General features: G+C 44.3%; 8 protein-coding genes, 3 long non-coding RNA genes and 2 other non-coding genes across 38 annotated transcripts in view; 7 read left to right on the forward strand and 6 right to left on the reverse strand.

Annotated features, from left to right (window-relative positions):
- The first annotated feature begins 394 nt into the window (after window positions 1–394).
- On the forward strand, window positions 395–4,400 carry pmm2 (phosphomannomutase 2). Its single transcript, XM_032562819.1, has 8 exons — window positions 395–652; window positions 2,090–2,201; window positions 2,283–2,359; window positions 2,435–2,526; window positions 2,954–3,053; window positions 3,147–3,222; window positions 3,309–3,424; window positions 4,119–4,400. The coding sequence occupies exons 1-8, from the start codon at window positions 578–580 to the stop codon at window positions 4,221–4,223; spliced, it is 753 nt and encodes a 250-aa protein (XP_032418710.1). The 5' UTR covers window positions 395–577; the 3' UTR covers window positions 4,224–4,400.
- Window positions 4,401–5,133: 733 nt separating this feature from the next.
- On the reverse strand, window positions 5,134–12,232 carry mtmr7b (myotubularin related protein 7b). 3 transcript variants are annotated; one of them, XM_032562815.1, is made up of 14 exons: window positions 11,938–12,231; window positions 10,939–11,064; window positions 9,706–9,868; window positions 9,357–9,514; window positions 8,732–8,860; window positions 8,491–8,625; window positions 8,297–8,429; window positions 8,085–8,194; window positions 7,839–7,964; window positions 7,716–7,765; window positions 7,396–7,596; window positions 7,169–7,303; window positions 6,963–7,089; window positions 5,134–6,119 (listed from the first exon to the last, which is right to left on the reverse strand). In XM_032562815.1, exons 1-14 carry the CDS (start codon window positions 11,971–11,973, stop codon window positions 5,829–5,831), a joined length of 1,920 nt encoding a protein of 639 aa, XP_032418706.1. In that variant the 5' UTR covers window positions 11,974–12,231; the 3' UTR covers window positions 5,134–5,828. The 3 variants fall into 3 exon arrangements, with proteins under 3 accessions (XP_032418706.1, XP_032418707.1, XP_032418709.1); XM_032562816.1 differs by having other exon boundaries at window positions 5,958–6,119; window positions 6,839–7,089; window positions 11,938–12,232; XM_032562818.1 differs by having other exon boundaries at window positions 5,958–6,119; window positions 6,926–7,089.
- Window positions 12,233–13,510: 1,278 nt separating this feature from the next.
- On the forward strand, window positions 13,511–53,620 carry LOC116719947 (microtubule-associated tumor suppressor 1 homolog). Of its 6 annotated transcripts, XM_032562810.1 has the most exons (19): window positions 17,757–18,042; window positions 18,829–19,115; window positions 22,089–23,011; window positions 23,091–23,366; window positions 24,002–24,128; window positions 27,608–27,811; window positions 29,761–29,916; window positions 30,306–30,449; window positions 39,388–39,482; window positions 39,557–39,877; window positions 46,689–46,755; window positions 49,341–49,464; window positions 50,321–50,411; window positions 50,490–50,595; window positions 50,688–50,761; window positions 51,171–51,269; window positions 52,426–52,542; window positions 52,619–52,716; window positions 52,943–53,620. In XM_032562810.1, exons 3-19 carry the CDS (start codon window positions 22,265–22,267, stop codon window positions 53,154–53,156), a joined length of 3,060 nt encoding a protein of 1,019 aa, XP_032418701.1. In that variant the 5' UTR covers window positions 17,757–18,042; window positions 18,829–19,115; window positions 22,089–22,264; the 3' UTR covers window positions 53,157–53,620. The 6 variants fall into 6 exon arrangements, with proteins under 6 accessions (XP_032418700.1, XP_032418704.1, XP_032418701.1 ...); XM_032562809.1 differs by lacking the exons at window positions 17,757–18,042; window positions 18,829–19,115 and adding an exon at window positions 13,511–13,641; XM_032562813.1 differs by lacking the exon at window positions 18,829–19,115 and having other exon boundaries at window positions 17,752–18,042; window positions 52,429–52,542.
- LOC116719952 (uncharacterized) lies at window positions 53,472–54,799 on the reverse strand. The gene is made up of 2 exons (XR_004339290.1): window positions 53,764–54,799; window positions 53,472–53,701 (listed from the first exon to the last, which is right to left on the reverse strand). It is a non-coding gene; the product is annotated as an uncharacterized LOC116719952 (long non-coding RNA).
- Window positions 54,800–56,761: 1,962 nt separating this feature from the next.
- Window positions 56,762–56,853, reverse strand: trnar-ucu (transfer RNA arginine (anticodon UCU)). The gene is given in 2 exon segments: window positions 56,762–56,797; window positions 56,817–56,853. It is a non-coding gene; the product is annotated as a tRNA-Arg (tRNA).
- Window positions 56,854–58,555: 1,702 nt separating this feature from the next.
- Window positions 58,556–58,628, forward strand: trnak-uuu (transfer RNA lysine (anticodon UUU)). The gene has a single exon. It is a non-coding gene; the product is annotated as a tRNA-Lys (tRNA).
- Window positions 58,629–59,613: 985 nt separating this feature from the next.
- patl1 (PAT1 homolog 1, processing body mRNA decay factor) lies at window positions 59,614–70,512 on the reverse strand. Its single transcript, XM_032562829.1, has 20 exons — window positions 70,402–70,512; window positions 67,157–67,262; window positions 66,908–67,084; window positions 66,609–66,833; window positions 66,461–66,537; window positions 65,333–65,413; window positions 65,068–65,262; window positions 64,855–64,956; window positions 64,639–64,725; window positions 63,773–63,990; window positions 63,549–63,693; window positions 63,192–63,309; window positions 63,006–63,103; window positions 62,868–62,927; window positions 62,412–62,557; window positions 61,401–61,560; window positions 61,105–61,230; window positions 60,112–60,203; window positions 59,890–60,039; window positions 59,614–59,815 (listed from the first exon to the last, which is right to left on the reverse strand). The coding sequence occupies exons 1-20, from the start codon at window positions 70,414–70,416 to the stop codon at window positions 59,794–59,796; spliced, it is 2,400 nt and encodes a 799-aa protein (XP_032418720.1). The 5' UTR covers window positions 70,417–70,512; the 3' UTR covers window positions 59,614–59,793.
- An 8-nt stretch (window positions 70,513–70,520) lies between these two features.
- LOC116719962 (uncharacterized) lies at window positions 70,521–76,648 on the forward strand. Of its 4 annotated transcripts, none has more exons than XM_032562831.1 (5): window positions 70,521–70,629; window positions 72,582–72,763; window positions 72,837–72,950; window positions 74,516–75,089; window positions 75,866–76,648. In XM_032562831.1, the coding sequence occupies exons 2-5, from the start codon at window positions 72,617–72,619 to the stop codon at window positions 76,192–76,194; spliced, it is 1,164 nt and encodes a 387-aa protein (XP_032418722.1). In that variant the 5' UTR covers window positions 70,521–70,629; window positions 72,582–72,616; the 3' UTR covers window positions 76,195–76,648. The 4 variants fall into 4 exon arrangements, with proteins under 4 accessions (XP_032418722.1, XP_032418725.1, XP_032418723.1 ...); XM_032562832.1 differs by lacking the exon at window positions 70,521–70,629 and adding an exon at window positions 71,181–71,361; XM_032562833.1 differs by lacking the exon at window positions 70,521–70,629 and adding an exon at window positions 71,181–71,357.
- A 135-nt stretch (window positions 76,649–76,783) lies between these two features.
- LOC116719963 (CD209 antigen-like protein E) lies at window positions 76,784–80,354 on the forward strand. 3 transcript variants are annotated; one of them, XM_032562835.1, is made up of 7 exons: window positions 76,784–77,680; window positions 78,667–78,678; window positions 78,823–78,975; window positions 79,046–79,207; window positions 79,716–79,855; window positions 79,919–80,025; window positions 80,099–80,354. In XM_032562835.1, exons 1-7 carry the CDS (start codon window positions 77,602–77,604, stop codon window positions 80,265–80,267), a joined length of 822 nt encoding a protein of 273 aa, XP_032418726.1. In that variant the 5' UTR covers window positions 76,784–77,601; the 3' UTR covers window positions 80,268–80,354. The 3 variants fall into 3 exon arrangements, with proteins under 3 accessions (XP_032418726.1, XP_032418728.1, XP_032418727.1); XM_032562837.1 differs by having other exon boundaries at window positions 79,046–79,259; window positions 80,099–80,352; XM_032562836.1 differs by lacking the exon at window positions 78,667–78,678.
- Window positions 80,355–86,135: 5,781 nt separating this feature from the next.
- Window positions 86,136–115,452, forward strand: LOC116720484 (CD48 antigen-like). Of its 6 annotated transcripts, none has more exons than XM_032563771.1 (5): window positions 86,136–86,219; window positions 91,392–91,685; window positions 94,321–94,605; window positions 94,688–94,802; window positions 114,394–115,452. In XM_032563771.1, the coding sequence occupies exons 1-5, from the start codon at window positions 86,192–86,194 to the stop codon at window positions 114,476–114,478; spliced, it is 807 nt and encodes a 268-aa protein (XP_032419662.1). In that variant the 5' UTR covers window positions 86,136–86,191; the 3' UTR covers window positions 114,479–115,452. The 6 variants fall into 6 exon arrangements, with proteins under 6 accessions (XP_032419662.1, XP_032419665.1, XP_032419664.1 ...); XM_032563774.1 differs by having other exon boundaries at window positions 94,688–94,798; XM_032563773.1 differs by lacking the exon at window positions 114,394–115,452 and adding an exon at window positions 95,326–95,425 and having other exon boundaries at window positions 86,137–86,219.
- LOC116720485 (uncharacterized) lies at window positions 95,391–113,055 on the reverse strand. Its single transcript, XR_004339395.1, has 2 exons — window positions 112,927–113,055; window positions 95,391–95,430 (listed from the first exon to the last, which is right to left on the reverse strand). It is a non-coding gene; the product is annotated as an uncharacterized LOC116720485 (long non-coding RNA).
- A 5,515-nt stretch (window positions 115,453–120,967) lies between the features above and the next one.
- Window positions 120,968–121,420, forward strand: LOC116720008 (uncharacterized). The gene is made up of 2 exons (XR_004339297.1): window positions 120,968–121,247; window positions 121,319–121,420. It is a non-coding gene; the product is annotated as an uncharacterized LOC116720008 (long non-coding RNA).
- Window positions 121,421–128,060: 6,640 nt separating this feature from the next.
- The window catches only part of LOC116720006 (CD48 antigen-like), a 17,239-nt gene continuing 6,437 nt past the window's right edge, over window positions 128,061–138,862 (reverse strand). The window contains exons 2-6 of one of the 9 annotated variants that reach the window (XM_032562966.1): window positions 135,402–135,695; window positions 133,442–133,726; window positions 133,249–133,359; window positions 130,510–130,574; window positions 128,061–128,489 (exon numbers count right to left, since the gene is read on the reverse strand). In XM_032562966.1, the coding sequence (XP_032418857.1) occupies window positions 128,379–128,489; window positions 130,510–130,574; window positions 133,249–133,359; window positions 133,442–133,726; window positions 135,402–135,695 (866 nt within the window). In that variant the 3' untranslated portion in view covers window positions 128,061–128,378. Of the gene's footprint in view, window positions 128,490–130,508; window positions 130,578–131,649; window positions 131,743–133,244; window positions 133,360–133,441; window positions 133,727–135,401; window positions 135,696–138,862 lie in introns of those variants that run through there. The other 8 variants (XM_032562965.1, XM_032562970.1, XM_032562972.1 and 5 more) reach the window with 8 other exon arrangements.

The raw sequence follows: 138,862 nt of genomic DNA on the forward strand, positions 1-138,862 counted from the left end.
TTTGCATTCATCTTAATTTTGGAGGGATTATCAATCTGCTTCTACTACCATGCAGCCCAAATGAGAAAAAACTATCTTCCCCTCAATTTTGTTTGACATTGTTTTGTACTAATGTAATCATGAAGAAAACGTTTTTGTCTTATATATATACGCTATAATTTATTGGTCCGTTTTCTACTAAAATCAGACTATTTTATTGATTTCAATAAAATGTTAATATTTTTTGTTTACTACCGAGGAGATAAAATAAAAAGGAACAAAAAGTTTGCTTTAAAAATGCTACATAAATATGATCTTTCTCAACCAATGTCCGGTTTTGCTCGACCCAAATGACGCTGACTCAACGCCCCAGTGTCGTCACGTGACGCCGCTTCGAGGAGCACTTCCATTGGCTGGAAGCTCCCACACAGGAGGAGCTGATCCGCACATTTTCCTGCAGTTTGTCACCGAGTCTGAGTCCTGGCATGTAGTTCTGGGCCGAGCCGAATCGAGCCGGCGGGGAAATCACAGCATCACTGAGAGCCGCACGCAGCCGCGCGCCCCGGGCAGCAGGGAGCAGATTGACCGGAGGGACAGAATGAGCCAGAACACCGCGGACACGAGCACGCTATGCCTCTTTGATGTAGATGGCACGTTGACGGCCGCGAGACAGGTAAACAAACAAACAAACACCTACGTTCATAGAAACACGTCGCAGATGCTAGAGTGACTTCCGGCTCCACGTCCCGACTCTGTCCGCCTGTTGATGAGCTTCCGGGAAACATAATACACACTTGGTTCCGTTAAAAAGCTAAACTCACGCTGTTTACATAAACGTATTTAAACAAAATTTTAAATAAGTATATTTTATGTTTTCTATTATTTATCTTTATAATGGCTTCTTCAAACAGGGAACGGTTTACTAGCGTCTACATGTAACAGGAAGTATCTGGCGGAACACAAAAACTGAACTCCCTTGTAGTTTTTTAAAACCCCATCATATAGTTTAGCTAAAATATTTAGTTTTGCCCTTAAATATGTGGCTGTTTAGTCATTTTAAACTGTTGTCATATGATCAATCAATAAAAAGCATGTGTTTATTAATTATGAGTTCGACCCAAAAGCCCCAGTTTCCATTTATTTCCGCTAGCATCCTGCTAACTGCTGAAACCTGGTCCAGTAAAGAAGTACTAGACCAGTGTCTCTTTGTTAGTTTATTAAAGACTGCTTGTTTTAACACTAAGATTAATAAAATAACTTCTGACAAGACTGTTATACTTGTAAAGTAGCATTAATGAGTCCCAGCCCTTTGTGTTCTGCCTACAGATTATCAGAAACATCCGAGCAGCTTGATGGTTTTTAGAGGAAATGTTGCAAATAAATACAGCTGGTAAGAATTAGGACACCTTTCACCTCTTTTTACCCAGAAAAGTACATTAACAAAACAAAATCTCTCTGCGCTAAACCTGCAGCAGCTTTCATTCTTTGACATCAAACCTATTAGAAATTACTGGAGTGAGACAGTTTCTCACTCACAACAGCAAATATTAACTTTTTATTATTATTCAACTTTTCTGTTTGTGAGGGTTTTATTGTCTTAAAGAGCAACTATTGTATAAATTTTACTTTTTAGAGCGTTGCATCATGTTATGTAATTCCCTCATCAAAACCCAACTTGGAGTTTTGCTTTGATTTTTTTCATGCATGTTTGAGAAATCCTTTAATCTCCATGGCAACCATGTGCAAAGAGCCTGGGTGGACCTAGCTCCGCCTTCAGGGCGCTGCTCCTCCTCTGAGCTGCAGTTTCCAGGCTAACAAGCTTCAGCTTAACAGAGCAGCGCTTCTCTGCGACTCCCTCACTCGGCTCCAGAAATTACAAAGTCATATTTGATGTATATAGAATTTTTATAACAACTGAAGTTAATATGGCCACATGAATGTGCTCTAAAATGGCAATATGTGCCTGGAAAACATGGAAACCTGCCCCTTTAATCACTGACCCCGCCTCCACCTCCAAGCCCCACCCACTGCATGTTTTACATTAAACATGGCCTGTTCTACTAGCTGTCAGCTTATGAGAGCGCCCCCTGGTGTTTGTCTGTGTTTCCAGAGAGTGACTCCAGAAATGAAGGCGTTCCTGGAGAAACTGAGGACTCGGGTTCGGGTCGGAGTGGTTGGTGGCTCAGACCTCAGTAAGATCAAGGAGCAGCTGGGAGACGACGGTGAGGAAGAGTAGGAGCTCAGTGGGGTCAGAGGTGAAGGTTTAGCCGTTCTGGGTTTGACTTCCTGTTTTTCCGTCTCAGTCATCCAGAAATCAGACTATGTGTTCGCCGAGAACGGCCTGGTGGCGTACAGACACGGACAGCTGCACTCCGTCCAGGTGAGTCACCTGGTGCACAAAATGTCCTCCAGGGGGCGCTAACTGGGGAAGCTAACTGTGTCGTTTGTCTCTCAGTCTATCCAGGCCCACATGGGAGAAGAGCTGCTGCAGGATTTCATCAACTTCTGTCTGAACTACATGGCCAAGATCCAGCTGCCCAGGAAAAGGTACCGACCCAAACCAACCCGGTTCTGATGAGACATTTATGTAAATATTTATATAGATATTTTAATGCTTGATGACAGTTTCTGTTTTGTTTTTTTTCCTGATTTTTCAAGTTACCGTTCCAGGAAACTGTTTTATCCTCTGTCTTCAGTGGCTATGCTAACTAGCCTTAGCATTCATGGCAAACTATTAGTGAACTAGCTGTAGTGTAGCTCAGGAGTTCATTCCATGCTATGGTCCTGCAGAGAGAATTAACTTCTCGCTGGGAAAATGCTGCAAAATAGCAGAGACCAAGGGTAAGCATACACAAGCCTGATTGACAACGCCAAGCCCCTCCCCTGGTTCTGATTGGTTGTTTCTGATGGAGCAGCGCAGAAATGGAAGCTGATAGTTAGCCAGTGGAAGCTAATGGTTAGCCTTTCTCCTCAGAGGTACGTTCATCGAATTCCGGAATGGGATGCTGAACGTCTCTCCGATCGGACGCAGCTGCAGCCAGGAGGAGCGCCAGGAGTTCTACGAGCTGGACCAGGTCAGAACCGCATGCGTTTCCCAGAATTCAGCTGCTTCATGCCGCTGTTCTCGCTGGTGCGGCAGCGTAAAGCAGCTTGTGTTTTTCCTGCAGAGAGAGAAGATCCGGGAGAAGTTTGTTTCTGTGCTGAAGGAGGAGTTCAGAGGGAAGGGGCTTTCGTTTTCCATCGGTGAGTCCGCTGCCCACCGATCCGGGCCGGTTTCTGGTGACCCGATCCGGTCCGGATTGGCTGACGATCCAGTTGTTCCTCTGCAGGAGGGCAGATCAGCTTCGATGTTTTCCCTGACGGCTGGGACAAGCGCTACTGCCTGGACATCGTGGACAAGGACAACTACTCCACTGTCCACTTCTTTGGAGACAAAACCAAACCGGTGAGAACGCTGAGGTGATCCGGTCCGATCCGGTTCAGGTCTGACCCAGTTCGATCTGAAGGTGTTCCAGGAACAGCTTCAACATTTGGAGCATAACTACTAATTAAGAAGCATGTTGTCATTTCTTCAAACCGAATCTGACGGATCTTATTGAGCTTCGAAGCTTCAGACCAACAGAACGAAAAATGATTGAACATTTTTAAAAACAAAAATCTGAAAAGTGTGGCGTGCCTTTATGGTCAAAGCTCTGCAGACCAAACTGCTGCTGTTTCTCTTCAGCAGCTCAGAAAGTCCACACACTGAATCTAATTCTGAACTTTGACTAGGCCATCCTAACCCTGTGCTGATCTAAACCATCAGAACACCACCCATCTTCCCACAGCATAATGCTGCCACCGCCATGTGCAGGTTTTGTATGTAGTACAACTGCTTTAAGCCTCTCCAGAACGTTCTGCTGCTGGGTTCTGTGGAATCAGAACCAGAACCTCTGCAGATTCTGAATGTCTTTTTGGTTTTTTTGGGGGGGTTCAGAGTGAAGGAGCTGAAACTTTTAGATTCTAATCTATGAAAAATGTAAATTTGAATTATATTTTCTAGTTTATAATTCTGTTCTGGTTGAAATGTCGTCCGGTTTGGACCGGTCCGGTTCCGCAGCAAAACCCCTAACCTCCTGCTGCTCCTTGCTCCCCTGCAGGGAGGAAACGACTTTGAGATCTACAGCGACCCGCGGACCATCGGCCACGAGGTGTCGAGTCCCGAGGAGACGCATCGCCTCTGCCAGGAACTCTTCTTCTCCTGAAGGGGGCGATGCAGCCTGAACTGGACCGTCTGGTCCGGGACGCTGGCTGAGAACATGCAGAAGATTTTAGTTTTTTTTATTTCTCTGGTCCGGTCCGGTGGTCGGAACCAGCTGGGAAACCTGGTCTGATGTTCCTGAACTGTAACAGCTGGAAACTCAATAAATCAGGAAATAATGCTTCTGTTTTCGGTTCTGGGTTCTTCTCCAGAACCTCCCGGTTCCTCCAGAAGGTTTTGGTCGCATTAACAATTATTTCCAAAACATTTTCAATAAAGAAAAAACTGAATTTAAAATGACTAAAAAGCAAAGAGATGATAAAAGTCAGCTAAATGTCTCTGGTTTTCAGGCAGAAGAAACTTTTCAATCTAAAATATAAATTTATACTTAAGGTTTCCTTCAGATGGTTTTACTGTTTAATTTATAATAAAAGTGGGACAACAATGGAGCCTTGAGGAACACCGTGGATGATTAACAGCGACTCCTCGGATCAATTCACGTCAGGTCACATTTGGACTGTCTGGTTCTGGTTCTGTATCTGAGCCCGGATCTGTGCAGGGTAGTCAGTATCTGTGGGGCTTGCGGTGCAGCAGGAACCGGTTCTGTCAAAGAACCTGAACTTTTAAATGGGTTCTGTGGTTCTGGAACCAGAGAGATTTTTGCTCATCGATCTGTTTGTTTTCTGACCGACGCAGAACGGTCCGACCCGGCGGCGGTACGACCCGGGTCACTGTGTCTGCTGGCCGCTCCTCCTGACGTGATGCAACTTTCACCTCTGACCTGGTTCTGTTGGCCAAAGGGGGAGGGTTCTGCTGTTGTAGTGAGGAGGATCTGGGGCGGTTCTGAAGGTTCTGGTTCTGTCCAGTCACTCTGGATCATTCATTCTGGAGAAGATCTCTGTTTGAACATCAGAGCTTCATTAGAACTTTATTGATCGTTTAATGTCGGTGATACAAAACCAACCACCGGTCCGGGTTCTGAAGAAGAGGCGGGTCCAGGTCTTCATGTCCTCAGAGTTGTTGGTGCAGGCAGAAACTACAGCAGTGAGTTGCCATGGAGACGTGAATTGAGTCCAGCTCCAGGTTTTCCAAGGAGCTGAGAATCTGAGCTTTTATTCTGAAACCACAACATAGAGCAACATATATAAATCTACAGACATAGAGCTACTGGCATATATCTGCAAACATAGATCTGTAGATGTATATCTGGTCCACTAGGCTGTGAAAACTTTTACAGTTTTATATAAAACCACCAATCAAAGCCGTGAGGAACCAACAGTTTCCGTCTCCATGGTGATCTCTGGTGGATCCGTCTCCATGGTGATCTCGGGTTCATATTATGGGCTGTTTCTCTGTGAGCCGGGTTTAGCCGTCCTGTAGGATCCGTAGAGGAGCAGCTGAACATATCTGGCTCTGTTGCCATGGAGACTGATCCAGATCTGAAGCGTTGCTGTGAGTTTACTCCGCCCACAGTGGAGCGACATCATTTATCTAAACCAGTAAAGCAGCACCAGTCGACCAATTTATATGAGGGGTGGATTCTGACCCGGATCCAGTGGTCCGGTTCTGGTTTTCCCTTATTTCCAGTCGGGCAGCAGCGTGGACAGCCTCAGTCCAGCTCCGGGTCCTTGCTGTCTTCACCACCACAGGACGAGTGGCTGCTGAGGTCGGCCACGCCCGACTCCAGGTCGTCCTCCACGTCCGGACTCCTCGGTGACCCAGAGGGGGCGGAGTCTACTTTCTGAGCCCTCTGATTGGCTGGCTCAGAGCTGCCGATTGGTCCAGAGTAGCGGGTGGGCGGGTCCGGCCCGCTGTGTGTGACGGAGAGGCGGCTACTGCTCCTCCGCGCCACCGCTGTCTTCTCCCACCTGATTGGTTCCCCTGTGAGCGCCGCCAGCCTCTGCAGACAGGAACACACACAGAGGTTCTACTATCAGAACTACACTAGAGGAACAGAATCAGTCAGAACCATACATGTTCTTTAAAAACCCAACAGAACCTGGCTGATCAGATGGTACTAGCATGAGAACCTGCTAGAATCATGAACACCAGAACTAGACCCAATTTGAGAAACAGTTGCTGTCCTGGTACCGTTTAGGCGGCCATCTTTACTGCCATAAACAGAACGCTGTGGCGGCCATCTTTACTGCCATAAACAGAACGCTGTGGCGGCCATCTTTACTGCCGTAAGCAGATAGCTGTGGCGGCCATCTTTACTGCCGTAAGCAGATAGCTGTGGCGGCCATCTTTACTGCCGTAAGCAGATTGCTGTGGCGGCCATCTTTACTGCCATAAACAGAACGCTGTGGCGGTCATCTTTACTGCCAGGAGACGGCTATGTTCTTCTGCGTGTTTGATTGGTAGCATAAACGATCACTTGTAAAAAATTGGTTGTCAGTAAAAAATCAGACTCATCAGTTTAGCGTTTTGCAACGTTCTGGTTTTCCTAAAAAAATAAATAGAGTGAAATAATTATGCGTGTTTTTAAATGAATTTCTTCTAAAAATGATTCAGAGTACTTTAGTGTGTATCAATGAGAACTTGGATGCTAGATTTCATTGTTTTATCCATCCAGATATTTTTTCACTGCTAAAACAAACTGAACTTTATTTTGAAAACCTGGTCCGGGTCCAGCTGCCGGCTTCTGACTGTTGCCCATGCTGAAGCTCAGTGTCCTAGTTAAAGGTGCGTTTGTGTGCTGTATGCCTTGTTCGGAGTGGTGGGCGGTCCCTCCGGCCGGTACCTCCTGCTGATTGGTCAGCTCCTCCTCCAGCTGCTGGGACTCCTCCCTGACGGCAGACAGGAAGTCAGCAGGTGACTGTCGTGGGGGCGTGGCCTTCTCCAGGTGGCTGTAGAGGCCTTTCCACATCCTGGAGAGAAGCAGCACCGTTAACCCGCCGCTCCATCCATTCAGACAGTAACGCTTCAGGCCGAGCCGCAGTTCCTCACTTGAAGCAGTAGGGGGAGGTGTTGGGCCTCAGCACGCCCTGACTCTGGCTCAGCTCGTCCTTGTAGAGCGGGTTGGAGAACCGGGACCGCTCCGACCACAGCTGGGGCCACACCGAGTGGCTGCGCTCACGGAGCCTGGAGACCAGAGCAGAACCACCGTGAACCAAACCGGTCCCAGAACCACCAGGAACCGCAGCGTGGGTGGACTCGGGCGAGCCCGGTGGTACCTCATGTCCCGGCGCTCCTTCTCACTGTTGCCCAGGAAGGTGCCGTACTGGCAGGAGTAGACGTGGGAGTGGACGGCCACCAGGAAGCGCTCGTTGAACTGGAAGGCGCAGGGGAACTGCTCCGACAGCTGCCACACACACTCCAGGAACTGGTCCAGGACCGGGGACACCTCCTTCGGGTCGCCGTCCAGGTGGGCGTACCTGCGGAGGGCCACACACTGAGAGCTACCCGCAGGGTACTGACAGAACCAGGCAGGAAGAATCCAGTCCTGGTTTTAGAACTTCCTGGTTCTGATCCTGACCCGGTTAGGCTCACAGACCTGTGAGAGAACTTGTGTCCAAAGGAGACCCAGTCCTTCTCGATCAGCACCTGGAGGAGAAAAAGGGGATGAGGAGGAGGAGTTACAGGATATTACTGGAGCCAGCGGGATTCGGACCGGTACCATGAATCCTCTGATGGTTCTGTAGAACGGGTCGAGCAGGATGCTGGCCACAGAGCAGGCCTGGGCCGTCCGGTCCCACCCGTCTGAGCAGTGGACCAGAACGCTGACACCTTCATCCGCCACGGCCTGGACAGAGAGACGCGGACCGGGTCAGAACCAGGACTGGGTCAGAACCAGAGGATATAGAGTAAAACTGAGTGAGATGATGGAGGTATCCACACCCTCTCCTTATTGGTTAATTCAGACCTTGGCGATGAAGACACCGGCGTCCAGAACCGCCTTGATGTGTTTCAGCCAGCCGGAGCTCTCCAGCCCCCACAGGAAGTCGGTCATGGACGGCGCGCGCATCTCCCCCACTGCAGCGGGAGAAGAAGAAGAGCAGCGCTACGTGAGGGCCGGCAGAGCGCTGCGACGACGCCGGCAGAGCGCTGCGACGACGCCGGCAGAGCGCCACGCACCGTCCAGGATCTTCTGCTGGCTGCTCCTCATCACGTGAATGTTCTCGATGCCGATGAAGAGCAGCCGGATGTTGGAGTAGTGGTCCTCGCTCTCGTAGCCCTTCCCCGCTGCGCGGTTCGCCATGGCGTTCAGCTGCACACACACAGGCTGTAGCGGCCCTCACAGTGTGTGTGAGTGTGAGTGTGTGTATTACCTTGGGCCGGGTGTCCACCACGTAGATGAACTCACTTCCTGGGTTGGCCTTCATCACGGCCTGCAGCATCAGCTCGTCCTCCTGGCAGCGGCCACTAAACCCCGACAGCGGCTGGCTGCACCGACACACCGCCGCCTGCAGGGGGCGACATGCAGCTGCTGATGCTGAACGTGTGGGTGTGTGTGTGTGGGGGTGTGTGTGTGTGTGTGTGTGTGTGTGTGTGTGTGTGCGCGCCACTGACCAGCGTGTCCTGGTGAAAGTAGGACAGAGCCGGGAAGCGACCTCGGCTCCTGAACCTGGAGCTGCCCACGATGACGGCAGGCGTGGCCGACTTTGGGACAAACAGCTCAGCGGGGTACGTGTCACACACCTGCAGCACACACACACACACACACACACACACACACCTGGAATCAGAGACATGCTGGCAATCACGAGTTCTAATCTTGGTGTGTTTGCTGGTGTTTATTAGTTAAATATTGTTCAGTTTTAGTTTAGTTTTTATTAGTGACAGGCCCAGTTTCAGTTTTATCATACTGAGTTCAGGTTTCATCAGCTGTTTACAGGAAATCTGACTCCATGTGGATAATAAACCTGCGACGTGTTGACATGTTAAACATCCTCTCTGCAGATCAGATTCATGGTTCTGGACTAAAACCCATTTAGTTCCACTTCTGACCAAGCAGCTGATATTTATTGTTTTATCAAAATTCATCTAAATCTATTTTTCATTTTTGAAAGAACGTGTTTGTGTAAAATTACAATTTGACCCGGTTTGTTCTTATTGGTTCTGGAATCAGAACCTCTGATCTATGAGCTTCTCTGTGCTGATGCGAGAGCAGCTGCGGGGTTCTGGTTCTGCTGACCCGGTACTCGCTGTTGGCTGCCGTGGCGACCCACAGGTTGTTGGGAACGCCCATCCTCCTGTAGTCGGCCTTCAGGTCGATGAAGCTCCAGGATTCCTCGCGCTCCTCCTTGTTGGCGTTCGGGTTGAAGGACAGGCAGTAGAGCTCGCTGTACCGCACTGAGAGGAAAGGTCAAAGGTCAGCCGGGTCGAGTCAGCTGTCCTCCGTCCAGCCAGCCAGATGTCACCAGGACTTCTTCATCAACTGTTCTGATCCAGACTTTCAGAAACCCAGAAGAACCAGGGAAAGTTCTGGCTGCTGGGACGGAGAACAGGAAGCAGGATCGAGCCGAACCCGGACGGACACTCACCGGGTCGGGACAAACGGGTCAGGGAGGCGTGGACCTCCAGACAGTCGCGCTCCAGCAGGAAGAGGAGCTGGAAGACCCGAAAGTCCTTGCAGCGCAGGACGAGAGGACTTCCTGTGGGCGTGGCCGGCGGTCGCTCCACGCAGCAGACCATGCTGTGCAGAACCTGAAACACACACACACACACACACACACGCACACAGCGTGTTTATCTGCAGAAACAGGAAGTCAGCGGCGCCGACTCATCGGTTCTGGGATGTTAGACAATCACTTCCTGCTGCAGCGAAAACAACAAACATGGTCGGTTCTCTGGTTCTGATCCAGCTGACGCAGTCTGCGTTCAACATGGCGCACCCGTTGCCATGGAGACAGATCACCTGGTTTCATGCTTAGAAAGGTCCAGTTAGAACACCAAAGTGTCAGCTAAACCAGGGGTTCTCAAACTGGGGGTCGGGACCGCCAGGGGTCACAACATGATTTTCAGTGATGTCATCCATAAGGTGTATGGAAAGGCAAAAGGGACAAAATTAAAGGGGCAGTATTATGTGAACTTGACTTTTTAGAGCGTTGCATCATGTTATAATGTAATTCCCTCATCAAAACCCAACCTGGAGTTTTGCTTCAATTCTTTCATGCATGTCTGAGAAATCCTTTAATCTCCATGGCAACTATGTGCAAAACGCCTGGGTGGATCAAGCTCCGCCTTCAGGGCGCAGCTCCTCCTCTGAGCTGCAGTTTCCAGGCTAACAAGCTTCATCTCCACAGAGCAGCGCTTCTCTGCGACTCCCTCACTCGGTTCCAGAAATTACAAAGTTAGATTTCTTAAGTCATATTTGATGTATATAGAATTTTTATAACAACTGAAGGTAACATACTCGATTATGCTATAAAATGGCCCTTTGTGCCTGGAAAACACAGAATATTGTCCCTTTAAATAAATATATGATCAAATATATAAATGTCTCATTAAATAATGTTCAGTAAAATTTCTTTTAAACTTTAAAAAATTCAATTAAAATAAATTCATAAAAATTAAATAAATAAAATTAAAATATGCAATTATTTGCATCTATTTATTTTTAAATCAATGTTATTAATCAATGTTATTTTGCCCTAAACATCCTCCTGATTTCCTTCCAGCTGTGCTGGGAAACCCAAACAGAACCAGTAGGTCAGGCAGAACAGAAGAGAACTGCTCCAGGAGGAGAACCGGATCAGAACCGGAACAGGTCTTACCCATGTCTCCCTACGGGTTTCTGGGTTGTTCTCCACAAAGATGGTGTGAGTGGCAGACAGGTAGAGCGTTCCCACGGCGGCTGTCCTCTGGCCCGAAGAACGCTCCAGCAGACGGACGTTCTCCACCTGACAGGGCACACAGGAAGTTCACTGGTCATACAGGAAGTTCACTGGTCACACAGGAAGTTCACTGGTCACACAGGAAGTTCACTGGTCACACAAGACGTTCACTGGTCATACAGGAAGTTCACTGGTCATACAGGACGTTCACTGGTCATACAGGAAGTTCACTGGTCATACAGGAAGTTCACTGGTCACACAGGAAGTTCACTGGTCATACAGGAAGTTCACTGGTCATACAGGAAGTTCACTGGTCATACAGGACGTTCACTGGTCATACAAGACGTTCACTGGGCACACAGGACGTTCACTGGTCATACAGGAAGTTCACTGGTCATACAGGAAGTTCACTGGTCACACAGGAAGTTCACTGGTCATACAGGAAGTTCACTGACGGACAGGTAGATGGATGAAAAGATGGATGAATGTATGGATGAATATGGACGGATGGATGATAAGAATTGGTCCTGAAGAAGGGAAACAGAGTCTTCCAGAACAAAGCAGCATCATGATGGAGGATCACTGGTAGACATCCCATAATGTCTCCCTGACATTATGGGATGTCTACCTGACACCACATAATGTCAGGCAGACATCATGCCTGGCATTATGAGGAGTATTATGGGATGTCTGCCTGACAGAAAAGCATCTTACCTGAGAAAAATATTTTTATTTTTAACGGAAGGTTTCACCACATGAATCCATTATCGGACATTGCGTTAAATTCTCCTGCTATTCCCAATATGTATTCCTAAAATGAGGAATGTCAGGGTCCAGACTGGACGATGATTTAAAGGAACCGTCCTCCTGATCAGGACCCGGCAGGTAAACAGATCAAATGTCACCGAGAGAGAAGAAGCAGCGAGTCCGTGGACCTACCTTGGGGGTTCGGATGTGCTCCATCATCACTAACATCCAAGATGGAGGAGATGGAGAGGAACAGCAGCCTGATGCCTTGTCTTCGTCTGCGGTTAAATTCCCACATTCACACCGAGAACAGAGCCGTATTTCCCGCCGCTGCTGCTCCAACCCTGCCCGGGAATCCTGTCCATCATTCCCGCCCCTCCGTGTCTCGTCTTTGTTCGGATGAGCCGACTGACAGCGGGCCCGCTGGTACCGATTCCTCTGTCGGTACTCGGGTCAGCCCCTGCCTCTGACCGGACACTCTGATGTCACGTTCAGGACCGTTACAGCGCTAACATCCGTCACAGATTTTCAAAATAAATGTCAGCTGTAAATATAAGATGTATATAATCGCTTCCAGGCGTCATCGGCTGAGGACGTGCACCTGAAAAGGTGTTTTCTACACATGGACGTTTTTTTTATACACAAAATATTTATAATATAACGAATTATTATAGAAAAAGGTTGCAGTTCTGCGTATTACAGTCTTTATTATGAAAATCTTCCCTGTATCCCTTTAGCTTATGCTGGTAGCTTTACACTCGTTCACCTGCGCTCTGATGCATTATTAAACGCTGAAGCTTGTGCTACGACATAACAATGCAACAAACATTAAATAATAATGACAGATAAATTCATTAAATGTTACAACAATGAATCGGTTCATTTAAAATACAGATCAGAATTGACCAATTTTGATCTGTATTTTGGTTCTAATGCTTCCCGGTTCTGTTGTTTTAACTTTTCTTCCTTTGAAACGTATAAAAACATACTGATTACATTAATATAAGTGATTTTCATTATATCACATATTATATATAAGCTGGCATATGATACATAATTATCATATTATTAAACTACACATTGTCAGTGTTATATATTATAATATCAGTATTATAATTTCTAAATTGTGTTTAAGTCTGAATAGCGGGAGTGGATGGATATTATCAAACACAATTAAAACCATATCAAAAGCAGGAATTTCTCTTATCTTCATGCCTTCTGACAAAAAAAAAAACGGAATAAAAATGAATAATCATACTAAACAATTAAAAAATGCGGCAAAACTTTAAAGTGACTCAACATGTCAGTGTGAAGCTGTGATAGGACCTGAAAAATGTGAAGAAATGTAACGGAACGCTTTTCAGGACATCCAGCAGTTAGTCTTTCTTCGGCCTCTAGGTGGCAGTAGTCACTATTATAACTACTGGTAAAGCTGGTCAGACGCAGTAAAGTTAATTTTATTTGTGTATTTCTGATTACTGAATCTAATCCGTTATAAAATTAACCCAACACACGAGCAGCACGATTAATAAAACACATTAAAGCAAAAAAAAAAAAAAAAAAAAAAATCATATAAAAATGACAGTTTAACTGTCCGTTTTATATCATACAGACGAAGTTAAAAAGATAAGTATTTTTTCATCAGGTATTCCTCCGCCAATATATATAGTGCGTGAGCCATGTGAGTGGGTGACCGGTCCACTTCACTGATTGGCTGCCAGCCGATGAGACCCGAGGACTCCTCCGGTGATCGCCGTCATCCACCGGAACCAGCTGGGCCCACCTGGGAGCGCGGTTCGGCTGGGTCGGAGGATTACTGGAGGAAACGTGAAGAGTCTGGTTCCTGTGGAGTCCAGGTGGAGGCTGCAGGTTGCGTGGCTCCTGCTGCAGCAGACGGTAGGTGTACTGACTGCGGGATTTTACTGTTTATTAGAAACAAGATGGGAAATGATTTATTTTTACTGAGGTTAAACATCACGAAGCTGCTAAGAAACAGCAGATTTTCCACTGAGGAAGCAGCTGCTGCAGTTTTATAGCAGGGTAAATATTTTTAATGTATTTTTGTGAACCTGAGAAGTTTTTGATTAGCATCTTTTTAATATGATGCGGTTTCTTTAATGAATGAGACGCACTGCGCTGTGTCAGTGCATGCCCGGTTACCTGCAGCTACAGGCCAGGTGTCCTCTCTCTGTCCACTGTGTCTGCAGCACCCTGTCCCTGTGTGTGATGGACATTTGTGCTGCTGCTGCATTCTGGGTGTTACATAACAGGTTGTCCTCTGCATCATCCCGCAGGCCTGGCCTGGATTAAGTAAGACTCTGTGGCTCTCAGGAAACACTTTCAGAACCTCTAGCTGCCCCTGATTGGCTCCTCAGTCATTTCAGCCTGAAGAGAAAAAGAGAAACTGTAATGGATTTGTCCGCTGCTGGAGGCTGTGTTGTTATGAATGAGTTTTTAGTGTTGCAGCCATTTAATTAGATTTTTCTGAGACTCAGCTGTAAACATAGACCAGGCTCCTTATGCTTCTCTCAGCTCTTTGCTGGCAGATGGTTTAATCTGGGAAGTTTCTTTCAACATTTACTTTTTATTCTTTGAAATATTGACATATTTTTGCTTCTATATTCAGTTGTATTTTTTTAAGTCGCCATCTGCATTCTTCCTTAAATAAGTCTTGTATAATAATACATATCTTTATCCTCATTAATATTTTTAAGTCCTGACTTTGTTTTACAGTTTATTTCTTACTAATAAAATGCAATGCATTGATCCATATTTTAGCTTGATAACATATAATTCAACCCTGACTTATGCTATCATCTGATCCCACAGAAAAAGATGGACAAATATGTGTCAAGTTTTGTTTTAGATGTTTGATTTGAAAATGTTTTCTCCTTAAAAAGAGAACATAATTATTTAAATATGAAAGAAACTAGTTTTGGATTAAACAATCCCACTCAGTTTTGTCCATAAAGTCTGCTGCTGCTGGGTTTAGCTTTATAAATCTCCTCTGGGTTTGGCTGATCTTATTTCATTTTAGTTTTTACCACAGATTAAAGCCTGCGGACGTTTCCTGTTCTTGCAGATTGTCCCGTTAAAGCAGAACAGCCTCGTCTGATGCAGCCACTCCTTGGTGAAGTTGTGATTGTGCTCTCCGGCTCGTCATAATTGGCATTTTTGTGTCTGGATGTCAGCGTGGAGCTGAAAGCTGAGCTCTGCTCAGACTTGTTGCTGGGATTTAATCAGTAACTGCTTTTCATTTCTTCTATTATCCATAAACACACACTAAAACAACACTAGCTGCTCTGATGGGATTTTCTCCTGCGGCTTTAAGCCTCAGTGACAGTTTAACCTCTTTAACCACAACCACAGTTTGACCGCAGGTTCAGTCACGTAAACCTGTTCTGCTGCTTGACAAACTTTCTACTCTGAACTTATTTCTCAAAAACGTTGAGCCATGGATTTGTTTGAAGTTTAACTGAACACCAGCGTAATCCATGAGAAAAAACTACCAAAGCTAAAACGGAGCCTTTAGCTCTGCTAGCTGTTAGCTTTTGGTAGCTTAGTTCTTTTTGTGACCCTTTTCACTCCCACTTTAATCATTGCTATGTTTCACTGTAAAAATCTTATATTATTAAGAGTTATAACATGGAGCCTTTGTGCTACAAACCGGAAAAATGCAAATGACTTAGCTAGCACCTAGCTGTTAGCCACACGTAGCATTTAGCAGCTAAAAGGCAGTTGGTCGAGAAGAAAATAGTTTTAATAAAGTGGATGATGTTAAATAATCTGCAACATTACTTTTATTTAATGTAACTGTTGTTACCAGAGAGAAGTTATGATAAAAGGTCCAATAAAGTTTTGCTAACAGGCTAATGGACATAATCTCTATAATGTGAAAATTGCAGTTAGCTGTTAGCCACATGCAGCATTTAGCAGCTAAATGGCAATTGGAGACAATATAGTTTTAAAATGGTGGTGTGTTGTAAATTATCTGCAACAATACTTTTATTTATTGTAGCCGTTTTTACCAGGTAGCCATTATTATGGTAAAATGTCTAATATGTAGCCATGGTGCTAGCATGTCCGGTGATCTGCCAGAGCTAGGAAATAAATAAGATATAAAACTCGCTATAACGAGATTTGCATAACAAAATTAATTTCAGTAACTCATCCAAAGAAGACAGTAAAACAATATAAATTGTGCTTCTTTTTGATAGTTAAAAGTTGTATAGTTGATAATTTATAGATTAGAGTTGAGAAGTATAACAGAAAACATTTATCTGAAAATGATCAGGTGTTGTAAAAACTTAATTAATAATTAATAAAAAATTAATAAAAATTAGTGAAAATCAAAGAAAATTCAAAGAAAAACTCCCAGCGAGCTCATGATCCGGACCGCTTTAAAATATCTTAAGATGTCTGGCTGGAAGGGAATAATTGAGAGATTTAACTCTCAGTTTAGTTATTTTGGTTGAAGTAGCAGATGGATGCTGGCATGGACTCTCACCCACACACCTTCCTCTCCTCCAACTGGTTGCCGGTTGTTTTCAGCTGCTCTGTTGTTTCCAGGACTCAGTGAAGGCATCAGGGGAGCAGAAAACTGGGGCACCATTTCCTTAGTTTTATTGGAGAGTTTGTGCAGCGGACATGTGACCTTTGACCCTCAGGGTAAAGCATGGAGTCCCAGAACTCTTAAGGTAGACTCGTTATCATGACAGAAAACATTCCCACACATACAGCTGGAGGTGATTAGAGAATCTCATTTAGTCAGAGTTTCCAGACTTTCTCTCACTCAGGGAAACGTTTGTTGCTCCAAATGTTTCAGACACAAACTTCTTGGATAAATGTTTCAGGAGTTTTCCTGCAGTTAGTCAACCGGCAGCTTTAGCATGTAGAAACACGTCCTCTGCCCCCCGATGTGCTGCTCTGGTTCCTCAAGTCTAACATTTAATTTACCAGGATGATGAATCAAATCAAATTAAAAGGAGATTTTAATCAGATTATTTTGTTCAGACGTTGCACCATCAACCCGTCTCCCACTGCAGAAAACAAGAGAGCATGAAACTCGTATATTAAGACTAACTTGCTGTCTGCTTTCGTGCACAGAAGAGTTGATGCTGTTTACCTCACTCAGCAGGTTTTACAGCTTCCTGCTAAACTTTTCGAACTTGTTTTTACATTTTGTCACATCAGAACCAAACTTTGTTGTAGTTTTTCAGACTTTTAAATCTGACAGGTTAGAGGTCTTCAGCTTCCTCCAACTTCTTAGAGGTTAGAAGTCTAAGAAGTTTTTAAAATTCAAAGCTATGTCTTTAAAGGGGCACTACGGTGTGAAATCAGCTGTTTTAATCTTTTCGTTATAAAATTATTCTCTCATCAAGAACAAACCTGGAGTGTTTCTTTGATTCTTTCATGCATGTTTGAGAAATCCTTTAATCTCCATGGCAACCATTCAGCTGTGCAAAACACCTGGTTGGACCTTTGCCCCTGCACCACCACAGCGCCCCCTTTAACACAAATTTGATGAGTAACTAATTGATAATATGATCTATTTCAGCCATACATGAACACGTTCAGTTTCTGATATTAAACTTCTGTGTTTTATGGGAGCTAGCGGTTTGTTGACGGCGGTGACCCGTTTCTGCTCTGGCGGCCCGGAGTTGGCCCAGCGTCTGAAACGTGAACTCATCAGTTTTTATCCGACTTTCCCATGTTTGGATGTTTTCCTGTGAAGCGATTCCAGGCGGATGACGTGAGGGTCGTGTCGTTCAGGAGGTCGCACGTGAGCAGTCATTATGTTACCGGGGAGGCCAGCCGCAGCTTTAAAGTTCCTCAGTAATCTGAGCCGGCCTCTGATTGGCTGCCTGACAGTAATCTGAGCCGGCCTCTGATTGGCTGCCTGGCTCGGCCCGCGCTGCATCAGATTACATGTTTAGGTTTCTGCTTCTGATGCTGAACAGAACGGAGCAGCTCCGCTCTGGAGGAGGATCTGGGCCAGAACCCCCCCTGCCCCCCCGGCCCTGCGGTTGCTGTAGAGGAATGTCCCTCCCCTCTTGCCGTAGTCCTGTGCCAGAAGCAGCAGATTTGTGTTTACTGCAGGATCCCTCCTCCTCCCTCCGCCTGGATGGGAAAACGCAGCAGCGATGGGTCACGCATAACGCCTGATCGCGCAGCGCGGAGTGTGAGGACCAGCGTCCCAGTTCCTCCCAGTTCCTCCCAGTCTGTCCCAGTCTGACCAGCTGGAGGAATTGTTTGCTACTGGATCTGTTTTTTCTGCTTTCAGAAGGAGCCAGAGGAGTAAGTTACGACTGCGGCAACAGTTACAGAGAGTGTGTGTGTGTGTGTGTGTTTCTGGAGACCCAGCTGTTCTGCGGTTGAAGTTCTGGATGTTCAGGAAGTTCTGGTTGGACTGATGATGGTTCTGACTAAGCAATAAATCTGATGGTAAACTAAAATGAAATCAATAATGTAGATGATTCTCCTCTTTAATGTCGGAAACGTTCAGGATAAAATAGTTTGCGCCTTTAGAAAGTCCTGCCTGTCGAAACTGAATCATAATCCATGTTAATGTTTTGGTTGTTTATTTATTGTGGATATTTAAAAACTCTTCCAGTCAAAAATGTTCCTTAGAAATGAAATTATTATTATCATTAAAAATCGTCTATAAATGACAGCATTATCGTTTATCGCCATAATTTCTGGTTCTGGTTCACATGGAGCTAAAGCGTAAAGCATCATGCAGCGTCCCCACTGCATGATGCTGCCACTACCATGTTCCAGCAGCAGAACCTGAGGCCCGGTCCGTTCAGAACACAGAGATTTAACGGGTCACAGAGAGGGTCAGAACCAGGAGGTTCTGGTGGGTTCATCGCTCATGTCACAGATTCTCGATGGAAATGTAAAAATAGATTGGGACCTGTGACCCAGAAGAACAGAACCGCTGCAGGTTGGACTGACACCAGCACCGTCCTGACCCGTCCTCCAGACGAGTTCTCGGTCTTCAGGGACCAGTTCTGATTGGTTCTAGAGGTTCAGATGGCTCTTTCTGGTTCTGGTGGTTCTGACAGTTTTTCTTGTTTTCAGACGTTCGGTTTCAGCCTGACCTCTGACCTCATTCAGAGTTTTGCTGCATCGGCAGTCGCCCCTGCTTGAGGCGCTGGTTGCTATGAGCGACACACATCCTTCCTCTCTCTTTGGATGACGGATCAGCCTCGTTGCCATGGTAGCCGCTCCAGCTGTGTCAGCAGCGTTGCAGCGTCGTTTCCCGGAGACGGAACGTGATGCAGCAGATCCTGAAACACGAAGCAGTGAGCCGAGCGGCTACATGAATTAATCAGTCGGATCGGGTCTGGGTCGGTGTGTGTGTGTAGGTGGGTGTGTGTGTGTTTTAATGCTTCTGATTAGTGTTTTCATCCATGTTGCTCGACTCATCTGGTCTGGAGAAGCGGCCATGTTCCTCTAGCTCAGTTCTTCTCAATTCCGGTCCTCAGGCCCCCTGCCCTGCATGTTTTAGGTGTTTCCCTGCTGCCACATACCTGGGTTGAATCTATGAGTGATTAACAGGCTTCTGCAGTACTTGATGGCTGCAGAACAGGTAATGCAATCATTTGGATCAGCTGTTCTGAGATAGGGGTACAGCTAAAACATGCAGAGCAAGGGGGCCTGAGGACTGGAATTGAGTAGCACTGCTAGCTAAAGAGGAATCAAACTCTAGAAATGAACCTTGTGTTGCTGATAAATGTCTAAATTTGTTCCTAAAAGTTTTCTCTTTATGTTTCTGTGAAAATTGTGACATTTTCTTGTAATTTTGTAAAATTCTGCAATATTTTGCCTAAAACCGTCTCAGTGCTGCCCTCTTTGGGTTGAATGGTGGTACTGCAGTTAAATTTCCCTGTTTGTTCCAACCGTCCAGTTTGGTTTGTGTCTACATCAGAGCAGAGCTGCAGAGTGATGGGTACTTTCACACTCTGTCGCCATAAAAGTTTACAATAGCACACAAAATGAGTTGTTAGCTTATTTGTCCACAGAAAAAGCAAACTTTCTGCTTAAAACGTCAGTAGAGGGTCTGAAAAGTCACTACATATAGCGACAAAGACGCTAAGCTAGCAGCTTAAATCTTGACCACACCCTCTCCACACTTGGTCACGCCCCTAAGTGATTCCTGACTCCGCCCACTTTCTACATTTGTCTGGAGGCGTGGCTAAGTTTTCACAGGGAGCTTAGTCACACGTTAACTATATGCGATTTGGGTTAATGAGAGGTCAGAGGTCGTAAAGGTCGTGTTTCCATCACCTTGTTTGTATTATGCGCATTTTAAAGTGTCGCATTAGAAACGATTGGTGCAAATGTCGGAATTCGAAAAAACTTTACAAAAACGTTTTTATGCTCGCTCAAGTTGGTTTTTGTGTTTTCTGAAAAGAGTTAGCGCGCTACCGAAGAGATGGAAACCCGTTTACAGAATAAGTCCAGACGTAGGAAACTGTGGGTCTGTGCCTTACCAGAGGCACCACACTTTGTATAAATGTAAAATTCCAACTTTCCGCTGGGAGGGGAGGACGCTCCCTGCTTTTTAGAGGTGACCTCTACTTCCTGTTTCTACTTCCTGTTAATTCCAACCAATCGTAGTGTCAACATGTGATTGGACTGCAGTCTGAGACCTGGCTAAAACTCGTTTTTCTCCATCAGCCGGCAGATTTCCTCTCAGCAACCATTTCATGGTGCTGCTTCTCTGTCATGTTTCTGCTGCTTCACTCGGTCCGTCGGATCAGAACCAATGCGACAGGCGAGTAAAAGCGGCGCAGGGTTTCTTCTCCCTGAGCGGGTCGGAGCCGCTGCCAGCGGCTGATTCTAACAGGACGGGATGAGCTGCCAGGTCGGCCCAGTTAGGCTGCCTGGGTGAATGTAGGACCCATCTCTGCCTGACCCGGTTTGACGGACCAACCGGACCGAGTCCAGAGTTCAGCTCTGACCTGGAAGGCTGAGGAGGAAAGGGATTTTAAGTCGTTTCAATGTTCTGAAATCTGGATGAAGAACTTATGAAATATTCTGTAGCCCAACAACGCATTGGTCCAACTGGAGATCCCATTGGTCCTGATGATCTGGGTGGAGGAATTTCTGCCCGGAGACTCAAAAAATACCTCATTGGTCAGATTTATTTCCTTCAACACAAAGATCCTCCAACATGAAGAGATCAGAACACACTAGCTTAGAGAAACTTAGTCTAATATATTTACCAAACCATTTAAATAAAATGAACCGCCCCTTTAAGGTTTCTGGTGGTTTTTAGTCTAAGGAGTCCAGAAAGAGCTGATTGTTAGCAGAAATATTCACTAACATTAAAATGTTTCAGGAAATCTTAAATCTTGGAATTTATCCAGAAAAATGTATGTAGGGAAGCTAAGTGCGCGAGACGGTTTCAAGGTTAGCAAAAGCGCTAAACTAAAAATTAGCTAAGCTATTAGTGGAATAGCAGAAGCTGCCCAGCACTGAGGGCTGAGATGTTGATTCAAACCCAGAAATGATGATTAAACGCAGCTCAATAGCTTCTGGTTCTGGTCCAAACCAGCCCACGGAAACACAGAGGCGGTCCGGGCCGGTCCGTTTTGATCATGTGACCCAGCTTCAGTTCAAACCTTTTGTTCAGAAGCTGTTTTCCCAGCTCCTTTTCCTCTGGAGTTAGATTTGTTCAGAACCGGATCGGACCTCTGAACCCACTGAAGGTTCTGAGAACGGTCCGGTGAGGTTCTGTGGGTCTGCTGCTGAAGCTTCATCTCTCTCCTCCTCATCTTCCTCTACCTGGAAGTGAGTGACGCGGTCGCCGAGGGGCCGGTGGTCGTTACCGGGGACAGAAAAGAGGTCTGACCTGGTTCTGAAGGTCTTTATTTAGCTGCTCTGGTTCTTTTAGTCTCTGACCCACAAACAATACCAGAACCGACCCAGATGCTGCTCGACCCGCTGGAAACACCAGAGAAGTCTGTATCAGATGGAAATGATTCTGAATCGATGAGTTTGATAGTTTAAATATCCTGCAGTGACACATTCGGCCTGCAGGGGGCGACATTTCCCAGTCAGATTGCTGCAGCAGCACTGCGGTGAACTATGCATGAAAATATAAAAAATATGATGATTAGACATTTCAACTTTAAAGGAGTGAAATTTTTAGACTTTTTATAATTTATTTTACCCAATCAGGAGATTTATTTTGCATTTACTGATTCATGTTGATGATTTTTAGTTTTCTGTAGGTTTGATAGTTTTCTTGAGGACGTTTTGGTTCTCCAGGTTCACCTGGAGCTGCAGGTTCTCCACAGGAACCTAACCATGCTGTGTTTTTGTTCCTGCAGACTCCTGAACATGTGGGACCTTCCTGCAGGAATCCAGGATTCGTGACCTTTAAAGTTTTCCAAATGCGAAAAGCCGGAAGTTTCTGGAAAACCTGCAGGAAGTTTGAGGTAAACATGTGAACTGAACGGAGAATTTGAAAGATCTGGGCTGGAGAAACTTCTGACTCGATCTGGAGATGAGCAGCATGAAGCTCCCTCTTTGTCGGCAAGGCGACCATAACGGCAACGCCTTCCCTGTCTCCTCTTCCTCCTCCTCCTCATCTCCGGAGTCGCTGAGGAGTCTGAGCGGCGGCCGGACCGAGAGCCCGCTGGAGTACGACCTGCTGGCGGTTACCATGACGACCGCCGTGATGCCCGCCCACCTGGAGGAGGTGGTGCTGTCCAGGTGGGCTCCAGAGGAGGAGGAGGATGAGGAAGGGCGGTTCCAGACCGACGCCTCCGCCTCGCTCTACCTGGACGCCAGCAGCGCCGGCTTCCACCAGGACACCTGGAGCCCCCGCCTGGACGGTTACCGGGGCAACGGCAGCTGCTCCGCCGACTCGGACACGACGGAGACCCCAGCTGATGATGATGAGGAGGATGAGGAAGACGAGGCCCTGTTTGTGTCTGTGAGCTCAGACGTGTGTGTGACGCTGAGCCAGGTGAGTCCAGCTGGAGCCGGCGCCGGACCGGACCTGCAGGACGGGGGATCGGACCCGGTGAGGGCAGCGGAACTGCCGCGGGGCGACCCGGACAGCCCGGACCGTCCCGCTGCCTCACAGAACCGCAGCAGAACCTCTAGCACCTCCAGCGATCCGGTCGGAGGCGCCGTTCCACCTCAGGAGGTCCATGTGACCCGAACCGGGCCGAGCGGCTCTGCCAGAACCTCCAGCCTGGAGACAAAGGGAACCCAGAACCCATCTCCATCCAGAACACCCACTCAGGTACTTCAGATGACCTTTGAACCCAGCTTAGGTTCTAACCCGTTTACCAGAACTTCCCAGATGTTTTCCATCTTCTCAGCAGAACCAACCAGAACCCCGCAGGAGAGCCGAGGTGGTCGGCAGTAGAAGACCGACTCCAGGTCCGGTTAAAGTGGCCCGGCTCCACAGGCCCAGCAGGGGGAAAGGTGCGGCTACCCGGGCCGACCACCAGGAGGCGGCGGCCTCGCTGTCTGCACCACCAGAGAAGAAGAAAGCAGCGGAGAGTCGAGCCGCTTCCAGCAGCTCTGTGGGTTCTGATCCGGTCAGAGAAGCTGCGACACAGACTGCTCAGGAGAAGCTGAGGACTCCCAGCAAGGTGAGTGAAGTTCTGGTCCAAACTAAGTACAACCCGACCCAACAGCAGCAGAACTCCCTGCAGTCCCAGATTCAGAACCGTTCATAGAAAGCGGGTCCAGTAATAGTAAAATGTCTCTGGTGATAATTTGGGTCAAAGTTTTGAGGTCACAGACGGGCTGAACCAGAACCGCCTCCTGCTGGACTCTGAACCGGTTCTGGTTCTGGATCAGCTCTGGTTCAGGCGGTCCAGATCAGATGTTCAGTCTGGACTCAGAACCAGCAGCCGCTCCGGTAGCAGAACCGATCTGCTGCACGCGCTCGGAGCGAGCTGCAGCTGCAGGGAGCGTGTCGACACAGGACGGCTGGTATGCTGCAGTAATCTGCAGGATTCAGGCCCGGTTCTGACCCGATGGGGGCGGGTCGGGGGCTGCTCCTCCAGCAGACGGAGGCCAGGCCTCCAGACTCTCCATGTGTTTATAGAGGGGGGCAGAAACTTTCCTCCCTCTGCTTGCAGTTTCTGCGCCGTCCCAGTTTTCCTCCTCCCCCTCGTCTTCGGCTCCGCTCCGGCTGGGAATGGCCGACGCCTTGGTGTCGGTGCGGCGCTCCGGGCCGCTGGGCTGGAGCGCCGTGGCTAAACATCCGCTCTTCCTGCAGAGGGCCGCCTCCAGGCCGCCGGGACGCAGCGGCCGGCCCGACCGGGCGCCGGCGCCGCCTGCCGAACCGGACAGCGCCGGGGCAGAAGCGGACAGACCCGCAACCAGGAACCAGAACCAGAACCAGGGTGAGTCTCCTCCTGACAGCCGCGCTCGTGTGTGTGTGTTTCTGCGTGTGTGTGTGAGGTGTGTGTGTGAGGTGTAAATCCAGCTGCACACGCAGAGAGTTTTCCGCTCTAACAGCTGTATCTGGAACCGGGTCCGAAACCGCTCCAGCTGCTTTCTGTTTCCTGCAGCTCTTCGTCTCAGAGGACATCCATCTGTCCATGTCTCATTCCGTCTGTCCTGCAGCTCTTTGGCTCTGTAGTAAAAGCCCGGTTCTGGTTCTGACTCGCTGAACGAACCTCGGGTCCGGCTGGGAAACGCTGCCGTGCCTTCGGGCCGTCTCCGTCTGAAAGCAGGTCTTTGTCCTGAACGTCCCCCTCTGGAGAACAATGAGCCATCTGTCCTGGTTCCGGTGGGACAAGCGGACGCCTCCGGACCTCGGACCGGGACTTCCACCAGTCTGGTTCTTTTCTGTGAGTTTGGTCCCTTTGGTTGCCTGTCCTGCGGTCCAGCGGAACTGCTCCCGTCTTCCTCAGCCCGGTGAAGACGGAAACCGAGACGATCTGGTTCTGAACGCACCACATGTTGATCTGTGTCAAGATGACCCGAGCCCTCAGCATGATGCTGCCACCACAGCAGAGCCGGGCCGCAGGGATCCGATGCTGATCCGGGAAACCGGTCCGTCTGTTTTTATTCAGCTTCCAGATGGATTTACGTTGCAGTGACGTGCAAAACAAAGACGCTTTAGCACAGGGGTGGGCAACTCCAGGCCTCGAGGGCCGGTCTCCTGCAACTTTTAGATGTACCTCTACTTCAACACACCTGAGTCAAATAATGAGGTCATTAGCAGGACTCTGGAGAACTTGACTGCACTTAGGAGGTGATTCAACTGTTGGATTCAAGCGTGTTGGATCAGGGAGACATCTAAGAGTTGCAGGACACCGGCCCTCGAGGACCAGGATTGCCCACCCCTGCTTTAGTGTTTCTCATCTTCCTGGAAGAACATGAACACTTGCATGCAAAGATTTTATGGTGGCCCAGAAGGGCCAACAAAATGCAAAATCAACAACACAACAGAAGGCAATCAGAAATGTTATGCTAGCAAGTTTAGCCTAATTTCCATTTTAATGTAACCTAGCATCACTTCAGTTTAACACAACTTGGTATAACTTCCTTTTTAGCTTAGCTTAGCATATCTTTAACGTTCCTTCAGTTTTAGCTGGTCTGTCTCTGGAGGTTGTTTTGTCTCCTCCTCTTATTTTCTGTTAATTGAGTGAAATTAATTTGTTTCTTCTTGTTTCGCTGCATGATGTCGGACTGGGGGATTCTGGGTCTGTTCTGCTGGACGTTTACCTGGACTTGTAAACAGTAAAAACTCGGAGGCGAGTCCCGAGTCTTTGTGATTTCATCAGGTGGAGTTGATTTGGAGACTATGTGGGTAGCGGTTCTGGTTCTGGTTCTGGCGGGACGGCAATGAAGCTGCAGTGTTTTGTGCTGGATGTGTTGTGATTCAGCTCTTACCCAACTGTGATTCCTGAGGTAACCCAACCCAGCTGCTCCGAACCCAAACGGAGCCAGATGTTTCCTGCTCTGGGTGGTTCTGATCCGGCTGAAAGGAGCGAGCAGCAGTTAACCTCTGTGTTCACACAAAGTCCAGGTGAAGGTTCTTCTGGGTTCTGTTGTGTTTTACAGCAAGAACTGGCAGCAATATTTGACTAATAATCATTAATTTATTGTTTTCAGTGAAGTTAGAATTAATTTAGTTAAACTAACTGATTATCAAGGATCTTTGTACAGAGAATAATCACAAACAGCTTCACTCCGAAGTATGAAAATATATTCACACATAGCTTCACTTTATAGCGGAAACATGAAGCCATTAAAACCATCAACATGGACATAAACTGCTCAGCTAAAACATGAAATATTAATAATAAGCAAATGGATCAAATCAGATTTTACCGGGTGGAGGATTTCTCTGTAGTCTTTGGCTAAAGACCACGAGCCATTGCTAATGCTAGCCTAGCATGGTTGTTTTTACCCAGAATGCCCTGCTCTGTAGTCCTCCTCCTCCTGCCGGAGCGGTCTCCGGTCCGCTTGGCGTTCACTTCAGCCGAACCCAGACCGAGGTTTGGGTTCGGTTTGGGTTTGGAGGACCAGAGTTAGCTTAGCATTCACACCTCACCGAGCGAGGCGGGCCGGAGTCGGGCCGCAGTCGGACCGCAGTCGGACCGGAGATGGGTTGAACTGGTGCGGACGATGCAGCCTAGAGATGAGTGCAGGAACTCAGCATCCGGTTCAGAGCTGCAGCTGTTTGAATGTTTTTCGGCTCCATCCTGGGAGGATCCAGGAAAAACTTTGGTCTCTCCAATAGAAAACTCATTGAGAAACTGGTTAATGATTCCTGAACCTGCTATTTCTTGGACCTGAAGGCGATGGATGGATGGATGTTTTTTCTTGGATTTGTTTGGTTTTTGTGAAATGTTGTTTGGTATCTCATTCATCCTCTTGTTATGTTTGTAGTTCTTTGTTTTGTTCCTGTGAATTTTCTCTGAGGTAATTCTCTGTGCTGTGACAGGAAGTTGCAGGACAAAGTGTTCCTGGTTTTACCGTTCTGAAACCCGGAAGGTTTTTGCTCCAAGCGTTTTTCCTCCAGAGTCCGTGGAGGTCTGAGGTCCGCAGCTTCTGGTCTGGGTGTGAGGAGCTGGAGGCCTTTGTTTCTCTCAGGGATTCTCTCCGCCTCGGTCTTTGGAAAGAATGTGTGAATCAGTCTGCAGAAATGACGAGTGACGCAGTGCTGCACAGTTCTTTCACTGTAAACCATCCGGCTGCAGAAAGACCAGTCCTGTCTGCTGGTTTCTCAGCTGTAATTTAAACTTATATTTAACTCTGTGAAAAGTTTAAACGCCTCCTTTCTGAGTCCGTAAGCGGCCCAACAAATGTTTTTTCCTGCGGAACAATAAAGTTCAGCATCAAACCACAGTTTGGACCCACAAACTAGTCAGAGCCACAAAACAAAAGCTCAGAGGGGACAAAGGAACTCCTAGAAGACAAAACTTCCAGGTTTTTATTCACTGTCCTGATCCATGTGGTCTTCCGGGAATCTCTGCTTTGACAACAAACGTGTGAGAAAATAATGGAACTGAATAAAAATGAAATTCCTCAGAGAAACGTTGGAAGAATTTTGCATATTTCCGTGTCTACACAAGGAATTTGAGGAATTTGGGGGAATCAGATCTCAGATCTTCCACTGCAATAAAAACCAAAAATTTCACTATAAATTAAATATTTAGTTAGCAAGCTAAACATTTAGCTTGCTATGCTAAATGTTTAGCTTGCTAGATACAGTTGATGTTAATTGTTGACAGTGATTTACAGTAAACCAAGCAGCAGATGAAACATTTTCACAATGTCTGCAGCTTCATTCTCGGAGAAAGTCGGATTTGTTTCTCTGTTTGTCTCGTTCTTTTCTTTAAGATGGGTCGTTTTATTTGCTTCCCAGGTATTCCCAAACCTCGAGCATCAGGAGTCGCTCACAGTCCCACCGCCTCCATACCCAAACCATCATCCAATCAGCAGTCGGCTCCCGGGTCGGCATGGCGACCACCTGCTCCCGCCGCCTCCAGGCTTCCTGTGAAAGGCGTGCCGGCTGGGATGAGCTACTCGTCTCTGGGGAGCAGCGAGAACAACGCCGCCAGCAGCAAAGGTGAGAGGGGGTGGGGCTTCCACACACACTTCCTGTCTTCCTCTGGACTTCCTGCGTCTCTGACGCCATTTAATCAGGACAGACGTGAAACAGTCGGGTTGCTGGAGTGAAATAAAACTTTCATCTGCCTCAACCCTGCAGAGACCGGGAATGTGAGCAAGTTGGGGTCAGAGGTCACATGTGGTAGACATCCAGAGCTCTGCTGGTGTCTGAGCGCTGCTGCACTCTAAAAACTACTTCCTGTTCCTCTTTAGTTCAGGAAAGTTACAGAGAAAGTATAACTTTGGGTCCAGAAAGGAAGACACATTTAGTTTCCATATCTGTGAAAAATCCCGATGCAGAGGCGGTTTTAGCTCCAACGGGGCGATTCCCAAAGATTACCTGAAAACTCAGGTAAGTATCAGGCGCTCAGGTGAAGGATGACGCTTCGCTCACTCTGACAGTAATCTCAGTTGTGCTTTTCCTAATTTACTCTGTTCAGGACTAGATTAGATGTACAAGCACAAGTTAAGGTATTTAAATGTTTTAGCACTTAGCTTAGCCGTATTTGCTTCAGGTTAGCTTAGCCTTAGTCTTGCTTAACTTTAGCTTCAACTTTAACTTTATTTAACTACGTTTAGTTTAACTTTCCTTTACTTTTTTCACATGGTCCCGTAAAGGTCAGGTAAAGGTCAGGTAGAGGTCAGGTGAAGGTCAGATAAAGGTCAAGGCCGGTGAAGGTTTTTATTCGTATATTTTGCCTTTTCTTCCTCCAGGAATGGAGTTGATCTTGTAAGCATCTTTTTGACTTTCTTTTTTCACACACCGACACATTCCTGATGGTGTGATTGGGTTGTCATGGAAACCAGACTGCGTTCGAGCCAGCTGGTTGCCATGGTGATTCTGACCCTGAGAGCAGCGTAGGTGTTGAAGCACCTCCACACAGATGGAGCGGCGTGATTCATGCTCTCCGATCAGACCAGCCGTGTTGTCGGGTTCTGGTTCTGGCTTGAGTTCTGGTTCTGGTTCTGGTTCTGTGGTTGGAAACAGGAACGTAACATCTACCTTCTCCCAGGTCGAGATTCAAGAAGTAAAACAAAAAAATGTAGAAATTCAATTAAAGAAAAATAAATTGTAATTTTAAATTCGGACAACGGAATGGAAAAAAATAAACAAATGTTTTTATTAAAGAAAAGCCATAATATCTGCCTTTTATTAATAAAATAAAAAGTTGAAAAAATTGAACTTTTGTTACTCTTTGGTCCGTTTTAGGCTGGACTTGTGGTTCTGAACTGGTTGATGCTTTGTGTTTTCCAAGCAGACTGAAGGTTCTGATTCTGACGGGTTCTGTTGTAACGAACATTTTAATGGAGCTGATTTTAGTGAAAAGATTAAATAAACTTCATGAAATGTCCCTTTAAAGTATCATTTAAAATCTACTTTCTTTCCGTCATGGTTTCACATTTTTCCTTCATCAGAAACAAACCTGCAGCAAACCATTCAGCTGCAGAACGCCTGGGTGGACCTAGCCCCGCCTCTGAGCCGAAGCTCCTCCCCCACTCAGCTCCTTCAGACTAGCCAGCAGCAATTAGCAAACAGCAGAGTTCATGACAGGAGCTGCTGCTCAGAGCAACGCTGGTAAAAACGTTAAAGGGTTAATAGAGGAGCCATGTTGGATGACTTCCTGGAGGTGGAGCTTCAGAAAAAGCTGGAGTTTCTTAAAGAGACAGAGGCCCAATTTCAAGGCATTAAAGCAGGACGACCTAAATTTCTTTTAGGTCATATTTGATGTAACTATGTGAAGGTAACATAGTTACTTGATTATGGTGTAAAATGGCCGCCAGGTGTCTGGAGAACAGAGACTACTGGCCCTTTAAGACCAGTGAAGGTTTTTCCAGAATGAAATAAGAACTGAGGGAAAATGAAGGAATGTGATGCTGGTTGAACCTGAAGCATTTTTTCTCCTTCAGCTGCCGGGTCGAAACCCGATGAGCCGCCCAGCAGAGGCAGCAGCAGCACCAGTGCTCCCAGTGCTCCCAGTGATGGCTCGTCCTGCTTCGCCCCCAAGCCTCCAGCGGCCGCCTTGAAGGGCAGAGCGCTATCTCTGCAGGCCAGGGCGACGACAGGTGAGGAGGCTTTAAACCGGGACAGGTAGGCAGAACCACCAGAACCTCCAGGTCCGGTACCACCAGCAGAACGATGCCACCAGGATCGCTCTGGTTCTGGTTCTGGTTCTGGTTTCAGAGTTGAAATCAGGACGGATGCTGTGAAGGCTGCAGCGGTGATGATCCTCCCTCCAGATGTGACCTTTGACCCCTGGGGGATTATCTTCTGGGTTGGTTGCCGGGCAGATGTTTGTGTCAGAACCATGTGATCCAGAACAGGTGGGGCTGTTGGAGCAGAACTGGCTGGTTCTGCAGAGACGAGTGCAGCTTACGGGTCCGGTTCTGACTGACCTGGTTCTGACTCCAGTCAGATTCGATGGTGTTTCACGTCTCCTCTGTTGGACCTGCAGGTTTGAAGAGCCTTACTGGCACCAACCAGAACTCCATCAGAACTCCTGGCAGCCAGCCGGCGGCGAAGGCGGCGCCGTCTGGGTCGGCGAAGCCCCCGCTGCAGAGGAACGGCTCGACCCGGCTCAGTCGCCTGAACAGCACAGGTAAGCCACCTGGGGGGCGGGGCTTCCTGCTTGCTGACAGAAACGGGTCGTTGTCATGGAAACGGTCCGTAATGCAGCAACAGGAGAACCTTCATCAGGACTGGTGGTGTTGTTAATATTTAGCTTTCTAAATAGAGATTTAGTTTGGTGCTAAATATTAGGTTAGCAAACTAAAAATTAACTTCAAACTAAATGTCTAGTTAGCAAGCTAAATATTTAGTTTGCTAGCTTTCTATTTAGTTCAAAGCTAAATAGTAAGCTAGCAAATTCAATATTTACCTTGATTTAGCTTCCTGACTTAATATTTACCTCAGGCTGAATATTAAGCTAACAAGCTAAGTATTTAGCACTAAGCTAAATACTTTGCTACAAACTAAATATCTAGTTAGCAAGCTAAATATTAAGTTAGGCAGCTTAAAATTGAGCTTTGAGCTAAATATTAAGTATTTAGTATGGAGGTAATTATTTAGCTTTTCAAATTAAAGCTAAACTTAATGTTTAAGTTTATTATCTGAGAGGAAATGGAAAACATTGTCATAATTTCTAAAAGTCTCTAGATTAGGGCTGTTTTAATAATCTGGATTATTATGACTGAATGTTTCTCTGGAATTATTTGTGAGCAGCAAATCGCCGCCGTTCCTTTGAATTTGAGCTGAACCACATAAACGGGTCGGAACCAGTAAACTAATTAAACTGGGCTGACAGTGGAGCTATAAGGACATTTAATAAACATTTAATATTTATATCAGACGATCCTGAATATGAGAAATCCTCCTTTTAATCTGCTGGTTTTAAGCTCTGATCTGAAAATGTCTCGTTTCGTCGTTTTTGTTCCTGCATTTTGAATTTATTGGTGTTTAAACTTGTTTATTGGGTATTTTTGGGCCGTTTGCAGTCAGTCTGCAGTGAACCGCCGGCCTCCTCATGGACTCGCCGTCACCGTCGTCGCAGCTCCTCCGCCTCGCCTTAAACATGCAGCAGCATGCGTGGCTCTGATTGGCTGAGGACTTTAAAGGCTCTCTGTGGTTTTCTGTTTTTGTCTGGATTGAAGTCAAACTTTATGGATTCTTTGAGGCGAACGCAGCTCAGTTTACCATCCACTCATCTGCAGTTTAAAGTGTCATCAGGTTTTTTCTTCTACTGAACTTTAACGTGAAGGAATCTAAAAACATGCAGCAATTAAAAGTTTATAAACCTCGAAGGTGAAGCTGCGCCATGCTGCCAGCTGGTGGCGCTGGTTTGCATCTGAGACCTGCTGGATCAGATTCCTGAGTCAGGTTGGATGGAGAATATCTGTTAACATCAGGTGGATTCAGGTCTGGACTTTGACTAGGCCATTGTAACCCATGAATCTGCTCTGATCTAATCCATCCCATAATATCTCTGGCTGCTTGTTGAAGCCGGTTTTCCTGCTGGAAGGTGTGTGTGATCACAGCTTGTTCAATATGTTCGCTGCGTCTCGCTAACGGCGTCTCGCTAACGGCGTTTCGCTAACGGCGTCTCGCTAACGGCGTTTCGCTAACGGCTAGCTCCTGAATTTTAGTGACAGCTCTCTGCTGCCACCACCTGGTAGGTCTAGTTCTGTCATGTTAACTGAGCCGTGTTGCGACTCCAACAGTTTTATTCAAATATTGCTGCAGTATTTTGGAAGCTGTATGGTTTTATAGGTTGGACGACTCTTATTATTATCCATCTGGTGCCAAGCAGCTCCTGATACGCAGCTGTTACGAGCTGATTTCATTCTGTACGAGTTGACAGTAAAAATGTTTAAAATTTTAATATTTTAATTTTAAACATTAATTTTAAACCTGAAAACAATGTAAATACAATAAGATATTTTTTGAAAGTAATTTTTTTCATGCTGTATTGATGTTTGTGTATTTTATTCAAGGGACTGGGATCTATGCATCAGTAATCGGCTAGTAAGCCTGTTCTGGGATCGATTGCTAGTGGCTCCTCGTATCATTTATCATTTGCCGTGATAAATTTCTTATCATGACAGGATTTCTGCTTTCTCTTTGTCACAATAAAGTACAATTAATGGTGTTTAAATGTATAAATTATCACAAAATATAGAAATAATATTTTATTTTATATTTTGTGCTGTAGTTCCTCCATTCTCCACTGGGGGTTTTCGTGCTCTGGTTTTTCTGTCTCCAGTATTTTTCAGGCAGTAACAGCAGCACTTTGTCACCTTGATGTCGTCGTTGTTAGTGATGATATAAACTAAATATTTAATGTTTTTCTCTCTCCATCGTTTTGTCTGCTGGTTTTTCATCTGAGACGTTTTTCTCTGAGTCGCAGGAAGAAAACAACAATAGATCCGTTTACTGAGGAAAATAACAGTAACGGAGTAACTTGAATCGGTAACTGTAATCTGATTACTGGAGCAGGAATTGTCATGTGTTAGATTACTAGTTACTGAGTAATAAATGAGGACGTCCGTCTGTCCTCATGTCCACTCTGTCCCTGGAAGAGTTTTACTGAACCGTCGCCTGGTTTGGGTCTTTTCTACTCAACCTGCTGCTGGCAGAGGCGTGTGTGTGTGTGTATGTACGTACGTGTGTGTGTGTGTGTGTGTGTGTACGTACGTACGTGTGTGTGTGTGTGTGTGTACGTGTGTGTGTGTGTGTATGTTCAGTCTCCTCTGAGCTACTTTCATCGCCAGTTTGATTTATCTAAGGCTCTTTAAATGGAGGGAAAGTGGAGGGAGATTATTCCATCCTCTCTCTCCTCGACCTCCTTTTCTCCTCCTCTTCCTCTCTCTCCTCCTCCTCCCTGTCCTCTTCCTCCTCTTCCTCTCTGTGTTTGCCCAGCAGAGCTGCAGCAGCAGACGGGTGGTGGACGCGCTCGTCTTTGTGTGAATCGGGAAACAAACTCTGAGGGAACACAGAGAGGATTTCCTCTTCCTCCATCTCCGTTTCTCTCCCTCTTTTCTTCTTCTTGTTTTTCCACCTGAGCAACGGAGGAGAAAAAGCCAACTATTTTTGCCGCCATTTTGTCCCTCCTCTCTGAGTCGCATGACAGAAACAAGCTCCTCCTCCTCCTTCTCTTCCTCGTACGTTTGTGTTTTTCCTGTTTTTCTGTGACTTCGATGCGACGAAGAGCAGCTGGAGGATTAACAGGCTCTGATTCCTGCATGAATCTCTGAATCTGAGAAACTCGGCTTCGGTTGGACCCACGTGGCGAAAGCAGAGAGACACGGACGGACGAAGACACAGACGGACGAAGACCCAGTCGGTCGGTATCTTGGTTGAACGTTTCTTCATCTGAGGGAAGAAAGAACCTTGGTGGTGATTTATCCAGAGGACCTGAATCCTCCCAGTTCGAGGACGACCCTGAGACGACCCGCAGACGACCCCGAGACGACCCGGAGGCGACCCGGAGGCGAGACGATGCTCTGGTCTCCCAGACTCTCGCTGTCCAACTTCCATGTGAAGCTAACGGCTAAAGGACTTTTCCGAAACCTGCAGCTTCTGTCAGGATGCAGGAAGAACACCGTGGTGTTCCACGCAGGTCTGGACCCGGCCGGCCCACCATCCAACCACCATCCAACCACCATCCAACCATCATCCAACCATCATCCAACCACCATCCAACCATCATCCAACAACCATCCAACCATTGTCCAATCGTCCAACCACTGTCCTGTGTCTCATCCTTTTCTCGTCGTCCTCTTCTCTGTCACTTTCATAGATTACAGCACTTCCCAGTTTGACCCAATTCACCCCAGTTTGTCCCAGTCTGTTTAATTTTGCCCCAGTTTGTCCCAGTCTGTCCCAGTCTCCCTCTGCCTTTCGTTCCCATAGCGACCGCCTCCCCATCCTGTGGGCAGAGCTTAAGGCGCCACACCCGGCGACTCGATCCACGTCGTTTTGGTTGATCAGGTCGTTGTTCTTAAATCTGTTTGAGTTTCCTTCCTCTCATCTTCATCATGAACCAGCCATCCTCTTCCTCTCGCTGTTTGTGATGTCGGTCTAACCCCAAACCTCCAGCCCTTCCTCCTCCTCCTCCTCCTCGGCAGCCATTGTTGCCTGCAGTATTGTGTGGCTCGTCCCTTTAGCTCTGCCTGTCAGTTGTGTTCACACAGACGAGCGTGGACGCTTTCTGCACGAGTGGCTCAGCAGCGAATAAAGATGGCCGCCGGCTGATTCAGTGGCGCCGTGTGACCCGCATATGAACAGGACGCGCTCCGTCCTTCGGCTCCACTCCTCCTCCTCTTCCTCAGTAACCGCTCTGGAGAAAACAGAGTTTCTGTTTCTGTTCAGAGAAATCTGAGGAGCCAAACAGTTTTCATCTGATTGGCTAATCTCTGGGCGGCCATGTTTAATCCCAGCTCTGGACCTGGAGGAAAAAAAACCCAACTCAATACATTTGAGAATAATTTACAAAATTTTATTTTTAAAATGCATTTTTTTCTTTACATTTTTAAGATGTGTTCTTTTCTTGCAATAATATTGGAACAAATTTCTCTCCATAGTTTTTTAAACCATTTTAAGGTGTAGATGAATCTTAATGTGAAAATGGCCTCAGTTCAGACATTTCTTTATATTCTAAAGCACAGATTATTGACTGTGTTGTGTCTGGTGCCCTTTGACCCCAAAGTAAAGCAGTACATGCTGCGTCTGCCTTTTAGCTAACCCAGTTTAAACTGAACCAGTTTGGAAAAAGATCCAATAACCTGCGTGATTTGCTCTTTATTTAATAAACTACATGTAGAGTCGCCACCAGAGGGCAGCAGTGGTTGCATTACGCTGGTAGACCATTACCGAAGCGTCCTACCGCGAGCTGAGGTCAGAGGTCAGCTTGTGGTGTCACCTGGTAGAAAGTTGGTTGCTTGTAGTTCTGCGTTTTAGCCACTAGGTGCCAGCGTTTCTGACAGGTTGGACCTTTAACCTCACTGGTTGAATCAGTCAAATATTGATGCTAAACAGAAGATTTAAAGGGCCGGTATCATGAGTTTTCCAGGCACATGGCGGCCATTTTATAGCACAATCATGTAACTATGTTACCGTCAGTTTTTATTAAAATGCAATATGTGTCAAATATGACCTAAAAGATATTTGACTTCCTGATTTAATGGCTTGAAATTGGGTCTCTGTTTCTTTAAAAGCTCCGGCTCTCTCTGAAGCTCCGCCTCCAGGAAGTCGTCCCAACATGGCTCCTCCATTAACCCTTTAACATTTTTACCAGTGTTGCTCTGAGCAGCAGTTCCTGTAATGAGCTCAGCAGGTGTTGCTAATTGCTGCTGGCTAGTCTGAAGGAGTGGAGTGGGGGAGGAGCTTCGGCTCAGAGGCGGGGCTAAGTCCACCAGGTGTTTAGAAGCTGACTGGTTGCCATGGAGATTAAAGGATTTCCAATGAGGGAAAAACATTAAAATGATGGAAAGATAAAAACATTGATTTTACTCGATACCGGCCCTTTAACTGTAAACTGGATCTTTAAGAAATTCTGGTTCTGGACGGTAAATCGTTGTTTATTCTGGTCAGAACCAAATATTTCAGATCTGATTTCATGTTTCTCATCCAGATTAGTGGTTAATTCCACCATCTTGAACATTTCATCTGGATTAAGAGCCGTGTTCCATCTCGTGTTTGGACCGCTCCGGCTGGGTTCTGGCCCAGATGGACCCGGTTCTGTTCAGAGCGCCTCCTCTCTGGGAGGATTCGTCCAGCTGAGCGCGGCGGCACGTGTTTGGCTGCCGCTGCGTGTTTTCTGGGTCGGGATCCACAGACCCGTTTCCCCGCTGGATGTAGGTCAGGTTAGTCATCCAGCTGCAGCGGTTCAGCTGAGGCGGCCCGTAATCTGCTGCTGGATTATAATCCACGGCCCAGAACAGGTCGTTACGCTGGAGATGTTCTTTTGTTTTCAAATCTGAAGCTGCTAGTTCAACATTTATATAATTTTTATTTTATATTTTTACACTGAAATGTAAAAATCAGTTTGATCTAAATTATTTTTAAGATTTAATGACATTAATCCCTGAATGTTAAAATAACCTTCCTACAAATCAACCAGGTTTTCTAACCTCAAGGTTTTCTCTTATAATTGGTGAACTTATGATTTTTAAGTTGAAACAAATTTATAAATATATATGAACTGAAATAATCTGTTATTGGAGCAGATTTTAGAAAATTAGACTTTCACTGCAGAAAACTGGGATATTAAAGAAATTTATTTTTCTTGAGTCAGAAACTTGACTATCCAATCTTTTTTTCTCAGCAGCCGGGTCACCGATAAACCCTCTTCGCGGTGGAAACTGTCACTGAGGAAAGAAGTTGAATATTTTTTAGTTGAATTTAAACTTTCTCAGAACATTTTGAAACAAACTTAAAAAGCCAGGTTGCAGTTTGGAAACGAGACTGAACTGGACGGTTCTGCTGTGACGTCACATCTGGAGGGGAATCAGGGATGCTTGTCATCCTCACTGAAGTATGGAGGTGGCAGCGTCATGCTGTGTGGTGCTGATTTACTGCAGGAAGAAAAAACAGATTCTCTCATTATTGAGCCTTTTGGGAAACTGAAATAATTTATTGTGAGTTGAAACCAGAGACGTTTGGTTCTGATCCAGCTTCGGACCGGAGGAACAAAAACTGGCCGTGTCTTTTTATCAGGCGTATGTAAACTTCTGGCTCTCCTTCTGTCGTCGCCGTGCAGGTAAAAACCAGGACAGAAAGGAAGCTGTTGCTAGGTAACCATTCAGTCCGGTCGGATGCAAACGGGTCACGGAGAGCACGCCTGTTACTACGGTAACAGGGGTGCAGTAAGAGCTGTGTTTCCGCCTGCAGTCGGATCATCCAGCCGCTCCATTTGCAGGAAGTTCTGAACGGTTCTGATCGTACTGGGTCCAACAGAACCAGAACAGTAACAGTGATAATAATAGTAGCTAATGGAACCTTAATGCTGCAGACGAACCGTCGTTTAAAGGTTCATGAAGGAGAAGCAAAGTGTTTAAAGCTGAAGGTTCATCTGATGTTTCTCCTCTTCCTCCTGACCTTCCTCCTCTTCCTCCTCCTCTCTGTTTTTTCTCGCTCTTCGTTGTGTTGGACCTGCATGCTAACTGTCTGGTTTCTCCTCCAGTCTGGGCTCAGCAGCTCTGCCTTTCAGCCAGAGAGGCTCCAGGTACAAACTCACCTCAGCACACCTTCCTACATGAAGTCCTTAAACCTCACCTGTCCAGGTTTCATGCTTTGATCCGGACTGGATCATTATCCAGGTTTTCTGAAGCTTTTTGTGAAGATTACAGTAAAATCTGTTGATCAAAATGGATCATAATTTTAATAAGACTGGAACATTTTTCCCATCAACAAACTCAAACTTTATATTTTCACACAGATTTTCCATCAGTTTAGAAATAAAACATCAAATTTATTCAGAACCAACAAACTGAATCAATCATCTGCTTTACTATTAGCAGAACTAGTGTTTATGGTTCATGCTTTATAGTTAGCGCAGCTAGCTTTTCAGTTAGCGTGCCCAGAGCCACCATTGCTCATCGATCACAACAGGAACAGCAGAAAAGCTGCAGCTCGTTATGAAAACCTGCTGATCTTAACTGGTGATGGTTTATGGTTCATATTACAGAGATTTCTGGATGTCAATGTGTTTCTCTGTTCATTATAAAAAGGTTTCTTTCTGCCACAACAAACTCAAACTTCATATTTTCACACAGATTTTAAATCAAAGGTGTGTTATTAAATCTGACGGCTCTCCTCTTGAACGTCTGGTCCGGTTCTGACCCGGTTCAGATGCTGGGATGAAACCATTAGTAAATGATCAATTAGGATTGATTCACATTGATCCTAAAATAACCAAACCGTAGAGAAACGGCAGGCTTGCGTCATGTTGTCCTGCTCAGCGGCCGCCAGCAGGGGGCAGTGTTTGCCTGAAACTAAAGGAGACGCTTCTCAGCTTTTGACTTAAAGTCTTTGGGTTTCTGCTCCTGAGGCAACAGAAATGATCATCGGCTCTGTTCCGGTCACTAGCCACAGGAACGCAGATCCCAGAGGAGTGAGAGGTCTCACTCTGCTTCTGATTTAGAGGAGGAAACCTGCAGCTTGATGCTAAAGATGGAGAAACGTTCACCGCTCTTCCAGTGTCAAACGTTTATTTGCATTTAAAGTTTATCGATAAGTTCTTGCATTATTATGATAACATCATATTACTGGAAAATGGTCTCAAAACAACAATATTATCATTTATGGGAATAACTTCTGGGACAATTAATAGACCTCTTATTGTGACAGGCCATTTAATCTCATTTTAATTGAAAGCTATATGTTGACAAGATAAACATTTTTATTTCAAAAATCCTTTTTTCTGCTAAATCCTTGAATAAACAGACAAATATATTTATTGGTTTAATCTGTTATTTTTGTTATAAAACACCAGATTGGTGCAAAAAGCTCAGAACTGGTGGGTCTGGTTAATAGTTGTTTTACTCTATTCTGTTGTTTTTCTCTGAAATATCAAACTGTGACAAAACATCTTAGCTTTAGTTCTACTGGTTTGTTTGGTTCTGATCCAATCAGCTGCTGTTGGACCTGTTAGCTTTTGGTCCTGCTGCAGGAATAAATCAGTCCGGTCCAGTTTCACGTCGTTTGAAGCTCAGATATCTGAAGACGGCTGCAGTTTCCACCCGGCCGGTGAGTCAGAACCAGAACCCAGAGGAGCTGACGGTCGATCGGTAAATGGATGCATTCAGAGGAAGCGCTAAATGTTTCTGCTCTGGTAATGGACTGCTTAATGTCGTCCATAATTACCTCGGTCTCCCATCATGCATCTGTGTGAGCCTGAGCAGTGTGGGGCGTGTCTCCTCGGAACCAGGCGGGTCGGCCGTGTTGTTTTCTCTCTCATGTCTGGAGGAGGAGTGTTTGGGTTTGTGCGGACGCCATGCTGAACGTTTCTCGGACGCTAACGCCTCGACGTTCTCTTGCAGTGGACAAAAACAAGCCGAGGGAGGCGCCGACGAGACCCGCGAGCGGCGGCTCCCAGATCACCACTGGGAACCAGCAGAACCTCCCAGCTGAGCCGGTACGTCCAGCAGCACCGCCTCCTTTGGTTCCGATCGAAGGATTTTGTCTAAATCTGAAGTTTTCTGTCCTCAGGTACCAGATGTTCTGAACGCCAACAGCCCAGTAACACCAGCTCTCCCAGTCCCATGTCCTGATGGCTCCAGCGCCACATCCGGGTCCGCTGCACCCACCGGTCCGGGGCTCAAAGCCAGAACCGGGTCACGGTCCAGCCCTAAACACGGGCTCCGGCCGCAGCACGCATCCCGACCTGGAGCGGCGCCGGCGAAGCAGAACCAGAACAAAGAGCAGGCGGAGAGGAAGAACCAGGCCATCGTCCAGCTGAGGAGGCTTCTGGTCCAGGGGAACCGCAAGGTGGAGGCGCTGGCCGCTGTCATCCAGCATCTGTTCTCTGAGGTACTTCTGTTTGCACCATTCCTTTAACTAATGTTCCTCTGAAAATGACCCGAAACAAAGTTCTGGGCTGAAACTGGGAAGAAAAGCTGCCAAAGTCCAAAGAAAGTCCAAAGACATTCTGACTGAGGAGTTTTTAACGGTTAGAGGTTGTTTGGATTGTTTGATGTGAAGTTTTATGCGTTCTCCGGCGTACTTGGCGACCCGTCATGAATCCACTCCAACTCCTCCAAGAACGGACCGGTCAGAATCCGCCGAGGTGGTTTTCTGCTTCCTGGGTCTAATAATCGTTTGAGATGATCCAGATGGATTCACAATCAGCATATGTTTTACTAGCATGTTAGCTTCTCCACCTTCCAGGACCAAACTGACTTTCCAACAAGCTCACAGACAATAGTTACGTTGTTTTTACCGTTGGTAAGGAGCCTTTCCATTGTACCAAAGTTGATTGGTCAAACTGGTATACGGAAACATTTTCCTGTACGAATCCTGCCAACATCGCCGAGTTATCACCACGGGAAGATTAATCAAATCTATTTTGCCTGGTTTCTTCTGAGCAGGGTGAGTTTGGTTACCAGTTTGGTTTGTAGTTCTAGTCTGGTAACATTGTAAACGCAGCCCATACAGTCTGGGTTATAGATCTATAGAGCGATGGTACACACCACACTAATCCTGCCAACAAAGCCAAGTTATCATGATTGGAAAACTAATGAAATGAGGAGAAATCTGGAAACTCATTTTCTGAAGGTTTTTTGTTGGAACCCCTTAGCATCCAGCTAAGCATCATGTTGACCTGAGTTCAGTGCTGACTCCTCAGAGCTCACCTGGTTTCCTGCCTGGATAACCTCTGAAGGTAAATATCAGTTTGCAGATTCTGATCCACCTCAGCTGACTCCCTGAGAGGTAAAGAAGCTCGACAACAATCCCCTCCAGATTGAATCCTTCAGTCCGGTTCAGTCCGGTCCGGGCCGCTTCAGGACCTTCAGGTGAACATAAAACCGACCGCACAATTCAGATTCTGCTTCCAGGCTGCAGGATCCTTCTCACTGCTGAAGATGAACCACTGATCCATCCATCATCTCCTGCCCCGTCACTCAGGAACAGAAACCGCACTTCCTCTGGAGGCAGAGCGTGACCTCTGACCTGAAAGGGTCTTTTAGCTGGTTTCCAGCTGGGAGCTGACAGGATCTTTGTCATCTGGAGTTTTTGCAGCTTGGTGATTGCTGAGCCGCTGCAGATTCCTAACCTGTCACATTTGACTGCATTCAGATGTTCCCAAACAGAGGAGCCTCTTCCGGCCTCCTTTCTGTTCCAGGTGAATGTGTTTGGGCTCGTTAGTCACAGGTCGGTCCAACCTGAGCTAATTGAGTGGAAACCATCAGATATCTGTTCCACGCCTCCCTGCCCTCCGGCGGTCTGAACCGCAGCAGCAGCAGCAGCAGCCTGTCATTAAAGCGTCGGTAGGTGATGGAACGGGTTTCTGCTGAAACGCAGCGCGATGATGGACGTAGTGGCAACAACCAGGCTGAGATTAACCTGAGATGCTCTCTGAGTGAAAAACTTACCGATCCAAACCCACAAACCTTCATTCCTGGGTCACAAACCTTCCCTTAAACTGGCTTCCAACAGAGCTCAACAGGCAAGGTTTTCTTTTTCAGTCTGGTTCTTGTGTAAAAACCCAGTTTGCTCTGATTTCTTTGGTTGAGTTGATGAAAAATCCCACAGATAATTTAAACAGACAGAAATCATCTGTAGCTAAGAAGGAAAATTAGACTTTTTGACAAGAAATGATTTGCCAAAAACATCAACTTTTCCTGATTTCATCATGTTTTTCAACACCTAGTTGTTGACAACATTTACCTGGTGGATCATCATTAGATCCCAAACTCGTCTGTTCACTGATTGCTGCTTTAAAATGTTGAAAAAGACACAAATATTCTCTGAGAGCCTCTGAAACGGCAGATGGTTGATTATGAAAACATTTTCTGAACAACTGAAGGTAGAGCAGTAGTGACACACTTTCACTAATTTTGCTAACGCTGCGGGCTAATTTTTCACTTAGCGCTTTAGCGAACTTTGAGAACGATTAGCGCACTTAGCTTCCCCTGAATTAAGTTTTCCAGATAAATTCTTCATTTGCTTGGCTTCTTTGTAAGCTTTCAGTTTAAGAAAGTTCAACATCTGTTTTGAAATTTTGGTAGCTAAACAATTATTTTCATGCTCTTATTCTGAAGTCTGTTTGTGCCGCAGTTCCATTTCCTTCGTTTTTCAGAGAAACTTTATTGAGAAAATGACAAGTTGACAACAAACGAATGAATGAGTCTTACAGGAGAGTACAACTCTCACCTAAACAACCAGGCTGTTGATTAAACAAAATCATGAAAAAATTCACATGTACGGATTCATAGTTCCCACAAATCTGAAGCGGAAGTGATCGGCGCCGCTGAACCGCCATGTTGGTAGGCAAGTGCAGCACAAAGCATTGATGAGCCACGACTTCAAGACCAACAGAAGCAAAGTAGAGAACTCAAAATGTGTAATCCAGTAATAGTTGTGATGTTGCCTCCTGACAGCAGGTTCATAGTTATAATCTATAATCGATCGGATCCTGACCTCAGCTCCCCTCACCATCTTCTGCAGGGCATCAACTCCCAATCAGCTCCGACTTCCAGGCTGGTTTGAGTCTGAAAAAACCAGCCAATCAGCTGCAGGCTGCTGATTGGCTGCTGCAGGCTGATTCTGGCTGCTGATTGGCTGCTGCAGGCTGATTCTTACTGCTGATTGGCTACTGCAGGCTTATTTTGGCTGCTGATTGGCTGCTGCAGGCTGATTCTTACTGCTGATTGGCTACTGCAGGCTTATTTTGGCTGCTGATTGGCTGCTGCAGGCTGATTTTGGCTGCTGATTGGCCGGGAGCAGCAGGATCTCCACATCCTGGATGCAGAAGCTGATCAGTAAATATTTGCCTTGCTCTGACTAATAAAAACAGCCAGATGAAGGTTAAAAGTGTTCCTCGGAGCAGTTTCCTGCTGGAACCTGTTCCTGCTCCGGTTCTGTTGATCCGAGCCGCTGGGCTGTGAATAATCACACCGTCAGCTCTGATCCTCCCCAGGGGATTCATTCTGATAGTTTCTGTCTCTGGATGTCAGGACGAGCCGTCAGCGCCGCGTGTTGCAGTGAAAGTCGATCATTATCTCGACCCGACCCGCATTCAGACGAGTCGGCGTTGTTATGCAACCGAAGGCTAATAAAAATTCCTTCGTGTGTCCGGATAACCTTCCTGATTCTGCAGCAGCGTGTTTTCTCTGAAGCCTGGAGTTTTACCTGATCTGCTGCTGCAGGTTTCCTGCAGAACCGCAGCAGAACCTGGCTGGGCCGGCACTGCGACTCCTGCAGGAAAATGATTCTCTGCTGCATTAAGGCAGTCTGATCTGCTTCAGCTCGTCTCTTGGGTTCAGTGAAATCTGTCAGCAGCAGAACCAGGACTGAGCTGATGATGTGCTGAACGTTTCCGGGTTCAGGCCCGTTAGAACCAAACGCTGCATGAGGAGCCAGTGATCAGCATTTAGTTCTGTTTTATTGTGATTTTATGACTTTCCTGTGATTTTATACAGTATGTGGACTTTCAGTCGCACCAGACTTTCCTCTTGTCATTTTCACATTTTCTATTTTTGCCCGTCAATTTTTAAATGATAATTATGACGTAATCTATTCAGTTGCATTTAGTTTTCATGCAGTTTAATATTCAACAAGCTGAACAGAGAATCCAAATCAAATCTCACATGAAGCAGAAACAAAAACCAGCCTGTGGCACCAGCAGCTGATGATTATAAAACATGAAATGAATCCACTTTATGATCGACTCGGAACAAACATCTTCCTCCTGGTCTCATCCGTTATTAGATCGATCCTAAAAATCCAGCCGGACCCGGACCGAGCCCGCAGACGGAACGTCTGAACCGGGTCCGACCCGACCGGTTATCGTTAGAGGCCTGAGGTTGAATTAAACCTGAATCATTTTACTGCTTTTGTTTTAGAAAACCATGAGAGTAATCAGGATCCTTGTCCTGTTTGAGGCGTCCAGCTCTGCTAAACGCAGGATGAGGGACTGATGGAGGCGGGTTGCAGCTTCTTACCCTCTAATTAACTTGTAAACTTTTCTTTCTTTCCTTAAGGTAAACTCCTGTACCTATAACTATAAACTGTAACTATAAATAGATCATCAGAACATGGAGTTCTGTCTGGTTAAAGAAACGCGACCCGACTTGTCCATCAAACAAATGATTTTGGTCTCACTGTTTAAATTGGCCCTTTAGTTTTCCATCTTTGTTTCTGTATGAATTTAATTTGCTTCATTTGTCACAACTTTTCTTTTTGAGTCACCAGAGGCTCTGAACGTTTCTGAATATAGTGAGAAAGTTTGGGAGTTAGCAGCAGTGCTGCAGGTTTTCCAGTGGAACCGTCCATCCTGAACTGGATCATTGGACCAACCAAAACAAAGATCTTCTCTCAGAGACAGATGACTCATTGAATCATCAGGTTGGCTCCATCATGGCTACCAGTTTCCCTCCCACTCATCACCTGACAGAAATTAGTGTGAAATAAACTTTGAGGCGGTGAGAGAGGAATTCCTCCAATGCAGACTCACCGGTTTCAGACGAGGCGCAGCGGGAATAACCGGCATTCCTGCGGATCCCGGCTGCAGGAGGAGGGACAGGTAGGAGGGGAGGAGCGGCCGCGGCTTCACAGCTTCACAGCTTCACTGCTGCTGCTCGCTGAAACATGGGAACCACGGAGAGCAAAGCCCCGGTCCGGTCCAGCCGGAGCCTCCAGAACCGGCGCAGCAGGAAGCGGAAGGTGGGTCCGGTTCTGGTCGCAGTTTTTAAGGGAAACTCGGAGGCAGTTCTCCTGATTTCAGATTTCCAGCTGTTGTCATAAAGTCTCTGGGTTCTGGTCGGGATCAGGATGTGGGACGGACCTGCTGCTCTTTCATCTCTTATCTCTGAGTTGATCTGAGACGCTTTGTTTGGATTCCCGCCCGACCAGAACCAGATCTCTATCGGGTTCTGGAGAGAAGCGGCTCTTCATGCATGAAACGTGGTTCCGATGTTTCCTGAGCCGTTTCATGTTTACGAGTGTAAACAGAGAAACCGGGTTTAATGGCTGATCCATTTCAGGAGCAGAGGTTCTGCTAGAACCCGGTCAGAAATGATGCAACGAAAACAGAAACAAAGAATATTAAAAATGGATTTCCTCTTCCTTCAGCAGCTCAAACTTTGTGGCAGGAATGTTTCGGGTCAGAGAAGTAATCTCCTGCAGCTGAAATGAGTTCTGTCGGTTCGGTTCGGGTCGGCAGCGTGGAGCTGTTGTGTAAACAGATCCGGACACGGCACCGCTCTGCTGTGGAAACATTCACCGGTTCCTGATGGTTTTAATCTGGAAAACTCAACAACGTCTCATCACGACTTTTTGGATTCTGCTGCGTTTTCACTGAAACTGGATCCAGTTCAGGACCGGAGCGGATAATTTAAAACAAACTGATGGATGGATTATTTCATCCTCAAGATTAAATGATTAGATGAACTAATAAAAGCTAAACTAAAATAGCCAAGTGAATGTGGGCTGAGATAAACTCTGTAATGTTACGGTTGACTAAACTAAGAAAAGATAAGCTAGCTTAAGCTAAAAAAAACACGAGTTAAGGAAGGTTAAACGAGCTAGGCTAAAGTAAGTAAGGCTAATGTCATGTAACTTAAGCTAAAGTACAGAAAAATAAATAAGAAAAGATTAAATAATGTTACAGCCAAGATAAATCATAATCCTGTCTAATCCTATTTAATTCAATCCCAACTGATGTAGGTTAAGCTAAGTATAGCTAAGCTAGCCGAAGCTAAAATAAGAGTTAGGCAGGATTAAAATAGGCTGATCTTTTTTCCTTTTTTAAAATAAGGTGATCTAGGCTTAACTAAGTTAGACTAAGCTAATTAACAAAGGTAGCCTAGCATAAGCTAAAGTACAGGAAAATAAATGGAGAAAAGATCAAATAATGTCAGTCAAGATAAATCACAGGTTTGCTAAACCAAGCTTAAGTAATCCTATTTAATAAGCTAATATGGGCTAAGCTAACCTGGGTCGAATAAGCTAAAATAAGAGGCTATAATGTAAGAGGCTAAGCTAATCTAAGCTAAGATATGTTAAACTAAGTTAAAATAAGCCAGATTAAACTCAGTAACTTTAACTAGACCAGAATAGCATTAAACTAGCCTATAAGTTTTAAAATACAAATTAATATTAGGATCTGAGAAAACTAGATTGTACTTGGCGTTAGCTAAACTGAACCAAGCTAAACAGAAGTTAAGCTAAGTGTTTTTAAACTATTTTTTTAAATACATTTTTGAGAACAATCTAAGAAATCTGGTTTGTGTTTTAATATAATTAATTAGGTGGAAAACCAAAAAAACTTCAACAAAAACTGCAACTTCACTGAACAGTTAAAATGAAGAAGATGATCAACCATCTGATCTCTTCATGTGTTCACATTTCCCAAATAATATTTCCTAGTGAATCATGGAGTTAAAATTATATTTTCTGTCAAACAGTTTTTTTTTAATATATTTTGTTATTTTGCCACAAGAAGTCTTCTAATAAATAAAAGTGTGCAGCCTGCCTTTAGGCGACTAAAATGGTAAATAATGTTTAAACACATTTTTCCTGTAAGTAGAATAAAATGAAATCACTTTGTGGGCTGATGATGAGCTGCAGACGTTCAGCGTTTCTCCGGCCTCTCACCGGCTCTCCTCTGTTTTCTCTGCAGCGAGAGGAAACCTTGAAGAAGAAGAAGGATCTGTCGTCGGAGCTGGAAAAGCTCAGAGCGGACCTGGGTAAGAGCGTCTCTACTGCAGCGTGCTCCGTCTAACCCCCTATTTGCATGTGAAACGCCGCAGGGCAACGGCTGCTGGCAGCGCTGAGAGTGGTGTTGTTGCAGCTGCTGCATGCAGGCTGCGACCTGCAAACATGGAGTCATCCGCAGCTTTATGAGCGCATGAACATCTTCAGCATCAGGGCAGAAAACCTGCTAAACGCAGCACATGCTTTTATTTTGATAGAGCCCACATGGATTTCCTGATCAGAAGGATTTAGAAAAATATAACAATGCAAATAATCCCACTAATAAGAGTTTATTTACCGTAGTCAGTTATTTTTAATAAAAGCAGCAGCCAAATATGATATTAAATACAAAGTGACACTTTTTATTGAAAAGTGTTTATTCTTTATTTTCTCCTTTGGTAGATTAAATTATTTTGAAGTTTACATCAAGTTTTTAAAGCAAACTGGAATCAACACTTTAAATTTGATATTTAAAGACAACCAACAAAAATAAGTTTAATTATTTTTCCTTTGGTGCATAAATCCAGATTTGATGATTTAATTATTCTGAATAACAAAACCCAAATTATTAATTTAAGAAGAAAACCGAAAAAGGAAATAAAACATTTAAGACTGAGACGGTGTGGGAAACTGGGTCAGACAGAACCAGGCAGCAGAAATAACCGACCGGGTCAGGAATAAGAGCATCGCCATGGCAACAGATGGTTTCCTCCCGGGTTTATGAACGAGTTCTCCTGGTTTCTTTAAGATTTAACTGCTCTGACAGCAGCGTCCCGCAGACGGTCCATCTGCAGCCTTCAGGTTTCTCCAGTTAGAACCGTTCTGGTTCCACTGGTTCTGATGGTTCTGCCTCCTGCATACTGGTTTAGGTAACTAGTGTTTCATGTCACACTAACTGATGTTTTCACACAAACACACAGCCAGAAGTAAACAAAAATTGTTGAAAGAGCGTAATTATACACTGGAAAGAAAATATATGAAACTTTGACTAGGCCATTCTAACCCATGAACCTGAACATCCCATAATATCTCTGGCTGGATGTTCAGGTGGTCTCTTGCCCGTAGCATGATGCTGCCGCCACCATGTACAAGAACAATGTGAGGCGGTTCAAAGGTGTGAATATTTCTGCATCGAAACACAAAAAACTCCAAAACTCTCAAAAAAACAAACTCAACAAAAAACGCTGCAAACAGGAAATGGAAACAAAAGGAAAAAAGCTTCAAATAACAAAAACAGCATTAAGTGTGAAACAGTGAAAACTCGCTCCACAAAGCAGAAGTCCTCCAGACCACTAGGGGGAGTCTGAAGTTGGTGATATTATGTGTTTATGCTGCTGTTCAATAATATTGTAAAAGACATGAAGCACAGCAAACATTTTCTTTCTTCCTGCACCTTCCTTCTGTGCGTCTTGTTTTTCCTGAGGTTTCGGTCCCAGATGGTGGTGTTTGTCTCCCCCTGGTGGTCTGGAGGAATAACGTTTAGTGGAGCGAGTTTGTAGCGTTTCTTACTCAGAGCTGCTGTTTTGGTTTCTATTTTTTGTGCTGGCATCAGTTTTTGTTTGTTTGGATTTTTGTGTTTTGGTGTTTACATCATTCATGTGTTTGGTGCATCTGTCGTCCACCGGTTCTGACCCGGTTCTGACCGAGCCACCTCAGCACAGAACCACAGATGAAGAGCGTCTTAACGTAAAATATTAAATATTGTATTTGTCTTATTTTTATTCATGTAACAAAATGAAAAAAACAAGTAAAAAATGAACCAATCAGAGAGCCAGAGGTGAGTCCAGAAGGTTCTGCTGCTGCCAGCCAGTCGGATCGCTACACGGCCAAGGAATGTAGAACCTGGAGCACACACACACACACACACCGCACACACACACACACACACAGTCGTGTTTTCATCACTTCACATTGACTTCCATTAATTTCTACAGCCTAACCCGTAACCATCACATATCTAACCACCAACCCAATAACAACAATTTCCTTCATGGGGACCAAGAAAATGTCCCCACAAGGATAAATGGTCCCCAAAACCCCACATTGTAGACAGAAGCAGGTCCCCATAAGGATATAAAAACCTGATACACACACACACACACACACACACACGCTGACTGTCGGGTTGATCAGAATCGACCCGTATGCAGCTTCCTGTAGAACCATCTCTGCGTTTGGTTCCTGCAGCTGCTTAGAACCCAAACCCGGTCCAGTTCAGGAACATTTGGCTCCATCAGAACCGGGTCGTTCATCAGAACCAGCCTCCGGTTTGGGTCAGCTGCTTGGTGTCTCCGTTGCCACGGTGACAGGCGTCCACACTGAGCTCCATTCAGAGCCGGCAGCAGCTGTCGCCCCCGGCAAGACGGCTCTGGGTCGCGGTTCTGGTCGTGTTGCTGCAGACGGATCAGAACCGGCGGGCCTGCGTGTGCCTGCATACCTCAGAGCTACTTCCAGATGTTCCCGGTTGCAGGGAGAAATCTCCCTGGAATGTCAGCAGCTCCGTGTTGTTCCCAAAAAAACTGCCGATTCCCTTCGAACCTGCCGTTGCCATGGTAACCCGGTTCCTGTTCCCGTGCAGCGGCGTCGGCGCAGCGCTGCCAGAACCTGCAGGCGGACAGGGAGGAGGTGCGGTCGAACCTGGAGGAGGCGCTGAGGAGGGCGGAGGAGCAGCACCAGGAGGAGCTGGTTCAGCTGGAGAACAGGTGAGAATCGAGCCGGACTCACCTGGAAACGTCAGGGTCAAAGTTCAAACACTGAGCTTCATTCAACATGAGAAACCTGCAGATTTATGAGGGGAACATCTGAAGATGTGGAGGAACCTGAGAACCTGCAGTGTCAGGGCCGGCCCTAGCTGTTTGGGGCCCTAACTGTTTGGGGCCCCAGCTGTTTGGGGCCCCAGCTGTTTGGGGCCCCAGCTGTTTGGGGCCCCAGCTGTTTGGGGCCATGTTTATCAAACTCCAGTGACCTGATTTCTAACCGTTTAGATCAGGGGTGTCAAACTCCAGTCCTGGAACCTTTAGATGAGCCTCTGCTGCAGCACCTGGACAGAATAATTAGGTCATTAAGGTTCTGGAGAACCGATCTACACCAGGAGGAGGTAATGAAGCCGTTTCATTCCAGTGTTTTGTAGCTGTGGCTCATCTAAAAACTGCAGGTCTGCGGCCCTTGAGGACTGGAGTTTGAGGCCCCTGGTCTAGATGCTCCAAAAATAAACAAATTACACTTTAATTACAGTAAAATTACACATCTTGACTTGAATTAAACTTTAAACAGAAATCCTTTTTTTTGTATAGATACAAAAATCTGTATAAAATACAGATGTTGAGTGTTGAGTCATTTTCCCCTGAGAAAAGCGAAAACACCAACCAAAGTTAGTATTGAAGGTCATTTTATATATTTTACTTATTTTAAAACATATAAAAAATGTCATAAATATGAGATAACTACAGGATATGTTAGCTTTCTGGAAATGAGGCTGAACATGCAGCCGCTGCCCCCTGGTGGCTGGGAGGAGAACCAGAACCAGAACCAGAACCTTCATCTTTCTTTGTGTTGCAGGTTAAAAAGTTTCTACCAGGCAGAGTGGGACAAAGTCCACCAGCTGTACCAGGAGGAGGCCGATAAATGTCGTCTGCTGATGGAGCAGCAGGTGAGAACGCAACGCAACCAGCTAACCGCTAACGCCGCGGCAGGACGCTAACGCCGCCATGTTGGTTGTGTCGCTCAGGTGGAGGAGCTGAGGAGCCGACAGGAAGTAGAGAGGAGGAAACAGGAAGAGAGTCACAGCCAGAAGATGGAGGCGGTGAAACAGGAGTACAACACTTCCATACAAGGTGTGTGTGTGTGTGTGTCTTTATGGGCGTGTGTGTGTGTGTCAGGTGACTCCCTCCTGAAAGCTAAAAGTTTTTTTTACTTCCTGTTTCAGAGCTGAGGAGAGTCCAGGTGACTGAACTGGAGGATCTGCAGAAAACGCTGATGGAAACTGAAACGTCGCTCGCTGTAAGAGCTACACCAACTGTTTCCTGTGTTGTTCCTCCAAAATAAGAGCATTGACAACATTCAGATAGCTATAAGAAACAAATCCCCAGTTCCACATCCATCCATGTTAGAGATTAGCATGGATTAGTGTGAATTATCACAGTGAGCACAGATTAGCATGGTTAGCATGGATTATCATAGTTAGCTTGAATTAGCATGGCTAGCATAGATTTGGACTAATGAGAATTAGCATGGTTAGCGCAGCTAGCTTTTCAGCAGGGACAGAGAAAATCAGACCTACTGACTGAGATTCTGTTGGTGGAAATATCAAAATATAAAATCTGGAGTGTTGAGGACAGAACCGGCAGGACCGTTTGGGTCAGAGAGGCGGCTCAGAACCAACGCCCCATCCTGTCTGTTTGTCCTGCAGGAGAAAATCTCGCTGCTGTCGGCTGAAAACGAGAATCTGAGCGAGAAACTGAGAGCAGAAGAAGAGAGGCGGCAGCGAATCCTGAGTGACAAAAGCCTGGTAAACGGCGCCGAACACACAGAACCCGGAACCGGGTCAGAACCGCTGATGTAAAGGAGGTTCATAGGGTCACTGAGCGGTTCTCTCCAGCTGGTGGCGCTGTCTTCATTCGCAGCAAAAATATTCAGGAATTTTTCTTTCAACTTTAAACCAGAATAAAAAATTGAAACTTTTTATAGATGAAATCAGGCGAAAGCTTCAGAACCAGAATCTGATCCTTTAAGACACGTGTCAAACTCGAGGCCCGTGGGCCAAATCTGGCCCATCATAACCATTTCTGTGGCCCTGGAGAGCAGAGTGGCCAAAGCTTTTGTCACTAAATCCGACCAAAATTAGCCACCGAAAAAGAAAATGACAAAAAACTGTAACTAAGCAAATAAAGTATCTCAATTTTATTACTTTTGTTATTCATTGCAGATCTAAAATTTAAAAAACGTTTGTGTCAACAGAAAGGCGTCTGGTTTTATTCTCAGTATGAAAACAGATTTGGTCACTTTTTTCAAAACACTCATTATACTGTATAGTTTTAATAAATGAAATAAAAGCTGATTTGACTTTTCAGTAAAAGTCTCTGGATAAACGAGATTTATTAAAACCTCATAAATATATATATATAAAATTACATTTTTCTGTCATATTAACATTTTACTTTGTATAATAATTTTACCCCAATAACCAATGAATTTGTATTCTTGAATGAAATGCAGCTGGGGCCGCACAGAATCAGTTCAAGGGCCACAAATGGCCCCCGGACCGCACGTTGGACACCCCTGCTCTCCAGTCTATAACTTAATGATAAAAGTTCTTAAATATTATTTAAACTCGGTTTATTTACATCAGTGTGAAACATGTTAAAAATGATTTTAAGAAGCTTTAAAGCCTGAAAACTTTTTATTACTTTGATGATCAAAATGTAAATATTTTCACATTAAAATTTTCTCACTACTTTTTTTATTAAAAGCTATTAAAGCAGTCAGTGTTCCTGTTTTCTGAACATGTTTTTGTTTCCAGACTCTCTGGTTGGATAATTATCCAGATTTCATGTTTAAACACCAAAATCAACATTTAAATTCAGTAAAAATGTAGAAGAAGATCATCCAGGTGGTTGTCTGTGTTGACTGCTGAACTCTGGCGCCCCCTGCTGGTCTGTGTCCAGAAGGATTCCCACACGCTTTACCTGGAGCAGGAGCTGGACAGCCTCAAGGTGGTGCTGGAGATCAAGAACCAGCAGCTGCACCAGAAGGAGAAGAAGCTGATGGAGATGGACAAGATGGTGAGCTGGGTGACCTCTGACCTCCAGCTGTGACCTCCAGCTGTGACCTTTAGCTGTGACCTTCACTGTGTTGCAGGTGGAGACGAACGTCCGGCTGGAGGAGTGTCTGAAGAAGGTGCAGCAGGAGAACGAGGACTACAAGGCCAGGATGGACAAACACGCGGCTCTTTCAAAGTAAGAGCCTCAGCTCAGCGTCGTCATCATCGCTGTGTTTGTGAGGAAGAGGAGGTTCTGTTTTCATCTCAGGCCGTTATGAGGGAGAACGAGACGTTTCCTAAATATTTAGCTTAGTAATTCATCATGTTGGTCTTTAGCTTTCTGGGTGAATATTTAGTTTGGAGCTAAAGTCTGACCCGGTTCTGCAGTCTGACCCGGTTCTGCTCTCTGTCGCCCCCTGCAGGCAGCTGTCCTCAGAGCAGGCCATCCTGCAGCAGACCCTGCAGAAGGAGTCAAAGGTCAACAAGCGTCTGTCCATGGAGAACGAGGAGCTGCTGTGGAAGCTGCATAACGGCGACCTGCTGGGCAGCCCCCGCCGCCTGACGCCGCCCTCCCCCTGCGGCTCGCCCAGAGACTCCGCCCACTTCCCCACAGCCGCGCCCCTGTCTCCCAGATAACCCGGCGCCGGCCGCTGATGGACGTGCGGCCGGCCGGCCGGCGGCGGCGGCGGGGCCCCGCTCTGACAGGAAACCCGGGAGCAGCGGGAACGCCGGCCGGACTTTTCCTCCTTTAAGGATTCGACTTGTTCTCCCAAAGAGCGACGCTCAATCAGTCGGACGTCAGCAGAACCCCGACCCGACCCGACCCGACCCGAACCCGGTGGACCTCCGTGGAAACCTTTAGACTCTGTGGAATGTAAAACGCTCTGTCGGCGCCGCCACGGAGCAAAATATGCAGATTATTTAACAGGAAATGTTTGTTTTCCTCCAGAACCAGAACCAGAACCAGAACAGACTAACTGGAAGAATAATTTATCCGTTCATGTCTCATGGAGTCTGTTGTTGTTTGTCCTGAAGAACCTCAGATTTACCCAGAATGCCTCATTGTTCTGCCTCAGAATAAAATCACTATGACATCATCATGATGTAAAGATTTTATTTCAGCCAATGAGCACGAAGTGGGCGTGTCTGCAGTCAAAGTGGGCGTTTCTCAACAGCAGCACCTGATTGGACGAGCAAAATGAAGCGCAACACGATTGGAGGAACATGTCATCATAGGCCACACCTGATTGGATGAAGTTTGTTACTGAACGACGCAGCAATTGGGCCAAGATGAGAAATAAAGAAAAACGAAACTATGGGAGATAAAGTCATACAGGAATAAAGTTGTAATATCATAATATGACTTTAATTTTATTTATTGATTGATTTTTCTTGGCATGGCTGTAAAACGTAGATAAACCAACAGAGGACAGATTATATTAGCGGCGCCTCCATAACTTCTCCTCTCAGAGAACTTCTGATTTCAAAATAAGAGCATCAACAAAATTCACACTGTTTAACAAATAAAAGTAGTGATTTTTATGTTTCTAAGTATGGAGGGTTAAATGTTGATGTTTTGTCATTGTTGTAAAAAGAAAATATGTTTAGGTTCCCGGAATAATGTGTCACTGACACGAGGAGCTAAAAACCGAAATAAAAATGGTGGTTAAATTGTTGCTCAGTCAGACGAAGGGTTGATCTCCAGCTTCTTATTTCATTCAGCGTTTTACAGATGAGTGATTTCTGTCATGTTTCCGCTGCCATCAGCCAATCAGAGCCTGCGCTATGGACACGCCCACTACTGCTGCCCCGCCTCCACCATGTTGGGGCTCAGATGCTCCGCCCACCGGCCGGTGACGGTCGGCGGCCGGACCACGGTGTAGGACCAGCCACGCCTCAAACTGACCTCTGACCTGCTGCCCGTTCAGGTTGCCCGAGTCGCACCTGCAGAGAGGAAGAGGAGGAGGGGTTAGTCTCCATTAACCCCGATGCCCTGATGCCAGGGGGCGCTGTTCGTAAAGTTACACTGTAAAAAATGAACAGCAACAGTTTGTTTTTAGTCCTTCATGAAGAAAAACTGGATGTTCATTCTTCAGTCATTTTATTCAAATGGATATTAATGTCAGAGGTACAAACTAAATATTTCATTTCCCTGCTAAATATTCAGTTTACAAACTAAATATTTAATTTGCAGCAAAGTTTGTCTAGAAATCTGCAAAATCCAGCTTTTATTTTGATATAGACTTAAACATGTTTGGGAACTAAATATTTAGCTTAACTATTTAATTTCAAATAATGGATATTTAATATTTATATTAATAAATATTTAACTCAAGTTAAATATTAATCTACAAACTAAATATTTAGCTTTTGAATTGGATATTTAGTTTGGAACTCTGACATTTATAAATGTAGGAATAAAATGGTGAAAATATGACTGAAAAATGATAACATTTTTTCTCTGACAATATAAATAAACCAAATTATTGTTGATTTTATTATTTTTTTTGTGGGCTCTAGTGTCCCTTACATGTCAGTAGGCTGACAGGAAACGGGGAAGACATGCGGCAAATATGGCCGGGTCCAGGAATCGAACTCGCGACGGCCGCATCGAGAACTGAAGGCCTGGGGTTGCGCTGTCCCCTACGCCACCACGGCACGCCCTTGTTGATTTTTTAGGTGTAACGTTACAAGCGGCGCCCCGTCCACCACCGCTCTGGGCGGACGCAGCGGCGTCGATGAAGTTGTGATGGTCGAAGGTACTGAACTAAATATTTGATCTAATTTAAACTAGAAATATGTAATAAATTAAATAAAACGTTTTAAGAAGCACTAATATAAGTTATATTTATGTAAGTTTTATGACAGATTTGTCTGTGATGAACGGTGACCTCTGACCTGCAGGGATGAGCAGGTCATCCTGTAGGTCAGAGGTCAGCTCCGATGTTGTTTTGTTACTCATTCTGCTGCAAGTTGGCTCAATTTTGACGCGCAAGACGTAACCGGTAAAAACGGTTTAGGATTTTCAAAATAAAAGATCCAGAAGTAGTTCATTATTTCTTGCACGGACCGGTACCAAATGGTCCGCGGACCGGTACCGGTCCACGGACCGGTGGTTGGGGACCACTGACTTAAACCATAAAATATTTCATTAAACAGGAGATACTCGTTTGTATAGAGAGTCTATAAAAAGCATTCAGTCCCGATGATGATGATGACGAAGATGATCACCATCATCATCTTCGTCATCATCTTCGTCATCATAAGCTTTGGATCTCACCGTTTTTGAATCCGAAGGGGGAAAAGTGAACGAAGGAACGAGAGGGATGGAGTCTGCCAGACGACCTTATCGTTTCCGTGGCAACGGGGGTCGATAGCCAGCCTAAATAGGGCGGTGTGTTTTGGGAAAGCGGGGAGGTCAAGGTCATCGGAGAGGCCAAGGTCAGCGGGGAGGTCAAGGTCATCGGGGAGGTCAAGGTCAGCGGGGAGGCCAAGGTCAGCGGCGCGGCTGCAGGAGGATTTCACCTGAAACCTTCTCATCGTCGACTCGGAGGTTCTTGAGGATTTCATTCCCAGTTTCTGGACATAATGTCCTTCCGATAAACAGAATAAAAATATTTATCTGATGTTTTTGTTATTTTTGGATGGATAAAGTTGAACTTCCATAGTTTCTGATTTCTGATGATAAAAAAACGTTAACTTTTCTTGAATGCATTTTGTAATTTTGTTTTCAGAACAGATGTAAGCTAGTAGCTTTTCTGTCTGGAGGCAGAAACTGCAGTTTTAAACAAATCAGTTTCTCTGTATTTGTTCATTTAATGTGTGATTAAAGGACTCAGACTAACTACCTTCAGAAATGACTCCGTTCACAGAAACTCGGGTGGACCGGTTGGGTTTATCTTACCGCTGCAGCAGAAATGTTGTCAGCACCGTAATGACCAGATGGACCTGAAACTCCCAGCTGCTCCTGTTGGACTCGGACTCGCTGCTGCTTCCTCCCTTTAGGTTGGGAATGACTGCAGGCAGCCGCAGCTTCATCGATATCAGAGCTGCCTTTGGTTTTAATGAGGAACAGTCGCCCTCTAGTGGCTGATAGAAGCAACACGTTTCAATGTTCAGTTTGACAAAAGTTGACTTTGGTTTTCGTGTATTGTTGTCAGGGTAACTGAACTCGGTGACAAATAAAACCAAGTCTGTAACTTCTGAAAATATATTTATGAGATTGTCTAGAAAACAAAAAGCGACTCCGGTGGGACTCGAACCCACAACCTTTGAATCACCTCTCAAGTGCTTGACTAGAAGTCCAATGCGCTATCCATTGCGCCACGGAGCCACCTGTTGCACACCGGAACACTTCGGTTTTTAACCAGTAGCTCACAGCGGCGCAGAGAGTAAAACATGGAAAGCCTCTTTTCGTAAGAACTACCTTCGCAGATTAAATATGGCAACAATATGGATTTATCTTTCCCGTTTAAGCGGAAAAGTAAACTGTTTTCTCGCCAGGACGCTTCTTCTTCTTCTTTTTTATTTTATTTTTTACCTTTGATGTACCTTCCGTCGAGCGAACCAATAACTCTTGCTTTGTTGTGCTAATTTATTTTTTCCTCCATATTTTCAAACACACCCAACTTCACCGGCCCAGACTGCCCCCACGATAAAAGCAGCAGGTATGTTGTTCCATATAACACAGTAGGAGTGTAACAGGTAAACCTTTATGGATGAAACTCCACTAAAAACCCACCTGTTTAGGATTGTATTTGAAATGTAATCAATTACAAATTTATTGATGGAGCTTGACTTAATGTCGTGTTTTGATTGTTGATTCTATGTTGCTTTGTGTTTCTGTGTTTGTAATGATGTAAAGCACTTTGAATGTCTTGCTGCTGAAATGTGCTATACAAATAAAATTTGATTTGATTTGATTTGAAAAGCTTTTTGCCTTTAGCACTGATGTTACCCTAATGACTGACCTCTGACCTCCTAAAAACTATATCTGGGATACACTCTATTCCTCATTGTCATTGTCATCAAATAGGCAATAATGTGATGTTCACACTGGATTGATTAACTAAAAATGTTTAATTTATGATAAACAACGTCATTATAAATGTAATCAAAGCATCAAATACGGTGAAGGTTTTCATTTTTCTCTAGAAATCCTGAAAACATGCAGAAAAATAAACATCTGCTGCTAAACTGCAGATCAGAGTTTCTGTTTTCACTGCAGTGGATGTGGCTTCACTCTCCACTTACTGTTTCAAGTTTAGTTTAGTTTAGTTTAGTTTAGTTTAGTTTAGTTTAGTTTAGTTAAACTTCAGTAACTCCATGAACTGCAGCTGCTTCGTCTCTGCAGAGCATCAAGTCAACAGAACCATTTATGGACTGAAGGTCAGTGGATTCAGTCACCTGATGCCAGTTAATGAAACAGGAAGGAAATCAGTTTTCACATCTTCACTTCTGAAATTTCCGTCCAATTTTAACTGTTCAGGATATTATTATATATATTTTATAATTCTAAGCTGTTTATGAGCAATTTAAAATTAATGAGGAAGAGATTTGAACTCCAGGATGTTTGTAACCAAACTAATTTCAGATTTTTACATATTTTATGGAACAAAATAAAAATTAATGTTCCACAAGCAGATTAAACTGATATAAAGAAATTACATCTCATAAAAGTTTATTTGTTTTATCTCCAAGGAAACTTCTTCTTACAAAACTGTTCTGATGATGTTTGGCTCGTCTGTCTATTAAATGCTGACGTCATTTCAGAAAATTACTCTAAATCGCGATTAGAATAAACGCAGTTAGCTCTAATTTCACTCGCTCTGTGTTTTATTTTGAAGCAGAAAAGCGGAAGTGATCTAACAGTTGTTAGCTTGTTAGCAGTAAACAGAAACGGCAGACAGAACGGACCGGTGCAGCGATAAACTGATTCTAACAGCTGCACTTTTATTTTGAGTCCTAATATTAACATAATCAGAAACCCGCCATGTTGGAGGAATGAATCCAGTCTTCCATGTTTCCCGCCCAGAGCCCGGATAGCTCAGTCGGTAGAGCATCAGACTTTTAATCTGAGGGTCCAGGGTTCAAGTCCCTGTTCGGGCGGCAGATTTTTTTATTTGTTTCTGGAGGAAAATGAGCTGAAATGCAAACCGAGACGCTTCAGGTGTGAATTTCAACCGTTTCAATGAATAAGTTTAGTTTAGATCCAACTGTCAGGCATTTTACTCTCTGATCGTAATATTTTGTGTTCCTACTGTCAGACCTAATATTTAGCACAGGAATATTTTTAACTTGTGCTCATGATCTTAGCCAGTAAAGTTGATTCTGGTGTCAAAATGTTAAATTATTGGGTTGCCATCAGTCAGAGATTAAACAAACTGAAGTCTGAGAAAACCTTGTCATGTGACTGCAAGGTTTTTTATTTTTATTTTAAATCAACTCAGAGGTAAAAAACCTTCTGATTCTTTAATGATTCTGACAAACAGCTTGTGAAAACCCAACAGTTTTATTAGATAAATATTAAATGATCAGACCAATAAAACTAAAGCTTTTTAATTCTGGATGTGATCAATCCAGAACGTGGTCTGGGCTCCTTTTGCATTAGTTCCTGCATCGCTGCAGCATGGCCTGAACCCGTCCCCATCACCGGGTCTCCAATGTTCTGTTGTCGTTACCATGGAGACCAAAGCACCAATAATGAGACAAACAGGAAGCAGAACAGAAACACTTTCTATATAATAGAAATACTTTTAATTTTATCACAGGCATAATTGTAAACAAGATATTTAAAAATGCAGATTTCATTTTTGTCATCATTCAGGTTGTTTCACACCACACACACATACGCATGCATGCACACACACACACACACACACCCCTACACACACACACACACACACACAGAAGAATCAGACTAAACACAGAAAAACAAGATGTGACTAGAGATTCTTCTGCTTTAAAATGATCCAGACGGATTCGCCTCCAGAGCGCACACACACCCTGACACACACACACACACCCTGACACACACACACCCCCACACACACACCCTGACACACACACACACACCCTGACACACACCCTGACACACACACACACACCCCCACACACACACCCTGACACGCACACACACACCCTGACACACACGTCCACACACACACACACACACGCACACACACGCCCACACACCCTGACAGACACACAGAAGTTCTGCATTGAGTGGGGAGGGGCCATGTTGACGATGATGATGATGATGATGTAGTAACTTCTACCTGGACGAAGCAGAGATCCTGGAAAACAAACAGATTTACATTCAGCACCATGTTTGTCTGAGCGCTGAGGAAGAGCGCTGAGGAAGACTCACTGTAGCTTGTCCTGCAGCAGCTCCAGCCTCTGCCGATCCACGTAGCGCGAGAACAGAGACAGCAGGTTGGGAGGCGTGAAGAGGGGCGGAGCCAGCGACGAAGACGGGACGCCGAGCAGCTCCCTGGTCACCGAGAACACCAACTCGGTCCTGGAGCGACACAGAGGATGATGAGGACGACGAAGAGGCAGGAAGCAGGACGAACCGTCGGCGCAGACTCACCATCGATTGTCGTCCATGAGCTGACAGTTTGGGTCGGAGCTCTGCATGCGCTCTCCTTCGCTCAGGATCAGAAACAGCAGCGTCACGCCGAACTGCAGTCGGGAACCAGAACGAGAAAATATGTCGACTGGTTAGTTTTTATAAGCTTATGTAGAAAAGTGTCGCAACGCCGCCGCCATGTTGTCTCCAGTTTAAAACTGAAGCTGTTTATGGTTAGCATCAGGATGAAAACATTTCCTCAAATATTTTAGTGACGGTTTGTTACAAAGATTAGAGATGAATTATTGTGTCTTTAAACATCCATTATTGTCTTCATTTTGTTTTGATTCTGTTTGTTCCTGCTAATGAAGATAGCTTCTGCTAACGGCACTAGATGCTGCTAATGGTGCTAGCATCATTAGCAGCGTGCTAGCACCATTAGCAGCGTGCTAGCATCATTAGCAGCGTGCTAGCATCATTAGCAGTATCATCTAGCCAACATAGTAAACAGTAGGTCGTGTTTGTTTTAGCAGGAATCTCGTGTAAAACGGTTCATGAAAACGTTGAAGCGACTCGCCTAACGTTCGCCTCGACTTCTCGACTCAAGTTCGCTATAACCTACCCAGCATGCATTGCACAGGTCAGAAAAATTGCTGCAGCCGCTGGTGAAAAATATGTAATTCAGATGTACAATTTTTTAAGTAATTATGAGTTTTTCTGTTTTTCTTTTTTTTTTCTCGTGTTCATTTCTTTTATTTTTCAATGTTTGGATATTGACATCCATATTTTTAATTATGAGTTTTTTATGTATCATAGAACTTTTCCTTCAGATACAACATGTTGAACTAGTATTCAGCTCCACCATCCATCAGAGATCTGACTGGTCCAGATGTGGCCAACTGGTTTCCTCCCACTAACAGAGGCAGCTGTTGTATTTGAACAGAAGAGCGTTCCCAGCAGCGCCCATCGCCAGCCCGGGTCTGAGCCGCCGCCTGTCCTCCATCGATGCGTTACCTTGTTCTGCAGCGCGGCGGCCAGCTGGCCCTCGCCGCCCTGCAGCTCCTGCAGCAGGTCTGTGAGGGCGGAGCTGGACAGAGACTGGATGACTGCAGAGACCGGCTCCACCAGGCAGCACAACGCCTGCACAGGGCAACAAGCAGCTTTTATTTATTTAAAACTATTTTACAAAGGAACCAAGAAGGAAACAAAAGCATAAAAATGATTTTACAAGATATACCAAACTTTTTGTTAAAGATATTTTTTCTGTCTTAGCTGCAGGTTTTCTGATGGCGGGAAACAAAGATGGCTACCTGGTCCTGCTTGTCCTTCTTCGCTATGGCCGGGAGGTTGCGTGCGATCACCATGACAACGGCAGCAGCCTGCGCCGCAGGCAGGAAGGGGAGGAGCCTGGCGACGAGCCGCTTCCCTTTCCGCACCGACATGATCATCACACACTGCTCATCACTCACCCTGAGGAACACACACACACACACACACACACACACACACACACACACAGTTCATAAAATCATCCATTCATCTATTTGTTATTTATTGTCACAATAAATTCCAATTAATGATATTAAAATAAAATCCTCTGTTTTGATTAGATTAGTTTGACTATTTTCTCTGCTGTTCATTTAATTAAAGTATCAATAAATATTAATTGATTTTAAAATATGATTAAATATAATTACTGTGTGAAGTTTACATACAAATCAAACTGATTTGTAAAGAATATTTTTATAAAACAGTCGAACAAACACAGAAATCATTTAATATTCATCATGACAATATTACCACAAAATATCAGGATAAAATATCAAGTCAATATCACCAACACTACTATTCATCTATCCCTGTATAGCTCCCAGTCCCACCAGTCCTGCCAGTCCCACCAGTCCTCCCAGTCCCACCAGTTCTCCCTGTCCCACCAGTCCTCCCAGTCCCACCAGTTCTCCCTGTCCTCCCAGTCCCACCAGTCCTCCCAGTCCCACCAGTCCTCCCAGTCCCACCAGTCCCACCAGTTCTCCCTGTCCCACCAGTCCTCCCAGTCCCACCAGTTCTCCCTGTCCTCCCAGTCCCACCAGTCCTCCCAGTCCCACCTGTCCTCCCAGTCCCACCAGTCCTCCCAGTCCCACCAGTTCTCCCTGTCCTCCCAGTCCCACTAGTCCTCCCAGTCCCACCTGTCCTCCCAGTCCCACTAGTCCTCCCAGTCCCACCTGTCCTCCCAGTCCCACTAGTCCTCCCAGTCCCACCTGTCCTCCCAGTCCCACCAGTTCTCCCTGTCCTCCCAGTCCCACTAGTCCTCCCAGTCCCACCTGTCCTCCCAGTCCCCGTCCTGCAGTGAGTTGCTCAGTTGCTCCGTGTTGCTCTTGTGTTGCTCCAGCAGAGCGTCTCTGTCCTCCTCTGGCGTTTGGACGAAGCGTTTCTCAAAGTCCTGGACCTCCAGCAGCAGACTGAACATCTGGAGGGACGGGAGCCGATCAGAACTTATTGATTCCTAATCGATTCTCACCGAGTTAGGAAATAAACTCAAATTCAGAATATGATCCTGCTGCATTCGGTTCAACCTAAATTAAATTCGGCTTAAACAAAAAGAATCTGTGATCAAATGAACTGAATTGACTGTAAATGTTAATATGAGGTGGAGATTATTGATGCATTAATACAGTAAAATCTGGAGCGTGTTCGTTGCAACGTCACGGAAAAACGCTACAGGAAGCGATAAGGAACTGAGCGACTGTCTGTCGGAGACGTGCTGCAGCGCCCCCTACCTTCTCCACGGTGTACAGCACCTGGCGCCTCTTGTTCCACACCTGCTTCTCCCTTTTTTCCTGCAGGAGGACAGACAGAAGGACTCAGGACAGGCCAGGCTGAGGGACGTCTTCACCTGGACGGACGTTCGGACCCACCTCGTCGTCGGAGCGGGTCGTTACCACGGCGTCGATCATCTTCCTCGGGTTGTTGACGCTGGACACCGTCAGCTTCCCCAGAGATCCTGCAAACTGAACTGCAGAGGGACACGCAGGACGTCAGGAGACACGGAGGACAGGAGACACAGAGGACAGGAGACACGGAGGGTCCCTGCTGCTCCTCACCTGGCCGGTAGGTGTGCTCCACCTTGGCCACCTGCGGAGTGATGAGCTTGGTGGTGTGCTCCTTCCTGCTGCTGTCTCGCTCCTTCTCCTGGCGCTTCTCCATCTTCTCATAGTAGTTCTGCAGGGAGACAGAGAGACGCTGCAGATGGACACAAAGAGACACCTGTCTGTCCACCGCAGCACGACCTGAAAGGTCACGACCTTCAGGCTGTTATCAAACAAAAACAACTGTGATTAACCCAAAGTGGAGCAGAACCAGAACCGTTTGGTGACAGATTACCTGCTGATGTCATCAGAACCTTCAGGTTATTTTAGTTTTTTAAAGGTCATGTGACCCGGCGATCAGGGCGGTTCTACCTGGTAGTAGTAGTCGTCCAGGTACGGGTCGGTGCTCTGCAGCTGCATCATCTGGATCTTGGTCACCCACTCCTTCTCCTTCTGGCTCATCAGGTTGCTGTACGGGTCCCGGCTGCGGCGGTCCAGCCCGGTTCTGACCCGGTCGCTGCAGAACGAGCAGGTGATTCTGAGAACGGTAGCTTCTAACGCAGCTAACGAGGCTAAGGAAGCTAGCGTGCTCTCACCCGCCGCGGCTCTGCATGCGCTGCGTCAGCATGCGGCGGTGCTGAGGGTGGAGGTGCGTCGTGTTGTGCCTGATGGGCGGCGTGTGGTTGGGGGGGCCGTGGGGCGGCGGGGGGCCCATCCTGTGGCCGTGAGGAGGAGGGGGGCCCCCGAAGAAGGGCCTGAACCCGGCGCCGGCTAGCAGGGGAGGGCCGGGGCCGCCGCGAGGAAAACCTGCCACCTGGTGGACGGAGGCGGAACGTTTCATAGAGCTGCAGTTACTAAGGAATCAACTGGAAACAAACCGGTCCAATCAGGAGCCAGAACACTGAGGTACAAACAGGAAGTGACCAATAAGTAACCAGGACACAGCAGAACCACTTCCAGGAAATCTCCAGGACAAATCAAAACGGTTTCCAGGAAATCTCCAGGAAGGAGCAGAACCCTTGACCCAGATAAATGTTCTGGAGCAATGCTTTGTGTTTAGAGGATAAATAATCGGGTCTCAGGCTGAACTCTAATGTTCAGAACCAGAACTTCCTGTGATCCACAAGTTAGTCCGGATCCGTCGTTCTCCAGGGTCCGGTTCTGGACGCTTCGGACCAAAAAGCTGAACGGTTCCAGTAGAAATCAGAGAAACCTGAATATCTGATCTCTGAGTAAACAGCAGAACCAGAACCAGAGAACGGATCATCCCGGTTCTGCTGGTTTTCTTAACCAAAGAAAAGGAAACAAGCTGTGTTTGTGGATCAGAACCTTTAAACCGGGTTCTTATCGGGTTCTCTGGTAGAACTGGAAATAAAAGCTGAATCAGAACCAGTGCTTGGTTCTGTCCTGGACCCGGAGTCCTGCAGAACAAACCTGTTTGGTTGGATTCTGTGGTACCGACCTGGGAGTTGAGCAGCTGAGCCCGTTGGAGCTGAGACAGAACCGGGCCGACTCTGGGAGGGAACGGACCGCGACACAACGGAGAGTTCTGAACAGAGCAAGGAAAAGCAACGGGTCAGAACCAAGACAACGGGTCAGTTCTCCACATCAGGACTGGAACCGGAAGATGACAGCAGAACCAGCAGAACCGATTACAGGCAGCAGAGGGACGACTCACGGCCATGTTGAGCAGCGTGTTGGGGGACAGGCGCTCAGGGAACGGAGCGGGGAACCGGTGCTGGACCGGGGCGCGCACATGAACCGCCGTGGGGTGGTGGACCTACACACACACACACACACACACACACACACACACACACACACACAGCTGGAGACTCAGAGGAACACGCCGAGTGTCTGTCTGGACGCGGCGTCCGTCGCCGCGGCTCACCTGATGGTTCAGGCTCATCGGGTGTTTGGGTGGCGTCCCGATAGGCACCGCCCTCACCGGAGGAGAGCCAATCACAGGAGAGGAGGAGCGTGGGGGTGGGGCCCTCTCTGACAGGTCGTGACCTTCGTCGCTCCTCCCCTGAGGAGGGCGCTTCGGAAGCCCCACCTCCTTGATGATGGACATCAGTGGACTGTCCTGAGGACGGAGCAGAAGATGGAGCTCAGTGCCGGTTCTGGTTCTGGAAGGAGAAAGGCGTTTCTCTCACCTCCATATGTGTGACGAGTCCCGGCGTGACACTGACCGGCCCGAAGCCCATGCTGTTGTCCCAGATGCTGTGAGAGTTCATCTGTGGAGACGAAGTGGGAAAGTTAGACCTAAAGGTCGATCCGGTGACCTTTACTGCGAACATCATCAGAACTTTGCTGCTTCCTGGAGGATCGGTCCAGTTTCAGCTCAGGAAACATCCGCTGCCAGCGCCGGGTCAGGCATGTTTCTACAAACCTCCATGGTTAAACTAAACCTACCAACTCCTACAGAACCAGCCTCAAGTCAGAGTAAAACCTGTGAATCTTTCAATCGACTGTTTCTAAGGCGACGCTTCAAAACCAGAATAAAAACATGTAGATGGAAACACAAAAATCCAAACCTCAGAACAGGATCTGAACATTTACTGGACCAAGTTTCATGCAAAAAAAGTGAAACAGACGTTTAGTAGAAAACGTAGCACAGTTCCTCAGGACAAACTGGTCCATTTGGATGATTGACGCATCGAACCGTCAGAACCGATAGAACCGATAGAACCCACAACGAGGGAAATGGATTTTCTAAAGAGTCTGAGTGACGCAGGGAGAATGGATTATTAGAGGAAATGTTTAATCTAACCTGGATTATGAAGATAAAACAGCAAGCGTCCATCGGTTGCTGGTTCTGAGTTTTGGACCAGGTGGTACTGGTACCGTTGGACAGAATTTGGACTTTAATCTGAAAGGTTTTTTGCACTAAACTTGATTAATCAAAAGCAAAGGATAAACACCAGCTGGTTTTGATAAAGCCGCTACCATGAGAAGTTTTTATTTGGCCAACCTCCATGGAAACATCATGAGTCATGTGATCAACAACAGGATGTTGCTACTGGCGGAAACCATGAAGAAGACGACGACAGGAAGTTGATTTTGCAGCCTGTTTCTTAATGTTTTATCTTGTGAATAAACTCATTCGTGTGAATTTAATTGTGTTTCTTATTAAATAGAAACATTGTAATTATGAAATTGTGTTTTTTCGATGTTAGCTGAATATAGAATCATGGTATTTATAGCGGAAACGCAGCTTCAGGTGATTCTGCTCCACTTCCTCTGCAGGCTGAGCGACGGCGTGAGGAACACGAGGAACGGACCTGGGCCATGGGAGCGGCTCCTCTGCGCAGGAGGTGCTGCTGCTGCTGGTAGCTGAGCACGGAGGAGGCGGGCAGGCCTGTGGGACAAACACCTCAGCTTAGAAAGCGTCCAAACAGGAAGTGACCCGTCACCAGGTGACCTGCTCACCTGAGGCGGGAGCTCCAGGGGGCAGCTGGTGCTTGGGGGGGATGGAGGCGGGCTGCTGTAGGACTCTGGGCTGGTCCGGGCCCCGCGGCGCGGACAGAACCGGCCCCGCCGACCCGGGGGCCGGACCGCGCCTCTCTGCCGCTCCGACGCCGGCGACGGCCGGGTCGGCGTCCAGAATGAAGCGGGCCAGAGACTCGGCCAGGTCGCCGCCTCCCGACCGCTCATCTACAGAGACAGAGAGACGGGACATCAGAACCTGGAGCGGTCCGCTTTCAGGGACGCCGGCGGTCCAAACCCACCTTGACCCGGCGGCCCAGAGGAAGACGAGGAGAAGCAGAGCGGAGGGAGCCGACCCGCGGCGGCGGAGGAGGCGGGGCTTGGGGAGCAGTCCCCGCCCCCCGGGCCCCGCCCGGCGCCCAGCCCGTCCCGCTCATCCAGCTCCGCCAGGCGCTTGTGCTCCTCCTGCCAGTCGTCATCTGGAAACACAGAGCAGCTTTCATCCCAGAACCACCACAGAGGAGAAGAAGAAGAAAGAGGCGCCTGCTCACCGATGGCGCCGGCTCCAAACGTGTCGTCATTAAACTGATCGATCTCATCTTCCTCGTCGATCAGCCCATCATCCTCTTCCTCCAGTGTACAGTCGTCATCCAGGGACTGAAAGCAGAAGAAGATCCTGGATTATTGTTCATCCTTTAGTAATCTGGTCAAAACCATCAGCAGATTAATCTGACATCTCTAAGATCTTATAAATAATCTAAAACCGACCATGAGACCTGTCGCAATAAATCAATCAAACGAATGATAAATTAAAATGAGATCAATAATTTCCATTTGCATGATTTATTGGTTTTATCGTTTTCCTCTTTGTTGGATGATAAAAGTTTTCAGTCTGGTGTTTTGGTCTCAACTAAAACTTTTTTAGGACAGTTTTATTTACAGAAACTTCATTTTATTTACTGTGTTTGTTTTGGACATTTAAAATGTTTTCTAGTTTCAGTGTTAAATGTTTATTAGAATTTAAAGTTTATTGATCTTTGAAAATGTGTTCTTTCATTATTTTGCCATTATTATTATTATTATGTTACTTAAAAATGGTCTCAAATAGTGATACATATTATCGTTTATTGCTATAATTTCTGGTGATTTAACATCCAGCAGAATTTATGGCGGCAGGCCGACATGAGACCTTTGACCTTTCTGCTTCATACTGGTTCCACCGGATCCATCATGATTTATTGGTTTGTTAAGACGACACAATTTTCACCAATATCACAAAATCTGTCAAGATTCGATTTGATTAATTTTAATTCACGTAACTGACCTGATTTCATATCATGTTACTGTTTCGTTTACATCCAAGTCAACTCACAAAAAAACAACTAAAACACGATTTCACCGTTTTCTCTTACCGAATCAAACACTGAAATAAAAAACTAACATTTCTAAATAAACACATCTAAATCGGATATAGGGCGATATTTACATTTTGCGTTGATGTAACTGAATTGTTAATCATTTAACTGTAATAATAATAATAATAAATAATAATGTGACATTTTACTAAAAAAATAATACATTAAAAATTAAAAAACAGATTTAGAAGGAATTTTATCGATTTATTGGTATCGATCAATGATGTTACATCAGTACTGATTTCCTTTGCTTTTTATTTATTGTTTGTATTTGACAAAATTTGAGTAGTTAAGTTTTTAAATCTTGTTTTATAGAAGCTTTGTTTGTTTTTAGCAGGACAAATTACTGTCCAGAAATAACACATGAAATTAATTTATATGTTCCTGCCAAATAAATGAATAAATTTGATGTTTGGTTCTGCTGTTCAGTCTGAGCCGGGTTCTGGACCGAACCGGGTCCACAGACATCATCGTTCACCACAACATTTTGTTTACCAGGACAGAATTCTGCTTTAGCATCATTTTACTGTCATTATTAATTATTTACTATTATTATTTGATATCATCTTTAATATCAGAGTCATTTTTCAAACTGCTGTAAGTTTCTGTTGCACAAACTGTTTAATCATCTGCAGACTTCATCTTCTTTCTCATTTCTAGCAGCCTGATCGATGTCAAATCAATAACTGATACACTAATGATCAGTTTATGCTTTATTCAGCTGTAATTATTGGGGAAAACTGAAGGTAATTAAAGCTGCTGAATATAATGAAATGTTATTATAAATGACTCAGTTTTGTTTATTAAACATTATAATTTATATAATTATTAATCTGGTAAAACATCAAATATTTTGACATTCAGGATATAAAAATAAAACTAAACATTTTATTATCAGAGCCTCAACATTGGAGCACATTTTTAAATCTGCGATTCTTCAGACCAGCAGCAGTTTGTTACATCAGCAGCTTAACTTTGATTAAAAATATTAAAATAAAGCAGCAGAACAAAATAATTGTTGCTACAAACGCACTAAAGAAATAATGAATTCATGAATTTTTCCAGTCGCTGGTTGGACGACTTTTGATCTGAAATTAATGTTTGTTTGAAACTAACATTAATACCAATAATACTTCATTAGGTCATACTAGGATTTGAAAATATGATCAATTATTGCAGGTTTCCTGATATCATATTCCAGGTTTCATGCGTCCAATAAGATATTTTCCCGGTCCTGATGCGTTTGGGATTTTTCTCCTGTCGGAAAACAAAACTGTGTCTAAGTATCAAACATCAGCCTCTCCAGCAGCTGGAAGCACATCAGATCCTCAGCATGATGCTGCCACCACCATGCTTGTCATTAGCTAATGTGATGTTTGAAAGCCTCCCAACAGTTTTACCCTAATTGTGTCCAAACAGTTTCATCTTTGCCTTTTAAAACCATAAAACTGTCATTCAGAAAGAAGCTTCAGTCCATTTCCTTCCAGGTCAAACTGGTGTTCTGGTTCCTGATCGGCTTATTGGTTTCTGATCAAACCAACTGATGAATGATTGTCTCAGCTGTCCGGTTTGGGTCAGATGTTAATATCTAAACAACGACTCCAGTCAGAATTAAACCAGAACCGTTCTGATGGCTGCAGACAGGAACCTGTTGAGATTACCTGAGGAACTTTATTTTCTGTGATTTAAACCTCCACACCAGGTTCTAGATGTTTCTGCACCTACACACCTGAACTAAAGTCTGAATCAGAACCTCAGCAGGTTCTGCAGAGCTCTCATAGTGAGTCATATTTATAACTCAGGTACTGAACCTGAAGAACAAGCTGTTGATATGTAAACGGTGTCCTGCTCTGAAAGACTGTAGTTTCCATCCCTGTTAGATCATGGAGCACATATTAAATGTATTGATTAGCTGAGGCTAAGTAGCTGGTATAAGTTTTGATTTTTAAAACAACCAAAGCAGGATAAAACCCTGCAGGAGCCGTCCGGGACCCCTGACAGCCTCCAGGACCAGTTAGCCTCTAAGCTAACACTGCCGTTACATCACGCTTTGAACCGGAGACGGAAAACTTTATGAAACCAGCTCCTTCTAGCGGCGTCACGGCAACTCTCAGAATCTGGCCCGTTATAACACAGGCTGACCCATAAACCCACCGGTCCGTCCTGGGCCATGGCACCGGAGAACGCACGCCGTCACTCCGCATGAAGCCAGCAGGAAAGCGCGCTGCTTCACAGGCCGCAGGTGGCATTGAGGACCAAACAAAAGGGAATGGAGGACATTTAAACCCCGACCACGCCAGATTCCCCCTCAACACCTTCCTAAGGCCCCAGACTTCCCGTCCAGAACCGGACCGGAACCGATTCTCAAGGTTAAATCTCACCTGAAATCGAAACATCTATCTTCTGGTTGTTGGGAAAAGGAGAGCATCGGGAGCGAGGAGGCGCGTGACTGACGCAGCAGGGACTCCGTCACACTTGAACGCGCGTTTGGAACCGACGTGAACGAGCACGTATCTGACGTCGAGCGCTGCAGGGGCGTTCCCTCTGCTGGACAACAAGGAAGCAGGACGGAAACTTGAGAAGATCTGACAACAGACAGAAAACAGACGGTAAACAGCCTGACAGGCTGATTAATCTCCAGTAGAAGGCTCTGCTCTCATCTTTAACGGTTATTTGTCTCCGCGTTTATTTATTCTTTATTTTAAGACGATAAACATTTAATTATTAAAGCTGAATCTGGATTAAATGATGACAACAGGAAAACGATGCTCTTTAATCTCTAAGAAATGTTTGGGTAAAAATGTAAAAGCAGACTCTATAATATTTGTCCACTTTTGCCATTATTTGTTCATTTTACTCAGACAACCTGCAGGTTGTATGAAGAGGAAATGCATTGATCACGGTGATTAAAGTACAGTTTAATAAACCGTATTTTTATGGAAACATATTTTATCAAACAAATAATAGTACATAACAGTATAATTATAATAGGGGCTGTAGCCGGGGCATTTTGTCCCGGAAGTATAGTGTTGCGCATTCTTCCTCTGCCCATATATGGAAGACGCCGTGACAGAGCGCAGCTGGTTCATTAGCCAGACAGGTAATCAGCAGTTGCATTTAAAAGCAGGTAGATCTCTGAGGAGATCAGATCGATCCCCACTCCATACCAGTAGGTGGCGGTAATGCACACCATTAAGTTGCTTGCCAACCGCCATTAAAAACAAAAAGAAGAAGAAAAAGAAAGAAGGAGATCAGATCCCAGGCTGATGATTCCTACAGAGGAGAGAAACTTCTAGAGAGTGACGTACAGAGCACCACTGACTGGTTTTGCTTTAAAGTAGGTTGGCCTGCTACTGTTTCAGTTTTTGTTTAGAATTTCTTTCCTTGTTTTTGGGTTAGTTATTATTGATTAAAAGTATTTTCTTTTTGCTAGTGTTGTTGAAGGAAGGGGAGTTTTTATTGTCTAGCCTTCTGGCTTGTTTTAAACAATAAAAAGGATCTCTGCTGTCTCTGGGTCCCAGGCTGTTTTATTCAGATTGAGGAGACTAGAGGAAGGGGAGATTTTCTTTCCTTTGCTGTATCACCAGGGCTTTTTGTGTGTGTGTTTTTGTTGGGGAACACTTGGGTGCATTTAGTTGTATTTGTGTTTTCTTTATTATTATTCCTCCCCCAAACAGTCTAATGTTATTTAATTGGGTTTAATTGTCTCATAGCTTGGGGTTTCCAGAGCCAGCATAGACTTTTGCTTTTAATGTGGTCAATTTTGTACAATAAAATAAACTCTCTGTCCAAAGGAACTTATGAAATCAATAAACTGTATTTAATTAGCAACAGTGCCTCTGATAATTCTTACAACCGTATCTGTGTGATCTGGTAAAAAGAGGATTTTAGGTTCTCCACACATAACAGAAACTACACCCCCAAGGTCACAGGGGCTATTTTCAACTGTAGAGCAGAATTATTTTGGCCAAAATGACAGGAACGACGTTTACAGGAGATGAAGTGACGCTTCAAGTTTTTAACGCATCAAAGCAAAAAGGTTCTGGGTTCAAATCCCAGTGTGGAGTCTTTACATGTTCTCTCCAGATTCTTTAACTTTACCTGAAATGAGCAGTTAATATTTGAATTGTGGACACAGCTGGATGATCCAACATGGCAACACGAATAAACCGATTTTGGATCGCCAATAAATGAGGCGATCTGGAATGAGCCTCCCTGAGTCACGATGAATAATTCTGTGTTTAACGCTGAGTTCATCTAAAGAAAACCGGCTAAATTAAACGAATGACTGCTGATAAGAAATCCCCCAGAAAGTTTAGCACATGGGTCAGACGGCTCCGTTTTCACGTTGTCTCTGTTGATATCTAAATGGCAGATTGCATCAATATTTGTATAAAAGGTTAAATAAAACTGGGCTGCTTAATAAAATTAAATGTTTAATATTGTCCAGCTGAAGTGGTTGGTTGTTCTTGGTCAGACGGACAGCCTGAAGGTGATGAGGAACCGTTCTGATGAATCGTTCCTGTTCTCTAATGAAGCCATTCTTTCATGTTTTCCTCAGGAATCCTCAGCGTTGGCGTCCATGTTGGCGCCGCCATGGTTCTGTGGCAGATCCACACCCTGGACCACCTGGACGCGTCTGGCTTCGGCCGTCCTTTTCCTCACCACGGCCTCCAGCTGCTGTTTTGGTTCTCCAACCACTGCGTGACCTTTGAACTGGACAACTCTGGGGACGTCATGAAGGTTGGTGAAGCGCTCCGCTCTGCCGCCGTCCTGCTAACGAAGCGGCATGTAAACATGTCCCTCCGGTTCTCAGCTGGTGTCGGGGTGTCAGCCGGAGAACGGGGCTTACGGCTTCCACAGGTTTGGGAACATGGAGGAACTTCTGCCTGTTCTCCACAAACACAAGAAGAACAAGAGCAACAGGCAGGTCAGCGGCGCTCCGTACTTCTCCATCCATAACGTCTGCAGGGATCCACTGCAGCTCATTGGCTGATCTCAGGTTAATGTTAGACGTCTTCTTCACTCAGTAACAGCATCCAGACTGAAGAGTGTTGCTGTTCGGGCCCTGTAGCCGTTTATATCCGCTGCTTTCACTGATTGAAAATAAGAAACTAGTCATTGAGCTGAAAATGACAGAATTTGATCTCCAGATGATTTTTTAGTAAATCTTTAAAAGCTGGAACTGGAAGTTACCGGCAGCAGAAACGTCCTTAAGTCCTCCGCTTTGGTAAAAACCCTGACGTACTTGGACTGGTCCGTCTGCATGATTTCAGGAAAATATTTAATTGTGATATGATTGTTGAAAAATGCCTTTTTCTCTAGACCCTGTTCTTTGCTTATTGCTACACCATGAGCTCTGGCCTGTAAAGAAAAACTTCTGGTTTTCTCATAGCTCTTTCAAATGGCCAGATAGCATCGATAGCATGAATGCAAAGCATATGAAATATTATATCCTTCTAAATATGGCCTCCCAGCAGTCCTCGAGGTGACGGTTGCAATCCGATATGTGGTGCAGCTCTGTGTGTTGCTAATAGAAGCAAAGCTCAGCAGAGAGACAAGAAGAGTCACAGCACCGGGCCAGGGGTCCCTTCTACTGCTACCTAAAGACATAAATAACAAAATACTTCTGAAATTATTCAGCATGATTCTGAATGCAGCAGAAATGTTCACATCAGTAGATGTCATAATAGCCCATAGATCACAGTAGATCTATAGTAGATCTATGGCCTACAAAACATGTTCATTACACTTTTTGCACAGAATCATTTTTAGATGATATTTCAATCTGCTCAGTTCTGCCTATTTGAGCTGTTTTAGGGTCTCTGTCACTTTAAATACAAATCCACTGCTGCTGGCCCCGCCCCCCAGCTCAGTGTTTACACTCGCATGTAAAAATGGCTGCAAACAGACGCATCAATCATACAGCGATACTTCTATGACAAGCAGAAGTGGAGCCTCCTGCACAATTAACAAGAATAAAGCAAGTGGTTTCTGGATGCTAAGTCAACAAAACACTTGTGTTTTCCAGCAGCCATTGTACAGCAGTAAAACCAGCTGACCTATCGTGCTGGAGCTCAACTTGGGTTGCTAGGTAATAGCTGGGTTTCACTGGCATTGCTAGGCAACGGGCTGGGCTTTGCTGGGGTTGCTAGGTAACGTGGCAATGCCTGTTGATTTATGACATTATAATCTGGAGGTTTTTGAAACAGCTCATTTTCTAGACACTAAAAACATAAATTTACATCTGTTTTTTTAGTGTTTTTTTAAGTGTGTAGTGTTTTAGAAGCAGTAGAGACTCAAATGGAAGCACAAAACCTTTCCTAATATTTCCCCTCTAAAAACTTCATTTCTAACAGACAAATATTTATAAATCTTTTTAAAAAAAGAGTTTGGTTGATTGTAAAAGATTAAAAACCGTTCAGGATGGAAACAGTTGATGTGCTGCGGCCGGTCTGGTTCAGAGGTCGGGTTCTCTCTCTCCTCTCCCTCCAGCTGCTTTACTTCGTGGTCGGGAACCTGAGCACCCGGTCCTACCCGCGGTCCGCCGACCTGCCGGCGTTCGTCCGGGAGAACCTCGGGGCGGACGGCGTCTCCAACAGCGACCGCATCATCATCAGTTACCAGGTGAACACCCGGCTGGTGGACAAGGTCTACGTCGCAGAACACGACGACGCTGACGCTGGACAGTTCCGATCCGACGGAACTCATGAGGTCAGCTCACGACTGATCCGACTTCTGCAGAACCCACAGCTGGACCTCAGCTCCCTCCTCACTCAGATGGGTTACTATGACGACGTAGAGATGCTCCAGGACGCGCAGGACCCTTCGGTCCAGATGATGCTGAGCATGATGCAGAACGATCCGACCGGGTTCTTCTCCCAGGCCTTCAGTCGCCAGCTGGACCTGGACCGGTTCTGCTCCAGCACGAACCCAGACTGCAGCGGGAGCCTGGTGTGTTACACCACCCTGCAGAAGAAGAAGAAGAAGAAGAAGAAGAAAAGCAGCAAGAAACCGAAACCTCTGAGGGAACTTTCCTGGCGCTCCAGCTGGTCGGATCCGTACCGAGGTAAACACTCAACCTGTTTTCACATTTTATAGAGATTTTATAACGAAGCAAAGGTCACCCAGTGGAGGCGCCGCTAACCCAAAAGCTAGCTACGCTAGCCAAAAACCGCTAATCATTAATATTAGTTCTGCTAACATTAAGGTACTATTTCAACATATTTGGTAAAGAGTTTTACCAACTTGATATTTAGCGTAAGCTAGTGCTAAAGTGCCACAACAACATGATACTTAGCAGAAGCTAATGCTAGCATGCTAAATTCATGCTTACATCCACTATGACACAACATGTGGTACAACTAGTAGTATATTTAATGTTCTTGGTAGAGAATAAATGTCATTTGCTGCACTGCATTGTGGGTAGAGGATGTTAGCTCTGCTATTAGCGCAGTAGCAGATTAGTGGAAGTTTGCCCACCAATACATGGACAGATGGATGAATGCAGTGGTGGCTACCGCTAACTAAAACATTAGTTATGCTAACGCTAAAGTGCTACACCAACGCAGTATTTAGTGGTAGCTGATGCTAAAGCGCTGAATAAATTGAAAAGGAGTAGGAAGAAGCAAAACTTATTTAATCCTTTACTTTAGAGAATGTGAGGAGAGCGATTCAGATACATTTTGTTCCTGTTTTTTCATTTTTTGAACCACAAGCAGCTAATTTGTGAAGTTTTATTAATTTGATTAACTTTAATTGTATGAATGTGACAATAAAACACCAGAGTGAATATATTTCTGAGGCGGAGCGCAGATTTGACTTTTTCTGATTTTCTTTCTGCAGATTATTATGAAGATTACTGGATAAGATCCAGTTATGGATCTGGGTATGGATCCGGTTATGGATCCAGTTATGGATCCGGTTATGGATCTAGAGGCAGCTATGGTAAAGGTGGTGGAGGCGGATTTTCCTGGTTCCTGAAACTCGTCCTGAAAACCGGAGCGCTCTACCTGGCAGCCAGATGTTTGTTCTGGTTAGTCAGGAACATCTGGAGCTCTAACTGGGATGATGAGCTCCTCCAGCGGATTCCAGGCTGGACTTCTCTGTATCCCAGTCATCCCAGTTATCCCAGGTTTCCACGCACTCACATAATGCTGGACTATGTTTACTAGACTTGTCAGGACTTTGACTAGGACTAATTCTGAGTTCCTGCTTCCAATGATGCTGGTTGGAGATTCAAGCTGAAGACTCAGGATGAGGATTTTAATGATTCTAAAGTGTTTTTATGGTTTAATTAAGAATTTTTTTTTTTGTATCATATACTGAAAATACCAAATGTCTGAAACTAAAATGTTTTTGTAATTTTTTGTTATTAAAAAACTCCAAGCCCTCAGTGAGGGACATGAAAGGAACAAGTCACTCTACCTTGAAAAGGGAACAGGTTCAATTTTTAATTAAATGCCTTTAACATTTTTTAGTGTTTGAAGTGAAACAAATGACCAATAATCACCAATATTTGCACTGAAGATTTGCTTTCAGTTTCTACGTTTCTCATATTTGTCAGTGATGAATGAAATTTGTGCAGAACTGAGACTGAATTTATGAATAAAAGTATTTTTTGTGGGACTTGTTGTTTCTGTGAAGGTTTCTGCTCCAACAGTCAGGAAGTTTCTGTTTCTGCAGCAAACAAATGAGCGATCGGTCAGCGTCGATCAGCGTCGGTCAGCGTCCAGCGCAGAAATGCTCAGAAAGATGAAGTTAAAATCTGTTTACTGACAATCCTGGAAGGTTTGGAAAACTCAGTTTCTATCCCAGAAGTGGATTTAGGAACAAATAGATGCAAACTGCCTTCTTGCAGTTCTTGTTGCCAGGTTTTGTCTCAGAGGAGAAAATTCAGTAATTTGAATTGGTTTGGGCTCTTAAACCCCAAGCCAAATTTTTGTCAGATAAAATGTTTAAATTGATCTATTTTTATGTTTCTGGGTGTATTCTGACATGTTTGTATAAATTTGTTTAATATTTGGTCTAAAACCGTCTCAGTGCTGCCCTCTTTGGGATGAGCGGTGGTACTGCAGTCACTTTGTTTCCAACGGCGCATTTTGGCTGATTACGTCACATGTCACTCAGACACGCCCCCTGGTGGAGAGTCAGGAGTTAGAATGTGTTGAACTTCGGTTGACAGCGTCTGATTTATTAAAGATAAAGTGTCTTCTGTGAACTTTATTGTGAAAGTGCTAATAACTGCTTACTTATGTATTGATGATTAATAACAATAATAATGACATGAAACTGATGCAACAGCCAAGCAGAAATCACATACAGTCAATTTAAATGAATAATTTTGTCACCAGCTGACTGTAAAACAGGTTTTGTTAAATAAATGAAAAATGATCAAACTTGAACCTTTAATCTGCTCCGAACCAAAATGATGATACATTCAGTGTAAATGTCAGAATCTGCAGCTTGTGGTTCCAGATTGAAAGGAACAGAAACCTGGTGGGTCAGCTGCTGCTTGACGAGCGGTCAGATGTTTTCTGGAAACGGACCAGCGGGTCGGTCTGAAGGACGGAGCGGCGCTGATGGAGCCAGAAGAAGAAAACCTTTACGTCAACCTGGAGGACCTGGACGGATCCAAACCGCAGCGACCCGAACGCGCCGGTACGCCTGAACGTCACGTCCAACAGCAAACTGATTCTTTTCATGGCAAAAACGGTTTATGAATACTAATTTACATAAACAGAATCAAGGTTTTTGATTTTAACTAATGGTAATTAGAAAAACAGATGCATTTAAAATAATTACAATATTGTGAAAAAGTCAAATCTTTTTAGTTTCTCTTGCTATGAAACTCATCTAATTTATAGATCTATAACACATAGAGAGACAGTCTAGAGGTTCTGATTAATCTACTCCACATTCTGGAATAGACTTAGCTTGACAGAGTGATGGTACATTTTGTTCTTCCACTCAACTTTCTATTATTATTCTTGGATAATCAGTCCTTGTGGATTCTATCAAATATTATCAATTGGATTAATGATTATTGGTTATTAGAGTTTCCAGTGTTCATTATTTTGTAACTTTCTGAACTGTAGCTGCAGATTTTATGATTTATTTTAATGTTTGACTTTTTATGTTTGTCTTTATACATTATTGCGTTATAAATAACGGATAAACAGTTTAAGTGAATCTTTTCTCAGAGAACGACAGAATGAGGAAGTGAGAGCAGACGGTTTCATTCTGCTGCTTCTGACTCGATTCAGAGAGAAAATCTGTTTATTAAAACAGGTTTAAAATCTCAGTCAGTTCAGTTCCTCTGATCCACAAAGGCTCATATATTTACATACGCCATGGCTGCAGCTAACCGTTATATTACTGATCATTTATTCTGATGATTATTTAATCAGATTAAAGGATTGTCACATTCTGCAGATTTTTCATTTAAGCACCTAAATCTATTTTAGACAATATTACCTAAACATAAAAACACATATAAATAATTTTACTCTTTTCCTTTAGTTGTTAAAATTCAGTAACAGTATTTGTTTAGTGAATGTTTGATCATCATGTGAAAACTCACATTATTGATGAACTGATTAATAATCTGCCAGTAAAAAATGATCAATATGTGATTTTTCTTACAGAATGTGAACCAGGTGAAGTTAAAATCGCCGCTAGACGAGTTCTGGGAAACAGATAAAGTTTTTATTACGTTGAATCCAAAATGTTTATATTTTTGTAAAGTTTTGGCTTCATTACAGCTGACTAACAATGAATCGATTAATCTGATCTTCCTGCAGGAGGTAAACCGGAGGAAACCGCCTCTGAGGGGGGAACCAGAACCAGAACCGGAACCGGAACCAGAACCGGGTCATGTTTTAAAGTGGCCACTCTTTTTCTGGGACTGCTGAGTTTCCTCCTGCTGACGTCGGTGGTGGCGGTCGGCTTCCTGTGTGAGTCTCCACCTGGGGCGAGGATGATGATGATGAAGAGCTGAGGTAACACACTTCCTGTTTTTCTCAGACCAGAGAGATTTCAGCCAGCTGAGCAGAGAGCTGGCCAATCAGACGGCAGAGAGAAGCCAGCTGCTGCTGATGCAGCAGAACCTGACCAATCAGAAGGATCGGCTGGACGCCCGTCTGAAGGCAGCAGAACTCGATCTGGACCGGACGAGGAGCGGTTCTGGTGAGGGTTCTGTTCAGACAGACCAGAGGCTGGATTCTGGACTCAGCAGGAAGTCAACGAAGAACCTTTTATCAGAACTGCAGCATTTAAAACAACATGAAGGATTTTTACTGATTGTTTTAGAGTAATTAACCAACATGGTTAAAATGCATCACTGGAAACTAAAGTTTTTATTTTGGGCTTTTAAACAGTTTAAAATAAAGAGGACTCTGGTTTTCAACTTGAAATGTATCACTGTGAAATTTACTTTTGGATTTTAAAGTTTGGCTAAAATTAATATTTTTTCAGATTTCGAGGGACTTTATTGTTGGGTTAGGATCAATTTGAAACCTCAAATCTTTAGTTTGAGGCTTTAAAATGAACATAAAGGATTTCTACGGATTGTTTTAGAGTAATTAACTGCATCGCCTGAAACTAAAGTTTTTATTTTGGGTTTTGGAATAACCTTCAATGAGTTTAAAATGAGTTTTTCCTGAGGACTGAAGTGTTTCTCTCTGTGCTCTGCCAGTGTTTTGCCCTGCAGGATGGAGGCGGTTCGGCTGCAGTTGTTACCTTCTGTCTTCGTCGCTGAGCGGCTGGGAAAGCAGCAGAGCTCAGTGTTTACTGACCGGATCCGATCTGGTGATCATCAACAGCCAGGAGGAAATGGTGAGCGGCTTCTTTCCCTCCTCGTCTCTGAATGCGGAGTAACGCGACGTTTGACGTCCTCAGGAGTTCCTGGATCAGCTCGGAGCCCAGCTGAAGTTTTGGATCGGGTTGAAGGAAGCGAGCCGAGGATCCGGATGGAAGTGGACCGATGGAAGTTCTCCAGGAGTCACGTAGGAGCGGAACCGGCTAAATCCACCTGCTTTCCTCTGCGCTGACCCTGAGTGACCCCGGTTTCCTCTGCAGGTTCTGGACCCGGCAGACATCTTGGCACCGGCCCATCAGAACCCAGAGCTGTGCAGCTTTTAACAGTGTGTCTGTGAGAGGCGGCCGGTCGTGGAGCGAAGAGTGGTGCCCTCAGCTGCTGCAGTGGGTCTGTGAGAAGAAGGCGTCCGCTTCCGGACGTCTGCAATAGAAACCTTTAAATCTTATTGGAAACATGAGCAAAGATTCATATCATGTATTGATGACTGAATTAATAAAACTGGCTTTTCATGAAACATGCACTTTGCACCAGTCTGTGGGTGTCAACATGTTGCTAACATGATTTTAGATTAATGTATCTTAGACTCTTGAATTTTTAATCCTTTAGGATCAAACAACTTTTATTTGCATCCTTTTCCAACATTCCTGAACCAAACCGCTGAATTTCCTCACCTGCAGAGGCCAGGTAACGAACTGTTCATTTGGATCAGGTGAGTTGGATCAGCATGGTAATGTTTTCCTTGACTCGTTTGTTATGTGGTGCACCTAAAAATGTCAACACATTAATTTTGTTACTTTATAATTTTTAAATATTTACAAATACAATTTATTATATTTTATTTAAAAAATGAACAAATGATGTTTTCTTTACATGTCGGCTTGTTTAGGGGATTTGCTTCCGGGTTCCTGTTTGCCTCGGACGCTATCCGGATGCTAATAGCAGCGTTTCGGTCATTATTGCTGAATCCCGTTTTATTATCCTTCAGGTCAGTAAAATGTGAAAACTCACCAAAACTCCTCAGGAAGATGTTCGCCTATAATTTCACCAGTAAATCGGTTACGGTTTCTGTGCGCCTTTCTGCTAATTGTAAGTTTTAGAGGTTTAGATTAGCAGGATGCTAACCCGCGTTGAGGAAGTCTCGTTAGGTGATTAAAATACCGCGATATCTCGCTAACTCCGGGTTTTATGAGTTTTATTTAATTTTTTTATTGGAATAATATTCAGTGCATTTTGCTTGGTGGCTCATAAAGTAGCCCAGAGGCTGAGAGTAAAGAGAGCCTGAAGTTAAAGGTAGAGAAACTATTCTTTGTTCATGAAGTGTGGGGATTCAGAGGTTAAAGGTGGAACAATATAAAGTCAATGTTTTTTGTAATTCTATTTTAGATCATTAAGTTTAAAATCAGTGAATATTTCTATGTTTATACAAGATAATATGCAAATGAATGCAATAAAGCTTTTAAAAACAGTTTAACACACAAACAGCTTGGTTATATTCATCTGAGTGAAGGACAGTAACGAGAAAAACGTCATGTGTGAAGTTAATTATTGTGAGAAATTTTAATTATGTTTATAAAACAATATAAAGCTTTAATGTACACTGTAAAATGTCTGTTGGTTAATAAATGAGACTCACTCTGGAAGCTAAAAGCAGCGTTTCGGCCATTATTCCTGAATCCTTTATTATTACTGTTCATATTCACTGTGCAGCCCTGACACCTGGAACAGGTGTGTCCAATATATCTGAATATTATTGAAAAGTTTATGTAGTCTGTTTATTTTAGCCAACAAGAAAATCACATAATCTAGATTAATTTCGGTTGTTTCAAAGCCATTATTTCTTAGATTTAGACTTAGACTGACTTTATTATCATTTTGCATGCACAGGGTGAATACAGAACGAAATTTCGTTGCATACGGCTCAGGACAATGTTTGGAGCTTCCAATGTTGTGAGGTTACTCCAGAATAAAATAAAATACAGTATAAAATATGAATATAAATATGAATATAAAATATAAAGTGCAGGAATGACAGTAAAATAGAAGTTATTTAGCTCTGTACATGTGCAAGGTATGAAGTGGAGACCAGATTTTAAGTGCAGTCCAGTTAAGAGTTCAGCAGTCTGATGGCAAGTGGGAAAAAGCTGTTTCAGAACCTGGTGGACCTGCACCGGATGCTGCAGAACCTCTTTCCAGAGGGCAGCAGGGAGAACAGTCCATGGTGGGGGTGTGAGGGGTCACTGATGATGTTTCGGCCTCGGGACACGCAGCGCTGGGATGAAATGTCCTGGATGGAGGGAAGGGGGGCCCCGATGATCCTCTCTGCTGTCCGCACCACTCTCCTCACGTTCTTCCAGTCGGAGGCGCTGCAGCTTCCACACCACACAGAGAGGCAGCTGGTCAGAATGCTCTCTAAGGTGCTTCTGTAGAATGTCTTGAGGATGGGCGGGGGCAGGCGTGCTCTTCTCATCCTCCGCAGGAAATACAAACGTTTCTGTGCCCTCTTGACCAGAGACGTGGTGTTCACAGTCCAGGTGAGGTCGTTAGTGATGTGCACCCCCAGGAATTTGGTGCTGCTGACCACCTCCACAGCCGAGCTGTTGATGAGCAGTGGAGCGTGGCTGGGCCGGTTCTTCCTGAAGTCCACGATCATCTCCTTCGTCTTGTCAACGTTCAGGATCAGGCTGTTGTCTCTGCACCAGTCCACCAGCTGCTCCACCTCCTCTCTGTAGTCCAGGTCATTGTCGTCTCTGATGAGGCCCACCACCGTTGTGTCGTCCGCGAACTTCACGATGTGGTTGGTGGCGAACCTGGGGACGCAGTCGTGTGTCATCAGAGTGAACAGCAGAGGGCTCAGGACGCAGCCCTGAGGGGAGCCTGTGCTGAGGGTGATGACATCGGAGGTGTGTTGTCCGATCCGGACTGACTGAGGTCTGTCGGTGAGGAAGTCTAGCAGCCAGTTGCGCAGGGGGGTGCTGAAGCCCAGGTGTCCCAGTTTTCCTGCCAGATGCTGTGGGATGATTGTGTTGAACGCTGAGCTGAAGTCCAGGAACAACATCCGCACATGAGTGTTCTTCTCCTCCAGGTGAGCCGGGCTCAGGTGTAGGGCGGAGGAGATGGCGTCCTCAGTGGAGCGGTTTTGGCGGTAGGCAAACTGGAACGGGTCGAATGTGGAGGGGAGTCTGGAGACGATGTGTTCTTTTACCAGCCTTTCAAAGCACTTCATCATGATGGGAGTCAGTGCCACAGGCCGGTAATCGTTGAAAGAGGTGACTTGAGGTTTCTTTGGCACCGGAATGATGGAGGCAGTTTTGAGACAGGCTGGTAAAGTGACGTAGTTCACTGACCTGCTCCACCCAAAGGGAACTGATGGAGAACATCCACCGCTGTTCATCTCAGAGAAAAACTGAAGATAAATAATTCAATATAATTTTATTTTAAACTTTGATTGTAAATCCCTGATTTCAGTATTTTAATGTTTATCCTGTATAATAAACAAATATATTATGAAGTGAATCTGAGTGTCATTCAGCCTGGATGAGTTTCAGGCTGAAAGCATCATATTTAATATTTACTGCAGATGTTTCAGAGTTTAAAGAGCAGAAATATGAAGAGAAGCTTTTCCTGCTGACCTGCAGCTTCAGGTTGATGGAAATCAGCAGAAACATCAAATCCATCAGAGTTTTCTGCTGAGTTCAGATCAGCTCAGGTTGAAAACCCAACAGAACCGATTCTCCACCAAAACGGAACTCTGACCAGAACTCGGTTCTGTTAAAGCCCGGATCCATGGAAACTGTTCAAATCCTCCAATCAGGGCTGATCAGCGGCCTGCGGGACTGTTGGCGCCCTCTTCTGGTTGATATGAGGTATTACACCTCTTCAATATTGTGTGTCTGTTAATAAATAAATGGCCGCTGGGGGCGCTAGACCATCCTATGATCCGTTGTGTTCTCCAGCTCATCTGGGTTTAAATCATATTTCTGATATTTTTACTCAATTATTAGCATAAACACTCATTAAAGGAAAACATTTGAGATAAAAAGTGATTTACTGTAAACTCTGAGTTTATAAGAAATAAAACCTGTTCAGTTTCAGTCAGTTTTGTAGAGAATCGTCTCTGCAGGTTCAGGTTTACTGAAGTTTGTTCTGGTAAATGTTCACATCAAGTCAAGTTCACCTTTAGACACTGAAGCAAAGATTTTTATTTCATTTAACAGAAATCTTGTCTCTGTGACAGGATCAGGGAAAACGATGCTTCCTGTCAGGTTCCTCTTCACTTCCTGAGCTGCTGACGACATCAGGAAGTTCATTGAGAGATGAATTGTAAATTTAGTGTTTAACAGAGAAATTACAGCTTCTGCTGTTTCTTCTCATCATTATAAGAGCAGAAAGGAAAAGAAAATGATTTCAGAACCTTTTCTAGAAAGATGCAGAGATTCAGAGAACCAAACATTTTTGATCTGAACCATCCGACCGTCAGGGAGAAGAAACAGCAGAGACTTTCTGAGGCCTGGCGGACGGTTTGGGTTCTGAAGAACAGGATGTTTATTTAAAGCCAGACCTTTAAATAAGCAGCCAGAGCTGCAGGTCATGCTGACATCTGATATATTTTAGTTATTTATGCAGCTCCTAAACCACAACACACACCCACCAACTATCAGAGAGAATAATCTCAAACCTTGTATAGCGGTCTAAAGACCAATACACAAGCCACCAATGCCAACATGTGTGTGTGTAGGTGTGTGTGTGTGTGTGTAGGTGTGTGTGTTCTAACCATCCTTGAAGACATTAAGGACTCAGAGAGCTCACAGTCGAATGCTACAGTCTCTCCTGAAACAACATGAAGGACCAGTCAGATTTTACCTGAGGTTCTGTTTTCCCTCTCTGGACCGGCACTGATGGTATTAAACCCGTTTCTACACATCTGGTTTTGACACGTTTATTTTCTGGGCCTAATTTGGGGTAACCTGTATGATGTCATGCTCAGATGTTAAAAGTTGTTTCTGGTTCTCAACAGTTTCAAACAGAAGTAAATAAATTGTTGTTTTGTGTACATATATACTTGTCTAGGAAGTCTTGATTCATAGCTACAAGTTTGCTTTAGTTTGCAGTTATGTCTTAGAAACTGATATCAGATTGACATGTGACCTCATATTCATCATGAAAAGTGAATAAAATGAAGAAACTGGACATTTCATGGTAAAAAAGGTGGTGCCATTATTTTATAATTGTATATATGTAAATATATCACGTATTTCCACATGCGGAAATGTGTGAATCACATGTGAATCACATGTGTGACTTTCATGTGATGTTTCTGTAAAGGTGAAGATGTAAAACTAGACCAGAGAACTGAAACCACTTCCTCTGCAGCTGAAGCAGCTGAAGCTTTAAAGTGGCCTTTGATGTTTGGCCTCTTATAAATGTATTTTCACATTTTTAAACAAACTTAAATATAAAAATGTGAAACGTTTCTTGTTTGCCATAATTTCTGTTGGTTTTGCACATCAGTAATTATGCTGACAGATTAAAAAGGAAAAAATTATTACATGACTGAGTTTAGTTTCCATGTCAGGATAATGATGATGATGATGATGATGATGATGATGATGGTGATGATGATGATGGCGATGGTGATGATGATGATGATGATGGAGATGGAGATGGTGATGATGATGATGATGATGGAGATGGTGATGATGATGATGATGATGGAGATGGTGATGATGATGATGATGGAGATGGTGATGATGATGATGATGATGATGATGATGATGATGGAGATGATGATGGAGATGATGATGGTGATGATGATGGAGATGATGGTGATGATGATGGAGATGATGGTGATGATGATGATGATGATGATGGTGGTGATGATGATGTTGCTGCAGCAGCAGCTGCTGAAGCTGAAGTTCCAGAAAGGATCAGAATCATGAAATGGCTGAGGCCTGATGCTGTGGGTGGTTCTGCTGGTTCTGGTTCTGGTTCTGATGCGTTCAGGTCACAGTGTGGCTGAATGCTGAGCAACAGGAAGAGCTGTGTGGTTTCCTCCAGCAGAGGCACCAGCTGCAGCAGCTGCAGCAGCTGCAGCATCAGACTTTAGTTGCTGATTCTCTGACTGCTGGAAAACCCTGAAGCTCAGAACCAGAAACTCTGACCAGAACCAAACTCCATCAGAACCAGCCGGACCGGAGGCTGCAGCCGGTTACCTGGAGTCCGAGTCCATCAGCGAGACGGACTGCAGAGGAGGAAGTGATGTCATCATGGTGGTTTGTCTGTGGGTCATGTGACCTCCTGACGTTCAGATCAGAGCTGGTCTCAGTCGGAGTCTCTGCTGCTGGAGACGAGTCGGGATGGAGACGCTGCTCACTGCTTTCCTCCGTGAGTTACAGTCCGGTTCTGGTTCTGGTGCTGGTACTGATACTGGTTCTGGTTCTGATTGTAGGAGCTATTTCTCCATTTTCAGTTAAATCTTAGAATTCAGATTATTTAGTTTATTTATATTTTTTGCTTATTTTCTAGCTGATTTATAATTAGAATCTTTGTTTAATTTGTTCGAAGAGGTTTTTGGTTAGTGATTCACTTAATTAGTTAATTAATTTCAGTTTCACGGTATAAAAAGGTCATAAGGTTCTTTACCAGCCTCAGTATCGGAGTCAGTCAGTCAGTCAGTCAGTCAGTCAGTCAGTCAGTCAGTTTTTTGATTTCTGAATTTGAGTTTTTGGACAAATAGTCACTACACTGACACTGATACTGGTTCTGGTTCTGGTTCTGGTTTAGGTTTGGTTCTGGTTGTGGTTCTGGTGTGTCAGCCATCTAAATCATGAACCATTATTCAGTAGAATATACAGTGGGGAGAACAAGTATTTGATACACTGTTGATTTTTCAGGTTTTCCCACTTGCAAAGCATGTAGAAGACTGTAATTTTTATCATAGGTACTCTTCAACTGTGAGTGATGGAATCTAAAACAAAAATCCAGAAAAATACAATGTATGATTTTTAAATAATTAATTCCCATTTTATTGTGTGAAATAAGTATTTGATCATCTATCAACCAGTAAGAATGTTGGCTCTCACAGACATGTTAGTTCTTCTTTAAGAAGCCCTCCTGTTCTCCACTCATTACCTGTGTTGTATAAAGTACTGAAATCTCAGAGTCAAGTAAAAGTATAAGTACCTCTCCAAAATATGACTTTGGTAAAAGTCCAAGTCACTGACTGAAATGTTACTTGAGTTAAAGTCTTAAAGTATCTGAAACTTCTTGTACTTAAGTATGGAAATTACTGTAAAAATGGATGTACTCAAGTAATGTAATGAAAAGTATAAGTAAAAAGTAAAACAAGGCAAATGCAGTTTGAATGACATTTTTTATATTTTGGTAAACTTGTCAAATACACTTAAAATAATGTACCCAACCAAGTGCAGGCAAAATTAAACCTGCTAATAGATATACCTGCAGGCATCATTTAGTTAAGAAAATTAGGTGCTTTACCTATAGCACAAGGTTAACTTAACCTGCTTTACAACTGAACCAGCTTCTTAGTAAACCCTCCAGGACAGAAAATACAAAGTTTTTGTAAGCCTTAAGTTTTCCCTTCAAGTAAGGTCAGTGCTGAAAATGAGAAAAATAAATAGTACAGAAAATGCGGCCAACATGAAGAAAAAGAGCTGTTATGATTACTCTACTTCACAAATCAGTGAATCAGTCAATGCTACAGTCAGTAGGTGGTGCACACAACTGGTCATTATGCAAAAGAAAAAAAGAATTGGGAGGGAAATGCAGCTTATTGGCATCTGTAAACCTGGTTTTGAACTTGCATGCCTTTCCTATATTCGTTAAATTTAGTCTAAATTGCTATCGCTATGGCTTCTGTCCCCCCTTGAACAGAGGAGTCTAGGTAACCTGCTACAGTCAACATTAGGCCTAAGCTAAATACACCATGTATGGAACTGAAACAATGCCAAACAAAGTTCATTTATGGTCAAGATTTCACAATACAATAGTGTCTAGTGACCAAGCTATAGTTACTGAAACAGGAGGATTATAACCATTTCATAAGAAGTTACCTCGATGTGTTTCTTCAAGTTGGACGGGGAGTTTTTGTAAGATAGAATTTCCACATCTTCAGGCAGGAATAACATAAACTGCATGCGGTACGACGAATCTTTAACACCCACGAAAAAGTATATTGTGTTTAAATAAGGCCATGGGCTCTCATCACCAGCTGGTGGTTCCCCTGGAGCCGTGTCCGACGTAGTTGCAGTCGTTGTGGTCTCCGTCTCCTCCTCCATGTGGCTGCTGCTGATTGCGAGACTTGCTTTGTGTTTAATGGGAGAAGCGAAACAGGTGTATCCTATTGGTGGTGATGAACAAGCCCAGGCAAGTAGGCTACCGACTTTGTTCGGTAGCCTACTTGCTACTTGCTAATCAGTAGGTGGGGTCAAAACACTTGCGTTTCTCTCTCGCTTTTTTGTAACGAGTAACTAAACCACACATTGAAAATGTATCAGAGTAAAAGTACGCAATTAAGTTCGGAAATATAGTGAAGTAAAAGTGAAAGTTATCAAAAATTTTCATACTCGAGGAAAGTATGAAGTACTCCAAAATATACTTAAGTAAAGTAGTGAAGTGTTTTTACTTCGTTACTATACAACACTGCTCATTACCTGTATTAATTGCACCTGTTTGATACCTGTTGCACCTGTATAAAAGACACCTGTCCACACACTCAATCAATCAGACTCCAGCATCTCCACAATGCCCAAGACCAGAGAGCTGTGTAAGGACATCAGGGATAAAACTGTAGACCTGCACAAGGCTGGGATGGGCTACAGGACAATAGGCAAGCAGCTTGGTGAGAAGGCAACAACAGTTGGTGCAATTATTAGAAAATGGAAGAAATACAAAATAACGGAAAATCTCCCTCAGTCTGGGGCGCCATGCAAGATCTCACCTCGTGGAGCATCATTGATCTTGAGGAAGGTGAGGAATGAGCCCAGAACTACACGGCAGGACCTGGTCAATGACCTGAATAGAGCTGGGACCACAGTCTCAAAGAAAACAATCAGTAACACTCTACGCAGTCAAGGATTAAAATCCTGCAGTGCACGCAAAGTGCCCTTCCTCAAGCCAACGCATGTCAAAGCCCGTCTGATGTTTGCAAATGACCATCTGAATGATCCAGAGGAGGAATGGGAGAAGGTCATGTAGTCTGATGAGACAAAAATAGAACTTTTTGGTTTAAACTCCACTCGTCATGTTTGGAGGAAGAAGAATGATGAGTACAACCCCAAGAACACCATCCCAACCGTGAAGCATGGCGGTGGAAACATCATTCTTTGGGGATGCTTTTCTGCAAAGGGGGCAGGACAACTGCACCATATTGTGGGAAGGATGGATGGGGCCATGTATCGTGAGATTTTGGCCAACAACCTCCTTCCCTCAGTAAGAGCACTGAAGATGGGTCGTGGCTGGGTCTTCCAGCATGATAACGACCCAAAACACACAGCCAGGGCAACTAAAGAGTGGCTCTGTAGGAAACATCTTAAGGTCCTGGAGTGGCCTAGCCAGTCTCCAGACCTGAATCCAATAGAAAATCTTTGGAGGGAGCTTAAAGTCCGTGTGGCCCAGCGACAGCCCCGAAACCTGAAGGCTCTGGAGGAGATCTGTATGGAGGAGTGGGCCAAAATCCCTGCTGCAGTGTGTGCAACCCTAGTCAAGAACTACAGGAAATGTCTGATCTCTGTAATTGCAAACAAAGGTTTCTGTACCAAATATTAAGTTTCGTTTTTCTGGTGTATCAAATACTTATTTCACACAATAAAATGGAAATTAATTATTTAAAAATCATACATTGTATTTTTCTGGATTTTCGTTTTAGATTCCATCACTCACAGTTGAAGAGTACCTATGATAAAAATTACAGTCTTCTACATGCTTTGCAAGTGGGAAAACCTGAAAAATCAACAGTGTATCAAATACTTGTTCTCCCCACTGTATCAATAAAATTGAACGTTACAGTTTTCTCTGCCTTCAGTCAAAATGTAAAAGTTTTTAACTTATTTTCTGTGCTGTAATTTGTTCAAATGAAAATTTAATTCGTTTGATTGATAAAGTGACGTTTAAGTTCAGCTCTTATCTGAAATGTTGGTGAAAACTTTCATCACTGACATGAAAAGCAGAATGAATCTAAACTATTTCACTAAATCTATTAATTCAGTCAAAAAGCCTCATTTGTTATTGTAGAATCTGAAGTTTTGATAAATAAAAACAATAACTAAATATTCTGTCCTGAAAGGAAGATTATTCCTTCCTGCGTTCTTTATAAAGTCAACATTATATTTAATAATTGTATTTTCTAGGGACATGGCAGCCATTTCACAGCATAATCAAGTAACTGTTACCTTCAGCTGATATAAAAATGCAATATGTCACATATGACTTAAAATAAAATTTACTTCCTGATTTAGTGCCTTGAAATTGGGCCTCTGTCTCTTTAATCAATCAATCAATCAATCAATCAATCAATCAAATGTATTTATTTGTATAGCACATTCCAGCAGCAAGGCATTTCAAAGTGCTTTACATCACATCAAACACAGAAACACAAAGCAACATAAAATCAATAATCAAAACACATTAAGTCAGGCTCCATCAATAAGTAATTGATTACATTTCAAATATAATCCTAATCAGGTGGGTTTTTAGTCGAGTTTCATCCATAGAAGGTTTACCTGTTACACTCCTACTGTGTTATATGGAACAAAATACCTGCTGCTATTTTTATTCCCACTCACGAAACTTTAAGAAGCTCCTGCTCTCTCTGAAGCTCCGCCCCCAGGAAGTCGTCCCAACATGGCTCCTCTATTAACCCTTTAACGTTTTTACCAGCGTTGCTCTGAGCAGCAGCTCCTAATGAGCTCAGCAGCTGTTTGCTAATTGCTGCTGGCTAGTCTGAAGGAGCTGAGAGGGGGAGGAGCTACGCCTCCATCTTCCCTCGATCCGTCAGACTTCCTGAGAAATGAAACCAGCAGGTCCAGAACTGGACTGGATTCTGCAGAGCCAACAGATTATCAGATTAAATAAATATCATCATGAATATTAAACATTAACACAAATCAATGTTAATGTTGATTAACATTGATTAATCAACATTAATCAACATTAATCAATGTTGATTAATGTTGATTAATCAATGTTAATTGATTAATCAACATATATATTGTGTTGTCCAAACACAATATATGTGTTGATTAATCAATGTTGATTAACATTGATTAATCAACATTAATCAACATTAATCAACATTGATTAATGTTGATTAATGTTGATTAATCAATGTTAATTGATTAATCAACATATATATTGTGTTGTCCAAACACAATATATGTTTTCTAAACTTTATGTCATTTTTATCAAAATCAGTCAAAATGTTCAAACCTGAATCTGTCATGACTTTGATCTTTTAGACAAGAACATTTAATGATATTTCATCTTTAGTAAAGACATTCAGGTCAATATTTTCAATCTGACTTTCTGTGTTTTTTCCAGTGATTCTGGGATTTTCTGCTGCTGAAGTGAAGGAGAATCTGACAGCAATCGTTGGAGGAACCATCACTCTACCTGGTGCTGTCACTGAGACAGGATTTCTTTTATATAACGGAAAAAGCATTGCTTTAGTGTTTAAAGGTGAACTTGATATTGATGTGAACATTTACAAGAACAAACTTCAGTGGAACCGAAGCTCTGGACTCTTTATGATCACAAACCTGCAGAAGAACGACTCAGGAATCTATACAGTTCAAAAAGGCGAATTTTATTCTTCATATAAGCTTCAAGTTTATGGTAAGTATTTTTCTTTAGGTATTTCTCAGTCTGTCCAGGTGGAATAAACAAAGTCTGAGCTCCATGTTAATAATAATCTCCATAATTTGCAATCATAATTAAATCAGTAATAAATATTTTCCTTTTACTTTACAGTAAAAGTTTTAACTCTCCCCAGCAGCAAATTATTATTTTTTAAATTAAAATTTCATATGCAATTTTGTAATTAAATCTATATTAGACCAGTAAAGCTGAGGAGTTTGAGGAATTGCTGTAAAGTCAACGACACGATTCAGCAGATTATCTGCTGTTGCTGCGTTCAGGAGGAGCGAATGCAGCGAGTCGATGACTCCACACAGTTTGTTGGGTTTCCTTAAATGTTTTAACATAATTTGAATAATTAATTGAACAAACTGCACTGTTTAATAACTAGGATCAATAGGAATGTATGTGTGAGTGAAATAAAATTATTTCTTTTTTGTAAAGAGCTTTGAGAAAACGTTTGATGTGAATTGGTGCTTTTTAATTTTTTTATAATTTAAAAATAATTTAGAATGAACTATGGAAACTTTAGTTAGTTAAATATGAAATACATCTCTGAGTTATATTCCTAAACATGATTTTCTGATTATTGGTAATTATTCCTGAGACTTTTAACAGGTTTTAACATTTTGTTGTATTAATTACAGAAACAACAAAGTATTTCACAGTTCAATCCCAGTGTTGAAACTCAACCATCTGAACCAGTTTAAATGAATAAATGTAAACATTATACATTCTGTCAAAGAAAAACAGTTTCAAGGTCACATTCAGGACCTTGAATGTGACCTTCAAGGTGATAGAGCCTATGATAGAGCCTTCAAGGTCACATTCAGGAGTGTGTGAAGGTTCAGAGCGTTTCCTCCTGACAAAAGCTGCTCTCAGTGTGGAACGATGTTCAGGAAGGAAGGAGGTAGTTTGGATTCGGTGCAGCAGGAGATCCTCCAGGATATGGAGGGAGGTTTCCCAGAGGTCCACTGGGGGTCAGAAGGAAGATTTCTTGCTCTATGCTTTTAGTAACCGAAGCCACTGGGGAGCATGTGTTATATTTTTATATTTCTCTTCTCTCATTGGTCCCATCAGTCCTGAATCAGCAAGTTTAGTAAATTCTGGGAGGAATGCAGCTGATGCAGAGATGTTTCATACGGCCTTCAAAGTGAGAGGAGGATAAAAAGCACCATGTTTTTGGCTGATGAGGAGAAATTAATGTTGTGACCAATAATGAGTGTCAAGACTAGATGTGATGGAGGCTCCCAACAGGATGCTTCAGATGGTTGTTAGCTGCACAAATGAAGCTCTGCATGTTTTCATTTCCTCCAGACAGACGGTCAGTTTTCATGGAGGAGAGGAAGAAGGCAGCGATGATAGAGCCAATCACACACCAGCTACCGTTATGATAGAGCCAATCACACACCAGCTGCCGTTATGATAGAGCCAATCACATACCAGCTACCATTATGATAGAGCCAATCACACACCAGCTGCCGTTATGATAGAGCCAATCACACACCAGCTGCCATTATGATAGAGCCAATCACACACCAGCTGCCGTTATGGGTCTTGATCCTGAAGTCCATTCATAGCTGTGAATAGTTATAACTGCATGAATTATGCATAAAGGTCGATGTTGTAAATATGAACTATTTTCCAGTTGTTTAATAATAATTAAATGATTAAATGGTTATAATAATTACTTCAATTCAAGTGTAAATTAACCTTATTGATTGAGTTGCAAAGTGAACAACACAATAAAACATTATAGCAGCTCATTGGATGGATGAAGAGCAGAATTTGAAAAATAACTGAAAATATATTTTAGTAACTTTCTATTCCTGAAGTCTTGAAGTCGATGAATGTCAGAAAAAGTGAACCTGTTGATCTGCATCCAACTGAAAGGAGCCGAGGACACAGACAAGAAACAGAAACTGTTTTTGTGATGTTCCGTGTTTTTCTGTGTGTTTATTTTGAGTGTCTCTGTGTCTCCGTGTTGTCCTGTCTCCCTTTGATTACTCCCAGGTGTTTCTCGTTCCCTAATTACCTCCTGTGTATTTAGTCTCACCTGTGTCTCTGTGTTTTGTCGGGTCCTCGTCGCTTGTTACGTCATTCTGTCTGCTTGTTCATTAGCCTCGAGTTTATTCTGTTTGCTACCGGTGTGAGCCCTGGCTTCTGCTCAGCCGTGCCGCCAGAACTTTTGTTGACTGCTGGAGCATGATTTATTATTAAAAATGCCATCTTTCACTTCAACCTGGGTCTACAGCGTTTGCCTCACCACCTTCACCACCGCAACTCATGACAGATTTTATGTTTCAGGAAACTGTAAATGAATGTGAAAATAACAAAATTAAAACAAACATGATTTCTGTTTCCCTGTAACTTTTGGATCCACAGGATGGAAGATGTTTCTGTTTCTGTGGTTCATTAACCTGTAAGGACCAACATGGAGGACAGTTTTCACTGAGTCGATGGTTGAGTCCATAAGATGTTAGATTTAAATCTTTGGTCTCAGTCAGCTGATAATTACAGAATCTGCAGAGTTCTGTCAGGAAAAGGAGAAAAACTCATGTTGTTCAGAATATCTCTAGTCATTTTCACTAACTGTTGGTTTGATTCTCTGCAGATCCAGCACCGACTCCTACAGTAACACCAGTTGATGTGACCTCTGACCCCTGCCTGTTGATCTGCTCTGTGGACAAACAAGCGACTCTGCTGTGGATCAGAGACAAAGAAATACAGAACCAGAGCCGCTCTGCTCTGTCTTTACCTGTTACTGTCCATAAGGAGGATAGAGATTCATCATATAGATGTGTAGCAGCCAATCCTGCAGAGAACAAGACTGTTGATGTTAATTTAATGTCATCCTGTGGATTCAAACAGACACAAACTCTGGATTATAGAAGAAAATGTGAGATTTACTACAGTCTATTAAAAATTCTCTTATTTTCTGCTTTATTTTGATGTTTCTTGTCTTTTGTTCTGTCTGACAGATTGGATTGCAGGTGGTCTCTGCATTGGGTTTATTGTATTGATTGTTTTTGGATTCCTGGTGATCCAGAAGAAGTTTTTGGGCCAAAAATCATCAGGCAGTCAAACACAAGGCAGGTATTTGATCATTTACTCTCTGAGATTCATTTATTAATATAGAGTTTATAGATACAGGAATTTGTTTGTGAAATATTCTGTAGAATAAATCTTTGCTTCTTCTTCAGACAGACTGTTTGACATTAGCATGTAAAACACATAAATCTGAAGTATTCATAATGTCTTTATTGTAGTTGGTAAAATATTAAACTAAAATATTTTCCTTCACCTGAACAAGCTGAACATCAGACTGACGATCCTGAATCTATTGGTTCTGATGTTCTGACGGTCTAAAACGGCGCCGTACCTTTAAATCTGCAGCCTGTTTTCCTCATGATGCTCAGTCTGAACAAACTCAGATCAGAGATTTATATCAGGTTTGGTTCTGATCCACATGAAATCTGTTGTGTTGAAGCATGAAAACTGAAAAATGTGCCAAAAGAACCACATTGGTTCTTTGTTTATTTCACACAGAAAAAATGCTGCAGTAACTAATTCTAACTAAAAATCATGTTTAATTTTTTCTTGTTTAAAATAAAATCAGAAGAAGAGAAAACCGGAGCTGCTGGCGCCCAGGAAACAGAACAAAACCTTTAAAACTCAGGATTACCATTTGATTTGTTTGTTGGAAACTTTGGTAAAGTAAAACCTCTCTGTTATTGCGCAATAGCCAGCCCCGCCCTTTCCTCACAACTCTCCTGGACTGACTACTGACCAGTTCTCTGTCTAACAGGTCCGGAAAATCTCTAAGACCAGGGTATTACCCTAAAGGAGATCTATGAGAGATAATCTGTTCAAACTGGTGACGAAAGCGATTCGTCTAGCTCTAACTACCTCCAATCCAGAAGCTACGACCCTTTACAGTTAAGAAACAATCAGCTGAGTAGCCCTCGCAGCTGCATAATTCCAATAACCACTTCTGTTAACGGTAGCTCGCTTCCTATCATATAACTCGCTCTTGGAACCGGCTAGATTAAATTTAGTGACTTGGATGTAAGTCCCAGGGTCATTATTTACACTCACCAAAGGAAATCATGAAGCCTCCTACCTACTGGAATCATGCACATTAGTTTTACCTTAATTAAAAGAACTGGAAAATAATCAAATGACTCAATTAATTCCAATGTCCACCAACCTCATTAGAATTTTATATTATGAATTTATTAAGCACGCTTAAGCAGGGATATGCGACATACAAATCAATAATCAATTGTATATAACTCAAAAACAGTGTAATAAAATTTACATGTACAATCCTACTACCCTGTCTCCTTTCCCTAACTTATGTCGCACGTTCTGAGATGGAATTTTATGGAGCAGATTCAACTCATACCCAGACGATGGTGGATCTTTTAGCAACAGGAGTTTCTAGCATCCTTGGTCGAAGTCTTTGCCTTGTATGGAAAAGTCCTTCTTAGAAAGGAAACAAAGAAGAACGGGTCCGAATCCTTTTGCAAAACCCAGTTCCTTATCCCTTAAGGGTCTTTGTCCTTCCTCCAAGTCTTGTTGCAGAGGTTTAAATTGTTGGGTTGAGACGGGACCAATGGTCGAATTAAGAACCAGAGCTGAGGCGGTGGGATCCAGTCCTTTCTTAGCAGCGTGAAGTCCGAGCTTCCCCGTGGTTCCAAAGTGCGATCCGTTGCTCAATCTGCTCTCTCGTGTTGTCTCTTCTTCAGCGCCGCTGGACTAGGAACCGAAGCTTCTCCTTTTTCGTCTGCTTTTATGCACTTCTCCCCCATGTATGTGTATGGGGAGTAAACCCCCCCCCCCCCGACGGCCCTTCCCGTCTGCTGAATAGTGTGGAAAGTCCCGTCTACTGTGTTGATGTTAGCTAACCACACCGCACCACCCATCCTGTGCGCCCTGGCCATCTGTTCAGAACTGCTTGCGACATTTCCTGTTATCAGGACCTTACCCATAAATTCCTCTTCTTTCTCTAACTCACTTTTCCATGTTACAATCATTAAACACATTCAACCTGTATTAAACCCATTTGAACATTGACTTCAAATTATCACAAGTTTGATCTTCAGTTAATAATTAATCACATCTCTCACTTATTATAATTCATCAACCATAAGTCATCAACCATACTCATTCCATAGTTAAATCATTACAGAAATCATTACAGATCACATTTCAGAAAATACATTTCAGAAGGTTATTATGTGATTATTTGTAGTCATTTTACTAATTATATTCATTCATATTCAACTTAATTAACTTTTAATCAAACTACAAGATTACTTATTTTCTCTCAGGCCTCTATGCACCTTTTCTGCATGCACCCGGAAAGATCTCACACCCTATGCCAGTTTTCTTGACACCCCCTCCTTGAGATCGGACGGTGCTTCGCAGAAACCACAAAGTCCAAAGTCAAAAGAGGTCAAGTCCATCACCACAATCGGCAGTCAGGATGTCTCGCTCGTAGCAGGTAACCGGAGACGATGAAGGTGTCCAGGAATCCACAACCTCATACTCCGTCAGATTGGACGGCGGAGAAAGCCAGATTTCTGCGCCCAAATTGTTGTCAAGTGTAGATCCACCTGAGACGGAAAGGGTGGTACGTTCCGGTGGAGGCTGCAGAGGCGAAGGCAGGTCCATCCCGAAATCTTGCAGCGTTGACGGGTTGTTGCAGTAGCCGTCCAACTCTGCCAGCAGATCCTGGAAATCCATATCACTTGGTGATGGAGATGATGGGGAAAGGGTGTCCTCAGTCTGGCATGCTTGGTGAGATGAACTGAGAGTGTCAGTTTGGGTACCTTTCACGTTAGTCGCACTGCTGGTTTGGCATCCAACGTCGATAAACAAATCCGGAGACATGGGACATGTAGGCGGCAGGTACTTGCCCACTGCCACAACTCTTCCATCCAGAAGATGTAACGTTGGGAGGCATTGCCGAGTAAGCTGGTGTTCCCAAAGCTTCTGAATTATGGGCAGCTGTAGTCCCCTGTACAGCGGAGATGTTGTAAGCTCTTCGTCTTCTTGGCCAAACGCAGAGGTCCACACGATTTTGTGCACCCGTTCCAGGGATCTAGATGTGGAAGCCGCAATGTAGGGCAAATCCTCTCGCCCAGTGGCGCAGAGAATTGCCGTTACATCATTAAAATGGCTGCTCACGCATTTGTGACACCAGCGGGCGGACGATGCCACCCATATGAATCCATAAGATTCTGCAGCGATTCCACACCCCATACAGCCGGTTGATGCCTGAGGAGAAACAGCAACCCAGGTAACTTCATGATCAGTGGTTATTGATTAACTACATTTACTTACAACGACAGTTTATGCAAAAGCGAAAGCTGGGAGAGGCGGCTGATTTAAGCCCGTGTGCCGGTTTGTTTTGCGAGCCAAGGTGAATTAATCACAGGAGCCGGAATGTCATGATCTGGAGCTGGTTCACCTCGATCATAGACATGAGCTGAATCATGGAATATTGCCGCATAGGTCATCAGCCATACAACAATGGCCAGGTCCGAGGTCTCATGGAGCCAGTAGAGGACCACCAGGATCCCCCAAACTGTTGCCCAAAGAGCCAGAATTATCCACTTTTGCAGCCAGATTCGCCTTCCCCGACCCTTGATAGACAAGGCCTGGCGCGCTAGGTAGATGAGGATAGATACTGCGAAAAGCCCCTCTAGAATAGCTGTGAGGATCTTAAATGGGGCGGCTCGGGTAGCTTGTGTGCCCCCAAGGACCAATTCCAGTATCAGGGCTGTGGTATCGGTGATGAGCCATAGGCAGACCACAACTCCCCTGCGCCAGTTGATGCGGGTACGGCCCATCAGATAACAAGCGAAAAGGGATGAAGCCAACCCCCATTTGTGGAGCACGATGGGACGGAAGATAAGCTTGGCATATCCTTGTAGCGCGACGAAGATCCTCATAGGATGTCCCCTGGGCCAAGGACCGGTGTGACAGAAGACTACCCAGGCCAGAGTAATCCCTAGGTGCTCAAGGGTACTCACTTGAATCGGTGCAAAAAGTGAGTTGGGATTTGATGAGTTGGTTGAAGAGTTGGTTTCCATGATGTGAGATGATGGTCGCTTTGGATCAGGTCTTGTCGGCAGCTGCGGTGAAGTTCGAATGGCTCGCAGGCACACGGCAGCTCTCTCTTATGCAGAAATAGGCTCCTCCTTCGGGGGGAGGGGCTGGTAGTCCCTCTTTTTGCAACGACACAGTGCTTTTAGCCACACCTCCAGGACAATTTTGCCGATGACTAAAGCCACAGCCACGCCCAGGAGGCCTAAGAGATATGGCCACAGCAGGCTCAAAGCATCCAGCAGCCACTGTTCAACAATGTGGAGGCCACCTGCCACCACACTAGCAACCTCCTCCACAACTTCGGAGACAGCGGCCACCAGGGTTGCACCCATAGTCTCGTACCAGTAACAGTCATGTTCACTGGAACCCTCTCCACATTTCTGCCAATTCTCCGTAGTGGTTGTGCAGGTGAGATTGGAATACAAAAGGTTAGGTCCTACCCAGTCAAACCCTGAGTCTATGTTCCCTTCACACAGACTTCTCCGGAAAGCATGTCCTTCGGCGATGGCTATAAGGGGATTTGGGATGAAGGGAACAGGAAGGCCAAGGATGCTCTTGCGCTTCTGGAGATGATATCCTAGAATTGCATCGGTGCAGGTCCGTCCGCTCACTATCGCCCTTCGCCATTGTCCATTGATTTTTCGCCAAGTGACCTCAGAGGAGTGAGTGTCATACTCATCTGCATAATGGTCTTTGCAGTAGCTTTCCCACCCTCGGACAGTTCCGCAGGGTCGTCTGGCCAAACTTATTACGCATTCAAGGATGTTTTTTGTGTTATTCTTACAAGTCATGCGCCAAGGTCTGGGGTTGACATAGCTGTCAGGTCTCCAAAAGAGTCCAGGCCAAATCATGCGGTCCTTAGAATAAACCGTGGCGATGTACTGGTACTTGACCCAATAGTTAGCTGATTCTGTAAGGCATGGTGTTACCCAAGCTTCAAACTCATCTTTTTGGAGCCCCCACCACTCGTAGTCCCAATTTCGAGTGTAATCCTCGTACCAGGCCCGCAAAGCCCACTTAACCGTAGGGGCTTTTTCAGGATCAGGGCAGTGATACCTCCAGGTGGAGTGGAAAGCGTTGCCAGTCTGCCAGAGGTCACAACGTGGCGATGAGCGGGTTTTCACCCAACAAGTGTCATTCAGGCTCTCAAAAATCCTTCGTGCGACACACTTGTCTATTTTTGCAAAGTCCGTTTTAGGAGCGCTCAGAAGGTCATCAGGAGTTGGAAGGCGTTGCGTGCGCAAGTTGGCAATGTGTAGCTCAGTTAGCCCAGTATGCGAGCGAACTGTCCCCTCTGGGAAGTCTCCCATAAAGTACGTTTGGTCTTCGGCTATGTACGTCCATGGAAACGTGTCGTTCAACCAGGTTTCAATCTCCGTACGGACTGATTTCACAGAGTGCCATAAATCAGCCCAGTATTCTTCCACGGCCAAAACCATATAATTCGTCCCCACACATCTGGTGAATTTATTCCAGAGGCAAGGGTTCAACCAAAGAAAGTGGTGTTTGTAACAGTGCTTTTGCTCATCCTCATACATAAACCGTCTAGGTCCTTGTCTGATCAGGAAAGCTGTCATATTAGTCAAATTGGCTGGTGTAGGCGGCATCGTTGTATTGACTGGAAGATTACCTCGGGAGGCATTTCGGAAGGTCCAGTTTCCTGTCGGTGCCGTTGGGATGATGTCATCCTCTCTGCAGTTCAGGTGATAGTCCCCCCAAAACTCCCCTCGTGGGAGCCAGGCTCGACAGCCTGAGGACCTGTGTGGGGCTGGGTAGACTACTTCGGTGTCCCAGTACCCTTGGTTGGGCAGCAGTAGCAGCGATCGGCAGGCCATGTTGCAATGCCATTCTGGCAAGCCTCGATCCGGGTGAATCCAATTGCACCTGACGGTCCGACGTTCTTTGTTTTGCAGAACCCTTATCCAGCAGAGCACTCCGGTATTAAGGAGGTCGTAGTTGTAGATCTCCCAGGTACGATTCAGAAGGTCGTCTAGGGTGGAGTCGTTTAATTTGAAGGCTCGGCTTTCCACGTACTTTTTGCCGTTGTTCTTGGCGAACAGTCTGGTTCGGTTCTGGACAGAAGTGTCGTTGTCCCATGGTACAAAGATAGCCGTGGTGCTTGTATTCCAACAATTGAAGTTAGCGTACTTGGAATGTCCATAGGTGACTCTTGTATGCGTAAGATACCACGGTCCAACTCCGATGAAGTAGAAGATAGTAGCAAGAACAGCAGCAGCAAACAGCAGGGCAAGAAGCGTTAGCAGCCCTTTCAGGCATAGGGATTTTCCTGTTATCGTAGTCGTTTTCCGTAGCAAAGGTTCGTTAGAGGTTTCCGAGTCGTCGTCAGTGTCAGTAGAGCTGTCCGAATCCGATGTAACATCCAGCCAACTCGGGTCTGTAGGCTTGCGCCTCATGCCGATAGCATCCATCCTGGCCAGATTAGTGCTTCCCTGGGATCCGCTGTATCAGGCGTAGTACAGATTTTGCTCAAAGCCTTGATGCAGCATGGGTTGGCAGTGTTCTGCACCACCCGTCTGGTGGCTCTTCTCTGCTGCAAGGCTGTAAATATCGGAGAGGGGTAGGGTAAATCAGGCTCCAACCCCCTCCACACCCACTTCCAGTGAAACACCCTCCAATAGTCCGGCCTAGGGAATGGGCCTTGGGCGGTGCCATTTTTCAGTGCCTGGTCATCCCAGGAGTCGTGATTGTGCCCTATTGGGGCAGGCACTGAGATGTAGGTGTACAACGGTTGCCCATGCAAAGTTAGTCTGGTGCGGTACCCCCAGGTTGACGGAGTAAAAATTCTCTGGTGTGGTGGATTGGGGTAGACCCTGTCTATTTCCAATTTCACTGGAAGCCTGGTGTTATTAAATATATAATATTCTGGATTTATTTCCCTCTTTACTATGGTTTTCGCCATGCTTGGTGATGTGGTCCAAATGATCATGTCATTAAGTGAAATTTCACAATACAGTCCTTGCAGTGGTTCAAGGTAATGGGGACCCCACCTAATCCATAGTTCGATCCCCCGTACCCTGAGATACACTGTATTAAAAGTCCATGGCAGAGATCTTGGGCACATAGGTGAAATCGAGGCATAATGGACCGTGTTACCCGACCCTCGTCCTTGCCAAGCAGGTGGTGCGGTAGGGATAAATAGATGTGGCCTCTTTAAAGGGGGTGGCGTGTATTCTTCACTTTCCCCCACCTGTTTTGTGTTCTGGAAATTGGTGGGTCGGTGTCAGGTCTAAATACCTATTAGAGACAATTTAAACAAAACAAGAAAGACAAGAGAGTTAGATTCTTTTATACTCGCGAGGAGAGCAGACAGAGAGATGTTTCCAGTTACAAATCTCCAAACTACTCTGGAAACACATCTCCCGCTCCCTCTATTTTATTGCTTTTTAGGGGACTCTAATACATTGGGCGCTTGCAGCTTCTAAAAGGGAGGGACAACACACAGCTGCAGCGCTAATAACTTTTACTGTTTAGACATATATTATCTACAATCTAAATCCTTCTTGTTCCAGTTGAAATACCAGACACGGCCAGTAAAACAAGTTGTATATCACACAGGAGAGCAGAGTTTATTGCCCAGCAATAAACTCTGCTAGAAGAGTTGTCTCCGCTTATCTCTGGCTTTGCTGATGGCATCTCAAGGAAGTCACAGGAAGGAATCAAAGTTATTTAACACACAAAAACATTACTTAAAATAGTAGAAAAAGAGAAAAGCATATAATTAAACATTATTTAAATGTAACTTCAAGACTACATGATATAACAAATATTTGATAATTACTAAAAATACAAATTATCCAACAGTTGGAGATATATGAGATACTTGAGAAAATAGGCCTCGGTGAGCGGATTGGAAGGAGTGAAATCTTCTCTTGGCATATCTAGTAGAATGGAGGTAGTAGGGAGTCTCAGAAACGGGCCTTTATCTGATAGTCCCGACGAGACTCCAGCCCCCACCTTGAACAGTTTAGTCACGAAAAACTGTTTTCTGCTTCGTTTTTTGGTTTTTTGCTGACCTTTAGACTTGACGACTCGTTTTCCTCCGTCCGGTATGTCCGTTAGTCTTGGTTTTTCTTCCTCCATGGAAATGCTGAAGTGAGTCTTTGCCAGGCGTGCGTCTTTGGTTTCTTCTTAGGAGGCTCCGGTTCCGTGCAGGACGCGGTGGCAAAAGTTTGCTCGTCCGGCACCGTTGTAATGGTCGCTCCGACCGAGTAGATCCCTTTATAGGGGACGGTGACCATGCGCACTGACAACTGAACTTGACAGGTGGTGCTGGGATCAGAGGGCGTTCCCACTCTCTGGGCCACGCCTCCTGGGTGTTGCAAAATCCCGTCCCGAAACTGGGACTCCGCTGTCACTCTGTATAGGCGGGACTTCTCCTTCGGTCTCACCGTACTACTGCCCCACCCGTCTATTTCAGTGGTGCAATAATACAGATCCGAGCTGCGTACTCCACTTTCCCTCGGTACGTCCGGTAGATCCGTCACAGGAACGGTGCAGTCATTGATGACCTCCAGAATCAGATGTGCCCACGTAGTCAGCTCCCAGGGGCCCGTCCAACCTCCGTTAATGGCCTGTTCTTTAGTGTCATCTGGAAGTGCATTAAGCCCCCCAGCCGACGGTTGGTACTCCTGCTGGCGTAAGACACGGAAGACCATGGGGTAGTGGATGGTGTTCAGTGGTGGGAATGACAGGGATGCTCTAGCGGGGTCATACGGCCAGGCGGCGTTAACAGATTCCCACAGGATATCATGGGGCCCCTCGTCCCTTCTCCATACCCATTGGTCTGCTTCCTCTGGGGTGTTCGGGGGAGCTGAAGGCCCCAGTAATCCTATGGGTATGGGGCTCCCATAGTTTGGCTGTACTTGTCCATACGTTCTGTAGTATCGCAGCGAGCTGTAAAACCGTGCCACCTGCCATCCTTCAGCTTCACCTGTTAGGGTTACTTCTCCCCCTCGCAGCTGGTCCCGGCATACAGAACAGTGGCTTAGTTCATCTCCATCCCACGTGCAAAAACAACCACTTGGCTCGTCCTCCTGCCAGGTCCAGTGGGTCTCCAACTTAATCCGGGGTAGGTAACTCACACGGCAGTTCCCGCAGATCAGGTTGCTCAAAATCGTGACCGGGGAAACACGAAGATGTTGTAGTGCCTCCGCAGTAGCTCCTTGTCGCACGGGTTTTTCACGGCCCGGTCCTTCCCAGATGATGGGGAGTTGGTTGCCTGCCAAACAAACTGGACAGCAACCCTTAGCTTTTCCCCAAATCAGCATTTCTCTCTCCTCCGACAGGACTCCATTTTTAGCCCAATCCAATTTCTTCAGGGCTCGTCCTGCCCAAACCCCTGAAGGTGTTCTTCTAATTACAACCACCCCTTTCACGGTGGCCAGTCCGAGATAGGGTGGAATGATACACGATTCACTGGCCATTTCACCGGCTTCTGTTTCACTTTAGTCAGGAACTGGCTTGAGCTGCTCAACTCCTTGGATCCCTTTTCTTTTCAGCAATACTGTGTTCCTATCCAGTACTTGCTTGACGACGTCAGTTGTCTCAAACTTGGGTTTTACTGCTGCATGCACAGGTTGCTCTCTTGCTTTGACCCACACGCGCTGTCCCTCTCGGAATGGCACTCTGGGCGTCAGCTTCTCCTTTTTGTCGTTGGAGCCCCGCCCCACTTCCTTCGTGGTGAACGGCCGTTGGTTGAGTTCCATCGCAGGGGCGGGTCTTTCGGCTCTGCTTCTGTCGTTCAGGGCCTGCCCTATTTCCACCGCTTGGGTGCTCCAACTGTTGGTGTTAGCATTTTTAGCTATCCAGCTTTTTACTAACCCAATGGCTCGTTCCACCACTCCGTTGGCTTGTGGGGTGTAGGGTGGCGAGTAAACTCGCATCACTCCATACTTCTGACACCATTGGTCAACCTGTGAATTACGGAAATGAGTTCCATTATCCGTGCGCAGCTCTTTCGGGATTCCCAGGGCACTGCATACTTGTTCCAGCATGCCGACAACACTATTGCCGTTTGCTTTCCTGGCAGCTTTTGTAGTTACAAACCCCGACATAGAATCCACCAGCACTAAGAGGTACTTCTCACCCCTTCTTCCTGTTATCCCCATGGGGCCCGCAACATCCATGCAGATTGAGCCCCAGGGGACCGTGCTCTTGATGGATAACCCCTCCATCCGCTGCCCTCGGCGACCTGCGTTGTATTGTCCACACACCTCACAGTCCCTTAGCACGCGTTGGACTTGTTTCACTGGGATCCAAAGATCTTGCTCCTCCAGCTCCTTACGTGTAGGTCGTACGCCTGCATGTCCTAGGGCCTCATGCACGCTCCGCACGACCTCAACCACGTACTCTTCTGGGACCTCCCGTCCTCTGGGAGTACTGTCCCACTTCTCGGTACCGACAAAGACGATCTTTCTTTGTTGGACATAACAGTCCACTTCATCATTCCCACGCCAATGAGCTCCCTCATGCGTGTGTGCTCTTTGATGCTCAACCTCTATTTCCAACTGCAGTTTTAGCTCAGCAATCTTTTTCCACAAGTCTTTGTGTGCCACTGGCTTGCCCTTTGCTGTCTCGAAACCATTTTCTTCCCAAATGGCCAAGTCCTCTCTAAGGGCCTGAGCACAGTAGTAACTGTCAGTTACTAACCTGGCACTTTTGATTTTCCTTTTCACCAGTTCCAGCAATCCTTCCAGTACTGCCGTTACTTCTCCGGCTTGAGCGCTACCGGGAGCTTTTCCTTTCTGACGGCATTTCTCTTTGTCGTCCTGCTTCAGAATAAATCCCCAGTATGCCGACTGGTCGGACCCCTTTCTGGATCCATCGGTGTAGATTGTCCATTCCGGTTGTCCTGGCTTTTCAGGTGTCTCTTGTGGTCGTTTCTTACTGGTGGGTTGTGCTGGCCCAATTTCAAGCTCCGGATCCAGCAGGATGTCTTCCCATCGTCCCCACCGTGTGTTAGTTGCTTTAGTACTTTCCACAGTCCCTTTTCTTAGGTATTTGTGAACTTGGCTCTGTGTGATGACTTTAACTGGTTGTCCCTGTGCTAGATCCTTCAGCACACCCCAATATCGAGCTAACACCGCTAGCTCTTTCTCCTCCTGCGGGTATTTTTTCTCAACAGAAGTCAGGGTGTAACTCCACAGGGTAACCAAGCCTCCATTTTCGTTACTCACTTTGATCATGGCATCGTCATTCTTGCAGCTGATCTCCGCCACCAGTCTTTCTGACAAACTTCTTGGTTCCAGTCTCACAGCTGCTTGAATTGCCCTTCTCAATTCCTCTAGGTTCTGTTGATTGGCTGCTGTCCAAACCCAGGGTCTTTTTCCGTCTTTTTCGTCGTCCTCACTTTTTCTCAGGCAGTGGTACAAAGGTCTGGCATATTTCTGATAGTTGGGTACATGGTCTCTGACATAGTTGCACAATCCCAATATTTTCTGCAAGTCATTTTCTGACTGAGGAGGTTGAATGTTCGTCAGCTTTTCTCTGTACCCATCCGAGAGTCCCAAGTCCGACGTGACTTGGAAACCCAGATAATTCACTTGGAACTGTCCAAATTGACATTTCTTGAGGTTTAGCTTCAAACCTGCCTTGGTGAGGTTTTCAACTACTTTTTGTAGCCTTTCTAAGTGTTCTTCTTCTGTGTCATCAGCAATAAAAACATCATCAATGTACACAGTTGCTCCTACGTCCCCCAGTACTTCCATCACTGCTGACTGGAACACATTTGGGGAGTTCTTGTAGCCCTGGGGTAACCTTTGCCACACATAGCTTTTGCCTTTGTGGGTGAATGCAGTTTTACCTTGCGACTGTCTGGCGAGGCGTAGAGAGAAAAATCCATTGGCTAGGTCGATGCAGGACTTGAACTTCTTGACTCGAAGAGTTTTCAACGCTCCTTGTGGATTGATTAAACTGGCTCGGTTCGCTATTGTTCTCCGATTCAGGGCCTTAAAGTTGATAACTGGTCTCCAACCCCCTCCAGCCGATTCAGGTTTCTTCACCGCCTGGATGGGGCTGTTGGTGATCGGGTTGAGCTCCTCTCTGATGATTTCCAGAGCGCCCAGCTCCTTCACGATCTTGTCCATTTCCTCGACTGCTCCAGGGTTCAGCGGGTACTGCCGAACAGGTGGATGAACCCCGCCTTCGATGTGATGAACAAACTTTGGGCCCAAATCCCCACAATCATTCTTGAACCGCGCCACCTGCGCTGTAACGATGATCTCACGCAGCTTCTCTTTCCCAGCCGGGGAGAAGTCACTCTCTTCAAGCTTTTGTTCTGTCACCGTTGGTATGTCGACCGGTTTGTACCAGTCTTGCTTCTCTGATCCTGTTTGGGTCGGGCCGACTTTCACTAATCTTGCTTTCAAGCTCGTCAGCCTTCGCTCCAGTCTGCGATGTGTGCCTTTCTTTTTACTGAGTTCGTCTAAGTCTTTTACTGTGAGGAGATTGTAGGGGCCTTTCACCCACACTACTCCTCTCCAGGTACCATATGGCATTTCTTCTACTTTTCCATTAGCAAACTGAACCTTCAGGTGTCCTGCTGTTTTTAGGTCTTTGCGGGTCATAGACACCTCCGCTCCGGTGTCCACCGGGTAGGGTACTCCCTCCACTTTAGCGTAGATTTCGTCTCCTTCCCAGTAGGCATTTTCTAAAATGACCCGCGACCTGGACGCCATTACTTTGGTGACCCTCCGGCCCCGGCTTTGCGGGACTCACGGAGGGCCGTCCTCTGGTCTGGGCTCAATTTCCTATACTCCTCATCTGTCAGGAACTGACCCTTTCCTGGCTGGTTTGATGTAGCCGGCGGGTTGGTCGGTTTTCCTTGTGGTCCTGGTGGTTTGTGCTGGAACGGCCGGTTCTGGAAGTTGGATGGCGGTGTTCCTTGTTGAAACGATCTGCTCTGGAAGTTGGATGGCTGTGCTCCTTGCTGGAACGGTCTACTCTGGAAGTTGGATGGTTGTCTGATGTTACCCCTTCCAGGTGGCTTTGCCGATTGGCTAGCCCCCTTCTTCCTTTTGTCCTCGTAGTACTGCTGTTCCAGGTCGAATCCTTGCACTGCTACATCCATCTGAGCGACCGTTGTGCTCCTCACTGGCAACTTCACGAACACAATCTCTCCTCTTCGTCCTTTCGTCACTTCACGCAGTACTTTCACATATCTCGCCGGAGAAACGGTTTGCTTAAGTGTGTGCCAAAGTGGTTCCAACCGGCTTCCCCTGTCCAGCCGTCCTCTGGCCCTCTTCACCTGGGACTCTTCATCATCCATGTCCTCCAACACCAGCCTTTCATAGTTGCTCTGTGCTGAATCTGTTCCAACCATCGGGTCCGTAGTCACGCTGGTCAGCCACAACTTTTTGGCTCCTTCATGGTTGGTGGTAGACAGCACGGTTGGCCAAACATCTTTCAAATACTCTTCATTGTTTTCGTCTGCGTTTTTACTCCTAATCACCAGCCTTAGATTCTTCAGCTCGGCATAAGCATCCTGTCCCATACCAGGGCCAGGTAGCTGAGTTGACACCCCTGGTGGTCTCACCGGGATCTGTAGTCCTGGCTCCGAAGACGTTGCCTGCGGCTCCTCTTCATCAGCCGAAACTTCGTCCAGCTTTTGTCGAGTCTCCCTGGAGTACTTGAAGGCAGCTTTCTTCAGTCGTCGCAGCATCACATCATACATAATTCCAATGTATGCATTCCTGAAGTTGGTAGTCAGGGAATAGTGCGCTGTCAGGGTAGAACAGGATGGTGTCATCAGGATATTAGCCCATTCTCCGACCGTCGCTTCCACCTCGAGCAGCACTCGGTCTCCCAATCTGCTGGCCCATCCTGCCGGGATCTGGTACTCGGTTTGGCCGACCTCGGGTACATACGTACGCCGTCCGTCCTTAGCCTGTACTGGACCCCAGGTCACGTCTCTTGCCAGCCTCTCAGAAGTTCCTTCGATGTCAAAGGTTTCTATTTCTTTCTTCTTACCCCGGTGCTGTCCTGTTCGGAGTGTCTTATGCTCTGTCGGTGGTTGCTTTGGGTCGGAGAAGACGCTGCCGTGATCACTCTCCTCTTCTTCTTCTCCAGGATGTCCGATCTCTGGTTGCTCTTCTCCGTCCTCCGAGTCGCTGATGTCCTCATACTGTTGTCGTCGAAGAGGTTCTCTCCCGGGGGAGTTCAGCGGTCGAATTTTGGCTGGTTTCATCGGTCCTTCTTCTTTCTGGACCGTCAGCTGCTCATTCTTGACTCTAACCGTATTGGGTTTTTTCAGTTCACTGCTACTTCCTTCGAATGTGAACCCTTTGACGTATCTTGCTGCTTGGGACTCTGGTCCAACAGGTGCCTCTTTTATCTTTATCCTGGGTGGCTGCATAACCTTGGTTTTACCTGTCTGGGTGCTGTTTGAAACCTCACTCTGGGGAATTTTTAAGGGATATTTCTTGATTTCTTGTGATGGATGGCTAATGCGGCATTGCTCCTCCATCTCAGCTGCCAATTGCACCCCTTGTTCAGTGCGGAGTCGATGCAGACGGGGGTCAACCACCACCACCACCTCTTTGAACACAAAGAAATGACTGTTGGTCTTGGTTATATTCACCACTCCGTTCTCTGCGATCGACCTGGCGGTGTCCCTTGGCAGATCCGTCGATCTCAGTCCCTGCACGCTCACCATTACTCTTCTCATGCTTTCGTTGCTGGCCATCACTAGGCCCCGCTCGAGTCTGTGCCACATCTTCTTCCGATATTCCTCCAGACTCTCTCCTTTTTGGTAAACGTCAATCGGGACTAGGATTACAGCACCATAAGGGAGACTATAGCCTTTCATTATTACTACGTCTCCTCGAGTTGCTGCACTACAGGTAGCTTCCAGCAACTCTGAATCTGTTTTGTAATATTTTCCTGCCTGGTTCTTAAGGTTGCGTCGGAATTTTCGGTTGTGGATCTTATATCTGTTGTTGGTGAACACAATTAGTCCATCACCCTCAAGATCCCATATTCCTCCAATAAACTGATAAATCGTGAGCCCGGATTGCAGCCTTATGTTGATGGTCCCTGGTGGTATTTCGGCCAACTCTCGGGCCATCCTCCAAACATCCGACTTCTGAGTCTTTTTCTTGGGGCGGCCGGGGTCCCACAGCTCCTCATCCGATTCCTCTTCGTCCTCGTCGGAACTACTGCCCGATGGGGTCCTCGTAGGTGGCAGTGGCTGCCTCCTCTCCGTGCTGTGGACTCGGGGATGAAACCCGGGTTCCAGGCCCCTTTGAGGGGACCAGTCCCTGGCCGCCCGCTCCATCTGCTCCTCCGTAAGATCGTCGACGAGCGATCCCTCGTGGTTTTCCTCATCCGATGGTTCAGGGGAGATCTCCTCGTCCCGCGATGGACCCGGTGGAGCAGAGGTGCCGTCGTCGTCGTTCGTCAGATCTATCAGGTTCCCTGGAGCTGTCTTCTGCTGGTGAGTCGGTGTTGTGGCTCTGCTGGCCAGATGGGATGGAGCCTCAGCCACCTCCGACTCTGCCCGGTCGGGGGCCTGCTCTTTTTCTTTGTCCCTTTTGTAGGTAAAAAGTTTCTGCAGGGCCTCAGAGCACTCTTTGTAATGGCGCACTCCCTTAGCCTGAGGGTTCACCAGGATTCCGTCGATGCCTGCTGCCATTGTAGCGGTCTTTACCACTCGGTCATACTTCTCGGAGGGGCTGTAGACAGTCTGCAGCTTACCCCCCGTCCATTCTTCAAGGAGCTTAGCGAACCATTCCAGCCATTCTCCAGCCTCCGTCTTCTTAGCAACCTTTAATGGGCATCTGACGACTCCCAGGCGGTGACCCTGTTTAAGCTGGGTGCAGTAGTATACGTGATTCCGCACTAGGATCTCCAGTAAGTCCCGAGCCCTGTCCTTACTGGTGGTGTAGTGAGAGTCAAAGAACATCTTTTTATTTATCTCAGTCCAGGATTCCAATCCATCACCGAGTAATATCAGCTGTACAGGAATTCGTGTTATAGCGGATTGGGAGAGACGGGATTGATGATTTTCCCCGTCTCGGCTGATGTGGCTTGCCCCTTGTCCCATTGCTGGCTTTTGTAGGGGATCTAGTTCCCCTCTTTCTCCTTCATCCATAGTTGTCTTTGTCTTCGAGTTGCCTATCCCCCAAAGCCTCTCTTTGCGCTTTCGAGTAGGGATGGGTCCAGGCTGTGTTGGCTACTGGCTTCTCTGCCTGGATACTGTCATTTATCCTCAGTAGAAGCTTTCCCTCACCTGTATGCTATACAGTTACTGCAAGGGTTGTGACTGATGGCCTTATCAGTCACTACTAACTCTTCTCTCTAAGAGTTAGCCACCCAAGTGAGCTATTCAGAATCTCACATCTGTTTTTACTGACTTGGTATCTGGGGCCCGCCTACTCAGTTGGGCGCCGCCCCACGTTGGGCGCCATCTCTGTTATTGCGCAATAGCCAGCCCCGCCCTTTCCTCACAACTCTCCTGGACTGACTACTGACCAGTTCTCTGTCTAACAGGTCCGGAAAATCTCTAAGACCAGGGTATTACCCTAAAGGAGATCTATGAGAGATAATCTGTTCAAACTGGTGACGAAAGCGATTCGTCTAGCTCTAACTACCTCCAATCCAGAAGCTACGACCCTTTACAGTTAAGAAACAATCAGCTGAGTAGCCCTCGCAGCTGCATAATTCCAATAACCACTTCTGTTAACGGTAGCTCGCTTCCTATCATATAACTCGCTCTTGGAACCGGCTAGATTAAATTTAGTGACTTGGATGTAAGTCCCAGGGTCATTATTTACACTCACCAAAGGAAATTATGAAGCCTCCTACCTACTGGAATCATGCACATTAGTTTTACCTTAATTAAAAGAACTGGAAAATAATCAAATGACTCAATTAATTCCAATGTCCACCAACCTCATTAGAATTTTATATTATGAATTTATTAAGCAAGCTTAAGCAGGGATATGCGACATACAAATCAATAATCAATTGTATATAACTCAAAAACAGTGTAATAAAATTTACATGTACAATCCTACTACCCTGTCTCCTTTCCCTAACTTATGTCGCACGTTCTGAGATGGACTTTTATGGAGCAGATTCAACTCATACCCAGACGATGGTGGATCTTTTCGCAACAGGAGTTTCTAGCATCCTTGGTCGAAGTCTTTGCCTTGTGTGGAAAAATCCTCCTTAGAAAGGAAACAAAGAAGAACGGGTCCGAATCCTTTTGCAAAACCCAGTTCCTTATCCCTTAAGGGTCTTTGTCCTTCCTCCAAGTCTTGTTGCAGAGGTTTAAATTGTTGGGTTGAGACGGGACCAATGGTCGAATTAAGAACCAGAGCTGAGGCGGTGGGATCCAGTCCTTTCTTAGCAGCGTGAAGTCCGAGCTTCCCCGTGGTTCCAAAGTGCGATCCGTTGCTCAATCTGCTCTCTCGTGTTGTCTCTTCTTCAGCGCCGCTGGACTAGGAACCGAAGCTTCTCCTTTTTCGTCTGCTTTTATGCACTTCTCCCCCATGTATGTGTATGGGGAGTAAACCCCCCCCCCCGACGGCCCTTCCCGTCTGCTGAATAGTGTGGAAAGTCCCGTCTACTGTGTTGATGTTAGTTAACTTCACCGCACCACCCATCCTGTGCGCCCTGGCCATCTGTTCAGAACTGCTTGCGACATTTCCTGTTATCAGGACCTTACCCATAAATTCCTCTTCTTTCTCTAACTCACTTTTCCATGTTACAATCATTAAACACATTCAACCTGTATTAAACCCATTTGAACATTGACTTCAAATTATCACAAGTTTGATCTTCAGTTAATAATTAATCACATCTCTCACTTATTATAATTCATCAACCATAAGTCATCAACCATACTCATTCCATAGTTAAATCATTACAGAAATCATTACAGATCACATTTCAGAAAATACATTTCAGAAGGTTATTATGTGATTATTTGTAGTCATTTTACTAATTATATTCATTCATATTCAACTTAATTAACTTTTAATCAAACTACAAGATTACTTATTTTCTCTCAGGCCTCTATGCACCTTTTCTGCATGCACCCGGAAAGATCTCACACCCTATGCCAGTTTTCTTGACAAACCGTTTATCTTTAAATTTAGCCTGATGACTAACATGGCTGCTTGGGGATCCAGGAAGCAGATATTATTTATTATTTATTATCCTCTGGAGCTTTAAACTGTTTTCTTTGGTTTTTCTGGGAGGTAAAAGATTTTCTCCTTTTTAACATCTTCAGTTTTTAACTAACAAAGTTACTTTATTTACTCTTTTAACAACATGTTTTCTCAACCTGATTTTTCTGATTGAAAATAAACAAAACATTGAACTTTATAAATATGGTTAAGATTAAAAATGTTTGTTTCTGGCTTTTTGCTCAGTTTCAGTTAAAAATTCAAAGTTTGACTCATTTTCATCTTTCTTCGTTCTACCAGCTGCAGAACATTTCAGGATCAGAGAAACTGACTTGGCTGTCTGAGTTCAGTTGGTTCATAAATCACTGAAGCTCCACAAAATATTAAAGATCTGCTGCTGTTGTATTAACCTTCCAGCCTGTTCACAGGATGTTTGCTTTATTCTCGGCCTCATGGAGATAAAGAGTAAAATTTAAAGGTAAAAACAAGTTAAGTAGTCAGACTGTGCTAAATGTAGCTGCAGGGACCCGAGTCACGCTGTAGACCAGGGGTGTCAAACTCCAGTCCTGCAACTTCTAGATGAGCCTCTGCTGCACCACAGCTGAATAGAATCATTAGATCATTAAGGAGAACTGATCTACACAAGGAGGAGGCCATTAAGCCACTTCATGCCACTGTTTTGTACCTGTGGCACATCTGAAAACTGCAGGACAGCGACTGGAGGCCTGGAGTTTGACACCTGTGCTGTAGACTGATGGGTTCACATGTTCCTCTGGGTTTCAGCTCAGATGGTTTGCAACATCCTGTAATTATAGTTCTTCTAAATTAGAGACTCAAACCTGGATTAAAGATTAGAAGATTAGAGCAGTTCTAATGTTAGCTTCATAACGTTAGCTTCATAATGCTAGCTTCATAATGTTAGCTTCATAACGTTAGCTTCATAATGCTAGCTTCATAATGTTAGCTTCATAACGTTAGCTTCATAACGTTAGCTTCATAACGTTAGCTTCATAACGTTAGCTTCATAATGTTAGCTTCATAACGTTAGCTTCAGGAAATGTAAATTTTGAAGACTGAAACAAAATCCATTTTATTTCTGTTTAAAACCCAGAGAGGTTCAGTTTGTCCCGCTAACGTTAAAAAGAAAACTGAACCTGATTAAACATCACAGCGCATCGCACACACCTCCATATTGTCCCTACTGACTGACAATCTCTGTGTTAACAAGTTAATGATGCCACGAAGTGAAACAAGTCAAACTTTTTATTTTTCTCTGATCAAAATATTCTTTTGAATCAAAAACATTCAATAATACAGCCATCATCAAAGGATTTGTAAATTTAAAGATCAAACTTAATTATTCATTGTTAAACTGAATATAATATTTTATGATATTTTATGTGTTTTTACTTTTTCAGGTCAGGATATTTGTCTCCTCAGGAAAATGATCCAACATTTACAACAGTCATCTATAGAACCTGGAACCAGGAAATAACTTCATAACGTTCCTGTTTTTAAATGTTTTATTTTCTCCAGTTTTTCTTATTTTGGTGCAGAAGTTTATTACTAACTGAAGTTTATGGAAAACAAACTTTGAGCTGAACTGTAGAGAAAACAGAGGCAATAAAATCACATTTATTTCTATAGAACATTTAAGAACATTTAAGTTTATCTGCTGTTTTCCAAAGCAAAGGATTTAAAGCTTAAATAGTCAGAAAAACATAGAATCACATCAAACAGATCTGCAGATAATTCTGGGTTTACTCAGGTGGTTTCTGTTGATTTATTTCTATTTTCACTTTTTAAAACGAGACAATGTGTCTCAGTTTAATTTATATTTTTAGAAATAAAAGAAAAAACAATAAAATTTTTCTTGTATTTGAACTTTTATATTTTTATATTTAGGTGGAAAAGTTTATTCCAGACTAATAACAGTTTGGATCTGAACAGAAAGCCTTTGACCCTTAATATAGACCTGCAGTGACCCCTAGTGGACAGGAGGAGAAACATTATGACGTTCAGTGATGGCCAAACAGAATATTACAATAATTTAAACATTAAAAACAAATAATAAAGAATATGAGGAATAAATCAATAACAGAAGGAAGTAAAAAGCTGATCTGCTTTTCAAAGAAAGTTTGTCATTAAACAGACTTTAAGAAAAAAGTTCTATTTTTCTCTGATTTTGAGAAAATTATGAACAAAAATGTATTAAATTCTTCCAAACGATCAGATCAAATGTATCAGGCTTTTTCTCACCGCTGGTATATTTAGGTTTAGAGGAACTGGAGTTAATATTAATCTATCAGATTATATAATCTGCAGAAAAAATCCTGGCTGGATGAAGTTGTTTCATGAGTTATATAATAATATAATGTGATCAAACGTTTACATTTTGGAATGTGATTAATTTAATGTTTCTGTATTTTGTTTTTATGGAAGGAAAATGAAGTAATAAGAATTTTTTGTTTTTTACAGTTTTTTGTACTTTGTATAATTTTCTTCACATTGTACAACTCAAAATGTTTTACTGTGAGCTCAGCAGTTCCACCAGGTGTTTGCTAATTTCTGCTGGCTAGTCTGAAGGAGCGGGAGGTTGGAGGTCTCCTCAGTGAGTCCTCTCCGTTTTCAGCAGTTAGTTACAATTAAAATATTTGACAAACATATGAAGGAATGAAGGCAAATATTCCAGATCTGTTTTTGATGAATATAACATGATGAATAAGATTATAAAATAAAGTAAAGCTGAAACCAGTTGGTTTAAAATGATTCTGGCCCTTTAAATGAACGGATCCGGCTGGTGTTTTTACCTCTTTATGGAACCGTTTCAGTAAGTTCTGGAGTATCTGGGTCAGAACTCAGAGATGCTTGTTGTTGATGAGATGTGGGAACTGCAGCTGGGTTTCTGTCCTGTTCGTTTTGTCAGCGTCATTCAGCAGCTAAAGCTTTTCATCCCTGCTGAAGCTGCAGAGCCGCTAATGACACCTGGAGACTCAAACACCTGAGTCTGATCCTGCAGGCAGAGCTGGGATTTCAACTCCAACACAAACAACATAATTACCACATGAAGAAACTCCTGATGTAAAACATGGTGAAATAGTTCAGGATGTTTTTGTTCCTTGTTTTGGAAACTGAAACTCGTCTCTTATTTTCACATAGAACTAAATATTTCAGCCTTTACTTCTTGTGGTTCTGATGGTTCTGGATCTCAGAGGAGAAAAACATTCTAGAATGTTAGAATATTTAAATTATGTTAAAAATAAGATTTTAAACAGAATAAATTCCTGTATCTAGGAATATAGTCTAGTACAATGTGTTTTTCTATCTGGGAATGTAAATATTGTCTCCACCCCTTAATTAGTCCTGGTATGAACTAAAGCTTCAACAACCAGCTGGTTTAGATCAGAGACAGACTCTCCCTCCTGTTGTCTGAATGCATGTCATGCTGCATAAAGAAAAAAAAATTCAGAGCTCTGCAATTTCTGGATTCTGCCTGATTTCTCATCGCAAACCAACAAGTGCTTCTCAAGAAACAAATTAAATATTATTTAAAACAAAAAACAACATAAAGTCCATCTGACGGAGTTAACACAGAACAACTGAAGGTTTTGACAAAGTTAGTAAAAAGAAAAACTTGATACATGTGAAGTAATGCCATTTATGTAAAATGAATTAAACGAATTAACTACACATTTAAGTGAGATTTTTGCTGTACATATATTTACATATATACATTCTGTTCTGCATTTTGAATCCTTGCAAGGACTGCTCTAAGCTGCTTTTTATATTGACAGCATGTCATATTTTATTTTTATTTTATCTTGTCTACATTGCTACTCAGTGGTGGTTGTTGTGTGTCTTATCTCTATGCTGCTGTAACTGCAAAATAATTTCCCTGCTGGGATGAATAAAGTAATTCTTTCTATTCTATTCTATTCTATTCTATTCTATTCTATTCTATTCTATTTGTCAACATTATCAATGAAAGAGTCACAGTGTCAGTCAGGGGAGAAACTACATACTTTCTGAGGTGAATGTCAACATGTCATCGGCCCCCCCCGCCCAATGACATAAACTTGTACAACTCATCTTTAATTAAAGTATCAATAATAATAAATGTACATATATGTGAATAATTGCTGCCCACAGGGCAATTAAAAAAGAACAAAACAAAAACCCCACCAACATGCCTTCCATTGAAGAAGCTGAGCCTGGGGACTCTGGGTTGGGCTCTCCAATCTCTGGGGACGAGGTCGCCGAGGTGGTTGAGAAGCTCCTCGGTGGCAGGGTCCCGGGGGTGGATGAGATCCGCCCGGAGTTCCTTAAGGCTCTGGATGTTGTAGGGTTGTGTTGGCTGATGTGACTCTGCAATATTGCATGGACATCGGGGGCAGTTCCCCTGGATTGGCAGACTGGGGTGGTGGTCCCCCTGTTCAAAATGGGGGACCGGAGGGTGTGCTCCAATTATAGAGGGGTCACACTCTTAAGCCTCCCTGGCAAGGTCTATTCAGGGGTCCTGGAGAGGAGGATCCGTCGGATAGTCGAACCTCGGATCCAGGAAGAGCAGTGTGGTTCTGGTTCTGGTCGTGGAACACTGGACCAGCTCTACACCCTCGGCAGGGTCCTGGAGGGTGCATGGGGAGTTCGCCCAACCAGTCTACATGTGTTTTGTGGACTTGGAGAAGGCGTTCGACCGTGTCCCTCGGGGAGCCCTGTGGGGGGTTCTCCGGGAGTATGGGGTACCGGGCCCTTTGATACGGGCTGTCAGGTCCCTGTATGACCGGTGTCAGAGTCTGGTCCGCATTGCCGGCAGTAAGTCGGGCTCGTTTCCGGTGAGAGTTGGACTCTGCCAGGGCTGCCCTTTGTCACCGATTCTGTTCATTACTTTCATGGACAGAATTTCTAGGCGCAGCCAAGGTGTTGAGGGGATCCGATTTGGTGGCCTTAGGGTCTCATCTCTGCTTTTTGCAGACGATGTGGTCCTACTGGCCTCATCAGGCCGTGATCTGCAGCTCTCGCTGGAGCGGTTCGCAGCCGAGTGTGAAGCGGCCGGGATGGGGATCAGTGCCTCCAAATCCGAGGCCATCATGGTCTTGAGCCGGAAAAGGGTAGAGTGCCTTCTCCGGGTCAGGAGGGGTGTCCTGCCCCAGGTGGAGGAGTTCAAGTATCTCGGGATCTTGTTCACGAATGGGGGAAGAAGGGAGCGGGAGATCGACAGGCGGATTGGCGCATCGTCTGCTGTCAAGCGGGCGCTGTACCGGTCCGTCGTGGTGAAGAGAGAGCTGAGCCAAAAAGCGAAGCTCTCGATTTACCGGTCGATCTACGTTCCCACCCTCATCTATGGTCATGAGCTTTGGGTCATGACCGAAAGAACGAGATCGCGGATACAAGCGGCCGAAATGGGTTTTCTCCGCAGGGTGGCTGGGCTCTCCCTTAGAGATAGGGTGAGAAGCTCAGTCATCCGGGAGGGACTCAGAGTAGAGCCGCTGCTCCTTCACATCGAGAGGAGCCAGTTGAGGCTCGGGCATCTGGTCAGGATGCCTCCTGGACGCCTCCCTGGTGAGGTGTTCCGGGCACGTCCCACCGGGAGGAGGCCCCGGGGAAGACCCAGGACACGCTGGAGGGACTATGTCTCTCGGCTGGCCTGGGAACGCCTCGGGATTCCCCCGGAGGAGCTAGAAGAAGTGGCTGGGGAGAGGGAAGTCTGGGCCTCCCTTCTGAAGCTGCTACCCCCGCGACCCGACCTCGGATAAAGGGAAGAAAATGGATGGATGGATGGATGGAAACAAAAAACTGGGCAATATTTAATATTTTAATATGTTTGAGCCAAAGAGCCACTTCTGTTATTCTGTGTCTGCAGGTCTGAGGCTTTTTGTTAGCATGTTTTCTATCATTTTTATATTTTGATAGGAAACCTGATCCAAACTGGCAACCCACATTAATAAAATGGTGAAATAATATTGACCACAAAACACTGTATTTATAAAATATATCAACATTTTTCCTACACAATCCTAACAAATGTTTTTAATGATCTCTTCACAATATTTATTAATTTTACTATTAATCTATTTGTATGATTTGTTCTTAAATTGCCATCTATATTATTTTTTGGTCTCAGGAAATGACTGAGGGATGAAGAGGTTGATGTTCTGGTTCTTTAGGTTCATCCAAGTTTTGTAAATTGTCAGTTATGGTGTTGACACATCATGGTTGTGATGAACAACTTAGGAATTAAACAGAAGAAAAAACTAAAGAACAACATAAGCTAACTAGCCTAGCCTAGCCCTGTTAGCCTAGGAAGACGTCATGGGGTCCTCAGAGGTTCTGATATCCCCTAATAATGCCTGAATTTATTACATTCTTTTTTAATTGAGTTGGAAAATATATAAAAATGATTTTTAATTCAATTTATTACTTTATAATTATTTATTTGACTATTTATAATATATTATCTTATTAACTGATGGAAGTGAAACTAAAAGCAGCTGCAGACAGAAATCAGCAGGTTTCACTCAGACCAGGATCCAAACTTATTAATGTTAATTTAATGTTTCACTTTTAGTTTGATTCTCATTATAAGCAGAAGTTTCTTCATTTTGTCTCTATAGTCAGGCTGACTACCTGCAGCTTTGGGGTCACAGGGGTCACAGAGGTCAGCGGCTCTGACCTTCAGCGCTGCTGATGTTCCTCTGATCTGTTTGTTGTGGAAACTTCAGCCTGGATGGTTTTGTTCTGTAAATAAAGGTTGAGATGAGGGACTGAGGCTGGATTCACTGAGCTGAGATGAAACTTGTTCTCCTTCGTCTCCTTCTGTCCCAGATTCCCACAGATCAGCAGCTGCATCAGCAGGAAGGATCCTGGAGTCAAACAACGAACAGAAACGCCCTTCAGTCGAGTCTGTTGGTTCATCCTGCTGTTTTCTGTCCGTTTCAGTTGGTTGTGAAGAGTCTGGCATGAAGTGATTCATGCTAATTATAGCATAGCTGTAATTATAGCTGAGACATTCTGCTGACGATCGGATATGATCAGGTCAGAATTCACCTGATCAACATCCTGGACCTTGAGAGCCTGATGACACGTTCATCCTGAGGAACCAAACATCCCGACTGAGAAACACTTCCTGGTTCTGATCAGTTAATAATGATGTGATTGATTTTGATAAAATGAAGCTCAGAATGAGTTCAGGTCTCTCAGTTCTTCTCGCCTCATTGGTTCTGTTGGCAGAAACCCAGATGTTGATTCGATCTAAACATCCATCAAGCTGGAACAAGAAGCTCTTCCCAGAAACTCTTTCTCTGGAATGTGGGAATTTCCTGGAGGGATTTTTTTATCTGCTGCTGATTTTCTTCCATCTTTAGTGAGATCAACAGAACAGATTCTCCTCTGGATGCGTAATAAGATGAAGCTGTTATGATAAATAACAGAAATATATTCAGAAGGTTTGAATAAATAAAGTGAAACATCTCTTTGTTCACCAGACAGCAGGTCCGTCTGAACGTCCAGAACAGGAACCGTCAGATCGTCAAACTGGAACCAGTTATCAGCTTGATAACTGGTTCCAGTTCACCTGACAGACGTTGATCATCTCAGCCTCAGATGAGAGCTAAAGATTAGGGTGATGGTAAAGAGGCCTTCCAACCTCAAACACTCTGAGACCAAAAAGAAATCATCCACAAACCATCCTCAGAGGAAATCTGGAGTTCACATACAGCCAGAGATATCATGGATTAGATCAAGTTAGAATGGCCTAGTCAAAGTCCAGACCTTAATCAGAATCTGTGGAAAGGTTTGTAAACTGATCACAGAACAGGAGAAATGGACCCGGAGCTAAAGGAGCTTCTACTGTTGGGATCTGGGGAGGGCTGGCTGGGGTTCTTTCCCACTTTTTCCACCAGGGGGCTTCCTGGAGGTTCCTGGAGGGGCGTGGTTTCGCGGCTGCACACCTGACTCATATCTGACTCATTTGGAGGAGTATATCTGGATGGAGCTGCCGACACTCCAGTGCCAGAGTGTTAGCCAGTTATGGTATCTGTTGTTACTAGCCATCCTCTGACCAACCTGTTTCTTGAAGTAACTAATTTCGTGTAACCTCTTCCCAGGTTGCCCCTCCGTGACGCCTTGGCCGCCTGACCCGAGTTACTGGCTGGAGGGTTCTTCCACCCTGGATTCCTGTTCTTCCGCTACCAGCCCACCTCCCTTCCCTGAGCCCCGGCCTCGCGGACCCACTAGTCCCAGAGCTCCAGCCGAGCTTTCCCCTGTAAATCCTCAAGTAAGACCAAAGCCGGGTTAGGGACTGAGGGCTCCCACGCCCCTGTACTCACCCTATTCTGTTCTCACTAGATCCCAGAGATCCAGCCCTTGCCAGAGAGAATAAGAGAGAGACACCTCACCTTCACCTGTACATATCTGCACGTTGTTTTTCTAATAAATTTCCCTACCTGATCTGCCTCCGGAGTGTGTTCTGCACATGTGGGTTCAGAGAATTGATCGCACCATGACAGAACACTCTGGCCAACAACAAACCCCAGCAGACACGCTTCGGAGAGCCTTGCAAGAACAGAACTCTCTAATTCAAAATCACGATGCAGCTTTGCAGGAGCTAAATAGACGTCAGATCGAGGCCAACACCCGCCTGGAAGAAATAGCAGAGTTTCTACAGCCTTCCCGCCCGCAGAATTCCGACCCAAGCCCTGCGCCGGCACCCGGTCCCAGTGCCAGTGCCGAAGGAGTACTCCGTCCCTCGTTTTCCGAATGTCGGCCACCCAACCCGGAAAGATTCTCCGGTGACGTGAGTAAATGCAGAGGCTTCCTGTTCCAATGCATGATTCTATTTAATCACTCACCACACTGGTTTCCCCATGACGACGCCAAGATTTCATTTATCATTTCCCATTTATCTGGCAAGGCTTTGGGTTGGGCAGAATCTCGATTTTCTGCCTCTACAGTTTATGGCTGCACGTTTGACGAGTTTTTGAGGGAGTTCAAGCAAACATTTAACATCGATCCAGACGGAAGTTCAGATGCTCGGGAACTACTGGAAATGAGGCAGGGTCATCAATCCGTGGCCGACTTTGCCATTGAGTTCCGTATCAAAGCGGCTGCATCTGGATGGAACTCTCCAGCCCTTAGAAGCGCATTTTATAACGCCCTGAACGACAAGATCAAGGACTTACTCGCTACGTTGGATGAGCCTAGGGCTCTGGAGGATTTAATTAGTTTGGCCATCCGTTTAGATAACAGAACTCGCACCCGAGCTAGGAATAAAAGAGATCCACCTGCCTGTTGGTCCGTGGGGGGGGGCGAGCCCGGTCAATTGTCAGTCCCAGTTTCCCCAGCTATTGCCGAGCCCGAACCCATGCAGATTGGGAGTACTCGTCTCACTCCTGAAGAAAGACAGAGACGAATCAGAGCCAAACTCTGTCTTTACTGCGGTACAGCTGGTCACTTCATTTCCGCTTGTCCAGCAAAAGCCAGGGTCCGCCAGTAGACACGAGGAGGCTGGCGGACCATCAAGTTAAAGCAGATTCTCCTCGCTTACTGTTACCAGTCTCTCTTTTCGTTCGGGATCGGTCCATAGCTGTGTCAGCCTTGGTCGATTCTGGCTGTGAGCGGAATTTAATCGACTCAAGTTTCGTCCGCCAAATGGCTATCGACACCGTTCCATTAAAGAACCCGCTGAAAGTTTCGGCTCTGGACGGTAAAGCCCTACATTCGATAACTCACCAAACCGTTCCAGTGAATCTACTCACCTCTGGTAACCATCATGAAATAATTTCTTTCTTTGTTTTTCCTGCAGCCAGTTCAGCAATCATTCTGGGATTTGATTGGCTAGAACATCATAATCCCCACATCGACTGGTCTGAGCGGCACATTGTTTCCTGGTCCGTTAACTGTCACGCCTCTTGTCTCCGTTCAGCCGTCCCGCCAGGTCCGCCACCGGCAAATCTTCATGAAGCTGACCCCCCGGATCTCTCAGCAGTTCCGGTGGAGTACCATGAATTAGCCGCCGTCTTCAGTAAGGTAAAAGCACTTTCACTCCCACCACATCGACCGTACGATTGTGCTATAGACCTTTTACCTGGAGCCCCTCTACCTAATAGCCGCCTGTATAACATCTCTAAAACCGAGAGGGAGACGATGGAGAAGTATATCAAGGAATCCCTTGATGCGGGAATTATTCGCACCTCCTCCTCTCCGGTAGGCGCAGGTTTTTTCTTTGTTGCAAAGAAGGACGGAACCCTCAGACCGTGCATTGATTATCGTGGGTTAAACCAGATAACGGTAAAAAATAAGTATCCCTTGCCCCTGCTCTCATCTGCTTTCGAACCTGTACAGGGAGCCACCATCTTTTCCAAGTTAGATCTAAGAAATGCGTACCATCTCCTTCGCGTAAGGGATGGAGATGAGTGGAAGACGGCATTCAAGACCCTGCTAGGTCATTTCGAGTACCTCGTCATGCCTTTTGGATTATGTAATGCACCGGCCTGTTTTCAAGCTTTGATTAATGACGTCCTGAGGGATTATTTGAACATTTTCATTTTTGTCTACCTTGATGACATTTTGATTTATTCCAAGAGTCTGCCAGAGCATCAAAGACACGTCCGGCTTGTTCTCCAACGGCTGCTGGAGAACAGATTGTTTGTCAAGGCTGAGAAATGTGAATTTCACCAGCCCTCTGTTACTTTCCTTGGACATGTTCTAGAGGCTGGACAGGTGAGGCCTTCGAAAGATAAGATTAAAGCTGTTTTGGAATGGCCAATTCCTGAAACTAGGAAACAGCTTCAGAGGTTTCTCGGTTTTGCTAATTTTTATCGACGTTTCATAAGAGACTACAGTCAAACTGCTCTGCCATTGACCGCCCTAACCTCTGTGAAAACCACCTTTTCCTGGACTCCCGAAGCAGATGCTGCATTCCTACGGTTAAAATCTCTGTTTTCTACGGCACCCATTCTCATCCAAGCAGACCCGGCTAAGCAGTTCGTTCTGGAGGTAGATGCCTCGGACTCTGGTGTTGGAGCAGTCCTCTCACAGTTCTCAGACTCTGATCACAAGACTCACCCCTGTGCATTCTATTCCCGCAGACTGTCTCCGGCTGAGAGGAACTATGACGTGGGGGACCGAGAACTCCTCGCCATTAAGATGGCTCTGGAGGAATGGAGACATTGGTTGGAGGGCGCCCAACACCCTGTCCTAGTTTGGACAGATCATAAGAATCTCTCTTATCTGAAGACAGCCAAAAGACTCAACCCCCGACAGTCACGCTGGTCCTTGTTTTTCTCCCGGTTTAACCTTTCCATTTCATACCGCCCTGGTTCTAGGAATATCAAGCCAGATGCCTTGTCCCGGCTTTACTCCCCTGACGACTCTGATAGATCTCCGGTCTCCATTCTGCCCCCCAGTTGTTCCATAGCCTCAGTCACCTGGGAGATGGAGGATCTAATTAAACAAGCTCAGTTATCTGAACCAGATCCTGGAACCGGGCCTCCCAATAAGATTTTTGTTCCCACTGCGGTCAGATCCAGACTCATCAGTTGGATGCACTCCACTAAATTCTCTGCTCACCCTGGAGTAAGTAGAACTGTTTCACTCATTTCCCGTCGTTTCTGGTGGCCGTCCAGTTATAAGGACGTTAAGGAGTATGTTTTGGCTTGTGCAGTCTGTGCTCGAAATAAACCGTCCCATCAGCTTCCGTCTGGTCAGCTCCAACCTCTGCCCACACCTACGAGACCATGGTCCCACATTGCATTGGATTTTGTGACCGGGCTCCCCGTATCTGGTGGCATGACCGCAATCCTCACTGTTGTGGATCGGTTTTCTAAGGCCTGTCATCTGATTCCCTTAAAGAAGCTTCCCTCAGCTCTTCAGACTGCTCAGCTCCTAGTCAAACACGTGTTTCGGCTCCATGGCATCCCACAGGAAATACTGTCTGACCGTGGGCCCCAATTCTCAGCACAGGTATGGAGACATTTCTGTACGGCTCTAGGTGCTAAAGTATGTTTGTCCTCTGGTTACCATCCACAGACCAACGGCCAGACGGAACGTATGAACCAGGAGCTAGAGGCTATGCTCAGATGCCTCACCCGTACTAATTCCTCTGACTGGAGCCAGTACCTGACCTGGGTGGAGTATGCACACAACTCCCTCGTCTCCTCTGCCACCGGTTTGTCTCCATTCGAAATCACTCTAGGCTACCAACCCCCACTGTTTCCCTCGGACGAGACGGATATTGCAGTTGCCTCGGTGAGGCATCACATCCGTCGCTGCAGGGCTGTCTGGCGGAACACAGTTTCCGCTCTCCATCGCACGCTGGAGCAGAACCGGAGGATTGCTGACCGCAAGAGGCGACCGGCACCTGTGTATGCTGCCGGCCAACAGGTTTGGCTGTCTACCAAAGACATCCATTTAAAATCCATGTCTAAGAAGCTCTCCCCCCGTTTCATTGGTCCTTACAGGATTGAGTCAGTCATCAGTCCATCTGCTGTTCGCCTGCAGCTACCCCCTTCTCTCAGGGTTCACCCCACCTTCCATGTGTCCCAAATCAAGCCCGTCTTCACTAGCCCTTTGTGCCCCCCTCCGGAACCCCCTCCACCCGCCCGCGAATTTGAGGGGGGCCTCGTTTATTCAGTCCGCCGCATTGTCGACTCCCGTAGACGGGGGAGGGGCTGGCAATATTTGGTGGATTGGGAAGGGTACGGCCCTGAGGCTCGCCAATGGATCCCCGGCTCGTTTATTGTGGACCCTTCTCTCATCTCTGCCTATTGGTCGTCTCTCCCGTCTGGTTCTGCTGGACCGCCTGGTGGCGGTCGTTGAGGGGGGGGAACTGTTGGGATCTGGGGAGGGCTGGCTGGGGTTCTTTCCCACTTTTTCCACCAGGGGGCTTCCTGGAGGTTCCTGGAGGGGCGTGGTTTCGCGGCTGCACACCTGACTCATATCTGACTCATTTGGAGGAGTATATCTGGATGGAGCTGCCGACACTCCGGTGCCAGAGTGTTAGCCAGTTATGGTATCTGTTGTTACTAGCCATCCTCTGACCAACCTGTTTCTTGAAGTAACTAATTTCGTGTAACCTCTTCCCAGGTTGCCCCTCCGTGACGCCTTGGCCGCCTGACCCGAGTTACTGGCTGGAGGGTTCTTCCACCCTGGATTCCTGTTCTTCCGCTACCAGCCCACCTCCCTTCCCTGAGCCCCGGCCTCGCGGACCCACTAGTCCCAGAGCTCCAGCCGAGCTTTCCCCTGTAAATCCTCAAGTAAGACCAAAGCCGGGTTAGGGACTGAGGGCTCCCACGCCCCTGTACTCACCCTATTCTGTTCTCACTAGATCCCAGAGATCCAGCCCTTGCCAGAGAGAATAAGAGAGAGACACCTCACCTTCACCTGTACATATCTGCACGTTGTTTTTCTAATAAATTTCCCTACCTGATCTGCCTCCGGAGTGTGTTCTGCACATGTGGGTTCAGAGAATTGATCGCACCATGACATCTACAAACTCTGGAGGCTGAATCCAAATGCACTCCACACTTTTCAGATTTGTTTTCATATTTGAAATTATATTTTAAAAAACTAAAATATAATCAGAAATCTGCATTTTTTGTTCATGTGGGATGAGAAAACAAGAGAATGTAAAAGTCCAGTCTCAGAATAAAGACTGAAGAGTCGACACTAAACGAATGTTATTTATTTATCACTACATAAAGATGTTAAAATATAAATATTATAAGATGTTAAAATATAAATAAACCTTCTAGATTCTTCTGTCGGTAGTTAGTCTCTTTGGTGAACATCTGAGAACTTTATAAGAAGATTAATAAACACAAATAAAATATGAACTTTCTGTGAGCAAAGATTTAGCAAACTACAAAGTTTATTAAACTTCATTTTTGTCTGCAGAGAAACAAAGATTTATGGTTTCCAGCTGGATGATGTTAGCTTAGAGCTGCTGAAGCTACAGGAATAGCATTCAGAGGGATTTCTGCTGGTTTCAGGTTTTATTACTGTAATACTCTTATGAAGCTAAAGTTATGAAGCTAAAGCTATGAAGCTAACGTTTTGAAGCTAACGTTATGAAGCTAATGTTTTGAAGCTAATGTTATGAAGCTAATGTTTTGAAGCTAACGTTATGAAGCTAAAGCTATGAAGCTAACGTTATGAAGCTAACGTTATGAAACTAAAGCTATGAAGCTAACGTTATGAAGCTAATGTTTTGAAGCTAATGTTATGAAGCTAAAGCTATGAGGCTAACGTTATGAAGCTAACGTTTTGAAGCTAATGTTAGGAAGCTAAAGCTATGAAGCTAACGTTTTGAAGCTAATGTTAGGAAGCTAAAGCTATGAAGCTAATGTTATGAAGCTAAAGCTATGAAGCTAACATTTTGAAGCTAACGTTATGAAGCTAAAGTTAAGCAGAAGCTCAGAATCAAACGTTTTCCTGCAGCTGGTGCTGAATAATCCCAGCGACGCTGCAGGGCGCGGCGTGGAAACATAAATATGGGCTTCAGCAGAGAAAACATGAACTACTGATATGATCAAACAAAGAACAAGAACAGAGGCGAACAATGATGGGAAACACAACAGGTGGAGAAACGATTAAATCATAAAAACAACAAGGAAGTATAGAAAAATAACAGGATCTATAAAAATATATCAGGATTTGACCAGAAGACAAAACCAGGAAAATCTAGAGGATTAAAACCACCAACAACTAAAATTAATATTCACACATCATAACAGCTTAAAGTAAAGGAACATAAAAACGTTGGACCGGTTCTTCCTACTGATCACTGGAACCTCGAAGTAAAAACCTTTTTATTCTATATCTATATCCATTTCTACATCTATATTTCAACACTGACTCCATATTTATAGGATTAGCTTCCACTGATGCTTGAATGCTTTGATTCTGAAGTTTCTGCGTTTTGTGAGTCAAATATTTGTGGAGGTGGAGTCAGATATTTGACTCCGCCCCCATCACCTGCAGATATTTCATCCTAAAGCCTTGACCTGCAGAGAGAACTGTAATCCCTGAGCAGAGTCCAGCTGAACCCAGAGGTCATCCCACCACAAACAGCTTCCTGTCCTGAAACAAAGGCAGTCATTGAGTCATTTATTACCACATTCTAAGCTGCTTTTAGCAAACAGTACAAAAAAATGAAATGCTGCAATGTTTGTAACAGAACAAAAAATTATTCACAAAAATATTCACAAAAAATTCAAGGCACAAATATAAAACTTAATACAAGAAACAGGAAATGTATGGAGTCCTGTACAGCCAACAATAAAAATTAATATAATAAGCTGCTTAATATCTACAGGGATTTATTATATTTACACAGAGCTGTTTTACAGCTTGGAGTTCCTGAAAGGAACAGCTGAAATGTTAGCCGCTAGCTGTTAGCCGTTAGCTGTTAGCCGCTAGCTGTTAGCAGGTTCTGGTCTGTGGTTGGAGGCTCCAGTTTAGCATAAACTGTTGTCAGATTGTTGTCGCTGCTTCCTGATGGTTCTGGAATATTTTCTCCCTGCGGAAAGAAAAACAGGAAACGGGTCAGAGAAACAGCAGGAAGCTGGTTCTGCTGCGACAGAACCAGGCTGTTTGGGTCAGAACCACAGAACCAGGCTGTTTGGATCAGAACCAGGCTGTTTGGATCAGAACCACAGAACCAGGCTGTTTGGATCAGAACCAGGCTGTTTGGATCAGAAACACAGAACCAGGCTGTTTGGATCAGAAACACAGAACCAGGCTGTTTGGATCAGAACCAGGCTGTTTGGGTCAGAAACACAGAACCAGGCTGTTTGGATCAGAACCACAGAACCAGGCTGTTTGGATCAGAACCAGGCTGTTTGGATCAGAACCAGGTTAAAGTGAAGTCCAGTGAAACATTCTATCCTGTTTTTTCTCTGTCAGGAGTTGAAATCATCAGCGATCGCTCCGTTGTTCTGAGTTCTGCTCGGTCGTCTCCAGTTGGACCTGAGCTCAGTTTTTCTGACAGAAACTCTGATTTGATCTTTGGACCTTAAAACAAACCGAGCCGATCATCAGCAGGTTCTGCTGTTTTCATTTCCGGCCTCCAGAATCTGCAGGTTCTGATCTCATTTTAATGTAAACGCAGCGACTGATGAGTTATTGGTTTATTACTGATGTGTTTGAATATTACAGCTCCAGCTGCTTCCTGTTCCCAGCAGATGGTTTTTATTCCTGTCTTTGTTTGGCTCCAGGTGAACAGGTCTCACCACCTGGTTCCTTATCGGCCCATTAGAAACATGATCCCTGCAGGCTGCAGCTCTGGAGCCGTTCTGTCTCTGCCTTTGTGTTGAACCAGGTTCAGTTTCTCTGGACTGTATCAAATGTTCCTCTGGTTTCTATTTTCAGCTGCTGTTTGTTCATATGTGGCTGATTTCCCTCTGAACTCAGTGCTGCTCCTTTTCATTTAGAAATGCTCTAATCTTCTAATCTTTAATCCAGGTTTGAGTGTCTAATTTAGAAGAACTATAATTATAGGATATTGTAAAACATCTGAGCTGAAACATATGAACCCATCAGCCTGCAGCGTGACTCGGGTCCCTGCAGCTACATTTAGCACAGTCTGACTACTTAACTTGGTTTTACCTTTAAATTTTACACTTTATCTTCATGAGGCCCTGAATAAAGCAAACATCCTGTGAACAGAACAGGTACAGGATATTTGCTCAGTGATATCTGACACCATCGGTAAACATGTTGAACCTTTAGGGAGGAACGAGAGGCTCAGTTTACGATGCCGTATCCTGGGAACAGAATCACCTTCAGCGGAGGGGATTTCCAACGCCACCAGGTTTATCTGGGCTTTCCATGATTAAAACAAACCACAAACAACAAACAGGAAGAAACGTCACAGCGGCAGAATAAAGAGAAATAACAAAAAGTTAAAATCCAGACCAGAATTAATCAAAGTTTCTGTTAAAATCAGCCAAAGCAGCCAGGCTGAGTCTGGGTTAAAGGAGCTCACTGTCAGGATCTGTGTTTTTCTTTGTTTATTTAGAGTTTCCTGTGTCCTTAGTCTCTTCGTTGTCCTGTCCTCCCCTTGATTGTTCCCAGGTGTGTCTCGTTTCTGTGATTACCCTCCCGTGTATTTAACTCCACCTGTGTTCCTTGTTCCTAGTCGGGTCCTTGTCGTCGTCATTGTCTGTGCTATTCGTTGTGAGTGTGTCCTTGTGCCTGCTGCTCGTTGTTTGGACTGTGTTGTTCTGGACTTTATCCATTAAATCACCATATTCATCTTACCTGGGTCCGCTGCGTCTGCCTCACCACCCGCACCTCATGACACTCACTGTTTCAGCTGTTTTACAGTTTTTTAAAAAACTTTAAATAAAATATTTTATAAAGATATAAAAAACTGGAATATTCTGCAGCTGATAGAAGGCCGACTTTGGAACCGTCTTTATGTGGCTCTGGAGGCTCAGGTCAGAGTTCATCCTTATCCAGCTGTAATAACTGAAGCTGTGTGTTGACTCTAGATCTATAACTCTGCCCTAACCCTAACCCTGTTTCTGATCACGTACCTGATTTTGTCTTTTATCCTTAAAATGAATTGGCGTATACTGGACTTCCTCTTCTCTTACTGAACCTGCTGAAATAAAAGTGAATTTTGTTGTTAAAAACCAACCAAACAAATGAAGCTAAACTGAGATAATTTCCCAGTGAAGAAGCAGCAGAGATGAGACAGAAACAGTTTAGAGAAACAAAAACAGGTGAAGAAAGAAACTGGACTGAACTCTAATCTGAACTGGACTCAGCAGCCAGCCTGGTGGATCTTCACTGATGAACAGATTAAAATCTGAACCTGACAAAAACAATCCAGAAAGTAAAATAACTTCTGGTTCTGAACAGATCCAGGAATGATCTGTTACTGAAACATGAAAGTTTCTATATTTAATTCAGGTTTTAAATCTAATTGATTCACCCAGACGGTTCGTTATGATACAGCAGTCTGGTCTCCAGTTTATCCAGTTAATCCAGTTTAAACATCACAAATGTCCATCATCATGTTCTCTGTTATTTCCTGCCAGATTAAAAACAGGAAGCAGAGAATCTGAGGCAGCTGATTGGTTGCTTCCTTCCTGTTTTCAGTCAGGAAAACCATTTCCTCCACAGCTCTGCCCGTCCTGCTCCCAGTACCACCAGTTTGCTACATTCACTGGAGGCCTGCTTTAACTAAAATGAACTTTAATGATGATTCTGATTTAAAGAAACATGAGGAAAATGTTAAACTGCAGCGTCTTTGATTAAATATAACTGGATTTTAAATAGTTTCATTAAAAGATCTGGAAACTCCATCTGCTCTGTTTAACCTGTTAAGATGAAAATGAGTCAAACTTTGAATTTTTAACTGAAACTGAGCAAAAAGCCAGAAACAAACATTTTTAATCTTAACCATATTTATAAAGTTCAATGTTTTATTTATTTTCAATCAGAAAAATCAGGTTGAGAAAACATGTTGTTAAAAGAGTAAATAAAGTAACTTTGTTAGTTAAAAACTGAAGATGTTAAAAAGGAGAAAATCTTTTACCTCCCAGAAAAACCAAAGAAAACAGTTTAAAGCTCCAGAGGATAATAAATAATAAATAATATCTGCTTCCTGGATCCCCAAGCAGCCATGTTAGTCATCAGGCTAAATTTAAAGATAAACGGTTTTACTTTACCAAAGTTTCCAACAAACAAATCAAATGGTAATCCTGAGTTTTAAAGGTTTTGTTCTGTTTCCTGGGCGCCAGCAGCTCCGGTTTTCTCTTCTTCTGATTTTATTTTAAACAAGAAAAAATTAAACATGATTTTTAGTTAGAATTAGTTACTGCAGCATTTTTTCTGTGTGAAATAAACAAAGAACCAATGTGATTCTTTTGGCACGTTTTCAGTTTTCATGCTTCAACACATCAGATTTCATGTGGGTTTGAACTTCAACATGTAATTTCTGCCTCTGAAAGCAACAAGTCGGAGCAGGAATCCATCTGAAGTATGCAGCAGGAGCGAGAGACCAAAACAAATTATTATGAGCTACTGGAATCTGGAAAACAAATGTTTCAGTAAAAGAATAAACTAAATGATTATTTAAAAAAACATAAATGTAAAGTTACAACAATTTGAAACAATAAACTCTTTGAATAAAGCAGCTGCCATCAGGCTGCTGGGTTCCTGTAAAACTGATTCAGACCAAATGGTTAAACATGCAGGAGGATCCATACTGAACGGCACGATGCTAAATGCTAACAGCTAAATGCTAACAGCTAACTGCTACATGACAACAAGCTGCTGAAATGCTGTAAATTATATCCTGATTTTTTCTTTGAATCAAACTGGTTCCAGTCCTTAACTGGTTCTGTTTCTGCACCAGTTCATTCTGTCCCACGTCCCACTGCACTGACCATCACCTGATTGGACCAAAGGTTTCATCAGGAGCCGCAGTCATGGAAACCAACAACCAATCACAGCGTGAGAACAAGCTAACGCTAACCTGTATTCTGCCTCATTTAATCCAAAAACTGAATATTTTACCCAAAATCAGCTTGAAATGAATCTTTCTGCCTAATTCTGTGATGAATATTTATGTAAAAAGATGTTTAGCTTTAAACCAGATTTTTCTGGATATTAAAACTGTTTTCTTCAGACTGTGTTTATACTTTAATGCTGTGAAGCAGGATGGTCCCTCGGGTCTCGTTATAGATCAGGTTGTTACCTGGAGGAAGAATAATCTGTTCACTGGTGAAACAGCAGCTGACTGAAGAGGATCAGGTTCCTAAAACCACCAGAGGGGATTTACAGGTCAATCATTCAGTATCTAATGATTCCTGCTGCATTCAGTCCTGATGACTGAATATGGGAAACATTAATCAGAGGAAACTCAGAGAGAAACGACTGTAAGATGAACTTCAGCCATCAGAACCAAACCTGATATAAATCTCTGATCTGAGTTGGTTCAGACTGAGCATCATGAGGAAAACAGGCTGCAGATTTAAAGGTACGGCGCCGTTTTAGACCGTCAGAACATCAGAACCAATAGATTCAGGATCGTCAGTCTGATGTTCAGCTTGTTCAGGTGAAGGAAAATATTTTGTTTAATATTTTACCAACCACAATAAAGACATTATGAATACTTCAGATTTATGTGTTTTACATGCTAATGTCAAACAGTCTGTCTGAAGAAGCAAAGATTTATTCTACAGAATATTTCACAAACAAATTCCTATATCTATAAACTCTATATTAATAAATGAATCTCAGAGAGTAAATGATCAAATACCTGCCTTGTGTTTGACTGCCTGATGATTTTTGGCCCAAAAACTTCTTCTGGATCACCAGGAATCCAAAAACAATCAATACAATAAACCCAATGCAGAGACCACCTGCAATCCAATCTGTCAGACAGAACAAAAGACAAGAAACATCAAAATAAAGCAGAAAATAAGAGAATTTTTAATAGACTGTAGTAAATCTCACATTTTCTTCTATAATCCAGAGTTTGTGTCTGTTTGAATCCACAGGATGACATTAAATTAACATCAACAGTCTTGTTCTCTGCAGGATTGGCTGCTACACATCTATATGATGAATCTCTATCCTCCTTATGGACAGTAACAGGTAAAGACAGAGCAGAGCGGCTCTGGTTCTGTATTTCTTTGTCTCTGATCCACAGCAGAGTCGCTGGTTTGTCCACAGAGCAGATCAACAGGCAGAGGTCAGAGGTCACATCAACTGGTGTTACTGTAGGAGTCGGTGCTGGATCTGCAGAGAATCAAACCAGCAGTTAGTGAAAATGACTAGAGATATTCTGAACAACATGAGTTTTTCTCCTTTTCCTGACAGAACTCTGCAGATTCTGTAATTATCAGATTTATAATGATAATTATAAATCATTATAATTATCATATAATGATAATTATATGATAATTATAATGCAAACTGAGAGCAAAGATTTAAATCTAACATCTTATGGACTCAACCATCGACTCAGTGAAAACTGTCCTCCATGTTGGTCCTTACAGGTTAATGAACCACAGAAACAGAAACATCTTCCATCCTGTGGATCCAAAAGTTACAGGGAACAGAAATCATGTTTGTTTTAATTTGGTCATTTTCACATTCATTTACAGTTTCCTGAAACATAAAACAGTTTCTGTTTCTTGTCTGTGTCCTCGGCTCCTGTCAGTTGGATGCAGATCAACAGGTTCACTTTTTCTGACATTCATCGACTTCAAGACTTCAGGAATAGAAAGTTACTAAAATATATTTTCAGTTATTTTTCAAATTCTGCTCTTCATCCATCCAATGAGCTGCTGTAATGTTTTATTGTGTTGTTCACTTTGCAACTCAATCAATAAGGTTAATTTACACTTGAATTGAAGTAATTATTATAACCATTTAATCATTGAATTATTATTTAACCAACTGGAAAGTAGTTCATATTTACAACATCGACTTTATGCATAATTCATGCAGTTATAACTATTCACAGCTATGAATGGACTTCAGGATCAAGACCCATAACGGCAGCTGGTGTGTGATTGGCTCTATCATAACGGTAGCTGGTGTGTGATTGGCTCTATCATAACGGCAGCTGGTGTGTGATTGGCTCTATCATAATGGCAGCTGGTGTGTGATTGGCTCTATCAATGTGACCTTGAAACTGTTTTTCTTTGACAGAATGTATAATGTTTACATTTATTCATTTAAACTGGTTCAGATGGTTGAGTTTCAACACTGGGATTGAACTGTGAAATACTTTATTGTTTCTGTAATTAATACAACAAAATGTTAAAACCTGTTAAAAGTCTCAGGAATAATTACCAATAATCAGAAAATCATGTTTAGGAATATAACTCAGAGATGTATTTCATATTTAACTAACTAAAGTTTCCATAGTTCATTCTAAATTATTTTTAAATTATAAAAAAATTAAAAAGCACCAATTCACATCAAACGTTTTCTCAAAGCTCTTTACAAAAAAGAAATAATTTTATTTAACTCACACATACATTCCTATTGATCCTAGTTATTAAACAGTGCAGTTTGTTCAATTAATTATTCAAATTATGTTAAAACATTTAAGGAAACCCAACAAACTGTGTGGAGTCATCGACTCGCTGCATTCGCTCCTCCTGAACGCAGCAACAGCAGATAATCTGCTGAATCGTGTCGTTGACTTTACAGCAATTCCTCAAACTCCTCAGCTTTACTGGTCTAATATAGATTTAATTACAAAATTGCATATGAAATTTTAATTTAAAAAATAATAATTTGCTGCTGGGGAGAGTTAAAACTTTTACTGTAAAGTAAAAGGAAAATATTTATTACTGATTTAATTATGATTGCAAATTATGGAGATTATTATTAACATGGAGCTCAGACTTTGATTATTCCACCTGGACAGACTGAGAAATACCTAAAGAAAAATACTTACCATAAACTTGAAGCTTATATGAAGAATAAAATTCGCCTTTTTGAACTGTATAGATTCCTGAGTCGTTCTTCTGCAGGTTTGTGATCATAAAGAGTCCAGAGCTTCGGTTCCACTGAAGTTTGTTCTTGTAAATGTTCACATCAATATCAAGTTCACCTTTAGATACTGAAGCAATGATTTTTAAGTTATATGTAAGATATCCTTTCTCAGTGACAGCACCAGGTAGAGTGATGGTTCCTCCAACGATTGCTGTCAGATTCTCCTTCACTTCAGCAGCAGAAAATCCCAGAATCACTGGAAAAAACACAGAAAGTCAGATTGAAAATATTGACCTGAATGTCTTTATTAAAGATGAAATATCATTAAATGTTCTTGTCTAAAAGATCAAAGTCATGACAGATTCAGGTTTGAACATTTTGACTGATTTTGATAAAAATGACTTAAAGTTTAGAAAACATATATTTTGTTTGGACAACAGGAAGGAAACCATCTGATTTGTGTTAATGTTTAATATTCATGATGATATTTATTTAATCTGATAATCTGTTGGCTCTGCAGAATCCAGTCCAGTTCTGGACCTGCTGGTTTCATTTCTCAGGAAGTCTGACGGATCGAGGGAAGATGTTTGGAGGTTTGGGTTTTACCTTGGAGCCAAACTGATGCCAAAAACTTTCCTATGAAATTTAAACTAAATCAAGGTGAACAACTCTTACAACAATTAGCAGCAGATAAAATCTGCCTCTATGTAACAATTGGTAGCAGAAAAATAATTTACAGAAACGTGTTTTAAATCCCAGATTTTCAGTAGTTTGACACTCATTTAGAGTTTTACTTTACATTATACCTACAGTATGTGTTTAATGCAGTCCTTATAAAATGTATATGTGCTGCCTTTTGTAAATTAAGTGGGACCAGCAAGGTTGAAACCGCACTAGAACGCCCCCTGGTGGATATTTTATGTTTTGGTGACGCTAATAGAGAAAATAGATCCAAGATGGTGGAACTCAACACCGAACAGTTCATGATTTAAGCTGATTATTATCTTATACGTTGTGTTTCAGACAAGATTTGTTCGTAAGTATTGGTTAATTGTGAAAACAATAATTGTCTCTTTGCTTTATGTAACTGTGGTGTAAATATACGCTGGAGTCATTTATGAAAATGCTTTTTTATTTTAGCTAGCAGCAAGAATGGCTAATTTGCTATGTTTGTTGGCTAATACTCAGTTTTGTATGTTTCAGTTTACATGACCAAAGTGATGGCAGCGGTCAGAGGCCACTCTTCAATAAACAAGTAAAAAAGAAAGAAGTTTTTATTGGAGCGTCGTTGTCTGGCTGCTGGAAAATCGAATCTCAGGGCGAGGACAGCACAGTATAAAATAATATTTTGCTATCAATATTCCATTTGTTGGTTTATTTAAACTTGTATTTGCTTCTCAAAGCAAACAGTCACTGATCTTTCTGTTGGGTCAGCTTCACTCACTGCATGGATGGATGTCAGCAGATCAGCCTAAATAAACAGCGTCTGACCATGTTGCTATGGCAACATGTTATTTATGTTTGTGTTCAGCCATGATGGGAAGCAGATCAAACAGAAAGAGGAAAATGTTCACCATAAAACCAGACCGCTGACAGAGAACGAGCTGCAAGTTACAGAAACCAGGATGGTGAATTCCTTTCCAGTAATGTATGCTAAGCTAACGTAGCACATCAGGATCTGTAGCAGGAAGCTGGTTACAAACTGAGACGGTGAAGACTGAGCATGAAGTTCCTGAACGGTTGGATTCTGCTCTGCACAGACCAGGTGTTGGAGTCTGTTGGTCCAAATGGGTCATAATGACACCTGATCAATAGATGACCAGAAAATGATCACAGATTATGAAACTACAGGACAGTTCCTGATTAGCAGAACTTATTGTCATAAAGAAGTTTAAATACAGAGTAAAGCTACACTGGGCTTTGCTTGTGTTTGTGTAGAAATGTGATATAAAACCTGCAAAATAATTAACTTAATACTGTCAGAGTCTCAGCCTGGGACTGGAGAGAGACAGTCATTAAATCTGCCAGGGGTATGAATACTTTAGAGCCCATGAGTATTTATATGATTACTGCTAAGCTGTATATATTATCTTTGGAGATATTTTATATGTCAGGATGGATGTATTTCTGTAAAAACATCTTTACTTTTCCAAAATTCACAGACTTCCTGTTTCTGCGTTTGATTTATTTTTGTTCAACACAAAGTTATAAACCAGAAAATGTTTTTATTCCACTTCCTGAACTGAAGCTGCATTTAAAACAGAATCATCTTTTCCTTTAAATTAAACTCTGAAAACTTTTTGAGTGCAGAATCTTCCTTCTGCATCAACACAAACCTTTTCATGCTTTGTGGTCTCAACAAACTGGTTACAACATGCAGCTAGAAATTAAACATTCATTTAGGATCAATATTCTGTTATAATCTCTCCTGCAGACATCACAGGACCGACCAGCTGCTGTTATGTTTCCATGAAACATCAGCAGAAAATCCTGCTTGATGTTTCTGACGCATTTTAATGACAATAAATCAAAACTATGAACCAAACATATTTATAGAAGCTCAATATTTCTGTTTTTTCTGTTATTCCAAACGATGAAAACACTTTGACACGGAGCCTCATTCACCCAGCTGCAGTCAGAAACATGCAGATTAACAGCAACTCTGTGTTTAATGCCTTGCTTAGAGGAACATCAGCATGTGGAGGAAGATAAATATTCAGCAACACTTTATGAAGAATAAAACTGTATAAATGTTTCTGGGTGTAGGTGTTATGGGTCAGTGAGGTGGTGGTGGTATGGTGATACGGGAAAACTTCAAACAATGTGAACTGGACCTTTGGTTGGTCAGTTTAAAACATAAAATGTACAATTTAATAATCCAATTGATATTTATTCCACTTCAGTTACTGTTTTATGGTTTAAAGTTATGTTTCATTTTACTACTATACATATTTCTTTGTCTCACAGCAGGAAGAAAACAAGAATGTATTTATAAATTACTTCCAGGTATTTTCTGGTTTTTGCAGTGTTATATATGATATACATATTTGTTAACTTTCAGTTTCAACAAGTGAATCTCATAAAATCCTCATGATAGATTTATTAAGGGGAAGTAAAATAAACTTTATGGTTCCTAAAGCATCATAAAAACATCCTAAATCTTCTTGTTTGTCCCAGAAACAAACATAAAGCATAAAGTTCAGCCTCCAGTCTAACGATCCGTTTAGTTTCAGACGATTCTCAAATCATCCTGAGCATTTATGAAGGAAACATGAATATTTAATCATATTTCTCCATCAGCCTTTGAGTCGCAGTTTTCTCTAGAAGATGATCAGTAAAACCTGAACTTCTGTGGAAAAACTTTATGAGAAATAAGTTACATCACGCCTGTAATTTACTGATACTTCATAGGAAATATGTTTT

This window comes from Xiphophorus hellerii, chromosome 5 (genome assembly GCF_003331165.1).
Source record: "Xiphophorus hellerii strain 12219 chromosome 5, Xiphophorus_hellerii-4.1, whole genome shotgun sequence".
NCBI classification, from domain to species: Eukaryota; Metazoa; Chordata; class Actinopteri; order Cyprinodontiformes; family Poeciliidae; genus Xiphophorus; species Xiphophorus hellerii.

What these genes read in the sequence shown, in the direction of transcription:
- pmm2 (XM_032562819.1), top strand. Translation starts at nt 578, where the DNA reads ATGAGCCAGAACACCGCGGACACGAGCACGCTATGCCTCTTTGATGTA. An exon ending in ATCCAGCTGCCCAGGAAAAG is followed by an intron (nt 2,527 to 2,953) that starts GTACCGACCCAA and finishes CTTTCTCCTCAG; the next exon opens with AGGTACGTTCATCGAATTCC. An exon ending in GGGGCTTTCGTTTTCCATCG is followed by an intron (nt 3,223 to 3,308) that starts GTGAGTCCGCTG and finishes GTTCCTCTGCAG; the next exon opens with GAGGGCAGATCAGCTTCGAT.
- mtmr7b (XM_032562815.1), bottom strand. Translation starts at nt 11,973, where the DNA reads ATGTTAGTGATGATGGAGCACATCCGAACCCCCAAG. An exon ending in TGGTGGACACCCGGCCCAAG is followed by an intron (nt 8,430 to 8,490) that starts GTAATACACACA and finishes GTGTGTGTGCAG; the next exon opens with CTGAACGCCATGGCGAACCG. An exon ending in GAACCATCAGAGGATTCATG is followed by an intron (nt 7,766 to 7,838) that starts GTACCGGTCCGA and finishes TTTCTCCTCCAG; the next exon opens with GTGCTGATCGAGAAGGACTG.
- LOC116719947 (XM_032562809.1), top strand. Translation starts at nt 22,265, where the DNA reads ATGAGCAGCATGAAGCTCCCTCTTTGTCGGCAAGGCGACCATAACGGC. An exon ending in TCCAGCATCTGTTCTCTGAG is followed by an intron (nt 39,878 to 46,688) that starts GTACTTCTGTTT and finishes TTTTCTCTGCAG; the next exon opens with CGAGAGGAAACCTTGAAGAA. An exon ending in GTACAACACTTCCATACAAG is followed by an intron (nt 50,596 to 50,687) that starts GTGTGTGTGTGT and finishes TTCCTGTTTCAG; the next exon opens with AGCTGAGGAGAGTCCAGGTG.
- patl1 (XM_032562829.1), bottom strand. An exon ending in GAGCCGCTCCCATGGCCCAG is followed by an intron (nt 65,414 to 66,460) that starts GTCCGTTCCTCG and finishes TCGTCTCCACAG; the next exon opens with ATGAACTCTCACAGCATCTG. An exon ending in CTGCTGCAGGACAAGCTACA is followed by an intron (nt 59,816 to 59,889) that starts GTGAGTCTTCCT and finishes TTTGTTTTCCAG; the next exon opens with GATCTCTGCTTCGTCCAGGT.
- LOC116719962 (XM_032562831.1), top strand. Translation starts at nt 72,617, where the DNA reads ATGGTTCTGTGGCAGATCCACACCCTGGACCACCTGGACGCGTCTGGC. An exon ending in ACTCTGGGGACGTCATGAAG is followed by an intron (nt 72,764 to 72,836) that starts GTTGGTGAAGCG and finishes TCCGGTTCTCAG; the next exon opens with CTGGTGTCGGGGTGTCAGCC. An exon ending in AGAACAAGAGCAACAGGCAG is followed by an intron (nt 72,951 to 74,515) that starts GTCAGCGGCGCT and finishes CTCTCCCTCCAG; the next exon opens with CTGCTTTACTTCGTGGTCGG.
- LOC116719963 (XM_032562835.1), top strand. Translation starts at nt 77,602, where the DNA reads ATGGAGCCAGAAGAAGAAAACCTTTACGTCAACCTGGAGGACCTGGAC. An exon ending in TCAACAGCCAGGAGGAAATG is followed by an intron (nt 79,856 to 79,918) that starts GTGAGCGGCTTC and finishes TGACGTCCTCAG; the next exon opens with GAGTTCCTGGATCAGCTCGG. An exon ending in GGAAGTTCTCCAGGAGTCAC is followed by an intron (nt 80,026 to 80,098) that starts GTAGGAGCGGAA and finishes TTTCCTCTGCAG; the next exon opens with GTTCTGGACCCGGCAGACAT.
- LOC116720484 (XM_032563771.1), top strand. Translation starts at nt 86,192, where the DNA reads ATGGAGACGCTGCTCACTGCTTTCCTCC. An exon ending in GCTGCTCACTGCTTTCCTCC is followed by an intron (nt 86,220 to 91,391) that starts GTGAGTTACAGT and finishes TGTTTTTTCCAG; the next exon opens with TGATTCTGGGATTTTCTGCT. An exon ending in ATATAAGCTTCAAGTTTATG is followed by an intron (nt 91,686 to 94,320) that starts GTAAGTATTTTT and finishes GATTCTCTGCAG; the next exon opens with ATCCAGCACCGACTCCTACA.